Source organism: Rhinolophus sinicus, chromosome 12 (genome assembly GCF_057876585.1).
Source record: "Rhinolophus sinicus isolate RSI-liver-muscle chromosome 12, RSI-T2T, whole genome shotgun sequence".
Lineage (NCBI taxonomy): Eukaryota > Metazoa > Chordata > Mammalia > Chiroptera > Rhinolophidae > Rhinolophus > Rhinolophus sinicus.
Genome location: NC_142512.1, coordinates 6,290,216 through 6,410,004, shown reverse-complemented (window position 1 = coordinate 6,410,004; position 119,789 = coordinate 6,290,216). Strand labels below are relative to the sequence as shown.

Here is a 119,789-nt window from a genome sequence, read left to right as displayed (position 1 = left end):
GGACTTTGGACAATAGTGAAGGGGAGGCATAGTCTGACCCTTTACAGAACAGGTCTTCTCAGGAAGGTCTATGTCTCAATCAGGGAAATGTGGAAAAGCAACTTTCTTTATCTTTGACAACTTTATTTTTGTGTGTGTGGTAATCTCACAATCTAGATTTTTAAAACTCTTCTAGAGCTAATTTTGATAAATTATATTTCCTTGAAACAAATTATTCAATTCATCCAGGTTTTCAAGTGTATTTGCATAAAGTTAAATAAAGCCATCTTTTGCGAACATTTTAATTTTCCCCTAATTTCTTATTTTGTATATTTTTGCTTTCTTGATTGTTACCTTTTAATTAAAAAAAACAACTCTTAGACTTATTTTTTAGTTCTACCATTTTTGTTGTCCCTAATTCATTAATTTCTGCTTTTATCTCAATTAATTCCTTTTCCTGCTTTCTTTACGGATATTTTTGTTGCTCTTTTTCTAACTTCTTGAGTCGTATCCCTAACTTTTAAATCCTTTTTGTAAATGTAAGTATTTAAGATTAAGACTTAGACTTTAGATATAGATATGTACTGCTATAGATATACCCCCATAAGTTCAAATGCATGTTATCTTCATTACTGTTATTTTGCAGATATTCTGAAATTTTGGGTTTGCTTTTTCTTTGATGTAGAATTTCTAAATTTGAAGATAGAGTGTGAGATTTTAAAAACTTCTAGGTGTAAGGGTCTTTTGTTTCTGATTTTGTTATTTATTTTTAGTTCAATTTCATTCTGATCAGATTAGAGATCAGTGTTGTCTGTACTACTTTGTATTTTTGAAATAGTTGAGTTTTCTTTGTGGCCTAAAATAGGGTCACTATTTGTGAATGTTTTATAGGTACTAGAGGGGAATGCATATCCTGTTTTCAGCCTACTGATTTTGATATCAGTAGATCTTCTGTATCCTTAGATGTATTTTGACCTGATGTAATCTGAAAGAAGTAAATAAAAATCTATTACTACTATTGTGTTTTTATTTATCCTTAGTTTTCTGGAGTCCTGCTTTATAAATGATGATGTTATGTTAGTTGTACATAAATATCCCTCATATTCTTATAAATTGCCCCCTTGCATTATACAATGACGTCCCTTGTCTCATTTAATGTTGTTGACCTTTGCCCTTTTATTTTCACTTTTTCTGAAGCCTTCAGTTTAAGTAAATCGTTTGAATAGAGCACCAAGTTTTGCTTTGTGATTCAATCTGCAAGTCTTTTTTCTTGGAATAGATGAGTATAGTCCTATTCATGTGATAGTTATATTTTTTTATGGTATGTTTCCATGGCCTTTTTAGTCCTTTGTTACTCTTTTATTGTGTGCTTTGTGCTTGCCCTTCTGTGTTTCTTCTAATCATTTGGAAGGTTTGTATTTTATTCAAGTGGTTGCTTTCATAACTATAACTTCATATAGTACTCTCAGTCCTCTATTTCTTCTGACTGTTTCTGTTGATTCCCTGTTCTGAACAATGGTAGCATAGTACTCTTTCTCTTTTTCCTTTACCACTTCACTTCTCCTTTGCTGCACCCAATGTCAAATGATTTTTTAGTGTGTGCTTTTTTTCATTGAATACATTTATACATATATATATTTCTATTTCTTGATTTTAAAATCAGATTTCAGTGAGATATTTTGGTTATAAAAGATGAGGAAATTAGTGTGCTTAAACACCCCTTTCTTTTCTTTCCCTTCTAATCCCAATTTTTTGTTAATTATACCACTTCCACATTCCTAGATTTATAAAATCATACATCCTGCTCTGTAACCATAATTCCCACATTTGTCTTTGTCCTACTCCTACAGTTAAAGAGATTCGGAATTCCTACTAGTTATTCCACCAAAGTGTTTTCTCCCCACTCATTTTGTGGGAGAGTACATCTTTTGATCTCATCTAGTGGAGATCCTGCTTTAGCAGTTTCTTCAAGAAGAATTTATGGAAATGATATTCTCTGAGGTTTTAATGTTCAAAAATCTTTGTTGCCTTTATTTTGAAAAAGAGTTTGACTGAGTATAAAATTCATGAGTGATACTTTATTTCTTGAGGAACGTGTAGGTTTTACTTCATTGTCTTCTAGCATTGAATGTTGCTGTGATGAAGTCTGAAAACAGCTTGATTTCTTTTTCCTCATATACTATTTAATTGCTTTGCTGCCCCAATTATTTCTTTGTCTATGAAATTCATGAACTTCACTGTTACACGTGTTGGAATTATCATTCTGGGCTGATATTTCTTGGGACACAATGGATTGGCTTTATGGACTCAACTCTTCTTTTCATCTGGTCATTTTTCTTAACTCTTTAAATATTTGTTCTAATACATTATTTCTATTATATTTCTAATGTTTAATTCTAAGGTGTATAAGCACCCTATGCCCATTGTTCCTGGAAAGGGTTATATGAAGGATCTGATAATTAAGTTCACAAACTTGCCACTGTGTGCTTACATTGACAGCACTGAACAAACAGCTCGGTAAGGTTTCATAACCTTGGTATATCAGTGTCTCACAGCTGCATTTGTGTCGACATGTGGCAGTGTCTTGCTAAGTGGCATTCATGACTGTTGTTGCGTGTTTTTGTGTGCCATCGTGAGAATGTGTAAGCTTGAATTACAGCAATGAAGAAACATTAAATTTCTTGTTAAACTTGGCAAGAGAGGAAATGAAATCAGGGACATGTTAGTCCAAGTTTATGGGGATAATGCTATGAAGAAAAAGACAGTGAACAAATGGATTAAACATTTTTCTGAGGGGAGAGAACATGGGTCACTGATGGAGAGAGGTCAGGGTGGCCAGTAACAAGCAGAACTGATGAAAACATTGTAAAATTCATCGAATTGTGCATCAAAATCATCAGCTGACTGTGAGAAGCATAACAGACCAAGTAAACATTGATAGAGAAACAGTCAGGAAAATCTTAACTAAAAATCTTGGCATGAGAGAGGTGTGTGCAAAATTGGTCCCTAAGGAGCTCACCGATGAAAAAGCAAAGGAGAGTCAAAGTTTGCCAAGACCTCTTGGAGAGGCAAGACAATGTTTCGGGCCATGTTATCACTGGTGATGAAACATGGGTGTACTAATACGACCCTGAAACATAGCGTCAAAATGGACAATGGAAGTCAGCCAATTCTCCACGACCAAAAACGGTCTGTCAGTCTAAATCAAGACTCAAAACGGTGTTGCTAACCTTTTCTGATATCAGAGGGATTATTCATTATGAATTTGTACCACCTGGACAAACAGTTAACCAAATTTACTATTTGGAAGTGCTGAAAAGGCTGCGTGAAAAAGTTAGACAAAAATGACCTGAACTTTTCACCAACAATTCATGGCTCTTGCATCATGACAATGCACCAGCTCACACATCACTGTCTGTGAGGGAGTTTTTAGCCAGTAAACAAATACCTGTATTAGAATATCCTCCCTACTGATCTGGCCCCCAATGACTTCTTTCTTTACCCAAAGATAAAGGAAACATTGAAAGGAAGACATTTTGATGACATTCAGGACATCAAGGGTAATATAATGACGGCTCTGATGGCCATTCCAGAAAAAGAGTTCCAAAATTGCATTGAAGGGTAGACTAGGCCCTGGCATCAGTGCATAGCTTCCCAAGGGGAGTACTTCGAAGGTGACTGTAGTGATATTCCGCAATGAGGTATGTAGCACTTTTTCTAGGATGAGCTCGCGAACTTAATTTTCAGACTTTCATATATAGAGCTCTGCTCTCATCTTAGCAGTAAACTTGTCTGGCTCTTCCTGAGAGATACAGCTTTCTCCTGTTTGATTTCAAGTGCTTCTGGCAGCCCTCTGTCTGTTTTATTGTTTGGAATTTCACCTGTCTCCTAGTATTGTATCTCATATTCCCAGTTACTGTTGGGTAATTTCTGAAAGAAGAGTGGGAAATTCCAATTTTATTTCACCATGTCTAAGTCAGATCCATTTTCAATCCTTTTTCTAGGTTTTTCTATTATTTTAATTTCACCTATGTTAGGTGACCATACGAACGATCATCGAAACCAGAGTACTATGAGAGTGAAAGAGGGTGATATTAATATGATGCTGGGACTCACATTGTAAACGGATTGTCTCTGGAAAAACAGAAGGTATAGTCACCCTACCTGTGGGTGCTTATCTTTTCATTGATAAGTTTGGAATTTCTATTTACAGACTTCTTTCAACTGGATAGCCTTGTCTTCTCCATGTCCAGCGTGTTACAATTCCCTGCAGCAGCTCTCTGGATCCCCCAGTTCAGAGAGGTATTAGATAGGGGGAGCTCAGGGCCCCAGCCCTTAGGCTTATTAAAGGTATTACAGACCTGGTCACTAAACCTGAGGTTGGCTTAGCTCAGTTCCTGTGTCCTCTCACCTCCATGAACAGCCACGCCTCATAAACTGTAACCCTAGGCATGATGGGCTGCAGCTTTCCTTATCTTTCAGGAGCCAGGAATCAAACCCCAGTCTCTACCACCCCATCTCTGTTGAGCAATTTTAGTTCCTGTTATACATGGAGTCAAACTCCCACTGTCTCTGTCTGATTCCAGACCTGGGGTCCAGCCGTCAAATGGCTTCAGGCCAGTGCCCCACCTTGTGTTTCTGCTCAGCTCTAGTCCATGGACATACGTTCAATGTCTTTGAGTCTGGTAATATATTTTAATGTTGCTCCTTTTATATTCCTTTGCTATATTAGGGGATGAGTTTACAGTGCTATATTAAATAGAAACAGCTGTATGATTTCTACTTTGGGAAATATTCCATTCATAAATATTAGGCCACAAAGAAAAGAAATCTCAAAAATTTCAAAAATCAACAATCTCACTGACCCCAATGCAATAACGTTAGAAATTAACCATAACTTAATGTTACCAATAACTCAGATCAGAGAGGAAAAAGGAAATAAACATCCAAATTACAAACTCTCTAGAAGTAAATTTCAACATGAGAGTTATCTTTCAAACCCTATTTGGCTGACAAAGGGTGACTCAGAGGAAAATTTATCACCTTATGTGAATCTATTTGAAAACAAGGGGTAAAAAACACCTAAAAATAAAGGAATCAAGTTTTCAGCTCTAGAAGCTAAAAGAATATAACTGGGAGGAAATGATTAATAAAGGCAAAGGAAAAAGTTAAAGGGAGGGGAAAACATGTTTGACCTGGTCAATAGTTAAATATTGGCTCTGTGAAAAGACCAATAAAAAGAGCAAACATTAAGTTGAGCATGCCTGGAGAAAGATACCAGCCCTGCTAACTGGTCTCACTTCCAAATTTATGGTCATGCAACCCCTAGAAATTCCTGGAAATCCTACAATATTTCTGGTCAGTCTCTCTGTCTCTCTGTCTCTCTGTCTCTTTCTCTCCCTCCCTCTCTCCAGAAAAGCTATTTCCTTTCTCCTCTCTCCTCAAACCTCCAGCACTCCTTCCCCATCCTTATCCTCAGCTGCTGACCTAGCTGACAAACAAGAGAGCGTAAACCTCCACTATCTCACACAAACACAACTACTCATCTCCGTACATCTGCGCCCAAACATGGCCCCCTCTCCTGTCAGGATGGATGCAAGAGTCCAGCTTCCAGCCAAAGACAGTGCTCCCCTGCACTCCAGACCCCACCACCTGTCGATGTCTCTAAGACAGCTCTCCAACCCTTGTTCCTCATTCTGCTGTGTCATCAGTTCCTTGATTTCCACTGGATCATTCCCAACAACATATAAATTTAATGATAATTTTCCCATCTGATAAATATTCTCTTAATCTGGTTCCTCTGTGTGGCTACTATGTCATTGTCTCTTTCCAGTCTCTGAAAAATTTCTCAAAAAGTTGTCTATATGTGCTGACACCATGCCTGTCCTCCCATTCTCTATGAGACCCCTCCACTCAGACTTTTGTGCCAGTCACTCCGAGAAACTACTTTTGTCAAAGTCATGAAAGACCTCTGCACTACTACATCCAATACTCAACTTTCAGTTTTTAATTCCACTTGACCCTTCAGCAGCGTCTGATCCAGCTAATCACTTACTTCTCTTAGAAATACTTTCCTTAGCACACTCTTCTGATCTTCCTACTACTTCTGGCGGCACCTTCTCAGGCTCCTTTGCTGGTTCTTCCTCATCTTCCTAACCTCTTGACCTTGGAGTGTCCCCAGAAAGCAGTCCTTACACCATCTCCCTGTTTGTACTCCCTCCCTCCATGAGCTCATTCTATCTCTGACTTTAAATGCCATCACTATACTGAAGACTCCCACATTTTTATCTCTGGTTCGGAGTTCTCCTCTGAACTCCATATTCATATATCCACCTGCAATAACGAACATCTCAAGTGCAATATGCTCAAAAGAAAACGCCTACTTTCCTCTTCACACTTGCCCAAAGTCTTTCACATGTTAATTAATGTCAAATCTATCCTTCTGGCAAAAACAAAACAAAACACACACACACAAAAAAAAAACCTTTGAAGTTGTCCTCAAATCTTTTCTTTTATACACCTTAATCCAATCTTTTTGCAAATCCTGTTGGCCCAGTTTTTAAATCTATTCCAAATTCTATGAATTCTCACCATCTGTCCTGTTACCACCTGGTCCAAGCCATCCTCCTCTTTCACCAGGATCCTCGCTGGTCTCCTTGACTAGGTTCTTGCTTCACTTCAGCATATAGTCTTTACAGAGTAGTCAGGGGGATCCTGTTACAGCATAAATCAGATCATCTCACTGCTCTGCTTAAAACCCTGCAATGATTCCCCATTTTAATCTCATTCAGATTAAAAGCTAGAGTCTTTCTAATGACCTACACGATCTAACTGCCTATTATCACCTCCAACTTTCTTCCCCTTGCTCACTCCATTCCAGTCATACAACTCTTCTTTCTGTGCTTTGAATAGTGCAGACTTTGCTTCTGCTTCAGTCTTCGCATACGCTGTTCCCTCTGCCTGGAATGGTCTTTTAGTCACACAGCTCTCCCCTTCACTTTCTTCAGGCATTTGCTAAAATGTCACTTTCTGCCCACCATGTTTAAAATCTTTTTCTCTACACACACACACACACGCACACGCACACGCACACACACACGCACCCATGCACGCACATATCTCTTCCTAGTCTTTTCAAGTGCCTCCGTGTGGCTACAGGGAGTTCTCCACAGCACTTATCACTTTTTGACATACTTTGTATTTTATGTATTTTTTTTTTTAAATTGTATCTCTCACTCCAGCTAGAATGTGTGCTACCTGCTCACATTGTTTCTGGTTTGTTCATTGTTGTTCTGTTCATTCTGTTCATCCCCAGTGCTGAGAAGACTGCTTTTGCATAGTAGGTACTTGGTAAGTCTTTGTCAAATGAATGAAGTGTTGAATGAATTAATCTCACAAATGGAAGACAGGGTCAACATTAGTAAATATGTGAATGTCATTTTCCGTAGAAACACATTAAAGGAGGAAAACTTTGTGCCCATAAATCATTTGATAAAATACAACACTGATTTCTATTTTCAAAAACTCTTAGTAAGCTGGGAATACAAGGCTAATCTAGCAACCAGAAATCTTTAGTAAACATAACACTTCCTGGTGAAACATTAGAAGTATTCCCATTAAAAATCAATACAAGAATGTCTGCAGTCTTCACAACTATTCCAAGAAGTTAAAGAGAACAAACGAGCAGTGATAAAAAGACTATGATGGTATGGAGGATGGCAGACGTCCCTGACGTGCTCTGCTGAAGCCTGCAGAGGGCTGGAGGCTGCCTGCACCGCGCTTGCTGTGGTGGGATGCAAGCTTTCTCCTCGAAGCTGCGTCAGGGCCGTTCTCCCTTTCTTCACCCTTTGGCCGCTGAGGTTCTGAAATGTGACTTAGGCTCTGTCAAAGGATGCAACCACCCAGGAGTCTGGAATGCATGATACCAAGCGAGGGAATAGTCCAAATTTGAACCCTTCCTCATGATTCTTCAATCTGCGCCCATATTGTCCCAATAAATTCCTTTTCTACTTAACACAGCCGGAGTTGATTTCTGTTACTTGCGGTTAAGAACCTTGGCTGGTACACTGGGGTTTCCACAGATATGACAAGGTAAAGCCTTTTTCCAAGCCAGGTGATGCCTAGTATTGCATATTTCTTATGGTAGTCTACTCATTCATCAGTTCAACCAACTCTGTTCCAGGGACTGTGAATACAAAAATGTTAAAGGTATACGCGCAGTCTCAGTGTGTTTCTAGTTTAGAACCTAAGCCCTTACTACAATCAATCCAGCAGTCAAAACCTGCATTAACAATAACAGCATTAGCACTTTAGTATAATATATTTAGTTCGTTCTGAGATAAACCACTGAAAGTGCTGAAAGAAGTTCAGATCTGGATTCCACCCAGTGATAAGAAAATTCAAAATCCAGAGGGAGTAAGTTCATTTAAGGGTTTTGCTGCCCCCAAGTGGACTTATCTAGTACTGAACTGTGTGCGCTGAAATTCAGAGCCCCAAACTGGAGGCTGCTTTTAACTGAATAAAGTTAAAATATATTAAAAAAAAAAAAAAAAAAAAAAAAAAAGAATGTAAAGAATTATTTGGAATTTTGTACCAGACCTTTTAGGTGTTTTATTGCAGGAGTTAATAACACTTTGGGTCATGAATCCATTTTAAGATGTGATGAAACTGAACACTCTTCCGGAAAAATGCACATACCAATCCAGCACATTTCTAGGGATCCAGGGACCACAGAAGACCATACCCAAATTTAGTCCCTAGGTATGAACCTCTGTTTTATAGAGGAATTAACTAAAACCTCAGAATTCAGTTCGATTACAAATACAAATACAATTCAAAGACAGGCTTAAAATTCACCTATTTACAAAATATTCCTGAACTACTCGTTCCGCTTCCCAATGAGATGTTGTTCCACACAGAGACACACACAGTGTGGGAAAGTGGGATGGGATCCAGAGCACAGTGGCAGTCAAGCCAAGCCAGGTGTCCCTTGATCTCCAGTACAACTCTTAGGAGCCTTCTGCTTGCTCCAGAGCAGTGGGCACTGGTGAGCAGCGGGCATGCCCTGTTGGAACACAAGATGCATTATTTATCTATCATATGTGTAGCTTTGGATCTCAGCCTCAGTTTCCCCAGGTACAAAATGAGTATTGACATCAGGGGGTTGGGGTGAGGGTTAGACGAGATAATTAATGTAAAATATATGCCCAGTGCATGATATGGAATAAATGTTTAATGATGTTAACTGTTCATTACCTATACATGGGTTTCCTGGTCAGGGCTTGATAGGACATTACTCAGAGCTCTCACTTTTGCATTGCGTCTTTAAGATTTGTGCAAGAGAAGCGTTCCAGGTAAAGATGGCTAACTGACGCAGGGCTCCAGAATCTACCTCATCTGAACTATAACAAAATTAACAAAATACAGGGGGAAACAGTCAAAAATTCATAGTGGCAACCAAAGAAAGGGGATATAATCTTATGCAATAAACTTCAAAGATTGGCAGCCAGGGAAGAAGCCAGGGATTCTGGTAACATGGTTCTGCATGGGACCAGATTGCCATCTCCAACCTGACCTGCCGGTGAGCCTGGAGAAAGAGCTGCCTGAGGGAGAAGGAGGGCAGAGGTGGTGGTCATTAGAGCTGTTCACAAAAATGCCATTTCTTCTTTTTCCAAGCTCACCGTAGGATAACATTTCCCTGCTTCATTTAAATTCCACCATTGAAGTTTCCTTTGAAGTTAGGCATAATCATGTGACTTGCCTTGGTAAATGGAATATGTGAGCAGAAGCTCTGAGACTTAGCACATGCTTTGACATGTCCCCCTCATATTGATGTGGTAATAGTGGAAGCACATGTGGTGATGAAGTCACTGTCTCCTTGTCTCTCTGAGTCCTACAATGAGCAGAACTCCCCTGTAGATCTTTGTTGGACAAGTAAGATGAGTGAGGAATAAACTTTTTTGTCTTCAGTGATTGAGATATTAGAGTTGGTTGTTACTGCAGCATACCCTAGCCTATACTGACTGATACAGCTGCCCTGGAGAAAGTATAGAATCAGTTCTTCCTAGTAACAGCCTCAGTGAAGAACTTAAATAGACATTTCTCCAAAGAAGATATACAAATGGCTAATTAGCACATGAAAAAATGGTCAACATCACTAACCATGAGAAAATGCAAATCAAAACCATAATGACTTACCACTTCCAATAGCTATTAGGATGGCTGTTGTTCATAACAACAAAAACAGAAAATAACAAGTCCTGGTGGGTAATTGGAACCCTGTACATTGTTGGTGGGAATATAAATTGGTTCATTCACTTTGGAAAACAGTTGGCAGTTTCTCAAAAAGTTAAATATAGAATTATCATATGATCCAGCAATCCCTCCTAGGGATGTACCCCCCAAAATTGACAGTAGGTACTTAAACATTACTTGTACACCAATGTTCATAGCACCATTATTCACAATAGCCAAAATGTAGAAATAACCCAAATATCCATCAAAAAATGAATGGATGAAAAAAAATGCCCTATACATGCAATGCAACATTATTCAGCCTTAAAAACAAATAAAATTGACATGCTACAACATGGATGAACTTTGAAAACATCATTTTAAGTGAAATAAACCAGACACAAAAGGACAAATATTGTATAATCCCACTATGAGTATACTTGATACCTAGAATAGTCAAATGCATAGAGATAGAAAATAGAATGGTGGTTTCCATGGACTAGTGGGATGGGGATTGGGGAGTCAGTGTTTAATGGGTAGAGTTTCAATTTGGGGAGATGAAAAGTTTCTGGAGATAGTGGTGATAGTTGCACAACAATGTGAATGTACTTAAATGCTACTGAATTGTACACTTAAAAATAGTTAAAATTATAAATTTTATGTTCTGTATATTTTACCACAGATTTTACTGCCTACGTTTTCTCCTAGTAGTTTTATGCTTTGGGGTTTTACATTTAGATCTTTGATCCATTTTGAATATTATTCTTACATATGATGTAAGAAGGTGGTCTAGTTTCATTTTTTTTTGCATTTATCTGTCCAGTTTTTCTAATACTATTGGTTGAATAGACTGTCTGTACCCTACTGTATATTCTTGCCTACTTTGTCAAGGTTAATTGACCATATAGGTGTGGGTCTATTTCTGAGCTCTCTATTCTGTTCCATACTACAGTTAAAAAAAAAAAAAAAGAGTTATAGCTTCTACCTCCTGAGAAGGGCCACCATAGTTTTACAACATTGGGATTCTGTGTTGAGTTGGGAGAAGCAACCTATGCCCACAAAAGCGAGATCTTCTACATTTGATGAACTAAGCAGGGATTCTTACCATCAGAGAAGAAAATGTTATAAGGGGAGATGAAGGTTGTAGGAACCCATTCAGGCTTGAGAGTTCAAAAGGAATCCACAGATCTAAAGGGATAGAAGGATGCTGGAAGTCAGTTAACTCATCCTTCTTGTGTTATAGAAGCAAAAATAAGATATAGAGAGGGGAAAGAACTGTTGATGTAAAAAACATCCAAACCTGTAAAGAACTTTTATAAAAGCTTACTTGAGTCAAACTGATGATAATTCTGGGAAGCAAGATCTCAAATGCTCTGGAGAAATGACAGTTTTGCAGTTTCTTTTACACACTTGGAATTAAGGAGGGAATGTAAGGAAGATTGCATGAAAGCAAGGCAGGATTGGATAACAGGATGGTTAAGATTATGTGCTCTCTTGAGGGTGGTTATGCCTTTGAAGGGTCTGGAAAAGAGGATTACTTCTGGTATTTCAATGTGTGTTAACCTAGATGCACAAGAAGAATGGACAGGCCTGGCTTAAAAACTTTTCACTAAAGAACTTATAGGCTTGGGGCATGACTACCCACCATGACCTGCCCAGTTAGGAATTTATGATCAGATCACTCTGTGAGGTTACTTTCAGTTAGATTTATTATAGCACTCCTTTTTCGTCCTCAGAACTTTCTTCAGAGACCCGTGACAATTCAGAAACTGAGCTGGAACTGGCTCCAAGGACATCAAAAATACAAATCTATTTATACTTCTTGACTTTTGAACACTGACTAAAAATAATGAAAGAAGTGAGAATTTTTCCTATTTAAAATTTTTCTTCCAAATTTTCCTTTAAACTTAATTGGTAGCTACTGACAAAACTGAGGAACAAGTAGGAAGGAGCTATTGTTGGGGAGGAAGAAACCTTCCTCTACCCTTCAAGGTTATTTCAGTGCGTGTAATAATTAAATCTACATGAGACAGAGCCACAAGAGGAAATAACTACAGGTAACCCCCGTATAACACAGTTGTTAGGTTCCTAAAAATCGCTGTGTTATGCGAATCTGTGTATACAAAACAAAGAACTAGTACAAAAAAGGGGGTTAGATTCCAAAAATTAAAAATACATACTATTATATTTTTATAATTAAGAGAAATATCTTTATTAAAGCAACTTTCACCAAAAGTATAACATATTAATATGTATTAAATAATGTTTTCTTTGTCATCACTACTAAGCACCATTAACTGAGAGCATTTTCTTTTTGACAAGATATCTTCATCCTCTGAACTTAATACTCCATGAACAAACTGGGTTTAAAATTTTAATAAATTTTAAAATTCTGCAGTCAAATCTGATACGACATTCATGCTCGAATCAAAAATTTCAAATGAGCTACATTTGCTCTTAAAAGCTTTTATTACATTCTGTGTTATTCTGGGATTTCCCTAATTTCAAATGAGATATCTTTTCTGCCTGATTATCTATAGGATCATGGTAAGGCTCTCTGAACTCCAACCTCCTCATCTGTAAAATTAGAGTAATAATACTTGTCCCTCAAGTATAGTAGAAAATTTTGAGACAATGCATAAAGGGTGCCTCACCTGTAATAAGTATTCAATAACAGAGAGCTGTATCACTACAAGTAAAACAATTTAGAAGGAATTAAGTTGACAAGGGCTGGATTAGTGAGTTGCCAGTGAGGAAAGACCAGACAAGAAGTTCCCTTTAGCCTCCTTATACACAGACCACCCCCAAAATTGTACCTGAATCTTTCTAGAATGTGGGCCTCCCCCTCCTCCTCCTCACCGTGCATTGGGAGTGGTACAGCTCCAGTCTTCCCAGTTCCCTGGTGGTACAATTAGCTAGTCGACCTGATTCCAGAAGCACACACAAAGTGGGTTTGCACAAGACTGAGTTGCTACTTATTGTTATCTCCGCCTGTCTACATTGTGAATGTTGCCTAATGTGCAAGGGCAAGGCTATTTCTCTGGACATTCGTCTGTTATAAAAAAAAATATTACATAATTAATTGGCAAGATGGTGCAGTAGGTAAACGGTGTGCTTACCTTCTCTCACTACCACATCAAAATAACTACTAAACTACAAAACAACCATTATTGAGAATCACCTAAAATCTTGCTGAACCAAAGCCCTACAACTAAGGACAAGCAGAAGAAGCCACCTCAAGACTGGTAGGAGGAGCAGAGACTCTGAACAGGCTGGTCCCACACTCACGTGTGACCGTTAAAAATCGGGAGGGATATTTCGGTTGCAGAGCCCCCCCGCCCCCAGAGGAGCAAGGGGTCTCAGCCCCTTCTCAGCCCAGCGTTCCAGTGCTGGGGAGAGAAGTTACCATAATTTCTGGTTGTGAAAACCAGCAGATTGTGGCTGAGTAAGACAGAGGGCAGCTGGGGTCCCAGGTGCTCCTCTTAAAGGGACTGCGCACAGACTCACTCACTGACAGAATCACTAGGTCTGAGCTCCAGCATTGGGGCAGCAGCTGGAGAGGCAACAGGGATATATGGTGGGGAACTGAGTTGTCTGACTTCAGGATGGGGGGGGGAGGGAAGCTTTATCCTGGATGGAGGACCTGGTGGAAGCCATTGTTTCTTTGTTGAGCCCTCCCCTTTCCCAATGTGCAGACACAGGTGGTTGCTATATCTGAGTCTCCATCAACCTGGCTAACACCGTTTGTTTGCCATGCCCTAGTAATTTGAGACCCTGCCCCACCCAACTTTGGGGCACACTCAAGCCACTTTCAGTGGCTTTTTTGTACAATCTGCCTATCTGGGCTCGTGTTGCAGATTTTCCTAGGGTCTCTCAAAGGTTCATGACCCAGACAAGCAGCATATGGCTTCAGCATGTCCCTTACCTCTGGCTGAGCAGCCCTTAGCCCAGCACTAGTGGCAGCTGGCCTTGGTTCTTGGCTGGGCCTCTCGAGGCACTTCCAAGCACGGTGTGGGTGGTGGCCATCTGAAGGTTTCTTTGTGGCTTCTGCTGGTTGACCCCTGGTGGGGCATAGGCTGTGGCTGAACTTGACCTGCAGCTGGTCCCCTCCCAGGCAGCCAGCCCTAGGGCTGGCGCCCTCAGTGGCCAGCTTCAAAATGAGCTGGAGAATCACCCAGCTGCCTCTAAGGATGACACACCCAAGAGGTAGATTGGGCAGGCATCAGAGCCCTGCTGAGGCAGATCCTGTTCTGTAGGGTCCTCCCCTGCACCACAACTCCTCCACTGTAGTGATGGCCAGTCGTCACAACCAATGAGCCTGAGGGTCAATCCCTCCCCTTGATGTGCAAATAGCAACCAAGGCTCAACTACAAGAGGGCACACACAACCCACTCAAGGACACACCTGAAGTGCATGGCACAAGTGACAAGGAAGTGCTCCACTGAGTCCCACAGCACACGTGCTACATAAGGCTACTCTACTAAGATCGGGAGACATAGCAGCCCTACCTAATACATAGAAATAAACACAGGGAGGCAGCCAAAATGGGGTGACAAAGAAACATGTCCTAAATAAAAGAACAGAACAAAGCTCCAGAAAAACAACTAAACAATATGGAGACAAGCAATCTAACAGATGCAGAGTTCCAAACACTGGTTATAAGGATGCTCAGTCATCTCAGGCAGACTTCAACAAAGAGATAGGAAACATAAAAATGGAGATAGAAAACATAGAAAAAGAACCAATCAGAAATAAAGAGTACAATAACAGAAATGAAGAATATATTACAGGGAATCAACAGTAGATTAGGTGAAGCAGAGGATCGAATCAATGATTTAGAAGGTAAAGTAGCAGAAAATACTCAATCAGAACAGCAAAAAAGAAAAAAGAATCCAAAAAAAAAAAAAATGAGGACAGTTTAAGGGGCCCCTGGGACAACATCAAGCATACCAACATTCGCATTATAGGGGTACCAGAAGGATAAGAAAGATAGAGCAAGGAATTGAAAATCTATTTGAAGAAATAATGGCGGAAAACTTCCCTAACCTACCAAAGGAAATAGATATACAAGCCCAAGAAGTACAGAGAGTCCCAAAGATGAACCCAAAGAGGCCCACTCGAAGACACATCATAATTAAAGTGCCAATGGTTACAGACAAAGAGAGAATCTTAAAAGCAGCAAGAGTAAAGCAGTTACCTATAAGGGAGCTCCCATCAGACTATCAGCTGATTTCTCAACAGAAACTTTGCAGGCCAGAAGAGATTGACAGGAAATATTCAAAGTGATGAAAAGCAAGGATCCACAACCAAGATTAGTCTACTCAGCAAAGCTGTCATTTAGAGGCTAAGGACAGATAAAGAGTTTCCCAGATAAGAAAAAGTTAAAGGAGTTCATCAGCACCAAACCAGTACTATAAGAAATCTTAGAGGGACTTCTTTAAGATGAAAAAAAAAAAATCAAAGCTATGAATAATAAAACGGCAATAACTACATACTTATCAACAATTTCAATGTAAATGGATTAACCACTCCAATCAAAAGATACGGTGGGACTAAGAAAACAAGACCCTTACATAACCTGCCTACAAGAGACCCACTTCAGATCAAAAGACATACACAGACTAAGAGTAAAGGGATGGAAAAAGATATTTCATGAAAATGAAAACAAGCAAACAAAAAGCTGGGATAGCAATACTTTTACCAGACAAAATAGACTTTAAAACAAAAACTATAACAAGATACAAAGAAGGACCTAGTAATCCCACTTCTGGGTAATTATCTGAAGAAACCCTGTTGCGACCTGCACAACACAAGCCATGGGATGATGAGGGAGGCGGCAAGGGTTAAACTATAATAAAGAGACAGAGACTCATATACAGTTAAATCACAGAGGACCAAGGGACTCGCAGCCTCGAGACTGGAGCCCCGAGTCGGGTCACTGACAGTATTTATTGATTACAAACAATGAACATCACATGATTAGAGGCAGGGTCTGTGAAACTCTTACACCAATTCAAAAAAATGATTTCAATACCCAATTATTTGTCCCAAAGCAGCCGAAGCATGTTGTCCCAAGATGACTAAGGTGCGGTATGCACCACCCTGGGGGAGAGAGTCTCTCACGGTGAAAGTGTCCCATGAGCTGAGCAGAAAGAGCTTGATCTTAACGCTCTAATGGGCCTCTCTCACAATAAGGTGAGAGGGAGTGGCAGGGCCAAGCAGCAGCTTCCCACAAGAACAAGAGGAAGGAGGGGCAAGGCTCCTTTTTATTATTTCTTATAGCAGCTCATTGGGGTCTCAACGGGGTCCCGTCTGGCTTGAGTTGTCCCTCCCGCGAGGAATCTTACTCGTCGTTGACCGCAGACCCTTCTCTTGAAGACCAGATGGAGAGACTCAGGATATTATAAACTCAACCCAGAGAGGCACAGTCCCACAACTTCTTCTTTCCTTAGGGAAATGTTGGGGGGGACAAACGGCTAGGCTGCTGTGTGACCACAAAACCCAAATGCTACTTCAAGGAAATGAGCTCATCTATATGTTCATTGCAGCATTATTTACATAAGCCAAGATATGAAAGCAACCTGGGTATCCCTGAGTGGATGAATGGATAAAGAAGAGGTGGTACATATATGAAGTGTGATCAAACAATACGGTGAATCTGCTGCTGAATGCCATCCAACGGAAAGGCAGGGATCTTCATTATGAGAAGCAGTTGCGTTGAACCTTAGTAACAGTGTGTTTCAACTTTTTTGGTGCAGTCAGTTGGGTGTGAGCTACAGTTGAGAGAAGGTGTGTTTTAGAGTGTGCCGTAAATCATGGATCATGAACAATGCATTAACATGAAATGGGCAAATGGTTTTATCCTCCCTCATGACAATGCTGCATATCACACATCACTTCTGGTACAGAAATTTTTGTCAAATAAAAACATTACAGTGTGTCCTGATCACTTTATTCACTGGATCTGGCACCATGTGAGTTCTAGCTCTTCCCCAAAGTCAAAATGATTCAGGACATCGAAGTAGCCATGACAGCACGAGAGATACTCACGAAAGAGGAATTCCAGAACTGCTTCAGAAAGTGACAAGAATGATGGGATAAGTGTGTTTAAACCAAGGGGGAGTATTTTGAGGGTGATTAATGGCAATGTGTCTTTTACTTTAATACATTTTTTAAATGTAAACATTCACCGTAGTTTTTTATCATACCTCGTATACAATGGAATATTACTCAGCCATAAAAAGAATGAAATCTTGCCATCTGCAACAATATGGACGGACCTAGAGGGTATTGTGCTGACTGTAGTAAGTCAGACAGCAAAAGACAAATGTCATTTCACTTTTAAGTGGACTCTGAAGAACAAAATAAAACAAATGAAAGAGAAACAAATTCATAGATACAAAGAACATTTTGATGGTTGCCAGATGGGAGGGGGTACGGGGTGGGTGAAAAAGGGGAAGGGATTAAGAAGCACAAATTCATTGTTACACAATAGTCATGGTATTGTAGGGTACAGCATAAGGAATATAGTCAATAATATTACAATAACTATATATAGTGTCAGATGGGTACTAGATTTGTTGGGGTGATAGTTGTGAGGAGGTTGGGGGTAGGGTGAAAAGGCAAAGGGATTAGGAAATACAAATTGGTAGTTACAAAATAGTAATGGGGATGTAAAGCATAGGGAATATAATCAATAATATGGTAATAATGATGTATAGTGCTATGTGGGTACTAGTGAGGGGGATCATTTCCTAAATTATATAAATATCTAACCACTATGCTGTATACCTGAAACTAATATAAAATAATATTGAACATCAACTCTAATTGAAAAATTTTTAAAAGGGAGGAAGATAAAGAGGAATAAGAGGTTCAAATTTCCAGGTATAAAACAAACAAGCTGGGAATGCAATGTGCAGCATAGGGAATATACCGTGTTACCCCCAAAATAAGACCAGGTGGACCATCAGCTCTAATGCATCTTTTGGAGCAAAAATTAATATAAGACCCCATATTATATTAATTATATTATATTATATTATATTATATTATATTATATTATATTATATTATATTATATTATGTTACTTAAGACCCGGTCTTACATTATATTAAAATAACACCTGGTCTTATATTAATTTTTGCTCCAAAAGATGCATTAGAGCTGATGGTCCGGCTAGGTCTTATTTTTGGGGAAACACGGTAGTCAATAATATTGTGACAGCATGGTACAGTGTCGGATGGTTGCTGGACTTATCATGCTCATTACTTCTTTAGCATAGGGAATATAATCAATAATGTGGTAATAATTCTGTATAGTGCCTGGTAAGCACTGTGGAATAACTATGATGTACACCTGAAACTAATATAATGTGTATGTTAGCTATATTTTAATAAAAACCTTTAAAAAAAGTCTGACAAACATTTGTGCCAAAAAGCAATTACAGGCTTGGGTAGACTTCTAGATGGAAAGTTCATCCTCTGGCCATCATGGTTTGATGAACCCCACTTCAGGTGGGTTCTATCCCTTGCCTTGTGGCTCTTATGTGGCCTTGCTTGAAAACAAAAGCTCTCTGTGGCTGTCCTCCATTTCTGCATGCAGACGCATCCATCACATCTGCTTTCTGACTCTCCTAAGTCAGGGCAAAGAGAGGAAGCTTAAGTCAGAAAACTGGGAACCAAAAACTTCTCAGTCACTTACATTTTCAGAAAGGCACCCATGTGAAACCTGGTGGTTATTGTCCAATGAAATTAACCATCAGATTTGTCAAACCAAATCTTTCCGCTGTATGGCATAAAGAAAAGGGGCTTTGGAGGCAAACAGAACTGCGTTCCAATCCTTGGCTCTGCTTTTTATTACCTGAAAGGTCTTAGGCAATTTATTTAACCTCTCTGAAGACTTGTTTTCTCAGACACAAAATGAGGCATCCCAGGCTGTTGTGAGAACTAAAAGCAACATGGCTTTTAATCAAATGACAAGTTACTAGGATAGTATCTGGCATACAGTATGCGCTCTACCAGTGTTAGTCTCTTGTGTGTGTGTTATGTGCTATTGAGTCGGCTCCAGCTTCTGGCCACTCTGTGAATGAGTGATGTCCACGTGTCCTGTCCTCCACAGCCCTGCTCAGCTCCTGTGGACTCATGCCTGTGGCTTCTTTTATGGAATCAATGCATCTCATGCTTGGTCTTTCTTTTGTCCTGCTACCTTCTATTTTCCCCAGCATTACTGTCTTTTCCAAAGAGCTCTGCCTTCTCACGATGTGCCCAAAGGAAGACAGCTTCAGTGTTGTCATTTTTGCCTCCAGTGATGTTTCAGGCTTAATTTGCTCTAAAGCCACTTGTTTATCTTTCTTGTGGTCCAGATTATCCATAGAGCTCTCCTCCAACATGTTTCAAATGAATCGGAGGTTAGTCTCTTACCTCTATCATTTTATCTAGATACTGAAGGTAGATAACCAATTAAAGAAGGGGACAAGATGATTGATTATAAAGGTTCAAGCTCACTAGTCTCCTTTTGGACAAGTGTCTACATTCTACTCATTAGAATCACCCAGACTGATTCAATCAGATCCTATCTGAGACTTTGTTTCACCTGCAAAATGAGAGCTCTTGTGGGGATTAAGTTTTTTGAAAAGTGTGTCTAGTGGGTGCTCAAAAAATGATAGCTGACATTATCACTATGGTAGTAATTATTGTTGTTCTTATTATTTCATGAGAGGCTTCAGTTTTCTTGTCCATAGAGTGTGGGACTCGTGTGACACCATTGCTAAAATCCCTTCTAGCTTTGACAATCACTGATTGCAGCGTTCTCTGATGAAATATATTTGAGACATCTAGATAAAGGAGCATGCAAAGCTGTAAATGGGGTAGCATAATTGACTCTGGAGGCAATGCTGCCCTTGATGGGTCTGATATGACTCAATTTCCCCTCTTCTGTGTACAAAACAACAACACAACAACCAAAATAGGTTATTCTAACATTCCATTTATTCAGTTCCTTTATAGCCCTCACTCCCAGCAGCACATTAAAGATACGGACAATCAAACCTTTGGGCCCTATGGATCCCTTAGAATCCATGCAATTTTTGGCCCCTTGTACACACATTCCCTTGACTTTGTTCCTGGCCAGTCCGAACCTGCTTGTCTGGAGTTGGGGTGGGGCATGATGTATTCACCCACTGTTTCTGACCCTACTCTTGTGCCACTCCAGACTCTCATGGTCTCATCTGGCTCTGGTCCCAGCTCTGCATGGGCTCCAAATGGCTTCACACTAAGGAGCCCGACAGCATCTCCTGCTCTTACTGTGCCTCTCAGCCCTGCTCTGGGACTTCCATATTGACAATGTCCTGGGATCTGTATGAGCAGCCCTGAGGTACAGGAGAGTTAACACCCTGTGGAGTAAATCACTGATCAATAGGAGATGAAGCTGACAGGTGAAGTTTATACAGGTTCCTGGGGTCCTACAGACCCTTTGATTGTTCCCAGTTAGTGGCAGCCGACTCAATAACACAGTTTCACACTGACTCTCCCCACTACCTTGCTTCACTCCCCTTGTCTCTCACTCTTGCTCCCTTAACACAGCCCCGTCACAAGCCCTCTGCAGCACGCTTTGCTTCCTGGGGGACTCAGGTTAAACCTAATGGGGTGGTTGAGATTTGGGAGTTAGAGTATTCACCAGTATGACAGCAATAAAAACACTATTGCTGGTGGTGAGTAGAGGAGCAAATAACCCTATGCAAGCAAGGAGAAATCCCATGTGTCACAAGTACTCAGGTTTCACCTATGATTAATTGATATGAAGTTTGGGGATAAGTAGCTGTGGCACTTAAATTGCATGGAGGCAATGATACCTTTAAGGATTGTGGAGTAGACTGGCTTCTGGTTGAAAACAAGAAACCAGTAGGCTCAGGGTAGCTAATTGCCAATTCCAGTCACGTTAAGAAAGGCACAGAGTCCCTTTGGCAGCTTTAAAAGCAGTTGTAGGACAGACTTTCAGCAGAGCAAGCCCAGGAATGGCAGACTTAAAAAAGAGACAGAATGCATAGTCTTGACAGGTCTCCTAGTCAAAGTCAGTGTGGGGACAGAGCCCCAGAGAGTAGTTTCCAGGCTCTCGGCCTCACATAGAAAGGTGCTGGCTCAGGTAGTAGATGGTCATCAGCTGTGACTAGTTGGCCATCAGCTGTTACCGGTTAGCCATTAGCCACTGATATAACTGCCACGGCTAAAATAGCAAACTGGTGGTGTAGTTGTGGTGCGGTGGAGTGTGGATTATGGATTGCAGAGAGGCGGATTGCAGCTAGCAAGTGAGGTTGGTTGGCCGGGACAAGTGGATGGCGGGTTGCGGATCCTGTGGTTCCTGCCTCCTGTGTCTCTGTTGTGCAGGGCGGCGTGCGAGGTCTCAGCTCCCGCTCCCCACATAAGAACGCAGGATGTGGCTAGGCCAACAAGGAACACCCACGGAGCCATAGGTAGGGGAGTCATACCACTATAGTCTCACTGGCGGCTGGGTTGGAGACACAGGAAGCAGGAGCCACACTGTGGGGACAGAGCCCCAAAGAGCAGTTTCCAGGCTCTTGGCCTCATATGGAGGGGTGCTGGCTCGATTGGTAGATGGCCGTCAGCTGTAACCATTAAGCCATTGGCCAGTAATATAACTGCTGTGGCTACGGAGCAGAGTTCAGGAGAGTGGAGGAGAGTCGTCGGTTGGTTGGCAGAAAAGCAGACAGCAGGTCGCACGTCCTGTGAACCCAGCCTCCTGTGAACCCAGCCTCCAGTGAGACCATAGTGGTATGACTCCCCTACCTATGGCTCCGTGGGTATTCCTTTTGGGCCTAGCCATATCCTGCATTCTTATGTGGGGAGCGGGAGCAGAGACCCTGCCTGATACCCCGCATGACAAATGGCACAGCGAGCAGGGTGTGGTGTCGGCCGAAACCCTCCGGAATGTACTGGAGCAGTTTACACGTATAAAAGCTCAGCTTCATAAGCAGAGTGCAGTGCCGGCCAAAACCTACCGAAGCATGGTGGAGCGGTTTGTGCGTGTGAGAGCCCAGCTTTGCAATGCCCATGAGGAGCGACACCGGGAACGGGAGGCGCGGTCTGCCTGGGAGACTCCAGCCTCCAGCTGGCGCATCACCCTCTTGGCCATGGACGGCGTTGCCTTCATTTTGGTGATCTGCTGTGGCCTTAAGCTCCGAGAGTTGTGGACATCTTACACTGAGGCCTCCACCCACTCAGACACCTGGCACGGTGAGCAAGATTCCGACCAGGTAGGAATGGAGTCTGACTCTGGGCTGGAGGATGTGTGGCCACCACACAGTGTATGGTGTTCGGTGGCTACTGTTCTCAGGAGTTGGACCCCCAAGGAGGGGTGGGAGGACATGGACACATGGCTCTCCGGCCAGTGTGGAGACGGCCCTGCAGGCTCTGGCTGAGCGGTTGCCAGAGGAGGAGAAGACTACAGCCGGCCGCGTGGGCTGGATGTTCCTCACGGCCTTGAGTCTCAACACGGAAAATGCGCTTAATGAAATGGCCCAGGTGCTGGACCAGGTGTCCCGGTTGGAAGTGCTGGAAGCCCGGGTCCGCCTGTTAGAACAGGGGCCCCAAGGTGGAGACTCTGAGGCAGAGGCGGAGGAAACGAGTGGAGGCAATGTAGCTCCCAACCCCCAAGCCCGGCCAATCTTGAAGCAAAGGGTAAAACGTGAGCAACCTTTGGGCCCCGGGGGCATTGCTGCCGGCAACCCAGCTGTGACTGAGTTCACAACCTATACCCCGTACACTCCCACTGAGTTGCAGGAGCTGGGGAGGCAGTACAGACAGCGCCCTGGAGAGCCAGTCTTGGCTTGGCTACTACGTTTATGGGATGAGGGAGCAGACAACATTCTCTGCTCCCCAGGCGAGATGGAAAAGCTAGCCTTCGTGACAGTGCATCCGTCTCTGCGACAAAAGTTACAGAACTGCCATAGGTTGGCCCATGACCAGGGCAACCATTCTCTAATGGAGTGGCTCACTGCTGCGGTACGCACCGTATGGGAACAGGCTGGCGAGCTGCCAGACACTGTGAGTCAATGGCAGTCATATACAGAACTTACACAAATAATCCATGAAATGGGTATGAGACATGTTATTTTTAACCTTAACATGCAGGGCCCAGATCACGAGCTTTTTACTGCCAGCATGAGAGATCTGGTTTTGGATACTGCACCTGCGAGTGCTTTTGGATCCTTGGTTGCTATTCTTACACCTTATGTGGGGTGACGGATCCATGAAGTTACAACTGCCATGGCCACCCTAGGGGATGTTGAAAGCTGGAGGCGAAGGAAGTTAAGACAGGAGGTCTGTGCAGTTGAGACCTGGAAGCCCAAACCAAAGTTAAAGGGGCGAGGTCGTGGGCCTCAGAGAGTAACATGCACACAGATGTGGCGTGACCTTGTGGCAGCAGGGGTCGATAGGAAGAAAGTAGATGGACAACCCAATGCACTCCTGCTGGAACTTTGGAAACAGTTGCGTCCGGAACAACAATTCCAGAGAAGCATAAAGGAGGAGTCTGGGAAAGCACGACCCGTGTCCTTCCAGGACTTCATGCAGCCGCTTGAGGCCAACTCCTTTCAGCTTGATTAGGGGAGGGGCCAAGATACCCGGTCAGAGGGGAACGGCAGCAATGGACTTGGCCCTGGCGGGTCAAAAGCCCCCACTGTCGATGGTTGGGCCTGATAGCCCCATGGGGGGCCGGTTTGACTCATGATTTGCAAGTGACGCCAGGGGTGGTGGCTGAGTGGCCACAGCAAGTGACTGTAGTATACGGAGGTCCTGATACCGGGATGATTTTGTGAGGAAACTATGTGCTCTCACTATGGCCTATTATGGGGTCCCCTGTTCTGTTACATGTTGAAACTATGCAACGGACCCCAAGCACTGCCATAAAGGTCTGGTATCACAAACCGGGAAAGGTGCCAGTGACAGCGACCCTCCTTTCCCAGGACAAAAAGCTAGCATGTATCCTCCCAGATGGAAGGGATTTGCCATTATTGGTTCCTAAGACTACTGTTTCTTTTCGTCCGTAGGTGTCAGTAGGCTAATATGGCACAGGGACCCTCGCAGAAGACACTTGTCACTTAGATTATGAGGCAAGACCCTGTAGGGGTGGAGTGTGGGGACAGAGCCCCAAAGAGCAGTTGCCAGGCTCTCGGCCTCATATGGAGGGGTGCTGGCTCGGTTGGTAGATGGCCGTCAGCTGTAACCTTTGAGCCATTGGCCAGTAATATAACTGCTGCGGCTATGGAGGAGAGTTGAGGAGAGTAGAGGAGCAGAGTCGAGGAGCAGAGTCGAGGAGAGTGGAGGAGAGTCGTCGGTTGGTTGGCAGAAAAGCAGACAGCAGGTCGCATGTCCTGTGAACCCAGCCTCCTGTGAACCCAGCCTCCAATGAAACCATAGTGGTATGACTTCCCTACCTATGGCTCCGTGGGTATTCCTTTTGGGCCTGGCCATATCCTGCATTCTTATGTGGGGAGCGGGAGCAGAGACCCCGCAGGCCGCCCCGCACGACACCTGTGTTCTTGTGCAGGGATCGGGAGCAGAGACCCCACCTGATACCCCGCATGACACACAGTGTCTGCAACGGGCCGTCCACTTCTCTGCAATCTGCAACCCACCGAGCTAACTGCAGTCTGCTCTTGCCAGCCACCATCTTCTTGCTAGCCCCCCCATTTTCTGTTAGCATAGCCACAGCAGTTGTATTAGTGGCCAATGGCTCACTAGTTACAGCTGACGGCCAACTAGCCACAGCTGATGGCCATCCAATCACAGTTGATGGCCATTTACTACCTGAGTGAGCACCTTTCCATGTGAGACCGAGAGTCTGGAAACTGCACTCCTGGCTCTGTCCCCACAGTCTCCAACCCAGCAGCAAGTGAGACTAAAGTGGTATGACTCCCCTATCTATGGCTCCGTGGGTGTTCCTTTTTGGCCTAACCATATCCTGTGTTCTTATGTGGGGAGCAGGACAGTCAGCCCAGTGAATAAGTGTGGAATCTGAGCTGTGAAATAGGGACTCATGAGTGGGTAAGCCTCAGAAACTTGAACCTGCAGATTCCTCAAGCCCTCTTCTGCTCCCCAGAGGAGACTGTACGATGACCTCAGCTGAGACAGGTGCCCTGCAAAATGTCACTTTTTTCTGCTGGAGATCTACCTCTCCGCTCTTGATTATTTCAAAGCAAATAACAAAAGTCAGGTCTGTGCAAAGACAAAACAAGGAACTCAGTCTCAGCTCTGGGACCAAACAGCACAGCACACAAAAGTCAGGTCTGTGCAAAGACAAAACAAGGAACTCAGTCTCAGCTCTGGGACCAAACAGCACACGTGCCAAAGGACTCACAGGCTCTGGCTCCTGTGTACAAGAAGAAGCCAGGGGTAATGTGGAAGAGTGGATTTTGAAGCTGTTGGAGTGGGGGAGGGGTAAAGTCTAAGGCTGGGTAAAGCAGTTTTTTCCCACTTGGGGTCCTTCATCCACAAGTCAAACTCCAGGGCTATGGCAAGAATACCAAGAGCTGGTCTTTAATAGACTGTTGGCCTAGAGAATGAGGAGGATGTTACCAGAACTTCCTTGACACCATATTAAGGAAAGGTCATAAGGGTTAAGAGGTAGAAATGCTGGAACCAATTTACCTGAGAACCCATCAAAGGACACTGCCTTGTTAAGACCATCAGCATCTCTGAGACTCTTGATGGTGGCAGTCCTCTGTTGGCTGGTGTGGATAGTGAGTGGTGCTACTATCATGGGGATAAAGAGATTCTGGAATGGCAGAGGCCAGTCGACTGCATTGAAATATCAAAGGAGGGTGAATGTAATTATCATGTTGGGAAGTGAGGCTGGACCAGCCATCAGTGTTTCTTGACCAATGGGGATCTTGAGAGGTGGCTAACGGATCATGGTGCTCCTCGTGGGAAGAAAGATGCACAGCTGACTAGGATATGTTTATTTATATAATTTTTAAAAATTAAGAGCTCATGAGCAGAAGGCTAATGTCAGCTGTCATAATGGAAAATCACATTCCCATTCAAGTTCCCAGGTATAAGTCAGTTTACAGGCCCAGAGCTCATTGTTTGAAAGGGAAGCCAGGTCTTCTTATGGAAGGACCTTGCAACACAACCATATATATATTTTTTTCCAATCATTCCCCCAGAGAGACTTAAGGTTATTTTCTAGGGTAACTATATACTGGGGAAAAGAGAATATCTTTTCCAAGAATTTCCAAGGACTAAGTGATATGGAATCTGAGATAAGACTGAATCCAGAAGACGCAAAATATCACATGCTCCTGTGCTTAGAATGAAGGCTTATGAAGGCCAGATGATAATCGAGTCTTGACTCAAACCTAGGCAACAGTGGTCCCAGTGAGTCTTCAAACCCACCCTGTGGTTATTTCCTCAGCCCCAAAGTAGGAACTGAGATAATGCAGCAGACACTGTTGGTACCTGGTCTATACACCCTGGACACTTGCTATTAGGTTGATGCAAAAGTAATTGCTGTTTAAAAGGTTATAAATAGTTGCAAAACTGCAATTACTTTTGCACCAACCTAATATTTCTGTGCACTCTAACCTGAGAGCTTCCTACTGCAAACACCAATGACTCTTTGTCTGTGGTCTTTCTTTAGCATCTGGCCTGTGCATGGAGTAGGTTGGATATGCCAAATAGCTAACAATGTCAGGTCAGAGGAGTGGGAATGTCAGAATGTATTATATCATGCCAGAGGATCCATCAGCTGACTATGTCTCCTGGGAGGTCCCAGAAGTCATTCCTTTCTCTAAAATAATAAGGAATGAATTAGTGAGGAGGCCACCAGATCATTGAGAAACTGAATGGTGGCCCAAAACTTAGGTGTTATGCAACTGGGCTCCCTAGTGTCAATGGTCATAACGGGATTCCAGAATAGTAAAGCACACATGACAGCCTTGAAATATCAGAGACACGGTGGCTATAATTACCACAAAGGAGGGGGAGGCACCAAGAGTGCCTTTAACTCACAGGGATATGTGAGAATGGCTAGTGATGAATATATCCCCGCAGTGAGATAGACAGATAGTGTATTGGTCTGAATGTTTATGTCTGCGCAAAATTCGTATGTTGAAATCCTGTCCCCCTGTGTGATGCTATTAGGAGTAAGGACTTATAAAAACTTTATTAATAGCATAACTTGTAGCCCAACACGTAGATTTTTGCAGCTTGAGCTCTGAAGCTGTTTATAAGGCATGACTTTGCCCTTTTGGGCTCCAAAACTGCCTGCAGAGCAAGTGCCCCCTACACTGATTGTACTGTTTCATAAATCATACTCCTTGCGTTGTTGATAAATGACACTTCTTTATTACAATTATGTGATAAAAAAAAAACCCACCATTTTGTTCTACAGGCGTGGGCTGAAACTAGGACTTGATAAATGCTTAATCATACATCACACATTGGTCTCATCTCACAATCCCACTTACTTGACCACTGAATCAGTTAACTGTTAAAAGTTCAGTGGGACCCACTAATCAGAAAACAAATAATGTAAGTTTATGGTCTTATTTCCCCTAGCAACCCATCTCTTTTATTATCATCTACTTGGAACTTATGCTTTTCAAAACCTTGCCCTATTCCCCTCATTTCAGAGCGTATTCTCAGTTCATACTGAGAGCAATGTTCCCTGGTTTGCAAATCATCTGAATAAACTTTTTTTAATTTCTCAAAAGGATTCTGGATTTTTGTTATCAGAGGTAGGCCCTTTGGGAGGTGATTAGGGAACACTCATGGATGCAATTAGTGCCCTGTAGAAGAGACCCAAGATTGCTCTCTTGTCCCTTCTGCCTTGTGAGGACCCAGAGAAGACGGCCATCTATAAATCAGGAATTGGGCCTTTACCAGATACCAAATCTGACAATAACTTGGTCTTGGACTTCCCAGCCTCGAAAACTATGACAAATAAATGTTTGTTGTTTAAGTCACCCAGTCAATGGTATTTTTGTTATAGCAGCCTGAACAGACTACAAGCGGAAAACAAGGGTATTGTTTGACTTATATAATCAAAAGATGAAGCTAAGCTGTCGGAAGGTTGATGTCACTTCCATGATAGATAAGTCATGATCTTTCATCAGTTTCCAAACCTGAGATAGTTCTAAGATCTAAACCTAACATTTAAAAGGTGTCTGAGGGTCCTTGAAGAAAGACCATGAAATACCACAAATATATAGTGGATATTCTCCCAATTCTTTCTCCAGACACTTCTTCAGTCATTTACCAGAGTAACTGTCAACTGGGAAAAAGAGAACACTCAGACCCTTCAAGGGGTATTGGATTTAGGGTCTGAGCTGATAGCAGGGGCCCAAAACACTTTCATGGTTTCCTGTTAGAGTAGGAGGCATTTGAAGATCCTGTGATTAAATGAAGTCCTGGCCCCAAGTCCATCTCACCATTGTCTGCTTTCCCCATGACCCCATGAGGCATAATCAGTATAGATTTCTCTGGAACTTGGCAGAAGAGTCATTAAATTGTTAAAAAAGGAAAAAGAAAGGCCAACTGGGAGTCCCTGAAACTAACCCCAACCCTTGGCCAAGATACTAAATCAAACAATACTGCATCCTGGGTAGAATGACAGATTAGCGCCTCCCTCAAGATTTAAAGAATCAATGGTGGTTCACATTCTACTTTTCATTTCATTCACTGGCACATGGCCCCTGCAAAACTCAGATGGATCATGATGGATGATGGTAGAGTACTGTAAATTTAACCAAGATGTAGCTCTCATTTTAGTTGCCATTCCAGATTAACATAGCCTCTGACCATTGGTATGTGGCTATTGATTTAGCAAATGCATCATTTTCAAACTCCACTGAGGAGGATCAAAAGTAGTTTGCATGCAGTTAGGATGGAGAGCAGCACAAATTCAGTCTTGTCCAGTTCATGTTAATTCTAGTGCTCTCAGTGCATTAGTCACAGTTCTCTGGAGACTATAGAAAGAGAGAGCGATTATAAGGTATTGGCTCACGTGATTTTGGAGGTTGAGAAGTCTCACAATCAGCTATTTGCAAGCTGGAGAAATGTATAATTCAGTCCGAGTCTGAAGGCCTGAGAACTGGGTAGCTAATGGTGTGAATCCCCGTCTGAAGGCAGAAGATGAAATGAGATGTCCAAACTCAAGCTATGAGAAAAAAAAGGGGTGAATTCCCCCTTTCTCCATCTTTTGTTCTATTTAGGACCATATCAAATTAGATGATGTCCACCCACACTGGAAGGGACAACCTACTTTGCTGAGTCCACTAATTCAAATGCTAATCTTATCCCAAAACACTCTCACACACACCCAGTAATAATGTTTAATCTGGGCACCTGATGGCCAGTCAAATTGCCACAAAATTAACCATCACACTGTCAAAATAGTATAAGTAGCACTATCCAATAGAAATATATGAGTCTGCTAAGTGAAATAAGTCAGACAGGAAAAGTAGAGAACCATATGATTTCACTGATATGTGGTATATAAAACTGAAAACAACAAAAGAACAAGACAAACAAATAAAGAAACAAAACTCATAGACACAGACAATAATTTAATGGTTGCCAGAGGGTAAGGGGGGAGGGAGGTGGTATATGAGGGTAAAAGGCATCAAATATATGGTGATGGAAAGAGGGTGGGGAACATACAATGTGATACATAAATGATGTATTACAGAATTGTACACCTGAAATCTATGTAACTTTACTAACAATTGTCACCCCAATAAACTTTAATTTAAAAAAAAGAAATATATGAGTCACATATGCAATTTTAGTAACCACGCTAAAAAAAAAGACAAAAAGCAACAAGTGAAATTAATAATATACATATTTACTTAGCCCAACATATCTCAAATATTATCATTTCAACACGTAATCAATATAAAAATATTGATGAGATATTTCACATTATTTTTTGACCCAAGTCTTTGAAATCTGATGTGTATTTTACACCTATAACAAACACATCTTGATTTGATTAGCCATACCTCAAGTGCTGAATAGTTACATGTAGCTGGTGGCTACCATATTGGACAGTGCAGGTCTGAAGACTACTTCATTGTCTGGACATTCTGCAGAACATCACACTGGGGCACTATATTGATGATATCATGCTAATTGGACTTAGTGAACAAGAAATGGCAGGTATTCTGGATGCCCTGGTAAGACACATACATGTCAGAAGGTGGGACATAAGCCCTACAAAAATTCAAGGGTCTGCCACATTGGTGAGAACTTTAAGCCTGTTAGATGTTTGTGTAGAAAAGAATTTAACCCTGCCCCAAGATGATCTGGCCTTTGCCCTCAGCTACTGGGCCGTCATCTCTAGGGCTCTGGACGTCATGCCTGAAAGAAGTGTTTATATTTTGACTGGATGCCTTGGGCCAGCCAAATACAGTAGTAACAATGTGATTTGGGATGAGGGCTTTTGGTCATGCAGTATCAGGGTAATTTCTTGAGGGGCTGGAGACTGAGAAAAGCCACAGGGCAGTCAATTATGTTTATGTGGTGGAGCCCCAGTAAAAACTTTGGACCCAAACCTTGGGTATGATTTCCTGATTGACAATACTCCATGCATATTATCATTTATGAGTGCCAAGAAAGTAATATTGTCCTGACTCCATGGGGGGAGGACAACTGGAAGCTCACATTGAAGATTTAATTTCAGTCTTCTGGTTTCCATTGTAATTGTTGAAAATAGTCAGCTAAGTGTCATTCCTTTGAAGGTAATCTGTTTTCCCCACCCCCAGCTATTTTTTTTTTTTTTTAAGGTTTACTAGTTTTAAAAATTATTTTATTGGGAAATGTTGGGGAACAGTATTTTTTTTCATGGCCCATCAGCTCCAAGTCAAGTCGTTGTCCTTCGATCTAGTTGTGGAGGGCTCAGCTCAGCTCCAAGTCCAGTCACCATTTTCAATCTTTAGTTGCAGGAGGTGCAACCCACCAGCCCATGTGGGAATTGAACCAGCAACCTTGTTCAGAGATTGTGCTCTAACCTACTGAGCCATCCTGCCACCCTGAAGCTTTACTATTTTTAAACTTTATTTTGAAATCAGTTTAGATTTACAAGAAATTTGCAAAAATAGTACAGAGTTTTACCATATACTTTTTGCCCAGCTTCTCCTAACGTTAGCATCTTTCATAACTAGTACCATTATCAATTAACATTGATACATTAATACTAATTAAATTACATGCTTTATTAGCATTTCACCCATTTTGCCATTAATATCTTTTGTCTAGTCCAGGATCCAATAGGATCCCACACTGCAGTTAGTTGTCATGTCTCCTTGTCTCCTCTAGTCTTTAACAGTTCGTCATTCTTTCCTTACCTTTCATTACCTTAACATTTTTGAAGAATAAAATGTCTTTTTTCCCCCTCATAATTAGATTTATGTTATATCTTTTTTTTTCTCTTTTGGCAAGAACACCAAAGAGAGGATGTCATGCCCTTCTCAGTGCATAATATTAGGAGATAATGTCAATATGTCTTATTATTGATGATGTTGACTTTGACTACTTACTTAAGGTGGTGTCTAGTGGGTTTCTCCACTGCTCTATTTCATGTTCTCCATAATAAATATTTCATGGAGAGATATTTTGAGATTACGCAACTATCTTGTTTCTCATAATAATACTTTTGCCCCCAAATTTTAGCATTCATCAGTGGTTCTTGCCTATAACAATTACTGGGGTGTCCTAATGGTGCTTTCCTATTTCCCTCATTCCTTTTACATTTATTAATTGGAATTCTTTTGTAAGTAAAAGTTGTACTTTCCCTTCCCCTCCCACAGATTTATTTATTCAATTATTTATATCAGTACGGACTCATGCATATTTATTTTATTCTATGGACCACAATCCAATACTACCATTATTTGTTTTGTTGTTTAAGCTTCACTTTCTTCATCTGTGAGTCAGGGATAATGACAACTACCCTACAAACTGCAATAAGGATTAAATGGGATTTAAAAATGTGAAAATATCCAATCCAGATTACTTAGTAAATAAATACTAGTTTCTTTCCTTCCTTTTCTTAAAGCCATGCTGATTTGGAGGCAAACAATTTTAAATAGGTGAAAATCTGAATTTAAGAATTCTCTTTTAATGTAATGCAGCTTTTCTACCCTAAGGTATTTAAATCAACAAGAATTTAGATATCCCAGTGTTGCCTAGTAGAGGTCATTTGGGATTTGCCTATAATGACTATATAGATTGATTTTTAATCAGCATGCCCATAATTTGTATGACAACAGGTGCTTAAGAATACTTGAAAACAGACTGTTCTCTTAAGTAGTTGAAGTGTTTTCCCAGAAATCTTGTTTATGTCCTGAAGTTAGCTAACTATTTTCAGAGTTGTTCAAAGCATGCCTCAAAGCAGTTGTAGTTCATATCATCACTAACTCTGAACTAGTGAAATCATTGATTTGTCTTCGAGTCCCAAAGTTTTGGTAGTGAATGGAAAAAATTCAAGTTTTCTTTCTCCAAAATTAATTTAAAACTAGATTTTAAAAGTTCAGGTAATCTTTGTTTTTTATTTACTGAGTTTCATTATTTATAATCTAGGTGTGGATTTCTTTTTATTTATTTTGTTTAGGATTCAGAGTAACTCTTAAATTGGTGGGCTAGTTTCTGTCATCACTTCAGGAAAATTGTCAGCCATTAATTTTTAATTTTTCAAATATTTTCTTCCGCTACTTTCATTCTCTCTCTTCTCCCATTCTGGGACTTTGATCAAACATATGGTAAACTTTCTCACTGTATTCTCCATGTTGTTTAACCTCACCACATGCTTTATTCTGGATATTTTTTTTCTGACCTGTCTTCCATTTCATAAACTCTCTTTAGTTATAATTCTGCTTACAGGTCCATCTATTTAGTTTAGTTTCTGTTCTAGAATTTCCAGTTGCTTCTTTTTCATATCTACCCTGTCAGTTGTTATAGCTTCTAGTTCTCTGCCCAAATTTCCAATTTTATCTTTTATCCATCTCCTTGAACATAGTAAGCAGTTATTTTAAAATCTGTCCAATAATTCTGCTATCTGGAGCTCGTTTCTATGCTTGTCATTTCTCTTGGCTCTTTTTCCTAACACCTTATCTTCTCATATGAGTGATATCTGTGACTGTGTGCCAGACATTATATTTGAAAAATTGTTTGTGAAAATAATTTGAGAACTTGGGTGATTTTATCTTATTCTGAGAGGATTTTCATTCGCTTTTATCAGGCACCTGGGGGCACAAGCAAATCAAATCAAGATTTCTGTAACTTACCATTAGGGTTTAAAATTTCCTGGGCCACCCAGATGACTTGAAGCTGTGTTGCAATCTCTGCAAAGGCTGGTTTACTTCTAGTGTGATTTTTTTTTCAGAATCCGAACCCAACGCAGGCCCTGGGCTCCAACTTTTGTCCTCTAACCTATGAAAGTGTCAAAAACATTACTCATCTTAGCTTTTCAATCTCTTTCATGAATAGTGAGTTCTTCTAGAGCAAGTGGCTCCAAATGCAGTACTTAATTCACTGATTTTTGTTTGTTTGTTTGTTTGTTTGTTTTTCTTCTCTATCTTCACCTGATAATTCTTTACTACCTTCTTATTGCTTCATGTCTTTTAAAAGTTTGTTCACCTTTTTTATTGTTCCTCAGCAGGTGGCTAGTCCCAATTATTTGCTCCACTGTTATTGGAAGTGGAAGTCTCTGTTATGAAAATTTTAAGAGATTATTATTGTTATAATATCCTGACTACTTACTTTGAGTTCCTTTGATGACAAAAATGTTCAAAAACTCCCATTTATCTGGCATGATTACAGACTGTAGAAGAAATAAACTAAGCTCAAATTGCTTTGCTTCAGTTTTGATCAAAATTAACTAAAATCAGAGGCCACAATTTTTAAGAGATAAATTTTACAAAGCTATTGATACAAATGCTTTTGAAAATGTAAAACACTGGGTTAAGAATTAAGCCTTTGTTTAGACAGTTGATGAGAATTTTAAGTTTGTATTCTGGCTCTTGTCATAAATCTGAGTGTTTTTTTTTCAGTTTTCTGAAAAGGGACAAGTAGCTTTCTTTTCTTATAATGTCAAAAGATTTGTTTGAATAGTTCCTTGAGGTTATGAATGGTTGATATAGAAAACTACGTTTGAATGTTTGTTGTAGAACACGGTTCATTATATTTGTAAACAGTGTTTGTCATAGGAGATTAATTTTATTTACTGGCTTTGTGATAACTGACTTGCTGATTTTACCTCACTGATTTGTTGTAACTGATACAAGCGGTATAAAAAGAGTGTAAGGATTCCCTTAAAATAAGGAACATAATTAAAGGAACTCCTTCTGTTAAAAATTTATTTTGTTTTACATGCCAATTAAAGTGACTCTAACAAATTAATTTGGAAATGCAATACAGAGTTTTGGTTTACCACAACTAGGTATTCAAGTTAATGGAATATTCTTATTTATTTTTATATTGTTTTATTTGAACTTTATCCATATATGGATCCTCAAATTTCAAAAGATTAAATGTAATACTCTTCTTTCCCCCTCTTTCCCCCCGCACCTTCAAGCCGTTGTTTCTCAGTCTAGTTGTGTAGGACACAGTTCCCTGGCCCATGCTGCCCCGCCCCACCTCAGGCAGTCGGTTGCTGGTTGTTGGTCACAGCAGCTCATGGCAGCTCTCGCCGCTGCCGGCCACTCATGATGACTGCCGGCTGGCCACTGGCCACTCATGGCAGCACACAACAGCCTGTGGCAGCTCACGCCAACCTCCAGCTGCTCATGGGCATTAGGAGCACGGTGCTCCAACCACCTGAGCCACTGGGCCGGCCCCGACAATACTCTTAAAGCTTCCTTAAGCATATAAACACTTTAATGAGTGATGATTCAGAAGGCATCTGCACTGCTAAATATCGCTCATCTCATACTTGCCCAATAAATAAACACCCATGCTACAACATGGGTGTCTATCTGGATAAACAAGTATTAGCTGAAGGTGGAGGGTAGATAGGAGGAAATGGTATAAGCAAATAGCTTTGGAGTCAGACTGACAGTGATTGAAACCCTGTCTCTATCCTTTACCAGCCTTGTGATCCTGCCTCAATTACTCTGAGCCTTAGGGTCGTCCTCTGACAATTGGGGGTAATGATGGTAGCCATCTCTCAGGGTCTTTCTGAGAGAAGAAGGTAAAGGATTAAGTGGGATTGTAATTATAGAGCACTTAATACATTCAGAGCACATAACAAGTATTTAATAAATAACTATGGCTATTATTACCTGATTGGGATGTATTTAGCTGCCTGGGGGGGATAAAGGCAGCTCCAGAATTTCTGCTAGGGGGGACTCAAGAGCAGCAATTGCAATGGAAGGGGTAGGACACTGCTTTTACATTGATTCTATGCTTTGTTGGAGAGAATGAGGAAGGATTTGGGGGAAATACAGTGGGACTAGAGTGCTCCTCCCATATTCCTTGCTCACTGCTCCTATCCCAGAGATATTCAGGGGATTTCTTGCACTTCCCCTCTTCCATCCCAACCAATTAATCAGTCAACAAATACAGAACAGCTGCTGTCAAAGGATTAGTCTCCCTGAAAAGAATGAGAATGAGAGAAGGGTGCTGTACTTTCTTGCTAAAAGTACAAACGCCCTGTGCTTACACTAGATACCACTTCTCCCCTTATACTGACCCAGCAGAGAAATGCCACTTTGCACCCCAGCCCTGCTCCTCCTTGACTTCAGTCAATCTCCATTTCCAGGGTGTGTGTGGGTGGGGGGGCATGATCCATGGTTTTATTGGTCACAGACAGCAGAGTGGTCCCTCCTGAGCACAGGCTGGTTTCTAGCAGCTTGTCTGACCCCTGTGGGCGCCAGTCACACCCCTTTGTAACCTCTACTGAGGCCTGGGAGATAGTCAGACAGACGTCCATTCTCAGCACCAGGTCAGGTTGAGGATACACCGGGGCATGGAAAGCCTGTGCCAGTCTCTCTTGCTCCTACCAGGACACACTCCCCTTCACCCAAGGACAGGCTTGACCTTGGGCTCTGGAGGCCCACTCTCAAGGTCTGAAAAACTATGTTTGCCTTTAGTTAGCTTGTGACCTTGTGCAGGTTATTTTTCTGTGCCTAGTTTTTCCCATACCAAGACTGACTCCAAGGACTATTACTAATCTGGAGGGTTTAGCACAGTACTTGGGCATAGTAAACTTTCAATAAAGATCAACTGTGATTACCTTGCCCCAAACCAAAATAGACAAATTTATTACCTCTAATCATATGGTGAAAAGACCACAGGTTCTAGTTATAGTCTCAACACTGACACTGAATAATCTTGGACAAGTTGCCTCTTCTCTCTGGATCAGTTTCCCCATCCACCACGTGATTGACTTCATAGTTTTAAAACCCAGTCAACATTTATTGAGTTGCTACAATCTTACTTTCCAGCAGCAGCTCAAGGTTACAATTATTACGCAGTCGCTAAGCACCTCCACAGGGTGGTGAGGGGCACTCAAAGTGGGGAGGCTTGTTTAGCTCTACTTGAGGGGTGAAAGGACGGTCATCAGATTCACAGGAAAATGTCATTTGAACAAGGCTCGAAGGATAATTCACTGGAGTTTGCCTGGTAAAATACTGCCGAGGCTTTTATGTCCTTTTCCAATCTGAGCATTCGCAGGGATTGCGTTCTAAAATAAGCCCACTACCTTTTCCTTGCTGAGGTCACTGATCGACGCAGCCAGAGGAGCCGCATAAAGCAGGTGAGGCCACCTGGTCTCCATCGCGGGACCCTGATCGCCTTGAACCCACGCGCCGGGGGCTGCTCCCCGGGGAGGGCAGGGGAAGGCGGTGCGGAGCGAAGCGGCTCCGGCCCGCAGCGCCTTTTAGCCCCTCAAACGGAGCAAGGAACGGCTATGCCGAGTGCGGCGGTGTTAGCCCGGCCTTGCAGAAGGACACGCTTTAAAAGCTACCCACAGCCGGGTGCCCGGGCCTGAGGGGCCGCGCCATCCATCCCCGTTCTAGGGGCTCCCACTCTAGGAGGGTGAGTCCTGCAGGAAGTGAACTGATCCAGCGGAGGCCACGCCAGTCACCGTGAGGCAGAGGCCCCGGGCAGCCGCCAACTAAGGGCATCTGGGTTACGGGCAAGGGGAGCAGCTGCCTACACGCGGGGGGGCCACGCCGGCGGCTCGGACACCCGCGCGTGCCCCCGCACCCACGGGAGGAGGCGGGGAGGGGGCGGGGCCGGCGGCGCGGCCTCCCGTGAAGCCTCGCGCGGGGAAGGACCGGAACTCCGGGCGGGCGGCTTGTTGATAATATGGCGGCAGGAGCTGCCTGGGGATCTCGAGGAGGCGGTGGGGCCCACACCCGGAAGAAGGGTCTCTTTTCGGGCTAGTGCGGCGGCCGCTGCGGCCCCGGAAGTCCGGGCCGGTTGCTGAATGAGGGGAGCCGGGCCCTCCCCGCGACAGTCCCCCCGCACCCTCCGCCCCGACCCGGGCCCCGCCATGTCCTTCTTCCGGCGGAAAGGTAGCCGAGGGGGCCCCGGCGGGGAGTCTGCCGGCCTGTGGGGCGGCGGTGGGGCTCAGGGGCCTGCGGGAGTTGCCTCCCGGGCGACGCCGCCGTGCATCGCTCTGCTCTCGGACTCTGCAGGGAGGAGGGAGGTGGTCTCCGCGCGAGGTCGGAGCGGAATTGTCCTGTGGTCCACAGTGTTTGCCGAAATGTATACAAGTTAATTCCTGTTTGCGTAAAAATCGCTTTTTGGTTGTGTGTGTGTGTGTGTGTGTGTGTGTGTACGTGTACACTATGGATCCAGAAAAAGGAAATTGCTTTAGTACCTTGTTGCGGAAGTCTCTGACTTTTCAGAATATTGAGGGTTTTAGTTTAAAATCAACACGTGAAAATTGTTTTATTCAACTAGTGCTATTTTCCAGTTTCTGTTTTTTGAGGGGAAGGGGGGGTTCTGCTTTTCCTAAAATAACATAACTTGCTGCTGAAAGTTCCATAATGAAGAAGACTGTTGATGGCTTAGCAAGTTTACTAACTACTGGAATGCTAACTTGATAAACAAGCTATTTATATTTCTGATTTTCAATTTCAATAATAGTTGCCCAGTTTTTAAGTAGAGGCAGTTTGAGTGTGTGTGTGTGTGTGTGTGTGTGTGTGTATTGGATTAGTGCATTTCATTAAAAAACACGTATCCAAAGTGAACAAGTGCCTTCTGGTAGGATAGTGGTTCTTGTATCAGTTCTTGCTGCTTCAGAGAAAATGCACCAGACAGAAGCTGGCTTTAGAAAAAGCACTAAACTGAATCAGGGACTTGGGTTTACATGACAGCTTTGTTAACTGTATAGAAAAGTACACCCACTTTGCTCTCTCTCCACTGAGAATTAGATGATTCCTAATGGCTACCGACAACTCTGACTGTGAATTAAAGAATTCCTTTTAAGTACCTACAAACTTTGGTGAATGAATGAAACAATGCTGAAATGAAATGAATGAAACTGGTAAAGTGGTACAAGGAAGTAAGGTACCTTGGTGTAGTCAATAACTCTAATTTGACAGTTTTGAAGTGGTTAAGTGTTTTTGTCTTTTTCTTTTAAATGGGGAAAAGAAAGCATCCTATGTATAATGAGACAAATTACATGTTGTGAATAGACTGTTGTCTGTATTCAACAAATACTTTTGAATGTCCTCTGTTTGCCAGGCACTGTGCTACGTCCTCAGTACAGAAAACTGAACAATACAAGCTCCCTTCACCCATGGAGTATTGTCTGGTAGAGTAGACAGACAAGTCAATCTCAGTCTAGCTCTTCTCTATTTACAAATTGAGTAAAGTGTTATGAATGAGATAACTTGACAGAAGAAACATTTAGGTTGGATGTTAGAGGCCTCAGCAGGTGACCTTGAAACTTAGAGCTGAGGGATCAGCAGGAGGTAATAACATGTAGAGGCCAGGGAAGAGCATTCTAGGCATAGAAGAACATGTTCAAAGGTTGGGACACAAGAAAGAATTTGGTACGTTTCGAGAGAGGAAAGGAGGCCACGTGACTCAGGCTTAGCGAGGTAGATGAGGAGCAGATGATACAGAGGTTTATAGACTACGGCTAGGTTTTATTCCAAGTGCAGAGACAATACTATTTTTAAATGTTTAAAGAGAAGTGATTTGATCTTTTATGTTTTTAAAAGCTCATTCTAGATGTTTTTTGGAGACTGGGTGTGGCAAGAGTAGACATCTGAGAGTAGGCAAGAGAGATCCCATCCAGCTTTATTTAGGGATCCCATCCAGTCTTTAAATACCATTTAAAAAATACCACCTATATGCCGATGACTCCCAAATTTACATCTCCGGCTTGGATTGTCTCCCCTGAATCCAGACTGATATTTCTAATTGTTGGTCCACTTTATACCTGTACCTAGTAGATATCTAATAAATAGGCGGATACTAGGTAGTTACACCTATTAATAGATATAATAGACTAGTAGATAAATTTTTAATTTACTATATCTAAAACTTAACTCCTGATTTAGTTCTCCTAAACCTGTTCCTCAGTTTTTCTCATTTCAATAAATTGCATTTCTGGCCTTTTAATTGCTCAGGCTAAAACTTTAGTACATTCTTGAACCTCTTTTTCATTTCTACTCTATATGTGCTCCATTAGCAAATCTGTTAGGTCTACCCCAGAACATACCCAAATCCAGACACTTCTCACCATCCCTGACCTTAACACCCTGGTCTGTGCTGTCATCTCTACTTAGATTGGGTGCTGAAGGAAGTCCTCTCAGAGGATGTCATTCCAGTCTCAGCTTAAGTGTCAAGAGGAAGCTGGTTTTATGAAAATCAAGGAGAGCATTATTTTGCTATAGCCTTCGATTTGGTTTCCCTTATTTCATCCTTGATCCCTATGGTATATTTTCAAAATATCTTTGTTCAGATTCCTCTCATGGTTTCTTATGCATGGCCCTCCATAATCTAGGTCTCATTTCCTCTCTATGTTCATCACTTCCTCTCCTCCATCACTCTTCTATTTCTGTTGCCCTCTTTATTAAGTGTGTTCCCACTTCAGTGCCTTTGCGCTTGTTCTCTTTTCCTGGAAACCTCTTCCAACAGATCCCCACCTATTTTGCTTCATCTCTTTTAGGTTTTTGATCATTTGGCATCTTAGTGAAGCTTTTTTTGACCATCCGACTTAAGACTTCAGTCCCTGGTCCCTGCACTCCCATCCCTTGGCGCCACTTTTTTGTTATTTATAGCATTTACCACCATCTGCTTTACTGTGTATTTTATTAGTATGGAAGCCGACTTTTGTTCATGGTTGTATCTATGTTTAGGTTAGGGATATAATTAGGAATTTAGTAAATATTTGTTGAATAAATGAATAAAAATAAGAGAAATATCAGCTAGTAATAAGTGCTGTGCAGGGAATTTAAACAGTGATGTGGGAGCAGATCACTAGATTACAATTTGTGTTCAATGGATGGCTTGTCTGAGAAGATGGTATTTAACTGAGACTGAATAAGGAGAGCCAGCATTGTAAAGATAGAGGAACTGCATTCTAGCCAGAGAACTGATAGTACAAATGTGCTGAGGCAGAAATGAGCTCCGTGTATTCAAGGAACAGAAAGAAGGCTGGAACTTACTGGGAGAAATGGGGGATGGGATAACATGACTTGAATAAGCGATTAGAGTGAAGAAAAACTGGGAAAGCTTTAGGCTTAGAGCTTGGGGTAGAAGGAATCAGGAATTCTCTTTCGGCAGTTGGGAGTTTGCGATAACTTAGACATCCATGTGGATATGTCAAGGAGGCAGTTGAATGTGTAAGTCTGTAGTTCTGGAAGGTCAGAACTTCAGACCTGGATCTGGATTTAGAAATACTTTGCATAAATGATGATTAAAGACATGGGACTAGATGAGATCGCCTAGGGAGTACATATGTGAATTAGGTTGAAAGGCTAAGCTACCATAAAAAGAGACACTGAACTGTAATGATTTAAATAAGATTTCTCCTGTGTAAGAGAGAAATGTGTGTTTTGCTTCCTGGTCATTCAGGGATCATTTTCCTCCCATCTTTTATTCCTCTTTCCCTTAGGTTATGGTCTGTTTTATGTAAGCCAGTTCATAGCCTCTTCTGTCTGTCCTCAGTCCCCTGACCCATGGTAAGGGAAAAAAAGTATGAAGGAAACAGAAGCTTTGGCCACAAAGTGACATATGCCATTGCTATTCACATTCTGTTGGTGAGAGCCTTGTCATGTGGTCATAACTAATTGCAAAGCCTTCTGGGAAATGTAGAGTAGCTAGTCCAGTTATGTGCCAGGCTACAGCAGATAAGGGGCGAATGAGTTCAGTGGCCAGGTAGTATTTTCTGCCATGCTATAGATAAGAAGGGAGCCTAGGAGAGAGCTCTGAGGTCAATTCAGCCTTTAGAAGTTAAGCTGAGGAACATGGGCCATTGGCAAAGGAGAATTGAAAATAAAATGTCAGTGATACAGGAGTGCAATGTTATGGAAGCTAAAAGAAGATAATGTTTCAAAAAGGATAGAGTATTGTATTGAATGTCACCTGCAAGGTCAAGATAAATAGAAATCGCGACTCAATTTGATAATGTGGAAGTAACTGACGACTTTTATTATAAGAGTAGTGTCAGTAGAAGGAATTGAGGGGAGAATGTGAAGTGAAAATAGAGTAACTAAAAACACCTTTTACAAGAAACTTTGCAGTGACAAGTAACAAAAAGGGGGCAACAGCTGGAAGGGGCTATTTGGTTAAGGTGTGGTTTGTTTTGTTTTTTAAAATAAAAGATGCTAGAGCATGTTTTTATACTGATAGGAATGATCTAGAGAGGGAGAAAATGATACAGAAGAAAGAGGTGTTGCAGGAGTGAAGTTCTTGAGAAGACCCGTGGAGTTGGGATTTGACTGTGCCAAAATTGGTTAGGACACATTGCTGCTGGAAATGTCAATTGGTACAGCTACTTGTATAAAGTTTAAAAACCTCAAACAATGCTATATATTGTTCATATATACATAAATATGTTAAATATGTGATGGAAACAATAAACATTCAATACATACAATTGTTTCTCTAGAGAAAGGGGTAATGAAAACGGAGATATTTCAGTTGCACCTATGGTGTTTTATTTCTTTCAAAAATTTTTCTGAAGCAAATATGACAATGTTAAGATTTGGCAAACCTAAATGTTCCTCATATTAAGGTCTGGTCTTTATGTTTCGAATGTTTCATAATAAAAAGAAATATACAAACAAGAAAAAGCATAGTACTACAAAATAAGGTGGCAGAAATAAACCTAAATGGATCAGTAATCACAATAAGTGTAAATAGACTAAAATTTATATGGCTGAAAATCTAGTAAAAGTCCTTATAGCTAAAAGATAAAACTCAGGTTGGTCGATTAACCAGAATCCACCCATAAGCTATTTGCCAGTGACACAACTGAAACATAAGGAATAAAGAAATTGAAAATAAATGGGTAGATATACCAGACAGATGTTAACCAGAAGAAAGCTTGTATGGCACATGAAATACTTTAAAGCATAAAACATTATTAGGGTAAAAAGGTCACTTTTTTTTTTTTTGTATTATGATAACATGATAAAATGAACAGGGTACTAGGAAGATAAAATTCTGAACTAATTTGCACCTAATATCAGTCTCAAAAAATATAAAGCAAAATATACAGAATTACCCGGAGAAATCCGCAAGTTCATAGTCAGAGTTTTAAGAATACTCTTTTTTTAGAAATAAGGATCAGTAATCACAATAAACGGAAGTGGATTAACCCAGACAGTAAAAAGATGGGGATCTTCAGATTGGATCCCTGCTATGTACCTCTTACATATAAAAAAGATAATGGGAAGGTAAAAAGAAAAAGATGGGAAAATACATCAGAGATATACACGCATACAAACAAAAAGAAAGCTAATGTGGTCTACAGTAGTGCATGCACACAAAAAAACCCAAGAAAAAGTTAAGCTTTTTGAGGGAAAGGGAACAAAGGAGTCATTTTCAGGTAATTTGATTGAATACATAGAAAATTCAAGAAAATTTATACATACACCATTAGAACTCATGAAAGAGTTTGGCTAGGTTTTTTAAAAATATGCATTTATATATAAGTATTTAAAACTTAATTGTATCCTTGTGTGCCAATTAAAACAAAATATGTGAAATCTTTATGGAATTTACAAAACATAATTGTACATAAAAGGAGACCCAAATAAATGGGGAGGTATACTATATTCATAGATAAAAAGATTCAATATCAGAAAGCTGGGAACTCTCCCAAGTTAATCATTAAATCAATGCTGTTTAAAAAGAAATTCCCATGGGGGTTAGGATCAGGACAAGTTGATCCTATAGTTAATATGGAAGGTATTTTTGAAAAAGAGTAAGGTAGAGGACTTGGCCCTGCCAGAGGGTTAATATATAGTTAAGTAATTAAGACAGTAGACTTGAATGCCCAGAAACAGATGAGGTAAGTATGGGAACTTGGTATATAAAGAGTTCTTATTCACTTGGGAAAGGTTGGACTAATCAATGAGTGATGCTTGTTATTCCTCTGGCCAAAAAAAATAATAATAATAATAATTAATTAGAATTTCCTACCTCCTATTGTATACATTCAGGGTTCAACAAAACGTTTTATGTAAAAGGCCACATAGTAAATATTTTAGGCTCTGCAAGCCATGTGGTTTCTGTCACTCTTCCTCTATCCTTGTAGCCATTGGCAGCATGTAAACAAATGGACATGACTGTGCTAAAATAAAACTTTATTTATAAAAAACTGGTGGTGGAATGGATTTGGCCCATGGGTTGTAGCTGATATCAGAAATACATTCCTGGTAGATAAGAGCCAACATTTGAAAAAGCAAAACTTGAAACCATATAGAAGAAAATATAGGGGGAAAATTTGATTTGGGGGTAGGAAAGCATATTTTAAAACTAAGACATAGGAAAATACAATCCTCATAATGTAAATTTGACTACATTAAAATTAAAAACGTTCATACAATAAAACATGCCTAAGGTATTTGCAACATAAACAACAAAGGGTTAGTATCCAGAATACGGAATTTCTGCAACTAATAAGTAAGAGACAAAGAACATGAACAGGCAGTCCATAAAAGAGAACACCTAATAGCCAATAAACATGAAAGGATATCATGCCAAAAGAAAGCAAGAAAATGAATTAAAAATGCCATTAAATACCATTTGAAACTATTAAGTTGGCAAAAATTTAAAATACCAAGGATGAGAATATGAAGCATGGTGTTAGTAGTGTAAATTGATACAGCTACTTTTATTAAAAAATGCACATAGTTTGTTACCTACCAGTTCCATTCCTATGTACTTATCCTAGAGAAAGTCTTATCCTTACATCGGAAGACATGTACTAGAATGGTCAGCACATCAATGTTTGTGATAGTGGAAACTAGAAAATAAAACCTAAATGTTAATTAACGGGGAAATGGATAAAACAGATTTATTTAAAGGAATTAAGCAGCTAAAATGAATGAACTAGAGTTACATGAAAACTAGAATTGCATCAATATAGACAAATGTTGAATTGTTGAATGAAGACAAATGTCACTTATATATAGAAGATGCAGGCACACCTCAGGGATATTGTGGGTCAGGTTCCAGACCACCACAATAAAGCGAATATCATAATAAAGCAAGTGACATGAATTTTTTGGTTTCCCTGTGCATGTAAGTTATGTTTACACTATACAGTAGTCTATGACATGTGCAATAGCATTATGTCTAAAAAAACAGTGTACATACCTTAATTTAAAAATACTTTATTGCTAAAAAAAAAATGGTATCTTATCATCTGAGTGAGTCAATCTTTTTGAGGGTGGAGAGTCTTTCCTTGATGTTCATGGCTGCTGAAGGTTGAGCTGGCAATTTCTTAATATACGACAACAGTGAAGTTTGCCGCATCAATTGACTCTTCCTTTCATGAACAATTTCTCAGGATCATGCAGTGCTGTTTGATAGAATTTTACCTACAGTAAAACTTCTTTAAAAATGGAGTCAGTCCTCTCAAACCCTGCTGCTGCTATATCAGCTGAGTTTATCTAATGTTTTAAGTCCTTTGTTGTCATTTCAGCAATCTTCACAGCATCTTCACGAAGGGTAGAGTCCATCTCAAGAAACCACTTTTTTTGCTCATCCATAAACAGCCACTCCTCATTCGTTAAAGTTTCATCATGAGATTGCCTCAATTGAGTCACATCTTCAGGCTCCACTTCTAATTCTAGTTCTCTTGCTATTTCCAACATATCTGCTGTTACTTCCTCCACTGAAGTCTTGAACCCCTCAAAGTCATCCATGAGGGTTGGAATCAACTTCTTCCAAACTACTGTTAATGTTGATATTTTGACCTCTTCCCATGAATCACAAATGTTCTTAATGGCATCTGGAATGGTCAATCATTTCCCGAGGTTTTCAATATACTTTGCCCACATCCATCTGTGAAATCACTACCCATGGCAGCTACATAGCCTTACGAAATGTGTTTCTTAAATAATAAGACTTGAAAGTTAAAACTACCTCTTGATCCATGGGCTACAGAATGGATGTTGTGTTAGGCATGCAAACAACATTAATCTCGTACATCTCCATCAGAGCTCTTGGGTGACCAGGTACATTGTCACTGAGCAGTAATATTTTGAAAGGACTCTTTCTAAGCAATAGATCTCAACAGTGGGCTTAAAAAATCATTAAACCATGTTGTAAACAGATGTGCTTTCATCCAGGCTTTGTTCCATTTATAGAACACAGGAAAGTAGATTTAGCATAATTCTTAAGGACCGTAGGACTTTTGGAATGATAAATGAGCACTGGCTTCAACTTAAAGTTACCAGCTGTATTAGCCCCTAACAAGAGAGTCATCCTGTCCTTTGAAACTTTGAAGCTAGGCACTAGATCTCCTGGATAACTTGCTGCAGCTTCTCCATCAGCACTTGGACTTTTATGTTATGGAGATGCCTTCTTTCCTTAAACATCATGAACCAACCTCTGCTAGCTTCCAACGTTTCTTCTGCAGCGTCCTCACTTCCCTCAGGAGAGCCAGGAGATTATCTGGTACATAATACCGTGTTTCCCTGAAAATAAGACCTAACCAGACCATCAGCTCTAATGCGTCTCTTGGAGCAAAAATTAATATTATAGTATATTATATAATACCTGGTCATAGTATATTATATGAGATCCTGTCTTACATTATAGTAAAATATGACCGGGTCTTACATTAATTTTTGCTCCAAAAGATGCATTAGAGCGTCCAGCTCTAGGTACAGCTAGGTCTTATTTTCAGGGAAACCCGGTAGGCACTCAAATATGTGTTGATGGATTGATTTATCGGATACGATGAGAGCTAGTTATTTCCTGCTACTAGCCTTTCAACTACTCTCAATCTTCATAGAATTGAAGAGAGTAGGGCCTTGCTCTGGATTAGGTTTTGGCTTACAGGAATGTTGTGGCTGGTTTGATCTTCTATCCAGATTACTAAAACTTTCTCCATGTCAGCAGTAAAACTGGTTTATTTTCTTATCACTCATGTGTTCATTGGAGTAGCACTTTTAATTTCCTTCAAGAACTTTTCCTTTGCCTTCACAACTTGGCTTACTGTTTGGCACAAGAAACCTAGTTTTCAGCCTGTCTTGACTTTCAACACGCCTTCCTTACTAAGCTTAACCATATTTAGCTTTGGATTTAAAATGAGAAACCTGCAACTTTTTCTTTTTCTTGAACACTTAGAGACCATTGTAGGGTTATTATTTGACCTAATTTCAATATCGTTGTGTCTTGGAATAGGGAGCCCTGAAGAGAGAGAGAGAGAGAGAGAGATGGGAGTGATCGGTCGGTGGAGCAGTCAGAACACACAGTATTTATCAAGTTCATTATCTTACATGGGAGCTATTCATGGCGTCCAAAAATAATTACTATAGTAACAGCAAAGATCACTAATCACCACAACAAATGTAATATTAATGAAAATGTTTGAAATATTACTAGAATTACCAAAATGTGACACAGACACAAAGTGAGTAAAAGCTTTTGGAAAAAGGCTGCCTATAGACTTGGCTGGGTGCAGCGTCACCACAGACCTTCAATTTGTAAAAAAAAAAAAAAGAAAAAAAAAAAAAGTGCATTGTCTGCAAAGTGGAATAAAGCACAGTGCAATTAAATGAATATGCCTGTGTCATTTATGTAATTTTAAAAGATATGCAGAATAATACCATGTTTTACTTTTTTTTAGTACATTCATATTCAGTAAGAGCCTAAAATATGCATGGTAGTAAACACATCTAATTTAGGGTAGTATTTATCTCTGGGAAGGGAAGAAGAGCACTGGGATCAGGTAGTGTATAATATTTAGGGGGAAAAGGCAAAATGCCAATATTTGGTAAAGTTGGGTTATGTGTATACTTTTATGTTTGAAATATTGAATAGGTGGTCTTTCTGTAAGATGAGAATGCATCGAGTGTGGCAAAGTGGAACTGGAGGTATTTTGGTGGTAGAATCTGTTGATCTTAGAAGTGGTCCAGGTGTGGGAGGTAAGGGAGAGACAGTGTTATGGGTAACTCCCAGATTTTTGGCCTGAGAAGCTAGGGTGTCATTTGTGAGAGATCACAATGTAGTAGAAACAGGTTTAGGAAAAGATAGTATGTTTCACTTTGGACAAATAGAATTATGGAAGTTTTCGGGTAGGTGATTATCTGAATTTAAGATAAAAAAGTATTTAGACTAGAGATAAATTTAGCAGTCGTTGCATAGCTATAATAATGAACGCCTTAAGATTGGATGAGATTATCCAGGAAATACATACGTATATATAGTGAAAAGAAAAGGGATCCAAATCCTTTCCCAGAGAAACTCCCAGTGGGCAAAGGAAAAGTCAGTCAGTAAGAGAATAAACTAAAGAGTAGCTAAAAAACCCAGAGAGTGGAGTATCATGGAAGCCAAGACAAGTTCATGTTTCAAGCAGAAGATGTAGTCTGTTGGCGGATGCTGCTGAGAGGGCTGCAAAAACCCGTCACCCTACCACATTTCCTTCTTTTGTCTTCCTGACAGCAGTGATTAGTACCTGGAATGACCTTACTGATTTTTGTCCATATTTGTCTCCACATGCATGCATATGGACTTCCTGAAGGCAGGACTATCTTTTCTGAGCCAGGGGAATATCTGATACATACTAGGCACTCAAATTTGTGTTGATGGATTGATTTATCAGAAAATATGAGAGCTGGTTATTTCCTGCTACTAGCCTTTAATGTTTGAGAACACAAGTAGAAATGGTCACATTTGGGATTTCTTATTTTGATAGGCTTTTCATGATGAGGTTAAAGAAAATTTAATGTTGAAAAACAAAAAAAGTAAAGAGGGTTAAAAATAGTCTTATGTTAGATCCTGTAGCAGTTCACACTTGGTTTAGGCTGCCATGCACCTTCCTTTCTTGGATATTGTTAGCGTCCCTGCAGTGGAATTTCTACTGTTTTGTGTAATGGAGGAGAGATTGTATAATTTTTTAGGAGGCAAGTTGTTAAATCTTGAGTATTAGAAGTTTAGAATGTTAGTTTAGAATATTTGTATTTGATGCTGTGAGGGGGGACATATATAAGAAATAAGATATGATAAACAGAATTCTTTTTCTTCAGGATGCATCTTGCAGTGGGTGGCACCAGCTAATAATATTAGTTTAGTTAACATCCTAAATTTACTGTGTGCTAGTTATTCCTCTAAGACTTTTACAAGTATTTATTTTTTCATCCACAACCCTCTAAGGCAGGTATTATTATTATTGACCTAATTTTATAAATCAAGGAAATTGAGACCCAAAGGAATGAAGTAACTTGTTAGGATCACATGACTAATAAGTGACAGAATCAGAATTTGAACCCAGGTGTCCTGACATTGTCTCTCCATAAGCACACTCACTGCTCTTGACTGAATGCTGTTCAGAGGTCACTTCTTAGAGAAACTTCTGATGACTGCCGACCCCTGGCCCCTCCCCCACCAGGCAGTTAGTCCATTGCATAGCACTTTGAATACTCACCTGTTAGAATAAAGCTTGTCTAATTTTTACAATGTATCTTTTTGACTAAAAGTTGGTCATGACGCTCTTTTATCTTCTAGTGAAAGGCAGAGAACAAGAAAAGACTTCAGATGTCAAGTCCATTAAAGGTGAGTTCAGCAACATTCCATTGTATTAAAAAGTAATGTGCTTTGCATTTATGAGCTCTGTAATCCTGTTATCTTCTCCTTTCTTTTGCCATTAATCATTTCTGCCTTCCTTTAGAAATATTTATGATTGTGACTTATTTCCTTGTTTAACTTATACACTCTTCAACACCTAGCTTATATAATAGGCTTTTGCTAAGCATTTGCTGGCTGTCCTAGTAATTACAGTGAACCAGTGCCCTCCCTATTAATCACACATTTGATTGTTCCCCAAAAAGTGATTAGTTGACTTTATTTTAAAACAACAAAAGTAAAAAATACTTTTAGCTGAGCAGTCTGACAGCTGAGTGAAAGTACTGTCACTTGTAAGGCTTGGTTTTCTGTTGTTTATCCAGAAGTATGGATGATTACAGTTTTCACTTTAATACTTTGGATGAATGGCCTTAACTTAAAATTTATTCAGAGTACTTTATTGGAATCAATATATTGTCTTTATTTATTTATAAGACATGCTTAGATTATAGTCTCTGTTGCAGTTTTCACTGATTTCATTGTATCAATGTACAAAGATTGGAATGGGAAAATTATAATGGAAATTATTTCCATAGCCATTACTTATAAATTTCATAAATGTAATTTATTTACATGAAATCTATTACTACTTATTTAGATTTTTATTTCAAATGTTTGTATGTTTTATAACTAGCATTGAGTATTAACTTTTTAGCTTAAATTGCTAGAGAGAGACTAGTTGTAACTTGTTAAGAGATTTGTAAGATTATTTTCTGCTTATTTCTGATCATTTAAAGCCAGCTGGATTCCATGTTAGTTCATAGTGCCCTCTTTAAGCAAAATTTGAGTGGCACTGATAAAGGCTAAAAGCCCTTACCAAGCAGAGGCTTGGGAAGACTAGATCTGATTGTAGGAGAAATAAGGGACATTTGATGCCTCTGGCACACCAGTCTTCTACACTAACAGTATGACCTTGTAAAGTCATGTAACTTTCTTCAGATTCTCCTTTTGTAGAATGAGAAGATTGGCCTATCTAACTTCTAAATTTGTACCAGCCTAAAATAATTCCATGCTTGTACTCTATGACAATAAATAGTCCATACTTGGCACTCACTGACTTAATTGAAAACATTGTTTGAAGATAGCTCCATTGCATAGCTCTCCCAACTCTTGTTGAATGTCTGATAAATACAGGTAGATACCTAGAAAACAGGTATGGACATTTACGTTCTTATCTGCTTTGGTCTATAAACATATCTCCAGGGGTAATAAATTGAATTATGGTACTATGTATTCTTTATAAGAAATATTGCCAAGTATTACTCAGATTCTGTCTGGAAACTATTTACTAAGATTGAGAGCACTTCTCTGTTGACCGCTCAATAAAATAAGTGGTATTAGTAGGTTCAAGTTTAGTTATCTGAGAGTGTCTTGAGGGTGTGGAATGCTAAGTGACCTGTATCATTTTCATTCTTCTTGCTACAGCAATGTACTAAACCAAAACTTCTTTAAAAATTTAATAAGAGTCTTTGATGTTTGTGTGGAATAAATAGGATAGGTAGAATTTTAATTAAGCTGTAATGACAAGTTTCATAGGGTTACTTTGACAATACTGTAATATTGAGTTGACTATTTCCTATTAACACATTGGTAACTCTTTATTCTGAAGTCAAAAGGATGATATATTTCTTCAGATAACTAAAGAAAATATATTTTGTGAATTTTTAAGAGTGCTTTATCTTTAAGCAGCTTGAACTTTGATTAAAATGTTTTTTGTTAGATGGAAGAAATTCTGTTACTCAATTAAAAAGTAAAATAACTATTCTGAAGAGTATTTTTCTAAAGTTTTCCCCCTTAAGCTTTTATTCTGCAATTTTAGTTTAGTTCCTTGGGGAAGCAAGGATTAAGGAGTTGAAAAGGGTCCATATTTCAGAATGTTTCCTGCCTTTGGAACTGCCTATCCTCAATAGAACTTCTCAAAGAAAGATCTCTCTTTTAAGTTCCATTTTTGGCATAGTATTTTGAGAGTTATAAATAATAATAGGGCATTTCTTTCCACTTTTCTGCTGCTTGATTAATTTACCTTTCCCTTAAATCATTTTTTGTTGAGTGTGCTTACTTAAGAGACTTACTTAAGGTGTAACAAAACTTAATTTTAAAATTCTCTTAAAGCCCTCTTTTGAGACAGTTTTAGATTATCAAATTTTGTTTAATTTTTTACCAATTTTTTGAAAAATTATAGCCTCAATATCCGTACATTCCCCACAAAAAAGCACTAAAAATCATGCCTTGCTGGAGGCCGCAGGACCAAGTCATGTTGCAATCAATGCCATTTCTGCCAACATGGACTCCTTTTCAAGTAGCAGGACAGCAACACTTAAGAAGCAGCCAAGCCACATGGAGGCCGCTCATTTTGGTGACTTGGGTAAGTGACAGTCCTTTTTGTTAACTCACAGTAGGTGGAAGGAGTTGAATATAATATGTGAAACTTCTGCCAGAGAATACTGAACTGTGTAATTGGAAGGGGCTTTTAAAAAATGTATGTAAATTAAAATAACAGGTATAAGTGTAATGGATGACACCAGGTTGTGTTCCTATAAGTACAAAATATAAAACATGCCCAGTAGGAAAATCAGCCATTTCCAGAAGAGGAAATACATTTGGCCACTAAATGTATGAAGAGGATGCCTTTTTTCACTGTACTCTCAGGGAAATGCAAGTTAAAATAATGAGTTAATGTTTCCCCAGCACATTAGCACATATTTAAAGTTTGATAATCTGAGTGTTAATGTAGATGCAGAGAAACAGTCACTCGTTTTAGTGAAGTGTAACTTGGTGAAGAGTTTTTAGAAAGCAGTTTGGAAGTATTTATCAAAATATATAAGATAGGGGTGGCTGGGTAGCTCAGTTGGTTAGAGCATGAGCTCTGAACAACAGGGTTGCCAGTTCAATTCCCTCATGGGCCAGTGAGCTGCACCCTCCGCGACTAGATTGAGGACAACGACCTGGAGCTGATGGGCCCTGGATATATATATATATATATATATATATATATATATATATATATATATATATATATATAATATATATGAGATATATATAAATATATAGCCCTCAGATTCACTCACATATATGTATAAAGATGTACCAGATTTCCCCGAAAATAAGACCTAACCAGAAAATAAGCCCTGGCATGATTTTTCAGGATGACATCCCCTGAACATAAGCCCTAATACATCTTTTGGAGCAAAAATTAATATAAGACCTGGTCTTATTTTCGGGGAAACATGGTATATACAAGTATGTATAAGGCTGTTCATTGCAGTATTGTTTGTGATAAGAAAAAATTAGGAACAACGTATAGATACCCATTAACAGAAACGTAGTCAAATTGTGGATACCCTTACTATAGAAGACTGTGTAACCATTTAAAAGTTTGACGAAGACATGGAGAAATGTCTAAGATAAAAAGTGAAAAAGAAGGTCACAGAGTAGGAGGATCCCTGTTGTGTTAAAATAACCACCGCCCCTCCACCCCCAAAGAAAAATGCTGGAGATTTCTTAAAATTGCACGTGAATCTATTATCTCAAATTAAAAGTTTAATTTAAAAAATTGGAAGTCTTTCGGCGGATCAGGATTTCCTGAAGTTCATGAAACTGATGTCTACAGAGATGGACTAGTTAACATTGACAATAAGATAGTCAGCAAGAATGATGACATGTGAAGTCCTTCAAAAGAAAAGTTTTCACTATCAAAGGATTAAGAAAAGCGCTTTTGAAAAATTGAAGCCATCAGTTAATTTCATGAAAATGAACCTCTTTTTGTCATCCTGTGAAAGTGAAAACATTTTTTGATTTTTTGTTTATTCTAATAGCTATGGTTATAATTATGATTTGAATTTAGTTAAGTGTAAAATAAACTTATTTTTATTGTTTTAAGTTTAATTTTTCAAGATAAAAATCCCAGAGCTTCTCTTTAAATAATGCTGAGTTCCTAACCTCTTTCTAGCTATATCCACATATCCACAATTGTTCCTTAGCATAAGTTCCTAGAAGTAGAGTTACTGGGTTGAAAATCATGCAGATTGCTGATTTTCAGGTTTGCTGTCACTAAATTCTCCAAAAATGTTTTGCCGGTTTACGTTCTCATCACCAATGGGTGAGAGTATTTCCTGTTTCGCTGTGCTTGTTGTTTTTGAAAAAATATCTTCCAACTTGACAGGCAAAATGTTACTTTGTATTAATTGGTTTTTCTGGGATTTTTATCGAAGTTGAATATTTTTCATGTTTTTATTGGTCTTTTTTCTTTCTTTGGGACTAGTATCAAGATTTTTAAAAAGATTTTACATGGTCTGAATTGCTATTAAAAGAAACATAAAAATTATTTGAGTAACAGAGCTTTTTAAGAATTTAAATATTTTGGATAGTTGTTTCTTTGCTTGTTTAGAACCAAAACCACAGTATGCCTAGTTCTTTATTCATTTAAATTGCTAGGAGGTAAACTTTACTTAGTAACTCTGATACCAGTGATGCTACGGGTGACTGACTAATCTGTTAATCTTAAACTATTTGTTACAGACTGCTAATTATTTTGCTTCTTTTAGGAAGATCTTGTCTGGGCTACCAGACTCAAGAGACCAAATCAAGTCTTTCAAAAACCCTGGAACAGGTCTTGCATGACACTGTTGTCCTCCCTTATTTCATTCAATTCATGGAACTTCGGAGAATGGAGCATTTGGTTAAATTTTGGTTAGAAGCTGAAAGTTTTTACTCTACAACTTGGTCCCGAATAAGAGCACACAGTCTGAACACAGTGAAGCAAAGCTCATTGGCTGAGCCTGTCTCGCCATCAAAAAAGCAAGAAACTACAGCATCTTTTGTAACTGAGTCTCTTGACAAGAGATTAGAGGATTCTAGCTCAGTCCAATTGCTTATGACTCAACCAGAAGGAATTGACCTGAATAATAGAACTAGCAACACTCAGAATCACTTGCTGCTTTCCCAGGAATGTGACAGTGCCCATTCTCTTCATCTGGAAATGGCCAGAAGAGGAACTCGTCAAGTTTCCATGGAAACCCAAGAATCCTCCTCCAGATTTACAGTAGCCTGTAGAAATAGCCCCTCTTCTCCACTAAAGGAATTATCAGGAAAGCTAATGAAAAGTAAGTATGTGATTTCCTTCTCTCTCTCTCTTTATCATGCTTTTTTTTTTAAAAAAATCAGTTTACGAAGTGGAACTTGAGGAATAAAAGGATTGGAATAATGTTTTCTCCCATACCCACTTGCAAGTTTGGGAGGATTTGGAGAGTACCCTGGAGTAGGATTAGTGTATGAAAAAGGAACAGAACGGTTATCTGTAGTGATTGGATCCTCTAAGAAGAATGTTAGCAGAATTAACAAATGAAGAGGGGTCAACTGCCATCCTATTTTTTTCTTTACAGAGTTTGAAATCAAACCATTATCCAGATAGGCTTAATCCATTCTGTCTCTCTTAATTTTATTACAATTTTTATTACTGTATTTTGCAGGTAAATTCAATTGTTAATTGCCAATAGGTGACATTTATTGAGTTCTGTGACAAATGCTATACTTAGATTTCATTTAATAGTTACAAGTAGAATTTCATTTAATAGTTTAAGTAACTTGCCCTAGATGATATAGTAAGTGGGGAGCTAGAATTACAGCCCAGGCATTTCTACAACAGCACCTTCCTTTTTTTATTCTCTATTAGTTTGGAAATTACACAGCCTTATTTTTCAATTATCAGCTCCTGGGATTCTGATTAGATAGCCTCCATGTTTTTCTCTTCGCTTTCATCTTATCTGTTCTTTGTTTCTTAAAGGGCTAGGTGACTTCCTTCTTGGATTTAAAAAAATGTTTTTATATTGGGGAACTGTTTTTCCAAAACGCATCAGCTCCATGTCAAGTCGTTGTTTTCAATCTAGTTGTGGAGGGCGCAGCTCACTGGCCCATGTGGGAATTGAACCAGCAACCTCGGTGTTATGATCCTTCTTGAATTTTATTGTTAGCTTTTTTCTTTGTTTTTTTCTGTTAAGACATTATTATTATTATTATTATTATTTAGCGCAATTTAAGGTTCACAGCAAAATTGTGGGGAAGGTACAGATTTCCCACATGCCCCTTGCCCCCACACATGCATGGCTTCTCCTATTATGAACATCCCCCACCAGAGTGGATATTTGTTACATTTGATGAACCTACATCATAATCACCCAAGGTCCACTGTTTACATTATGGTTTACTCTTGATGTTGTACATTCTATAGATTTGAATACATGAATAATAATATGCATCCGTCATTATGATATCATACAGAGTATTTTCAGTGCCCTAAAAACCCTGTGTGCTCTGCCTGTTCATCTCTTTCTACCCACCATTTCCTGGCAACCACTGTTCTTTTTCACTGTCTACATAGTTTTGACATTTTCAGAACATCATATAGTTGAAATCATATAGTATGTAGCCTTTTCCAATTGGTGGTGAGTTCTTCAGCTCCATCTTCTAGTACTCTCTAAAAATGGGTCTAATCTTCTGTTGAGTCAATATTTTTAACATGTTTTTATCTTAGAGTTACTCAACTTTTGGGCTGGCCCGGTGGCTCAGGTGGTTGGGGCACCTGCTCCTAACGCCAAGGTTGCGGGCCAGTGAGCTGCGCCCTCTACAGCTAAGATTGTGAACAACAGCTCTCCCTGGAGCTGGGCTGCTGTGAGAAGCTGGAGGTTGGCGTGAGCCACGGTGGTCTGCTGAGTGCTGCCATGGGCTGCTATGTGCTGCTGTGGGTTGCAGTGTGCCGCCATGAGTGGCTGGTGGCCCGCGTGAGTGGCCGGCAGCCGGCGAGAGCTGCCTTGAGCTGCTGTGAGCCGCTGACCCACAACTGGTGACCGACTGCCGCAGCCAGTCGCCAGTTGTGGGGGTAGGGGGTATTGGGGGTTGGGGAGTGGGAGCGCAAGGCTCATAATACCTGCATGGGCCAGGGAGCTGTGTCCACAACTAGACTGAGAAACAGCGGCTTGAACCGGAGTCGGGTGGGGGGAAGTAGAAGAAAGGGGGAAAAAAAAGTTCCTGAACTTTTAATTTCTAGAAATTCTTTTTTTCCTTCAAATTTGCCTGGTCACTTTTTAGTTTATTGTTTCTTTATCCCTTCATCCACTTTTGAGCTCATTTTTTAATTTTTAAAAATTTATTAAACATATATTCATTATCTGATAATTACAATATCTACAGTTTTTGTGGATCTGGCTCAGTGTTTATTTATTTCTTCAGATCCACACTCTTTGTAACTTGTGATTTTAGTGGTACTTAACCATGGACATATTCTTTGGGATATTTATGTGGGAATTTGTTTGTGGACTGTTTAAATTGTGTTATTCTAATAGAGTAGATTTGTAGTTGTTTTTGCCATGCACCTGGGGCCAGCTTCACTATCCTTCTGGGTCCACTTAAAACTAAATTTTTGTCTTGGGTTTTTCAGGCCCTAAATTTTTAAGCCCTTAGGCATCATTTTGGTTCTAATCTACCCTGTTTGGGCCCTGGGCAATTGCCCTTGAAACTGCAAACTCTGAGTCTCTTGGAGTTGGTTTTTCTCCTGTGAATGCCCTCCCTATCTTGCCCCTTTGCCCATCTTGATTTGCACTGGCTTCTACAGGTCCACAGTTCCTTATCTGCAACTCAGAAATCCAGAAAACGGCTATCTCAAGTTATTTTTTAAATGAACAAAACTTGAACTGGTATGAACTTCTTGCAGAAATATGAACGTATTTGATTATGGTGTATTCTCCCACATGCTGCTGGTGTATTGGTCCTGTATACTATGTAAATGTAGTGCATTACTTCTATAAAATAAACCCCAAATTCTGAATTCTAAAATGTTACGGACCCCAAAAATTTCAGATAAGGGAGCTGCCTGTACTTGTTTTTGCTTATCAATATTTTCCTTACTATTCCACAAGCTCTGATACACTTTTTAAAAGCATTTTGGAAGAATCAGTACTGGGAAGAGTTTCTTTGAGCATCTAGTCTGGCCTGTTTCTGGAATTGGAAGTCTAAAGTCTATTTCTTTAATTGTAACATGCTTTATTATTTTGGGGAACTGTTTTTGTTTTGGTGTTAATTTATTTCAATAAAAAAATAGAAATAGTAGTGGAGTTATTAAAAGAGTACTGTTTGTTTCTTTTCCATTGTTTAAAAAATATATATGCAGTAAACTTGACCTTTTTGATGTATACCTGTATGAATTTTGAACATGCATTGATTCCGATACCTGTCATGATAAACAGGGTAAAGAACAGTTTTATCACCTTTGTAGTTAAACTGCACTCTGTCCCAATACTTGGCAATCACCGATCTATTCTCCGTCTCTCTAGTTTTGCCTTTTCTGGAATGCCATATGAGTGAATTATACAGTATGTAGCTTTTGAGACTGGTTTCTTTTACTTAGCATAATGGCTTTGAAGTTCATCCATGTTGTCTCTATCAATAGTTCATTGTTTTTTATTGGTAAGTAGTATTCCATTGGATGGATGCACTATCCATTCACCTGTTGAAGGCCATTGGCTTGTTTCCAGCTGTTGATGATTATGAATGAATGATTATGAATCACCCTGATGGTCATTAAAGCTGCTATAAACAGTTGTGTACAGGCTTTTGTGCAGACAAAAGTTTTTATTTCTCTAGGGCAAATACCCCAGTAGGTTTGCTGGATTATGTGGTGAGTGTGTATTTAATTATCTAAGAAGCTTCCAGACTGTTTTGTAAAGTGTCTGTACCATTTTGCATTCCCACCAGAGTGTATGAGCATTCTGTTTGCTTCATTTCTGTGTCAGCACTTGGTATAATCGACTTTCTGTTTATTTGGGTTCTTTAAAGCCATTTCTAATAGATGTGTAGTGGTATCTCATTGTGGTTCTACTTTGCATTTCCCTAATGGCTAATGATATTGAATGTTTTTTCATGTGCATATTTGCCATCTGTATATCTTCGTTGGTGAATTGTTCACATCTTTCCCATATTTTATTGGATTGTCTGTTTCATTGTTGAATTTTAAGAGTGTATATATATATATATGTATGTATGTATGTATGTATGTATGTATGTATGTTTTGGCTATAAGACCTTTATTGGCTATGTGATTTGCAAATGTTTTCTCCTAGTGTATAGCTTGACTTTTCATTCTCTTAAGAGTGTCTTCCACAGAGCAAAAGGACATTTTTTTTTTTTTAATTGGGGAAGGGGAACAGGATTTTATTGGGGAACAGTGTGTACTTCCAGGACTTTTTTTTTCCCCAAGTCAAGTTGTTGTCCTTTCAGTCTTAGTTGTGGAGGGCGCAGCTCAGCTCCAGGTCCAGTTGCCGTTGTTAGTTGTAGGGGGCGCAGCCCACCATCCCCTTTGGGAGTCTAACCAGCAACCTTGTGGTTGAGAGCACACTGGCCCATGTGGGAATCGAACCGGCAGCCTTGGGAATTGAACCGGCAGCCTTTGGATTTAGGAGCATGGAGCTGCAACCACCTGAGCCACCGGGCTGGCCCACAAAAGGACTTTTTTTATTAAGTCCAATTTGTCAACATTTGTCTCTTATGGATTGGGCTTTTGGAGTCATATCTAAGAGCTCTTGCCTCATCAGAAGTCATGAAGATTTTCTCCTATGTTTTCTTAAGAAGGTATTAAATGTTTTATACTTTGCGTTTAGATATGTATCTGTTTTGAGTTAATGTTGTGTAAGGTGTGAGGGTTGGGTCAAGTTTTTTGTTTTGTTTTTTATTTTTGCACGTTGATATCTAATTGTTCCAGCACCACTAATTGAAAAGACTACTCTTACTACATTGAATTGCCTTTGTACCTTCGCCATATTTGTGTAGGTCTATTTTTGGACTCTGTTCTGTTCCATTGATGTATGTGTCTATTCCTTCACCAATACCATACTGTGTTGATTACTGTAGCTTCATAGTAAGTCTTAAAATTGGATAGTATGAGTCCTCCAAGTATGTTCTTTCTTTTTCAAAATTGTTTTTGTCTGTTCTAGTTTCTATTTTCATATAACTTTTAGAATAATTTTGTTTGTATTAAGAAACCCTGTTACAATTTTTATTGCAATTACATTAAACCTATAGGTCAGTTTGAGGAGACTTTACATCTTAACTGTATTGAGTCTTATAATCTATGGACAAGGTATGCCTCTTCATTTACTTAGGTCTTTGCTTTCTTTCATCAGCATTGTATAGTTTTCAGCATACAGATCCATCACATGTTTTGTTAGACTCATATCTATTTCTTTTTTGGTGCTATCATGAATAGTATTTTAAAACTTTTTTGTTTCTAATTTTTTAATACTAATATATAGAAATATGATTTTTATATGTTGATCTTTATTTTATGACTTAACTAAACTCACTACTCCTAGGAGCTTTTTTTGTAGATTGCTTGGGATTTTCTATATAGATGTTCATATTATTTGTGAATAGGGGCAGTGGTATTTCTTCCTTTCCAATCTGTATTCTTTTTCTTTTCTTGCCTTATTGCACCAGCTGGGACTTCTTGTACCAGGAGTGGTAAGAACACAGTCACCATTAAGTATGAGGTTAGCTATGGGTTTAGTTTACTGAGAGTTGTTGTTTGAATCATGAATGATGTTGAATTTTGTCAAATATCTTTTCTGTGTCATTTGATGTAACCGTGTGAATTTCCTTTGTTTTTTTTTGTTTTGTTTGTTTTTTGTCTGTTAATATAACATTGATTGATTTTTTTTTAAATATTGAATAAGCTTGCATTTTCAGGGTAAGACCCATTTGGTTGTGGTATATTCTTTTTATGTTGCTGGATTTGTTTTCCTAAGCATTTTTATTTCTATGCTTATGGATATTGGTCTAGTTTTTTTATATTGCCTTTGTCTGGTTTTGATATCAGTGTGATGCTAGCCCCATAAAATGAGTTGGGAAGTTTCCTACCTCTTCTGTTTTCTGGAAGAGATCATGTAGAATTGGTGTTATTTCTTCTTTAAATGTCTGGTAGAATTTGTAAGGGCCTAGAGTTTTGTTTTTAAGAATGTTTTAAACTATGAATTCAGTTTCTTTAATAGTTATAGGACTGTTCAGGTTATGTATCTTTTTTCTTGAGTGAATTTTAGTAGTTTAAGGTTTCAAGGAATTGTTAATGTCATCAAGTTTTTGAATATATTAACATGTAATTATCTACCATTCCCTTAATATCTTTTTAATCTTGGGTTTGTAGTGATATTTCTCTTTCATTCCTCATGTTGGTAATTGAGTCTTCTTTTTTTTTCTCAGTATATATAGATATTCATCTTTTTCGAAGAACCAGCTTTTGATTTAATTGATTTCTATCTATTGTTTTTCTGTTGTCAATTTCATGCTTTATTATTTCTTTCCTCCTTGCTTTGGGTTTATTTTACTCTTTTTCTAGTTTCTTAAGGTAGAAATTTAGATTGCTGATTTGAGACCTTTCCTTTTTTAAGACAAGCATTTAATGTTATAAATATCCTAACCACTGCTTTAGCTGCATCCCACAAATTCCGATATTTTTGAATTGAGCGAAAAATGAAATGTCTAGTTTCCCTTGATTCTTACTGTTTGCCCATGGATTATGTAGAAATATGTTGTTCAATTTCCAAGTGTTTGGAGAATTTTTTTCCTGTTATCATCCTGTTATTGGTTTCTCAACTGTGTTATGGTCAAAGAAAATATTTTGAATGACTTCAATTCTTTTAAATTGTTAAAATTTTTAAATGACCTAAGACATAGTTTGTCTTCGTGAATATCTCATATGCTATGGAAAGAGTGTATATTCTTTTGTTGGATAGTTTTCTACAAATGTTAATTAGATTGAGTTCGTTGATAATTGAGTTGGTGTGCAGTTTTTCTGTATCCTTGCTGATTTTGTATGCTTGCTCTATTAGTGAGAGATGAGTGTTCAAGTTTCCGATCATTATTGTAGATTTTTGCAGTTCTGCTTTTAGTTCTAACCATTTTGGCTTCCTGTATTTTCAGGCTCTGTTTATTGTTAGGTGTGTACATATTTAGGATCATTATATCTTTTTGATGAATTGACTATTTTATCACTATGTCATGTTCCTCTTCATCTGTGGTAACTTCCTTTGTTCTGAGGTCAGATGTCTGTTGTCTGATTTATATAGCCACTCCAGTTTCACTTGATTAGTGTTTACATGTTATCTTTTTCCATCCCTTTACTGTTGACCTACCTTTGTCATTCATTGTTTGTAAAGTGAGTTTCTTCTAAGTAGCAGGTAGTTGGGTAATTTTTTTTTTAATCTATTCTGAGAACTGTTTTTTTGTTGGTAAATTTATTTCAGTATAAGTTTTAGTGTGATTATTTACATTAAATATAATTACTACCATGTGATTATCTACATTATAATATATAACTATGATTGATATTCATTATAACTTAAATGTAATTATATTAAGTGTAATTAATTATATTTGGATTTAGTGTGCCATTTTATTATTTGTTTTTTGTTTGTTCCCTCTGTTTCCCGTTCCTTGATTTCCTGTTTTCTGCTTTCTTGTGGATTGTTTAAATTTTTTTAGAATTTATCTATGGAGTTTTTTATTATATCTATTTGTATAGGTTTTTTTAATGGTTTCCTTAGGGATTACAATATACATACTTTTCACAGTCTGCTTAAAATTAGTATTTTATCACTTCAAGTGGAATGTAGAAACCTTACGATATAGGTCCCTTTACCTTCACACTTACATGTTGTAGTTGTCATCTACATACATTGAAAACCCCATCAGACAGTGTTATAAATTTTGCTTTCAACTGCTGTACATAATTTAAAGAATTTAAAAGAAGAAAAATTTTCTATTGTATTTAAACCAGATAGTTTGCTGTATCTGTTAACTGTTTCTTTATTCCTGAAGTTCAGTTATTTCTGTTATTTCACTAGTGTCTCAGGAATTTTCTTTAGCATTTCTTTTAGAGCAGGTCTGCTGTCAAAGAATTCTCTCAGTTATCCTCTATCTGAGAATCTCTTTATTTTGCTTTTTCACTTCATAGAGAATTGTAGATTGATAGTTCTTTTCTTTTACCACTTTAAAAATGTTGTTCCTGGCCTCTGGCCTCCGTGGTTTCTGGTGAAAAATCTGCAATCTTGGAATCATGACCTTACATTTGACATGGTTTTTGTGTGTGTGGCTACTTTCGAGGTATTTTGTCTTTTATGTTCAACATTTTGGTTATAGTGTCTAGACATGGATTTCTTTGAGTTTCTTCCTGTTTGAGGTTTACTGAGATTCTTGATTTTGTAAGTTTGGTTTTTTTGTTTTTTATTTTTTCATATTTGGAGGAGTTTTCAGTCATTCTTTTTTTTTGGACACATAAAAAATTGTATTTTTCAATTATAATTGACATTCAATATTATTTTACATTAGCTTCAAGTGTACAGCATAGGGGTTAGACATTTATATAATTTAAGAAGTGATTCCCCCAATTATCTAGTACCCACCTGGCACCATACATAGTTGTTATAACCATATTATTGACTATATTTCTGTGCTGTATTTTACATCCCTGTGACTGTTTTGTAACTACCATTTTGTACTTCTTAATCCTTCATCTTTTTCACCAGCCCCACAACATCCCTCCAAACTAGCAACCATCAGATCTCTGTATCTATGAGTCTGTTTCTGTTTTGTTCATTTATTTTGTTCTTTAGATTCCCCATATAAGTGAAATCATGTAGTATTTGTCTTTCTCTGTCTGACTTATTTCATTCAGCATAATACCTTTAGGTCCATCCATGTTGTCACTTCAGTCATTGTTTCTTCAAATCTTTTTTTGGCACTGTAACTTTTCCTTTCCTTCTGGAACTTTAGTGACCCAAACGTTACACCTTTGTCATTGTGCTACAGGTCCCTGAGGCTCTATTTACTTTTTTCTAAACTTTCTTTTCTGTTCAGCTTGAAAAATTTCTATTTATCTATCTCCAGATTCACTGATTCTTTCCTCTGTCATTTCCATTGTGCTTTGAGTCTTTCCAATGAATTATTATTACTTTTTTAAATGTTGAAATTTCACTTATTATTGCAAAAGTATGCACGCTCTGTCGAGGCCCCGGGTGTCAGTATCTGAAGGTCCTGTGCTTGTGCCTTTTTATTTTTATTATTAGTTTCAGGTGTACAAAGCAACGTAATAGTTAAACATTTGCACCCCTCACAAAGTGATAATTCCCCTCCTCCAAGCTACTACCCTTGTGACATCTTATACAGCTGTTATAATACCATTGACTATTTACACTCTTCACAAAGTGATAACCCCCCGCCCCCAAGCTGCTACCCCTGTGACATCTTATATAGCTGTTATAATACCGTTGACTATCTACCTTATGCTGTACTCCACCTTCCGTGACTATATATATATTTAATTACATATATATTTAATTATAGTTAACATACAGTATTATTCTACTTCAGCTTCAGGTGTATAGTACCTTGGTCAGGCATCTACACAGTCTACAAAGTGATACCCCTGACAAGTCTAGTACCCATCTGGCACCTTACATAATCTTTGCAATGCTGTTGATTATATTCCCCATACTGTATTTCATATCCTCATGACTATATTGTACCTATTAATTTGCATTCCCATCTAGCAACCAGCAGTTTTTTTTTCTTTTCTCCCCCTTTTTCCACCCTCCCCCCCACCACCACTCCGGTTCAAGCTGTTGTTTCTCAGTCTAGTTGTGTAGGACACAGCTCCCAGGCCTATGCTGGTATTATGAGCCTTGCGTTCCCCCCGACTGAGGCAGTTGGTCACCAGTCATCGGTTGGCTGCTCACGGCAGCTCTTGCCAGCTGCCGACCGCTCACAATGACTGCCAGCCACTTACTCTGGCCACCGGCTGCTCATGGCAGCACAGGGTAGCCCATGGTATCTCATGGCAGCTTACGCCAACCTCCGGCTGCTCACAGCAGCCCAGCTCCAGGGAGAGCTGTTGTTCACAATCTTAGCTGTAGAGGGCACAGGTCACTGGACCATGTGGGAATCGAACCGGTGACCGCGGTGTTACGAGCACTATGCTCCAACCACCTGAGCCACTGGGCCAGCCCCAGTTTTTTTCCCCCCCTATATCTCTGAGTCTATTTCCGTTTTGTTTGCTCATTTGTTCTTTAGATTCCATATATAAGTGAGATCATGTGTTGTTTGTCTTTCTCAGTCTGACTTATTTCACCTAGTTCCAGCTCCCGTTTTTCAGAAACGTAGCATAATATTCTCAAGCTTCACCCATGTTGTTGCTCCAGTGAATTTTAAGTTTGGGTTATTATGTTTTTGAGTTCTAAAATTTCTATTGTTTTTATTTTATTTATTATCTTGTATGATTCTGTGGAGACAGTCTTACCATTTGTTTCAAGAGTGTTTGACCTTCTTGGAGCATGATTATCATAGCTTCTGTAAAACATTTTTTTGTTTGGTAATTTCAGCATCTGTGCCATCTTGATTGCCTTTTCCCTTGTGAGATAATGGGATTTTTCTAGTCTTTGTATGGCAATTAATTTTGGCTTATATCCTGGACAGTTTGACTTACATGATTCTGGGTCATGGTTAAATCCTGTCAAAAATTTTGAAATTTTTGCTTTAGCAAGCAAATGACCTAGTTAGGTTCAGGCTACAAGTTCCATCCAGCATTCTGTAGGTTGTGGTTCCAGAGTCAGTTCTGTTTTGGATCTTACCTGCATATATGCCTTCCAGTGTCCAGTCTGGGTCCTGGCAGGTGGACAGGTCATAATTGAGTTCTCAAACCCTTGGAGAATGATCCTACAGTCAGGTTCACGCATGCTCAGCCAGTAGTACGCAGACAACTTTATAAGCTTTCATGAAATTCCTGTTTTCTGTGATCTGATACTTTCTGATTTCTAGGGACCCTGCCTTCTTGATTGTTTGGCTAGAAAGCCAGAGCTTTAGTTTCCTCACACTTTAGCACACTTCCCACAATGATGTCAGCTTCTTTGACCAACTGGCAAGAGGATAAAGGATAAAATAAATAGCGATTTTCCCCTTCCTATTGGGAACTGCAGTGTCTTTGTCAAAGAAGAGGGTTTTTTGGAGCTTTTAGAGCCTGTCTGGGTGCTGCTGCCATTGCCACAAGGGCTGATCTGGTATTGCTTGGGGGCCGAGACTGGAGTGAAAGGGAAAAACAGAAAGGCCCAGGGGATTTCCCCCACTCCATAGAAGCCCCCTTTCTTGCTCCTTAGACCAGAAATAGAGGGCTTCTCTGGAGCTTTTTCTTCGTGAATCTGGTTTACAGTTTCAACTTTTGAGTCCAGGCTAGGAGATACTGGAGAAATAAAGAGTGGGAAACTTGCCTGCATTATGGCGGTACTATAAGTTCTTGTTTCCTTTTTCCATCTGCCTGCTACCATTTATATTTTCAGGTTCTTGGATACATTTATCCAGTGTTTTTAGTTGCATTCTGTGGGAGAAATGGAGTGGAGTATGCTTATTTAATCTTGACCTATTCCTCAGTATTTCAAGTCAAATCAAAAGATAATTCTTTCTATATGGATTTGCCTTTTTCCTCTTAAAAATCAAATACATGTTTAACACTTGCTTCTGGGTGGTTTCTATCATAATTATTTTCATTATATTAAAACCTCGAGCTACAGAAGGTGGCCATATAGTAACACCTTATATTTGTATTTAAAACTTTTCTAGAGCCTAGAAATTCCTATTCTCCTAGTTCCAGCTCCCGTTTTTCAGAAATAGTAGAAAGTCTCTTTCTTGAATAAATCTTTTTGTATTTCCATATATCACTCAGATGGCCTAGGGTTTTCTGAATATATCCTTGTCACTCTTTTACCAATAAAGGGATTTGTAATGACCTACTGCTTTTGTAACTAAAGATCAATATTAAGAATTCAAAAGCAGTGTGTGATTTTGTCTGAGTAACATCTTTAGGATATACTGATGTTTTATGCTTCATTTAAATGGATACTAAGTTTGGTTTTAGGGTATTTATGCATAGAGGTAGGGGTTAACAAAATAATTTCTTCTGAACTGACTTTGATGAATATTAATTTTGCATTTTGCTAATACACATTCTCCTTAATAGCCACTTAGCTGGCTGACTAATGCCTGTTCCTTGTGCTAGAACCCCACTCCTCTTGATTATCTTCTCTGCTTTAAGCTGTCCTTGTCACAAGACATTTTCCCTCTGACTAAAAAGAATTCCTAACCTCAAGTTTTTTAATAAAGATGCTGCTAATACTTTAAAATAATAGGAAAATAATGTGGTACTACATGAGATAAATTCACTTTCAACAAATATAATATTTGTGGTAAGTTTATTCTTTCAACAAATGCATATTAAGCACCTACAATGAAATACCAGATACCAAGGATGCAAAAATAAATGAAATAGTCAAAGGCTGGGCATTTAGGAAAATTTTTGTCCATTGTATGTGATAAAAGTGAACTGGCATCTTAAGATGATTAACCATAGAGCTGGGAGGGCTTTGGGTGGAGCTGGGCCCCCCTTGTTAACTCTCTGGTCCTGACTTCCTGTTGAAACTTAGTGGTAACTTCTGGGGCAGGATGCTAATAAATGGGGAAGACGTCTTGGAATGGCGAGGGTGGGGGGGCTTTTTTTTGTACATGGGCGGGCAGTTGGAACACCAGCAGGCAAGTGTGCATTCACACGCTCCTTGGTGGCTTTCTTTTTCCTTTCCCGAATAAACCGCTCTTTTGGTGGACTGCCTGGAGAATTATTTGGCCAGTCGACACATGAAGTTTATAGTCCAAAGATTTTATTTTTTTTATTTAAACTTTTATCTTTTGCACTTTAATTGTTCATATTTATACCTGTCACTTTATGTGCCCTGAAACTAGCTTATCACAGCTTTGTTTTTAAAATATATCAATTTTAATGAAAGGCTGTTGTATCTGGGTTACATGAAAGTCTTGGGTAAAGTTCTATATATGTTTGTATTATCTCATGGAGTCAGTTGGTATTTTGTGTTTTGAGGTTGGTTGTGGTTAAGGATTAGTTTCAGTTAAAATACAAGGTTTGATCCATTTAAATCTTTTAAAGCTTCTTACTAAAATACTAAATTGAGTAATGTATTTTTAAACATCATTCAAATAACTGAAGGGAAGTTCTTTATTCCCAGTAATCTGGCTTCATAGCTTCCTTAATAGTTATGTTTTAAAAAGGCAAAATAGATGTTTTAAGCATTTCCATGTTTCTTTGTTATTTTATTAAAGAGTATTTTAGAAATTGGACCAAAGCATTTATCTTAGCCCAGTATTTATTGGGTTAAAAATGTTTAATTTGTTAAAGTGTTAAAAATATATTAATGTCCTTTTATTCTTAAATAAGTGAAAATGAGTTTTCTGGATCCAAAAGAAGGGTGTAACCATCTGTGTTTATGAAATGAAATGTAGTCAGTATTTTATTGAACAGTATCAAACTTCTTTTTTTTTTCTAATTGTTTATTGGGGAATATTGGGAAACAGTGTTTTTCCAGGATCCATCAGCTCCAAGTGAAACCATTGTTTTCACTCTAGTTGTGGAGAGCGCAGCTCACTGGCCCATGTGGGAATCGAACTGGTGACGTTAGTGAGCAACTGTGCTATAACCAACTGAGGCAACCAGCTGCCCTCAAACTTCTTTCAATGAGTTTAATCCCCAGAAAATAAATGTATATTAGCATCTATACAAGTTGTTACATCATTTGTCTGGGATTGGCAGCTGTTTTTAGTTAGTGGAAATGAATTTAGAAACAACCCAACTTCTGATTTTAGGCTTTTTGACATTTTCTGCAAAACCAGTTTCTTTGTTCTGATTAGCAGTTTGCTCATATAGCTGCTGTGCAGTAACGTTTATTGAGAGAATGCAATATGGAATTAGTTTAGATTATTTTACATCTGGTTAAAGGCAGAACAATCCCAAATCTTTACAGTTGATACTTTTCATCAAGGCCCTGGTTGTAGAGAGGATTAATTCACAAGCAAGCATAACTTCCCTTTCCCAAAACATATCTATAATTTTATAACTATATATTGGAGACAGTACTGGTTTTAATACCATATCTGAGCTTTAGTCGTAAGTCTGGCATTTTCTTCTTTTTTTACTATAAATTCTTTTTTATTTTTCAATTTTTTTAAATTGTGAAGAAATATATGAACTCTACCCTGTTAACAAATTTTTAAGTGTATGGTACAATGTTGTTAACTGTACATACAATGTTGTACAGCAGATTTCTAGAACTTAATCATCTTGCATAAACCTAAACTTTATACCTGTTAACAGCAACTCTCTATTTCTCCTTTCTTCCACTTCCTGGCAACCACCATTCTAGTTTCTGCTTCTGTGAGTTTTGACTATTTCAGATACTGCATATAAATGGAATCATGCAGTATTTGTCCTCTGTGACTGGCTTATCTTACTTAGCATAATGTCCCAAAGGTTCATCCATGTTGTCATATATGGCAAGATATCCTTTTCTTTTGGCTGAACAATATTTCATTTTGTGTGTGTGTGTGTGTGTGTGTGTGTGTGTGTGTGTACACACACACACACACACACACACACACACACCGCATTTTGTTTATCCATCCATTGATGGACATTTGGTTGTTTCCATATCTTGGCTATTATGAATAATGCTTTAATGAAATGAGAGTACAGATAGCTCATGAAGATTCTGATTTTAATTATTTTGGATAAATACCCAGAAGTGGCATTGTTAGATGATATAATAGTTTTATTTTTAATTTTTTTGAGGAATCTCCATACTGTTTTCCGTATGAGCTATACCATGTTACATTCCCACTAACAGTGTACAAAGCTTCAGTTTCTCCACATCCCACCAACACTTGTTAACTTTTTTGTTTTGGTAAATGGCCATCCTAAAAGTTATGAGATGATATCTGCTTGTGGTTGTGTTCCATTGGTCTATATGTCTGTCTTTATGCCATTATCATACTGTTTCCATCACTGTGGCTTTGAAATTTTTTTGAAATCAGGAAGTGTGATGCCTTTGTTCTTCCTTCTCAAGATTGTTGTAGTTATTTAGGTCCTTTGTGGTTCTGTATGAATTTTAGGATTGTTTTTTACTATTTTTGTAAGAAATACTATTGAGATTTTGAAAGGGATTGTATTGAATCTGTATATTGCTTTGGGTAGTATTGACATCTTAACAATATTAATTCTTTCAGTTCATGAACATAGGATGTCTTTCCGTTTATTTGTGTCTTTAGTTTCTTTCATCAATATGTTGCACTTTTCAGTGTACAAACCTTTAATTTCCTTGGTTAAATTTATTCCTATGTATTTTATTCTTCTTGATACTGTTGTAAATGGGATTTTTTTCTTAATTTCCTTTTGTGATAGAATAGTTCATTGTTAGTATATATAAATGCAGTTGATTTTTGTGTGCTGATTTTGTCCTCTGTAATAAATCATCTATTTCTAACAGTTTTTTTTAGTTTTTTTTAAATAGAGCCTTTAGGTTTTCTACATGTAAGATTATGTCATTTGCCAATAAAGATAATTTTACTTCTTCCTTCCCAATTTGGATGCCGCTTTTTTTCTTGCTTAATTTCTTGGCTAGGATTTCTACTACTGTTTTGAATAGAAGTGATAAGAGGGAGCTTTGGTCAGGATGGCAGAGTAGGTAAATCTGTGCTTGCCTCCTCTCACGACCACAACAAAATTACAACTATATTACAGAACAACCATCATTGAGAATCACCTGAAGTCTAGCTGAACAGAAGTCCTACAACTAAGGACATACAGAAGAAGCTACGTCGAGACTGGTAGGAGGGGTAGAGACATGAAACTGACTGGCCCCATACCCAAGTGTGGTGGTTAAAAATCTGGAGACATATTTCAGCTGTGGAGGTCTCCCCTAAGGAGCAAGGGGTCCCAGCTTCACAGCAGGCTCCCAGCACAGGGTTCCAGTTCAGGGAAGAGAAATTCCCATAACTTTTGGCTATGAAAACCAGCAGAGATTGTGGCTGAGTGAAATGGAGGGCTTCTGGAGTCCCAAATGTTCCTGTTCAAAGTCCCCTACATAGACTTACTCACTGACTGACTCACTCGTTGTGAGATCCAGTTCTGGGGCAACAGCTTGAAAGGTGTCAGGGGCATATGGGGAGGAACTGAATTGTCTGTCTTCAGGATGAGGGCTGGAGGGGCAGCTTTCTCCCAGACAAAAGTGCTGGCAGAAGCCATTGTTCTTTTGTTGAGCCCTCCCCCAACCCAGGGTGCAGATGCATAGGGTGGGCCCCTGCATAGTAGCTTCTCCACTGTAGTCACAGCCAGTCCTCAAAACCAATAAGCCTAAGGGTCAATCCCTCCCACTGATGTGCCAACGGCAGTCAAGGCTCAACTACAACAGTAGCGCACATGCAGCCCACACAAGGGACACACCCGGAACACCTGACTCAGGTGACCAGGGAGACTGCCATTAGGTCCCACAGGACGTCTACTACATAAGACCACTCCACTAAGACCAGAGACATAGCAGCTCTGTCTACTACATAGAAACAAACACAGGGAGGCAGCCAAAATGGGGAGACAAGGAAACATGTCACAAATGAAAGAACAGGACAAAGCTCCAGAAAAAGAACTAAACCCGGAGACAAGTAATCTACCAGATGCAGAGTTTAAAACTGGTTATAAGGATGCTCAGTGATCTTAGTGAGAATTTCGAAAAGAGGTAGGAAACATAAAAAATTGACAGAAAACATAAAAAAGAACCAGTCAGAAATGAAGAATACAGTAACCCAAATGAAGAATACATTACAGCATATCAACAGTAGATCAGATGAAGCAGTGGGTCAAATCAGTGATTTGGAAGACAAGGTAGTGGATAACACCCAATCAGAACAGAACAAAAAAAATCCAAAAATAGGATAGTTTAAGGCGCCTCTAGGACATCAAGCGTACCAATATTCACACCATCGGGGTATCAGAAGGAGGAGAAAGAGAGGTAGGGAAAATCTATTTGAAGAAATAATGACTGAAAACTTCCCTAACCTGGTGAAGGAAGTAGACATACTAGCTGAGGAAGTACAGAGAGTCCCAAATAAGATGAACCCAAAGGGCCCCACACCAAGACACATCATAATTAAAATACCAAAATTTTAAAGACAAAGAGAGAATCTAAAAAGCAGCAGGAAAAAAGCAGTTAGTTACCTACAAGGGAGCTCCCATAAGACTGTCAGCTGATTTCTCAACAGAGATTTTGCAGGCCAGAAGGGACTGGCACAAAATACTCAACATGATAAAAAACAAGGACCTACAACCAAGATTACTTTACCCAACAAGGCTATCATTTAGAATTGAAGGACAGATAAAGAGTTTCCAGACAGGAGTTCATCACCACCAAACCAGTATTACAAGAATGGGAAAAGGACACCTTTAAGAAGAAAAAGAAAAACGATAAAAAAATATGAATAATAAAATGGCAGTAACTGCATATTTATCAACAGTTACTTTAAATGTAAATGGGTTAAATGCTCCAAGCAAAAGACATAGGGTAGCTGAATGGATAAGAAAACAAGACCCTTATGTATGTAGCTTACAAGAGACTCACTTCAGGTCAGAAGACACACAGAGACTGAAAGTAAAGGGGTGATAAAAGATATTTCATGAAATTGGAAATGAAAAACAAAAACCTGCATTAGCAATATTTATTTTAGTCAAAATAGACTTTAAAACAAAGATTATGACAAAAAAAAAAAAAAAAAGCAAAGAAGGACACAGTAATTGCACTTTTGGGAATTTATCTAAAGAAACCCAAAACAGTACTTTGAAGGGACACGTGCATCCATAATGTTCATTGCAGTATTATTTCCAATAGCCAAGATCTCTGGAGGCAACTTGGGTGTCCATCAGTGGATGAATGGATAAAGATGAAGTGGTACATACATACAATGGAATATTACTCAGCCATAAATAAATATGAAATCTTGCCATCTGCAACAACATAGGTCATCCTAGAAAGTATTGTATTGAGTGGGGTAAGTCAGACAGAGATAGACAAATGTCATATGACTTCATTTATATATGACTTTATTTTATGTGGAATCTGGAGAACAGGATAAATGAACAAGCAAAACAGAAAAAAGCTCATAGATACAGAGAGTATTTTGATGGTTGCTGGATGGGAGGGTTAGAGGGAATAGGTTAAGGGGGGAGATGATTAAAAGGTACAAGTTGATAGTTACAAAATAGTCGTGGGGATGTAGAGTATAGCATGGGGAATGTAGTCAGTAGTATTAGCTATGGTGTCACATGGGTACTGGATTATTGGGGTGATCACTTCGTAAATTATATAAATGTCCAGTCTCCATGTTATACATCTGAAACTAATATAATATTGTAAGTCAACTGTAATTGAAAAACTGAAAACTAAATAAATAAATAGAAGTGATGAGAGTAGCCATCTTGCCTTGTACGTAATCTTAGGGGAAAAGTTTTCAGTTTCTTACCATTGAATATGATATTAGTTGTGAGTTTCTCATATATGGCCTTTATTATGTTAAGGTAATTTCTTTCTATTCCCAGTGTGTTGAGAATTTTAAATTATGAGTGTTGACTTTTGTCATGTGGTTTTCCTGCATCTATTGAGCTGGTCATGTGATTTTTTTATCCTTCATTTTGTTGATGTGGTATATCGCTTTGATTTTTTTTATGTTGAACCATTCCTGCATTCCAGGGATGAACTCCACTTGGTCTTCGTGTGTGATCCTTTTAACGTACTATTGAATTCTGTTTGCTATTAATAGCATTTTGTTGAGTATTTTTGCATCTGTGTTCATTAGTGATATCATTCTGTAATTTTCTTGTAATGTCTTTGGCTTTGGTAATACTTAATATAAATATTTGTAGTTTTAAATGCCTCTCAGTACTGTTTTTACTGCATTCAGTGAGTTTTGGTATGTTGTGTTTTCATTTATCTCAAGATATTTTTAAACTTTCTTCTTGATTTTTTCTTTGACCCATTGGTTCTTCAGAGCATATTATTTAATTTCCACATATTTGTGAATTTTCCAGTTTTCTTTTTGCTATTGATTTCTGGTTTCATTTCATTGTGGTCAGAAAAAATACTTGGTATGATTTCTGTCTTCTTAAATTTGTTAAGACTCGTTTTGTGATGTAACATTTGATCTGTCCTGGAGAATGATCTGTATACATGGAGAAGAACGTGTATTCTGCTGCTGCTGAGTGAAATGTTTTTATATGTCTGTTATGTCTATTTGGTCTCTGGTATTGTTCAAGTGCTTTGTTTCCTTACTAATTTTACATTCATTGTTGAAAATGGGGTATTTCATTCTTCTATTACTTATTGTATTGCTGCTTTATTTCTTCCTTCACTTCTGTCAATGTTTGCTTAATATATTTAGGTGCTCTGATGTTCAGTGAATGTATATTTATGATTTTTATGTTGTCTTGGTAGATTGACTCTTTTATCATCATATTATGCCCACTTTGTCTTTTATGACCACCTTTGACTTAAAGTATATTTTTGTCTGATATAAGTATAGCCTCCCTGCTTTCCTTTGGTTGCTATTTGTGTGTAATATCTTCCATCCCTTCACTTTCAGCCAATGTGTGACTTTAAATCTAAAGCGAGGGCCAGCCCGGTGGTTCAGGTGGTTGGAGCACCGTGCTCCTTACACTGAGGTCACTGGTTCGATTCCCACATGGACCAGTAAGCTGCACCCTCTATCGCTAAGATTGTGAACAACAGCTCTCCCTGGAGCTGGGCTGCTGTGAGGAGCCGGAGGTTAGCATGAGCTGCAGTGGGCTGCTGAGTGCTGCTGAGGGCTGCTGTGTGCTGCTATGGGCTGCTGTGTGCTGTTGTGAGCTACGGTGTGTTGCCATGAATGGCCAGTGGCCAGCGTGAGTGGCTGGCAACCATCGTGAGGTGCCGTGGGCTGCTGTGTGCTGCCATGGACTGCCATGAGTGGCCAGCGTGAGTGGCCAGCAACCAACGTGAGCAGCTGGCAGCCAGAGAGAGCTGCCATCAGCTGCTGTGAATGCCCGACCAACGATTGGCGACCGACTGCCTCAGCTGGGGGGCAGCGCAAGGCTCATAATACCAGCATTAGTATGAGCCTTGTGTAGGGCCAGGGAGCTATGTCCTACACAACTAGACTGACAAACGATGGCTTGAACTGGAGTGCGAGGGAAGGCAGCAGAAAGGGGAAAGAAAAATCTAAAGCAGTAGTGGGATCTTGATTATTTTTTTCAAAAATCTATTCAACCACTCTGTCTTTTGGGGAGTTTAATCTATTTACATTTAAGGTATTTATTGATAGGCTAGAAATTACTATTACCATCTTATTAATTATTTTCTGAGTCTCTTTCAGGTTTTTTGTCCCTCTTGCTTTCTTTTGTGTTTCTTTCTTTTTTTAATGTAGTGACATGCTTTGATTCTTATTGTCTTTTGTATATCTTCTATAGGTATTTTAATTGTGGTTACCATGGGGCTTACATAAAAGATCTTACAGTGATATAGTCTATTTTAAGCTGATAACAACTTAACTTTAATGAAAACTTTATGCTTTTACTTCTCCCTGGCCCTCTCCTCACCCCATCACTTTTTTGATTCAAATAAGTCATTTTAATTTTTCTCCCCTTTTCCGCCTCCCGCCCCCCCTCCCCCCCCCCACACACACACACACTCCGGTTCAAGCTTTTGTTTCTCAGTCTAGTTGTGTAGGACACAGCTTCCTGGCCCATGCTGGTATTATGAGCCTTGTGCTCCCCCCTGCTGAGGCAGTAGGTCATCGGTCGGTCGCTCACAGCAGCTCACAGCAGCTCTAGCCAGCTGCCGGCCACTCACGCTGGCCACCAGCCACTCCTGGCAGCACATGGTAACAGCAGCCCGCGGCAGCTCATGCCGACCCCCGGCTACTCATGGCAGCTGGGCTCCAGGGAGAGCCGTTGTTCACAATCTTAGCTGTAGAGGGCGCAGCTCACTGGCCCATGTGGGAATCAAACCAGCGACCTCAGCATTAGTAGCACAGCACTCCAACCACCTGAGCCACTGGGCCAGCCCCATTTTAATTTTTCGTACATAGTTTTCTATAAAAGTAGGGATAATCTATTCAGCTAACCCAGGGGTTCTCAAAGTATGGTGTGCACAGCCATAGGAGGTCTCTGAGACTTTTTCAAGGGGATCGATTTGGTCAAAACTATTTGCAGAATAATTCTAAGATGTTATTTGTCTTTTCACTGTGTTGTCATTTGTAATGGTGATAGAAAGACAATTGTGGGAAAACCTGCTGACATTGAACCAAATTGTACTAATAATCATTGTGTGCTTCTACATACTCCCAGCAAAACTTTAAGTGCCAGTTTTACTTAGGGATGTCTTTGGAGAAGTAGATAATTAATTTTATTAAATCATGTGTGATGAAATCGGAACTATGCAGAAGCACTTAAGCATACTGAGGCATACTACATGTGTAGTTGATTGTTTTTTTGAGTTCAAGTAGCTGCATTTTCCATGGAATACCATTTTTACTTGTAAGAATGACTATAGACAAACTATGGTTATTCAAATTTGGATATTTGGCAGATATTTTCTTGGAAATGAATGAAGTGAGCTTGTCATTTATGGGAAAACAATATTTTTGCCTATGGCAAAATTTAAGCTTTTCAAGTGAAAATTACAATTTTGGAAAGCTTGTGTTCACCACTATGTGCTTTGAAAGCTTTAAAGAGTGTTCTGATAAGATCATTGGTGATACTAATGATGTGATTTCTTTTTCTACACTATATGATGTGACATATCAACATTTGGAAGGTCTGCATATGTCAGTGAACCAATATTTTCCAAAATATTTGAAAATAGCTGATACTATAAAATCATTCATGAGTAAAAGATCCATTAAACATGAGAGATAAACCAGTGGATTTTAACGTAACAATACAAGTTTCAGAGTTTACATTCTAACCTTTAAGAAAGTATCACTTGTCAAGTTTTGGTGTAGTGTCAGAGAAGAATACATCCACAATTATTTCAAAAAGCTATTAAAATACTCCTTTTCCGAGCTATACATCTCTGAGGCCAGATTTTCTTTATATATATAAAAGAAATCCATTTCTCTATCCATGACACTTCTGAAACCAAATGTGTAGATTTTCTACTCCAAGCAATTCTCCATTTCCCTGTGGACATTAACTAGGCATCCTACAGTTGAATTCATTCTGATACTAACTACCTGGAGTTAGTGCAGACTCCACAAATTAAGGCCTCTGTTTCATAAGACTGCCCCCCACCATTACTTCAGATGCCAGTTGCAAGTCCCAAGTTGTCACCTATACTTCTGGCCAAATACCGTGTTTCCCCGAAAATAAGACCGGGTCTTACATTAAGGTTTCCTCCAAAAGACGCATTAGGGCTTATGTTCAGGGGCTGTCATCCTGAAAAGTCATGCTAGGGCTTATTTTCCTGTTAGGTCTTATTTTCGGGGAAACCCAGTAGCTATGAATCAGGGGTTCTTACAACCTGTTCTTCAATAATTTGCTGTAATGGTTCTCAGAACTCGGGGAAACACTGCTTATGTTTACTGATTTATTTTAAAGGATATTATAAAGTGTACAAGTAAACAGAAAGGTGAAGAGATATATACATAGGGCAAAATCCAGAAGGTTTTCAAGTGCATGAGCTTCTGTCTCTGGAGTCCAGGTGTGCTACCCTTCCAGCACATAGATGCATTCACCAACCTGGAAGCTCTCTGAACCACTTCATTGAGGGTTTTTATGGTTCCATTACATGGGGATGATTGATTAAATCATTGACTATTGGTGATTAACTTGATGATTCCCAGCGCCTCTACTTTCCTAGAAGATTAGAGAGTGGGGCTGAAAGTTAAACACTCTAATCACATGATTGGTACCTCTGGTACTAACCCCCATTCTGCCAGTCACCTCATTACCATAAACTTTCCTATGATTGAAAAGGGCTTATTATGAATGACAACAGATGCTCATATCACTCCTACCACTCAAGCAATTCCCAGGGTTTTAGAAACTTTGTACCAGGAACCAGGATGAAGACTATACATTTATATGTTTCTTATTATATCAGGAGATCACAGTATATTTCAGCCAAAACAAAATAGCATGAAAAATTGAATGCTAAAGCAGATATAAGAATCCAACAGTTTGCTATCAAGACAAATGTAAAACAGTACCCTCTTCTAATTAATTTTTTCAGTTTGTAAAATAGTTATTTTTCCATTAAAAATGTTGGTTATGTTAACTTCTAACAGACTTAATATTATTAATTTTAACTGAATCAATTTTTTCTCATTTTAAAATTTCTAATATCTTAATATCTATAAATAAAATTCAGATAAACAAAAGCTCTTTAGGATCTTCAATAATTTTTAAGATGTCAAAGAAGTCCTGAGACTGAAAAGTTCAAGATTTATTGTTTTACCCTTTTAGGTCAAATGAATGTAATATTCATAAATGTGAAATCATTTTGTAAAATATTTAAAATGTAGGTTTATAAATAATTTTTGAGCTCCCATTATATTGCTGTGAACATCCGTCACATTCGGACTTTGAAGAAAAGACATGGAAAGAGCACGTGCATAAATCATTGCTGTGAAGGAGCCTATTAGCTTAGATGAGGAGTGGAGGGGGAAACTCACATATAACTCCACTGTTCTACAAACCAGACAGTGAAAAAGCAGTATTATGATGAGGCTTGTTTTGTCCTAAATATACTTATACATATATTTATATTTGTTATATATATGTATATTTGTATATATGTGTGTGCCCTACTATTCATGAATATAGTCCATTACCAGTTCAAGTTGTATTTTGATTTTTGAAGTTGTCCCCTCCTTCCCTTGCAGGTATAGAACAAGATGCAGTGAATACTTTTACCAAATATATATCTCCAGATGCTGCTAAACCAATACCAATTACAGAAGCAATGAGAAATGACATCATAGGTAAGCAGTGCTTGAAGCTATGGCCAAAAAAACCCCCTAATTTTGATTATTGATTAAGATAAGTTTTTATGAACATGGTATTTAATATATCATTTTCTAGTCTGTTTTCAGACTGCTTTATTATATCTGATTATAGTTCACTTACAGACGCTGTCTTATATGTTGGACCCAGATTCTTAGACTTTGATTCAAACAACAACAACAACAGCAAGAACAATAACAGCACACATTTATTGAGTACTTATTGTGTCCCACACAATATTCTAAACACTTTCCATGGATAAACTCATTTAATCTTCTGTAGAACCTTGCAGCAAAAATATAGTTATTATTTTATAAATGAAGAAACTGAAATACAGAGAGGATAAGTAATTTGCCCAAGGCAACACAGTTCAAAAATGGCAGTCAGGATTTGAAACCAGACCCCTACATGTTAACTAGTATGCTATTTGGCAGTGTTTTTCGAACTGTGGGCTAAGACCAATCTCATGACCTCATCCCCCTGCCAAAAAAAATACTAGAATAAAGAAGTCAAAGTGCTTCACAGTAGTAAAAGCAAACAAACATCATTTCAGGAAATTGTTTCCATCATGTAAACATATGTATGTATATAGTGAGTCACATACTTGTAAATATCTTTCTCTGTAAATCATAGTACAAAAAAGTTTGAAAGCTTTTACTGTGTTGCATCAGAAAAACCTTAGATGCACCTGTAATCACAAATAAAAGTGGTTCATTTATTCATTGAACAAATATTCCCTTCAAGTTTTAGTACTGTTTTGCATTTTTATTACCAAAATTTAGTATCTTGGACATACAGCATGTTATTCTAACACTAGCAGATTCTTCCCAGCGTGGGACTCTTTCAGTCTTGACTGCAGGTCCTTTGCACTCACTCATTACTGAAGACAGCAAAACCTCCTCAGTCTCAGCTGTGGTTCTTGAATTGGTCCAGCATACTTTCCAGTGAACGACAGTTGGCTATTTTGGGGTCCATCAAAGCTGCCCTCCTCTCCCCCCGTTGTCTTCCTTTTCTTTAACCCACATAGACTGGGTCTTATGACACAGAAGTCTGTGACTCTTGGTGGTTTGTCCTTATCTGCTTTTATTTTGGGGTTTTCGCTCAGTTTTGTTGCAAATGTCATGGAATTTTGGTTTTTCTGTGTAGTTTCTCGATTTTTATGTGGGAATTTGTTGCTACCATCTTCACACTTCCCTAGACTGACTTTTCCTAATAATACAACTGGGGTATCCTAACTAATTGGAATTTGATTATTTGAAGAATTGGTTGCCTAGTGATTCCTTTGGGGGTTCGTTTGTATCAATCGATAACCAAACTGTCTGGAGTAGGGGAGAAAAGGAGGGAGTTTTGAGCCAAATAAAACATTTAAAAATGAAATTCTAATTTTCCTTTTCTTAAACTTTATCAAATTAATGATGTAATCCCATGAGGGGAAAAATATTCTGAAGGATCAGCTTGATCTGAGAATGTTTCCATCCCAGTGTCTATTATGCATTTTAAAATGTTAATTACCTATATGTCTTTAGACGAGTCACTCTTTATTCTTCTGAATCCTGCCCTAATTATTTGTCACCTATTTCATTTGGAATATTTTAATATAGCTGTACTTTAAATAAGTTATAATTTGAAGAAGTCTCCACTTTAGCTATTGTTATTTTGTATCCCATCTGCTTAATGTAAATGTTATTCATAGATTTTTCGTGTTGCTATCTAATTACTCTGGTTGTTTTTTTTTTTACTTTTTTTTTTTTTTTTTAAGATTTTATTGGGGAAAGGGAACAGGACTTTATTGGGGAACAGTGTGTACTTCCAGGACTTTTTCCCAAGTCAAGTTGTTGTCCTTTCAGTCTTAGTTGTGGAGGGCGCAGCTCAGCTCCAGGTTCAGTTGCTGTTGCTAGTTGCAGGGGGCGCAGCCCACGATCCCTTGCTGGAGTCGAACTGGCAACCTTGTGGTTGAGAGGACGTGCTCCAACCAACTGAGCCATCTGGGAGCTCAGCGGCAGCTCAGCTCAAGTTGCTGTGTTCAATCTTAGTTGCAGGGGCGGAGCCCACCATCCCTTGTGGGACTCGAGGAATTGAACTAGCAACCTTGTGGCTAAGAGCCCACTGGCCCATGTGGGAATTGAACCAGCAGCCTTCGGAGTTAGAAGCACGGAGCTCTAACCGCCTGAGCCACCGGGCCGGCCCTAATTACTCTGTTTTGATGTGGGGATTCAGAATGACCCCAAAACTATGTTTCTGTTGCCTCCTTTCTTCCACAAATCCTTGAAGTGGTGGAATTTTAAAAATACTTTGAAGGTACAGCTGACAGAATTTGCTGATGGTTTAGAAGTGAGTGATGTGAGAGGAAAAAAAGGAATCAAACATGACTTAATTCCCCGGAGAGTGAAGTTGCCATTTATAAGATGAGGAAGATTGTGGATGGAATGGCTTATGAGGAAAATTAGGAGTTTGGGTTTTAGACATCCAAATGGTAGGTGTCAAGTAGGCAGTCAGACATCTGTGTTAGGAGTTCATGAGAGAGGTCCAGTTTGGAGATACATACAGGGGGTGTCAAAAAAATGTATACACATTTTAAGAAAGGAAAACTATTAGAATTGTGACACTGAATATACTCAGATACCGATAACAAAAGATGAATACAAGTCACATTTGACTTCTGCAATTATAAGAGGTGCTCAAAGTGGTTATCATCAGCGTCCAGACATTTCTGATTACGGTGAACTACTGCTTGAGTAACGTTGACTGATGTATCCATTTGCATACATTTGTTTGGCACCCCCGGTATTTGGAAGTCATCAGCATATGGAAGGTTTAGAGTCATGAAACTAGATTACCATGGGAGGAGTGTACTGATGAAGACAGGAGGTCTAAGGACTGAATTCTGGGGCAGGCCTAACATTTAGAGTCTGTCAGATGAGAAAGAACTAGCAAAGCAGAACTTAGAAATAACTGCCAGTAGTAATGTAGGCCCTCCTATATCAACTGTGTATCAAAAGAGTAGTTTTTTTTGGAAGCCAAGTGAAAAATGTTTCTGGGAGAAAGGGAGTAATCAGAGTTGTTAAATCATGCTGATAGGTTAAGTAAAACGAATAGTAGGAATGAAATGGATTTCGCAACTTGGTGGGCAACTGGGCCACTGGTCTTCTTAATTACAGTGGACCTTTTGGGACAAAAACTTAATTGGAGGAGTCTTAAGAGAGATTAGGAGGAGGAATGAAGACAAGTGTGGGAAACTCTTCTGAGGCATTTTGCTCTAAAGATGAGCTGGAAGGGGATGTTAAGAGACAATGGTTTTTGGTTTTACGGTGATGTGTTATAAACATATAAAGTGTATGATAGCATGCAAACACATATGTATGGTGTACAAACAGCATATAAAGGTGGTGAGAATAAGGTAATAGCAAAGAAAAATGTGACGCAGGAGAGAGGGGGGACAATTGCTGTAGGAAACAATTCTGGAGAAGGCAAAAGAGGATGGGACAAGTGCTCCAACAGAGGGTTGTTCAGGTAGGAGCGAGGACAGTTTATCTGTAGTAGCAGGAGAGAGTGTAGTAACAGGAAGGATGTAGGTGGGTTGGTAGATATGGTGGGAAGTAATAGAAATAGTTTCCTGATAGCTTCTATTTTCTTAGTGAAGTAGGAAGCAAAGAGAATAGATGAAGAGGTGATAAGAGTGAGAAGGAGATGTGCCTTGTATTGTCTAGGAGAATGTGAGAGTAGGATCCTTGGGTTTCATTATGGTCCCTTTAAGGTCATGAACTTAAAGTGAAACCAGCCATCATGGTTGTATGGCTTTTTCTAGGCACGTTTAATAATAGTTAGCTAAACATCTCATCGATGTGCTACAGTTTATTTAGGCAGTTCCTTATTTCAGCATATTTTAATGTTTTAAAATTTCCGTTGGATAACATTTTGCTAAAGATTTTTACTGATAAATCTTTTCATAAATCCATAATCCTTTAGGTTACAGTCCTACCGTGTTTCCCCCAAAATAAGACCTGGCCGGACCATCAGCCCTAATGCGTCTTTTGGAGCAAAAATTAATATAAGACCACGTATTATATAAGACCTGGTATTATATTATATTATACCCAGAATTCCCTTCCCTTCCCCTCCCTTCCCCTCCCTTCCCCTCCCTTCCCCTCCCTTCCCCTCCCTTCCCCTCCCTTCCCCTCCCTTCCCCTCCCCTCCCCTCCCCTCCCCTCCCCTCCCCTCCCCTCCCCTCCCCTCCCCTCCCCTCCCTTCCCCTCCCTTCCCCTCCCTTCCCCTCCCTTCCCCTCTCTTCTCTTATACCTGGTCTTATGTAAGACCCGGTCTTATGTTAAAATAAGACCGGGTCTTGTATTAATTTTTGCTCCAAAAGACACATTGGAGCTGCTGGTCCGGCTGGGTCTTATTTTCGGGGAAACACGGTAGAAATAGAATTGCTGATTGAAAGGATATGTTTGTTTTTAAAGCTTAAGCTAGAAACTGCCAAATGGCCCTCCAGAAAGATATACCAATTTATATTCCCACTAACACTAGTGTCACTTCTCCCATTCCCTTACTGAAGCGTGTGTATTGTTAAAAAATTAAACATATAGCTTGTTACAACATTTTTGTGCCAATTTACTAGACAAAAGGTGGGGTACCTTCTTATTCTAATCTATAGTTATACAGAGGGTGCCAAAAAAATGTATACACATTTTAAGAAAGGAAAAAAACTGTATTAAAATTGTAATATAATGAATGACACTAGCATTCATTTTATTAATGCCATCTTTTGAGCAAACGTCATACTACACATTGCTACCATAATTCAATTCAACTTTGAAAAGTAATACATAGAAACATTTCTTAAAAATGTATACATTTTTTTGCACCTCCAGCCTGGTATATTTGTTCTTTTGTGAACTGTCTTTTCATGTCCTTTGCTCAGTTTTCTTTTGGTATATTTCCTACTAGTTTGTAAGAACTCTTGATATACAAATGATAATCTGTCATATATAGAGTAAGGTGTCATACATGTTGAAATTTTTTTACCCTTATTTTCCTTTTTATTTTGTTTTTGGGGTGTCTTAATGTACAGAAATTAATTTTCATGTTGTTGAAGCTTCAGTTTCTGCTTTTGCGTGTATGCTCAGAAAGGCCTTCTCCCGCTCAAGATCAGCTGTTCACCTGTATTTTCTTAGTTCCATTTAAAACCTAATTTATATGCCTTTACAGTTATTTCCTACTTTGATTCACAAATATGTATATTTTGGATTTAGATATGGTGGGAAGTAATAGAAATAATTTCCTGATAGCTTCTGTTTTCTTAATGAAGTAGGAAGCAAAGAGAATAGGTAAAGAGGTGTTAAGACATTTAAGGAGAGATGTGCCATGTGTTGTCTAATTATGTACTATTTCTTTTACAGCAAAGATTTGTGGAGAAGATGGACAGGTGGATCCCAACTGTTTTGTTTTGGCACAGTCTGTAGTCTTTAGTGCAATGGAGCAAGAGTAAGTTAATTTCATGCGTTCACATTTTGCATTCTTGAAAATTTGGGTTCAGTGTCAGGAATGAGCTTCATTTGACTAAAAAAAACTATCTTTGAGGAATTAAGTATTTTGAATATTTACAGGATCTTATAGGCATATTCTAACACTATTTTGGTTAATTTCTTTTAAGTGTAAGTTGTGAACGCTCTAAAAAATAAAACAAATTTAATTTTTAATGTCAATATTTCCTAAGTTAGAATAATTTGTTTAAATTCTGAAGTCATTTGGGGTGATTGTGACTATTAGAATTGGTTTATTGATTTAAACAATGCATGTCTTCAGATGAATATCCTAATGTGTTAGTGTGTGCTTTAAGCTTAATGGATGCTGTATTACTAAATCCACATAGATTTGTTGAACTGCCTCCAAAAGTTTTTTTTTTATTAATTACTGCTGCATGCCCTTAAAAAAAATCTACATATTCATTCTTTCATTTAACATTTACGAAAAGGTTGCTCTATGCAAGGCACAGTTAGATATAGTACTTGCCTTGAAGGAAGTTACAGCCTAAGAGAAACAGGGCATGTTCTTTCATTATCGGAATATGAGGTAGCATGTGTTAAATATCAGAGAGCTACAAAGTCAGTAAGAGGTGGGAGAGATTAGTTACAGATAGATGAATCAGGAACGATACCGTGGGAAGGGAGGTAGTGTTGACCTAGGCTTTTTAAGTTACAATAGGCACAATATGGAAAGAGTGTTTTTTCCCAATTAAGCTCTTTCCCTTGGTCGTTCCCTCATACTGTCCCTTTTTGTCCATGTGTAGGCACTTTAGTGAGTTTCTGCGAAGTCATCATTTCTGTAAATACCAGATTGAAGTGCTGACCAGTGGAACGGTTTACCTGGCTGACATTCTCTTCTGTGAGTCAGCCCTCTTTTATTTCTCTGAGGTAAAGTCTGCATTTCCTTTCGTACTCTATTAGAGCATTTCAGCCTCTTAACTATAAATGCTGAGGCCCTGTCTATAGAAAATAACATAGTAGAAGAGACCAGTCATTTCCAAAAAGATCAATTGGATTTATTAGATCTTTATTAATAAATAAATTAATAATATTTCTTTACTAATACAAAAGAAATAATTTTATTGTTTTAAGTTGTATATAATGGCAAGAGTATTTTAATGACATTAAAGAGAGAACATGAAAATTCAATGTAAGATAACTCTAATTTTGAAAAATCTAAGAGAATGCATAGTTTTAATTATTTGAAGCTATTTTATTTTATTTTTTTAAACTTTTATTGGGGAGTACTGGGGAACAGTATGTTTTTCCAGGACATCATCTCCAAGTCAAGTCGTTGTCCTTCAGTCTAGTTGTGGAAGGCGCAACTCAGCTCCAAGTCCAGTCCCCATTTTCAGTCTAGTTGCGGGGAGTGCATGCAGCTCACTGGCCCATGTGGGAATCAAATCGGCAACACTGTTGCTAAGAGGTCATGCTCTAACTAACTGAGCCATCCCGCCACCCATATTTGGACCTATTTTAAAACCACAGAATTTGATTCTTGATTCCAGAGATCAGACTTTAGACGAGAAAAAGAGCAGTAGGACATTTTTTCCAACTATCATCACTTTGGTTTTAGCATTTGCAATAAACATTGAGTATATTAATCTCTCTGAGGCATACATTTTAGTCTAATGGTATTTGTAGGCTTCAGCAAATGAGATTCTTTTGTTACAAAGCAAGTGACTATTAAGTAAAGATAAGAGGATTCCCAGTCTCACAAAACAGTAGCTTAAATCCACACTTGTGTTCTGCCTCTTCACAAGAATACAGTTCAGTTGATTTAGTTTTTCACTTCCTCTTTGCCATAAGTTTAAGTCAGCATTTCTTCAGGTTAATATGGCTGAATGGAATGATGGAAATGATCAGGTATAAAAGATAAGGTCTGGTTACTTTATTCTTTGTATGTTTGCCAGTGATGAACCGCTAACCCATCTTTGCTGTAATTTTTACTTCACTAAAATTTCCATCAAGCTATGTGGTGGTAGGATTTTTTGTTTTGTATTTCCCTAAAATGATGTTTTTAAGCTTTTTAATCTCAAATGACTGTAAGTTGCTGACTGGCATTAACTGAACAAGTGGGTCTGTTAGTTCTTTTTAGTTTTTTGCTTATAGCCTATATTTTAATATTTAGGGCTTATAAATTAGGGATAGTGAGAGAAATCTGTTTATAGTCTTATTTTCCTCTTTTGTATTTTTCCTTCTAGTACATGGAAAAAGAGGATGCAGTGAATATCTTACAGTTCTGGTTGGCAGCAGATAACTTCCAGTCTCAGCTTGCTGCCAAAAAGGGCCAGTATGATGGACAGGAGGCACAGAACGATGCCATGATTTTATATGACAAGTGAGTGTTATTGATAGGTGTATTCAGCATTCAACAAATATTTATCGTACTTTGGAATATGTACTTAAAAAAGATGGTTAAACTCAGTGTTGCTGTCCAGGAGCTCACAGGGAGCAGCACAAAAGCTGCTTTTCATATGGGGCACGTAATTGGGGGTTCTTAGCACAAAACGTTCTGCTGGGCAAGGGGAGGTTTGTGTATGGCCGGCAGGACGATGACGGTGGCGTTCAGGAAGGGCTTCACAGAAGAAAGAGTTAAGTTGGATCCTGATGAAGGAGTTGAATTTTGCCAGCCAGAGGAGGCAGAAAAGAACATTCTAGGCAGATGCACTGGCACAAGCAAAATCGTAGAAACTTGGGGGGATGTCACTTTCAAGAAACTTTTCAAGGTCACTTTAAAGAAACTTGAGTTTGGATAGTTGAAACTTGGCTAGGGAATATAGGAGGAAGGTGAAACTAATTGAAATACAGTTGTGCCTCGGTTTTTGAATGTCTCCGTTGACGAACATTTCAGTTTACAAACGCCATAAACCCGGAAGTAAATGCTTCGGTTTTTGAATACGCCTCGGAAGTGGAACATGTCATGCGACTTCCGCTGAGACCTAGCTGTCGGCTGTTTTCGAATGTTTCAGAACTCGAATGGTCTTCCAGAACAGATTACGTTCGAAAACCGAGGTACCACTGTGTATTGTACAGGGTCCTGAATATCTGTGTACGGGTGTATCATCTTTTCTGGTGCAGATCTGCTCAGCCAGATTAACTACTCAATGAATAATAGTTTTTCATTAGTCTTCACTGAACATGAGAGGGTAGCTAAATCTTACAGTGAACAGAATTGCAGACATCAGGCAAGTGATAAAGCTGTGGCCAGCTCCATACCACATGGTATTCCTTTAACTTTTCTTATTTTTTAAAGAAAAGTAATGTGTTTGTATCCACAAGCAAGTGCTAAGAAAAATCCACGGATGTTAGGGTTGGAAGACAGCTGAGAGTTAGGTTCCTGAACACTGCTCTGCAGATACTGGGCTGTCTGCATAAGGATCACCTGGGAGCTTGTTAAAAACAGGTTTCCAGTCCTCCACTCTAAGAGAGTCTGATTCAGCAGGTTTGAGGTATGACCCAGGAATCTTTATTTTTAGAAGACACTCTAGATGATTTTGATGAGTAGCCTGATTAGGGATCTAGTCTGATTTTCCTATCTCGTAGATAAGAAAACTAAGGCCCAGAAAGGGAGTGGCTTTCCCAGTCACAGGGCAAGTTAGTGGCAGATCTTGGACTGGAATGCAATTCTTGCTGTTTATCCAGTGTTTATTTTAGTATATTTGTGGAAAATGTTGTGTAAGAAACATTGTTATGTTGATGTTGAAATAGGAGGGCGCCCCAAAATTTCAAATCATGGAGGAACATTTGTTACAAGATGGAAGACTTGCTTTTGTTAAGAAAACACTGATAACAAAAAAAGGAAGAATTTTCTTTATGCTATAACAGAAGAGTGGAACGAAGAGTGGCACTAGTACGGTCCTGGCCTGAGTGGAGACCCTGTTTTCCCACTGGATCCCATTTCACATTGAGAGCCATTTCTTCCCCCCCCTCCCCCCAACTCCGGTTCAAGCCGTTGTTTCTCAGTCTAGTTGTGTAGGACACAGCCCCCTGGCCCATGCTGGTATTATGAGCCTTGCACTCCGCCCCCCACCTCTGGCTGAGGCAGTCAGTCGCTGGTCGTTGGTCGGCCACTCACAGCCGCTCACGACAGCTCTCTGGCTGTTGGCCGCTCCTGGCAGTGCACAGCAGCCCAGGGCAGCTGTCGTGTGGGAGACCCTGCTTGCTGCGCCATTTTTCAGGCGTGGCGGCCTGCGGGGTCTCTGCTCCCGCTCCCCACACAAGAATGCAGGATATGGTGAGGCCAAAAAGGAACACCCACGGAGCCATAGGTAGGGGAGTCATACCACTATGGTCTCCCTGGAGGCTGGGCCCACCAGACACGCGACCTGCCGTCCGCCTTTCCGCCAACCGACCGACGACTCTCCTCCACTCTCCTCGACTCTGTTCCTCTACTCTCTTCCGCTCTCCTCGGCTCCTCAGCAGTCCTCGGCAATCCTCTGCAATCCTCGGCTCTCCTCCGTAGCCACAGCAGTTATACTAGCAGCCAATCGGCTAACCGGCGACAGCCGACGGCCATCCACTACCCGAGCAGCACCCTTCCACGTGAGGCCAAGAGCCTGTAAACTACTTTCTGGGGCTCTGTCCCCACAGCAGCACAGCAGCCCACGGCAGCCTATGCCAACCTCCGGCTGCTCATGGCAGCCCGGCTCCAGGGAGAGCTGTTGTTCACAGTCTTAGCTCTAGATGACGCAGCTCACTAGCCCATGTGGGAATCGTACCACCAACCTTGGTGTTAGGAGCACGGCGCTCGAGCCACTGGGCGGTCCCGAGAGCCATTTCTAAATGAAGGTTACTGTATAGCAGCCCACTGACACTGTCATTTTGATGAGTTCATTGTGCCAAATTTGACTTGACCAGACCCTACTTGTTTGTTTTTATATCTTATGTGTGCATCTTCACAATCATGCCTCATCAGCCTTTCCATACTTGTATCAGAGACAGGAGTTAGAAGCCAGTAGAATGCCTGTAAGAGAACATACAGTATATCTTTTTCTCTTTTAATGCCTTTTTTAAGTACCAGCTTACCAAAACACTAGTTGCACTATATCTTACAAAGATAAAAATCTTTGAGTTATCATTGATTACTCCTTTTCCCTTATATTCCAAATCATCAACAAGTCCTATTATTCTATCTAAATACATCAAATCCATCCACTTCACCCTCTGTGCTATTTTATGAATTCCTACATGTATATTACGTATGCCTCATAGTTATGATGGTGTGTTCTCATTGTATCCTGTGAAGGGGTCTTTTCTGCTTTCTTTCCAAGGGAAAGGACTGTGTCTTACCCTCTTTTAAATCCATTTCTTTCTACCAAGTGCTGAACAGAGAATAGGTGCCCATTAAATATGTGTGATTGATTGATTTATTTGCCTCAGTTGTAGCCTAACCTTTGCAAATCTTAAACAAGGACTAAGGAAAATGAGAGGCAGATAGAGCGGTAGCACATTGACTCAGATATCTTTGGGGTAATGGGACTAAAGGTTGCAATAGGGCTGTCATCACCCAGCTTTATAGCACTAGCTCTGCAAGCTGAATCAAGTACCCTCACAGAAGATTCTCTGGTATAGGTGCCAGGAGTTGCTTAGACTTTCTGTGGGATTTGGTTTTACTTTGGCTGTCTTTCTACCATAGGTACTTCTCCCTGCAGGCCACACATCCTCTTGGATTTGATGATGTTGTAAGATTAGAAATTGAATCCAATATCTGCAGGGAAGGTGGGCCACTCCCTAACTGTTTTACAACTCCATTACGTCAGGCCTGGACGACCATGGAGAAGGTAACCAAGAACTTCGAAAGTATCAAACTACAAGAAGTTTTTACTGGTGGAACCCAGAAAATATAGCATGGGGAAAAACCAAATGTAACAGAATAGTGGAAAATTGAAGCAGTGCAGTGTACCCATTAAGAGTGGAGTCTTTGAGCCTCACTTGGTTTGTATTACTCTTAACCTTTATAGGCTGAATCACCTTAGGCAGTTACTGCAATTTTTAATGCCCTTTTTCTCATCTGTAAAATGGGGATAATGTGGATAACTTATTTTAAAGTAATTTTGAGGATAAAAGTGCGGTAAGATGTATAAAGTGCTTATTAATTAGATAGCAGTATAGGGCACAGTTAGCTTAGGAATGATCCAGATATTCCACCAATATCTCTCAGCAGGGTTGGAACACTAGTTTTGTGTAGTATTATGATCACTTATTAGTGTATCGCTAATATCTTATTAATAAAGTATTAGAATTTGTGAATGATTTATTCTTCTAATGAACTAGTACAGATTTTACCAGTAATTACACAGAGCCTAGGATAAATCCATGAGGTTATGTTGCTTATATATGTCATGTGTATCTAGGTGGAAAAGGGTTAAGTAAGCCCTGTTAAACAATACCACACATAAAAACTGAATTCCAGGAATGTGGAAGGGTTACATATAAAGGTCAAATTATTAAAAAGCTAATGATAAACTGAATAGAGTATCAGCTATTGCCCAGTGATGACAATTTTTTCATGTTTAACGTTCCAGATCTGTATCATATAAAGAATGTAGTAAACTTTCTGAGAAATAAAGAGAATTAAAATACAGAGAAAAACAAAATCTAAAAATATTTCTTACTAAATGTGTGTGTGTAAAGAACTTACACTAATTTTAAGAGTACTATCAGTAGATAAATGGGCAAAAGACATAGATGATTTGTTCACCAATACTTGGAGTATTTCTGTACTAGGTATTAGTGTTAGAGTGGTAAACAAAAAAAAAGCAAACATAATTTCTGCCCTCCTGGAGTTCTGTCTATGAAAAGCGCACATACTAAACACAGACATAAATATTTACAATTGTGCTAAGTGCTGTGAAGGAAAAGTTGGTAATAGGAAATGCCAGTAATTAACATGGGAACTTACTCAGCATCATTAATAATTTTTAAGTGTAAATAAAAACATGCATATACCATTAGGCATTTATTCAACAATCATTTGACAAAACACAGACTGATGTTAGAAAGCCTGTGTCAAAACACCCAGCTTGATATATTGCTGGTGGGACAAAGTGACAACATCCTTCTGAAGGATAAATTGACCATCTATATATTAAAGCTAAAATGTTCATATTGTTTAACTCTGTAATCACACTCCTGGTAATTTATTATAAGAAAATCAGTTCAAAAGTAAAAATCAATATATACACAGACTTTAATATTTACAAGAAACCAGAAAAATCTAGTTTCCATATATTTCCTCTCCCTGCACTGTTTTCTGGTCATTAAAAAGTCTGTCAAGTCTATGTAATAGTTTTATGGCAAATGTTTGTTTTTTTTTGGGGGGGGGGAATCTATAAATTGTACACGTAATTTTAGTTACAATGTAATCTGTATAAAGGGCTAATACTTGGAGTGTAACAGGGAGAAGTAAAATCATTTGTGCTATCTGGTAGAATTGTAGGTAAAATTGTGTTTTAAAATAAAGTTTTAGTTGTATTTGATTTCAACTTTAAAATAATGCTTGTCCTCTCTTTTAGGTGTTTTTGCCTGGCTTTTTGTCCAGCAATCTTTATTATAAATATTTGAATGATCTTATCCATTCGGTTCGAGGGGATGAATTTCTGGGAGGAACTGTTTCACTGATCTCTCATGGCTCTGTCGGCCCTCCTGACGACTCCCATTCAAGTTGTTCCGACAGCTCAGCTTCTCAGGTATTAACTGATTTGCCTCTACCATTAGAAAGAAAGGAGTACAAATCCTTTCCTTCAAATACTAATAACAGTATTAAGTTGTAAGTTTTACGTTAAAGGAGAAATAAAATGAGCCTACTTACTGTATGTTCACATCAAAGTATTTGTGCATATTACATTGTAAGGCACTATGCTGTTTCATTCAGGCCATTATGCTGCCTGACACTGTAGCTATTGGTTTTAATAATCAAATAATTTGATACACATTTATAGCCTCTGAAGAATTCTTTGTGTAATTATTTGGGAAATTTAGTAACTAAATTTGGAATGCTTTTTGTTATAGAATAATTGAGTGATTGCTAGATTTCTTAATATTATATTTCACTCAAGAGCTTTTGGTTTCATTTTGAATTATAGTGCTATTATACATTTCCTTAATCTTTTTTTTTTTTTGGAGTGCTTTCATGTAGTAAACCTTACCTGATTGTTCCCCAAATCACACCAAGTAGGTTATCACCAAGAGAACAGCTCATAAGGACGTATTAAAAAGTTAATTGATTTTATTAAAGTCACACAGTAAGAGGTAGAGCCAGAACTATATTTCCCCTCTGGTGTTCTTTACCATAAGTTTAATAATATAGTATAATTATTTTCTCATCACTATTCAAACAGATAAATAACACTTTGGAGTTTTGACACTGGGCCTTGGACAAATTTTCTTAACTTAGCGAAAGTACTGTTTTATTGCCATCAACGAGGCTCTCTTTAGTACCTTTTCCTTTTGTTAAGATTACATAGGAGGTAACCTGATGAATGTGGTTGCCATTTTGTCTTTTGATATAGGTTGGAATGTTTGGGGCTTTTTTAGGTACTTAAAAGGTCTAGGTGCTAATTATAAAATATATTTTTATATTTTTGGTTGAAGTATTATATACATTTAGAAGACTCAACATAACATAACTATACAGCTTGAAGACTTCTCATAAACAGAACTAACCCGTGTATCTGGATGAAGAAACAGAACCTTATCAGTATCTCAGAAACTCTCTTGTGCCCCCTTCTAGTCACTAGCCTTCTCCCTGCCAGGGTAGCTACTATCGTGACTTTTGACGGCACAGATTAGTGTTACTTGTCCTTGTCGTTTTACAACTGAAATCACAATGTACGTATTCTTTTTTCCTTCTTTTTTTGTACAGCTTTATTGAGATGTAATTCACATATCATACAATGCACCCATTTACATTGTGTGACATGATGGTGTTTAATATGTACATAGAATTGCTTAATTGTCACCACAGTCCATGTTAGAACATTTTTTCACTCAAGAAAGAAGCCCTGTATCCTTTTACTGTCACTGTCCAAATCCTCCATTCCTCCAGCCCTAAACTACTGCCAATCTACTCTTTGTCTCTATTGAATTGCTTATGTTGGACATAATCATATAAATGGAACCATATAATATGTGGTCTTTTGTTCCTAGTGTCTTTCACTTAGCATAATCTTTTCAAGGTTCATCCATGTTTAGCATGTGTCAGAACTTTATTCCTTTTTATAGTCAAGTAATATTTTATTGTGCAGACACACCACATTTTGTTTATCCATCAGTTGATGGACATTTGGGTTATTTGCATCTTTGGCTGTTATGAATAATGCTATTGTACAAGTTTATTGTGCATATATGTTTTCATTTCTCTTGTGTATATGTGTATACCTAGGAATAGAATTGCTGGGTTAGATGATAACTTGAACTCTGCCTTGATTGCTGATGCTTTGTAATAACTTTTGAAATCAGAAAGTGAAAGTTCTCCAACTTAGTTCTTTTTCAAGATTGTTTTGACTATTTGAGGTCCCTTGAGTTTCCATACGAATTTTAGGATCAGTTTGTCAATGTCTACAAAGAAGCCAGTCAGGATTCTGATAGGGAGGGAGTGCATTGACTCCATAGATCAGTTTGGGAGGATTGCCATATTAAAATCTTCTGATCCATGAACATGGGATGTCTTTCCTTTCATTCAAATCTTCTTTAATTTCTTTCAACAATATTTTGTAGTTTTCAAGTGTAAGTTTTATATTTCTTATATTTATTTCTAAATATTTTATTATTTTTGATGCTATTATAACTGGAATGGTTTTCTTAATTTCATATTCAAGTTGTTTAATTGTAAGTTTATAGAAATACAACTGATTTTTTATTGAGGTAAAATTCACTTAAACTTAACCATTATAGAGTGTACAATTCTGTGATACTTTTGTATATTCACAGTGTTGTGCAGTCATCACCACTATCTAGTTCCATAATTTTTCATCACCCCAAATGGAAACCTTGTGCCCACTAAGCAGTCATTCCCCATGGCCACCTATGTTTTCTTCTAAGAGTTTTCAGCCTTTGATCCATTTTGAGTTAATGTTTCATATTTTTGCAACTTTATTCTTTTGCATGTGGATATCTAGTTGTCCCAGCACCATTTATTGAAAAATTATTCTTTCACCATTGAATGGTCTTGGCACCCTTGTTAAAAATCATTTGACCATAGAGATGTGGGTTTATTTCTGGATTCTCAGTTCTTCTCTATCAATCTATGTGTCTATCCTTACGCCAGTACTACACGGATTGGATTACTACTTTGTAAGTTTTGCAATCAGGAGGTGTGTATCCTCTGACTTTGTTTTTATGACGTCAAGATTGCTTTAGCTATTCTGGGTCCCTTGCAATTCCATATCAATTTTAGGATCAGCTTTTCCATTTTGATCAGAATTACATTTCATCTGTAGATTGCTGTGGGAGTATCGCCATCTTAACAATATTAAATCTTCCAGTCCATGAACATGGGACACCATTGTATCTGTTTAAGCTGCCTTTAATTTCTTTATCAGTGTTTTGTAGTTTTCAGTGTACAAGTTTTACATCTTCTTGGGCCAGTTTATTCTTAAGTATTTTTTTCTTTTTGGTGCTGTTACAAATAGAATTTTCTTATTTTCATTTTGTTAATTGACAGACTATTTATTTCCAAGACATATCTGCCCACTTTTTCAATTTAAACATTATGTGAAGATTTTTTGTGTGTTTTTTTCTCAATATCAAAACCCCGCGTGATATTAAGTTGTGTTTATATTGATTTGTCAGTCACTTATCACTGAGAGGGTTCTTAATAAAGACTGTCTTCTAGGAGTTAATCAGGACTAGACAATTGAAGTTTTGCAGATCAGCTTTTCTGTTTATGTTGTTTTCCTTGAATTTGTGAATATTTTTATTAAAGCTTTTTCCTCAGCCTGTCGCTTCTTTTAATCTTTAATTGGATCAAATTCTTCCTTTCCAGAAATGTTTTTGATGTGTATTCTTTTATATATTTAATTTTTTTGAGGTCTAGGAGGTCTAGGAGAGCATACCTTACATATCCCCCTGTTCTAAAAACATTATGAAACATTGATTATATATAATTATATATATAATTAATTTCATTTTTTGATTCATCATTGATAGTGCATAGAAATATAACTGCTTTTTGTTTGTTGATCTTCTGCCTTGAGCTTTACTAAATTCATTTGTTAGCTCTTAAAGTTTTCTTGTGGATTCTTTAGGATTTTCTGTATATAAAATCATACCATTTACAAATACAAGTAGTTTTCTTTCTTCCTATCCACTTTGGATGCCTTTTATTTTATTTTATTTTCTAATTGACTCTGGCTAAAACTTCCAGTACAGTGTCGAACAGAAGTGTTGAAAGTCTTTGTCTTGTTCCTGATCTCAGGGGGGAAGCTTTCAGTTTTTCATCATTTAGTACAATATTAGGTGTGGGTTTTTCATAAATGCTCTTTATCAAGTTCAGAAGTTCCCTACTATTCTTAATTTGTTGAATGGTTTTTTAATCAAGAAAGTGTGTTGGATGTTTTCAAAGGCTCTTTTTGTTATCAGTTGAGATGATTGTGTGGGCTTTTGGTTTTTACTCTATTTGATAAGGTATACTACTACCTTAATTGATTATCAGATATTAAACCAAACTTATGTTCCTGGGATAAATCCCACTTGGTTGTAGTATATAATTATTTTTATATGTTGCTAGATTTGGTTTGCTAGTATTTTGTTGAGGGTTTTGTATCTCTGCTCGAGATATTGGTCTGTAGTTTTCTTGTGATGTCTGGTTTTGGAATCTAATGATAGCCTCATAAGAGTGTTCCCTCTTCTTTATTCTGGTGCCTCCTTCTTTTTAATTATGTGCCCTTCTGGGTACATAAAGAGAGCCCTTCCCCCACCCCCATAGAGTGTTCTGTAAGTGTTCAATTATTTATTGTATTAAATTAACCTGTACCTTAGTTATAGATATTAAGCCTATTCCTGTCTTTTGTTATTTTAAACAATGCTACAGTGAATAATCTTGTATATAAGTCATGTTGCATAAGTGTGAGTCTATAATTGAGTTTTTAGAAGTGGAATAATTTCTGGGTCAGCCCATGGCTCTGTATTTCATAGAAATATCAATTCTGACTTGCTTTTTTTGTGGAGGTGAGGAGTGGGAGGTAGAATACTGGAGGGGAACTTATTACACTCATCTATCTGGTCATTTTAAAGTTTTCTTAGCTTTTGTCACATGGCCTCACTGAGAATCTAAAGCATGCTTTTTTTGTAAAAGTTGGACTTTACATTTATCAGCCAAGATACATATGCCTGAATGGGTAGAAGTTTTGCACACCTTGGGAAAATAATGCTGTGAAGATACCACATTTATTGGAACTTGAGTCATGAAGAAAAACAGATTTGGCATACAAATGTGTATGTTGTACATTTTAATATTGAGCTTTTCTCTTACAGTTATATTTTGATGTTATATTTCAGAGTCATTGCTGTTAAGCATCTCAGTAGTGATGGGATTAAGTGAAAATTACATGTATTTCAAACACTGAAGCTTTTTTAGAGATCTATCATATTCCAAACCCAGGACTGATTTGGTTCCTGAATAATATACTACTAATTTTACAATTTCTGTTGTAGTCCAGTGTGAAAAAAGCCAGTGTTAAAATTCTGAAAAATTTTGATGAAGCGATAATTGTGGATGCTGCCAGTCTGGATCCAGAATCTTTATATCAACGGACATATGCAGGGTAAGTTTGGCGCATGTCTAGAATTTTTATAAGTATTGTGAATTTCGCATCTTTATTTTTTAGTTAAAAATTTTATAATTATTTCTAATCTATTATTATATGCCCAGCTCTTTTACATATGGTATGCAGTAGAACATGGTTAAGAGTAAAGGCTCAGAAATGACTGCCTGGGTTTTTATCTTCGCTCAGCCATTTATTGGCAAGCTACTTAACCTCTTTGTGTCTGTTTTTAATCTATAAAATGAGGATAAATATTAGTACTTCATTGGGTTGTTGAGGGAATTAAATGAGATAACAAATAAAGACATTTAAAACACTGCCTGGTATCTAGTAAGCACTCCACAAATATTACCGTTATTATTACATCACCATATAAAAGACTGGTGAGTGTCATATTTATATAGTATGTTTTGGACTATCTCTTCCATATTTCATTTGATTCCTATGTTAGCTATTTCAGAGTCCCTGTCTTAAAAGCAAAAATAAAAATAAAGTACAAAGATGTCAACATCGTTTATTATGGACTATATAACTAATACTTGGAAAATGGAATAAAATTGTTCCTTTGTAGTTAATAATTACTTTGTTATTTATTTTATCCTATAATAACAAGACAGTGGTTCATAGGATATGCCACTTACTGAACTTTACCACAAATCAAATCATAAAATAACTTCCTCTTCTCTAAAGATGGCTTGATTAACACTTAAGCCTTTGTAAAGGCTTCATCACCCCACCCCAATGCCAGTCCCAGCAGGGCCATAAAAAAGGGATTTCAACATGTTTAATTGCTTTTATCAGAAAGTAACAGTGATATTTGAGAGACCAAGGAGTCTGAAAGGTACTTTGAAGTAAATAAAAGGTTGTTTGACCACATTACCTTTGGAAAGCACACTTCAGCTGTGTCAACGTTGTAGTTATCTTTATTTCTACTTTTAGGAAATGGTGGACAATAAACCTAAATGAGTTAATTCCCAAAGATGATACTTATTCTTAAGGAATGGTTGGTTCATTTATTTTAAATCTTATTTAAGAAAGTCTACCAATTACAAGATGTTTTACTTAGTTTTTGTGTGTGTGTGTGTGTAAAATAAATACACATTTTAAAAAATAACTTATAAAATAGGCCATAAATAAGGAATGATTTTTCTTCATCTTTAAAGATAGTTTCAGTGTTTGTTTTAATTTTATGGTTGTAGAATCTTCCTGAAATTTTTCTCAAGGCAAACAAATTTGTATCAGTTGGTGTACTGCACCCATGTATGAAATGATGACTTATTACTAGGAAGGATATCTAAAATAAGAACTACTTTGCCCAAAATGAAACAGGCATCACAAAATTTGTTTTTCTTTTTTTAACTAACTTTTAATTATAAATACATTAATCTTTTCTTATAAAAAGTTAAATTTTTTTTAAGATAAGGCTAATGTGCCTTGTGATCACACACCAGTGCTTATTTTCTCTCCTTCCTACTCAGCATAATCACTGTTATGTTATGGTGTATATTTTTATTGGCTTATTTTTATGTAATTGATATTACCTTCTGTATCTTGGGCTTTCCTTCATAGTGAGTTTTGTAGATTTTTCTGTTCATCTATACAGATTTATCTCATTTTAAATATGTTGTAGTATTCTATATATAATATTAATTATAGCTTATAACTGTGGCAAGATATTTCATACTGTGGTGCCACTATTTGGTCATTTGGGTATTAATGAGTATTTAAGTTGTTTTCAATTTTTCACTATTATACACAGTATAGCGAAGGACTTCCTTTTATATACTTCCTTGTACCAAGAAGCAATCTTACCAATTTACCTTTAAAATATCTGACATTTTACATTCTTACCAGTCATTAATAAAGATACTAATTTTCCCTGCATACTTGTCAATACTAAATAATAGACTTTTAATTTTTTTTACCAATCTTGGATTATTGCTCATGAGATAGAGCTTCCTTTGGCATTTATTGGTTGTTGAGGTTTTCCTTTTGTGAATTGACGATTCATCTCCTTTACACATTTTACTTTTGAGTAATTTCTTAGTGACTTGTTACAATTCTGTATGTTTCTGGGTATTAATTATTGGTTACTGATAGCTGTTAAAAATAAGACCTTTTACTATGTTCTTTGCCTTTTAACTTTGCTTTATATTACTATAGTTCTTTAACATAATTACTATATATAATTACTCTAGCTTTATAGTACATTTTGTCCTACCTCTTTGTCTCCTCTTTTACAAAATTAGGCTGTTCTTGTGTCTTTTCTCTTTTGTTTGAATTTTAGAATTTTGAATTACCTTATTTTTTAATTTTTTTGTTTTTTATTAGTTTCAGGTGCACAAGACAAAGCAATACTTAGATGTTTATCATTTATATCCCTCACACTGTGTGAACTCCCCTCCCCCATCCACTATCCCTTTGATATCACACAGAGCCATTACATTTCCACTGTCTCTATTCCTAATGCTGTACTCCGCTTCCTGTAACCATATACGTATATATATATGTGTATATGTACATATATATACATATATATACATATATATATATATACACACATATATACATATATATATTTATATATATAAATAAAATTATAGTTGGCATTCATTATTGTTCAGCTTCAGGTGTACAGTGCAGTGATCAGGCATCTACAGCATCCCTGAGGTGGTCTCCCAAATGGGACACGTGTTCATCAGATACCCTACAAAATCTTTACAACATTATTGATTACGTTCCCCAAATTAATTTTCAAAACCCCATGGCCATCTTCTGGTTACCGACTGTTTCCTAATCCCCTCACCTTCCCCCTTATTGAATTACCTTTTAATGCATCATGTTTTATAAACCTTTTGGGGATTTTGAATGGAATTGCACTGAATTAAAGATTATTTTGCTTTCTGTGGGGGATGGTTCTATTTAAAGTAAGCCACGTTTTGAATAACATGGGATAGCTATAAATTGTATTTCTAGCTTCCTGGGTTTAGATGAGATGCTTAAATGATTTTTTTTTCTTCTTAATTCAAAATTGATTGTTAGAAATTATATTCTTCTTTTCATACTTAGGAAGATGACATTTGGAAGAGTTAGTGACTTGGGGCAATTCATCCGAGAATCTGAGCCTGAACCCGATGTAAAGAAATCAAAAGGTTTGTGGTGTTTTCATACTTAGTATTAAGCCTTTACTCACATTAGTCATTGACTGTAAGTGAAGGATCTTTTAAAATTTAAACTGTTTATTTTACAAGATAACTCCCATGTCTTTTACCTTGTACTTAGAGTATAACAAGTGAGTACAAGGGCTTCATGTAATCACATCTCTAGTACAGCCTCTTTCTCTGAATCAAAAGTTAGTGAATTTGCTTTATCATTCAGAAGACACATCTATATGAAAAAATACACATCACCTTTTTATTTAACAGTGAAATTCCCAATCCAGATTGACCTTGAGGTTTATCTTGAGACCCTTTATTTTATTAAATTTCGTCTAAATTGCTGAAAGTTATTATGAAATATATGTGGAAAATATTAGTAGGTTGAAATTAAAATCCTTTGTTTAAACAGAAGAGTTAAACACAGAAACCATTTTTAACGAGTGCATTTTTTATGACTAATTTCAGTTTCCAAACAATTGATTTATACAGGAAGATTTTGGAAATCAATATGGATCCATTCAGATGATATGACATTTTTCAGTGTGATTGGATTGACAGTATTGTCTTGAGTAAACGATACTAACTTTTATAAGAAAAAAATGTTCCATTTTGATATGTGTTTAAAATTAAGAGCTATTATTTGTTTTCCTATGGAATTTAATAGGACTGCATTCCTATTATGTTTATCTTATTTTTTAATGCAACTGTTGTTTGGCTAAAGAATCATACCTCTTTGGTTGACGAACAGGTTCCTTTTAGGTTAGATAAACATTGACAGAATACACAGAAAATGCAGTTGTTGAAATAATTTACTTCAACAAAGGGCTTGTTACCTATTTAACTTTAAATAATTGATTTTATTTCCTGTTTTGCCAGAGAAGTCCAAGGTACACAGTTGGGAAAAATGTAAAGACTGAAAGAAGTTTACACAATGTAAAGACTGAAAGAGTAAATAATTTTGGAGTGCCTCTGTGTACTCATATTCTCTAGACAGTTTAGAAGTTACAGAGTCTGCCATTAAGAAGCTTACAGTAGTGTCTTTTAATTGGGTAAAAGATGAATATTAGGAAGAGGTCACTGGTAGCCTTGCAACAGAGGAAGTGCTGGACAACCGCTGTGGGGTATTGGCCAGGAAGGACTCCATATTGTAGAGTAGCTTTTGTCAGTGGGGATAGTGGTTTCTCTGGTATCAATAGAATCTCTGAGCTGTTTGGGTTTGTTTTTTGTTTTTTGTATTTTGTGTTTTTTTGAGAATTCGTATAAGAGTTTATTTGAGCCGAACTGACGACATATGCTAGGAGCAAGATCTCAAATGCTCTGTGTATTTTGTTGTTGTTATTTTTGTTTTTTTTTTAAGCTGGTCTTACTCCTCCGACAGCTCATGAAGAAGTGTTATTGCTCCAGAGCATAGGTGTTGGGTGTTTGCAGTTTCTTTTTGTTTGTTTTGTGCGAATTAACGTATATTATGAGTAAAGATATGCAAGAAAATTTTCCCCAAACCACTATCATTCTATTCATTCAGTCTCTTCATATTATTAATTCATTCATTCTGAAATATGAGTGCCTACTATATATGCATCTACCATTCTAGGTATTGGGAAGAAAATAAAATTCTTGCCTTCATGGAGCTTACATTTTAGTGGAAGAAACCGTAAACAGATAAACAGGTAGATAAACAATTGTACGTGTGCTTATATATTTATACAAAATATATATAAGCAGAGTAGTGGGGAGTACTATTTTAGCTATGGTTGTCAGGAAGGGTCTCACTGAGTAGCATTTTGAGTAGAGACCTGAGCAAAATGGGGTAGTAAGCCTTCGCAGTTTCTGGAGGAAGGGCATTCTTGGCAGAAGGAAAAAGAATAGAGGCTTTGAAGTTTAAGAGCTTAGCATGATCAAGGAATCAAGGAGCAGCAAGAAATGATGTTGCTGAAGAGGAGTAAGGAAAGGGTTAAGTGGTAGAAGGCGAGTGAGATTGGGAGGGTTACCACAAACCATGGTAGGGACTTGAAAGTGTTGAGAACACATTGCACATTGGAGCAGAGAGGTAACACGGTGTGATTAATATTTTAAAGGGACAGCTCTAGTAGCTGTTTGGAAAATAGAGTGTAGGGGTTTAAGATGAGAAGCAGGGAAACGTTCTTGCCATGGTCTAAGTAAGGGATGATGAGGCTGGTTGTGGATTAGATGGTGGTTTTGTTTTGTACTTTTAGTTTGCTGCAAATGTGACACTAGATGATAATTTTTTTTTTATCAAGTGAAGAAAGAAGAAAAATCAGAACTCTGAAACAGTTTTTCAAAGATTTTTCAAAGCATGATGTTTGCAGGTTAAATACTCTGTTATGTGAACAGTTTCTATTAATGGTAATATTCCTTCATGTTTTGGGGGAGATTGTACAAAATAAAATGTCCATGTCTTGAAGTAAGAGCATTTTTAATTTAAAATTATGCATGAAATCTCCATTCAACTTTGGCTTTGTTTACTAGGATCCATGTTCTCACAAGCTATGAAGAAATGGGTACAAGGAAACACTGATGAGGTAAATTCTACTTTTAGTGTAAAGAGACTCCTGCTTATAAATGGCACCTCGTCTAACTAAGGTTTTAAGGTTTCTCTTTCTTTAGTTTCTATGTTGAAGCAGCATGGCACATCATTGCTCCCTTATCCAGGATATAACAAGAAAGGGTGGGCCCTTGTTAGCATCTAACAAGTTCTTGTAAAGGCAGTGGAGGTATCTTCGATTCAGAGACTCTGGCCATTGAAAAATATCCATGCATTCAACTTTTCATCAACCAGCAGGCATCAGCAATCAGTTTAGAAACAAAAGCTCAAATATTTCCTTCCTCACTTTCATTTTTACATTCAGAAGTGGAGGCTTGCTTTTTGAATAGTTAAGTACGTTGAGAGGTGGGAGTGGAAAAATAAAAATATTTTGTTTGGACCGTCTAACGTGAAAATTGTTATGATGTTGGGTACCCAGTAGCTGACTCTGGAAGACAATAAATAGCATGTTAATATATCATCGTCAGAGGGTGACCCAGGTCCTTTGATACTTGGCAATGTGGTTCTTATCCAAATACATGGAAATGACATGCAGTTGGGTTTAGAACACTGATAATGTATGTCTTGATTCTTCTAATGAATAACTGTTATCAACAGTTTGAATTACTTCTTTTAGGCCCAAGAAGAGCTAGCATGGAAGATTGCTAAAATGATAGTCAGTGATGTTATGCAGCAGGCACAATATGATCAACCATTAGAGAAGTCTACAAAGGTAAGGATGACTTGTGTTCTGATCTGGTTTGTTTAAAACTAAAAAGAATTAGATTCTAGATATATAAATATAAAAAAAGACGAAAGCTTCTGCTTCTGCCTTTGAAATATTAACTACCATAGGAATTGCCCTCATCATAAACAACTAGAAAATTGACAAACTGAATAAAACAACTACTCCCAGATATTAGGTAGCAGTCAGTAGAGGGCTGTAATCCTTAAAAGAAGGGTAATGTTTAGGTGATCCATAGCTCACTGCCTAGAAGCAGTTTCCAAAGTGCAGGGAGGGGAAAACCTAACAGAGTTCATAGTCTTGCTGAATCGAGGAGTCAGAATTCAAAGTTTGGAGAGCCCAACATGGCTAGAATTCATAGAACAGGGTACGAGGATAGGAGCTGCACAGAAAGAGAGATCCAGAGATATTTAGAGAGGTCCCTTCAAGTCCTTGGCCTAATACATATGTTGGGTGAAAATGATTATGGCCAGGGGGAAAATACCAGAAATTAATAGTCTGAGCAGTTCCTGGAGCATAGGCTATGAATAATTCATGTTCCTGCTGACCATGTGGACAGATCTTATAATACACAACATATTGTGTAGTATCCTCAGAAACATGCCTTACTACTGGAGCTAAATTAACCATAGAGTAAAGCACCTTAACCAAGCTAAAGAGCAGTTCTTGAAAAGATAGAACTGCTCTATAAGTAACAACTGCATGAAGAAAGGTCAACTCTCCTTAAAGGAATAACAAAATTCAGCAACCAAAAGTGTAAAAACACAATATCTGACATCCAATCAAATATTACTGGGCATGCAAGGAAGCAGAAAAACTTGACCCATAGTCAGGAGAAAATACAATCCACAGAAAACAAACTCTTAAAAAATACTGAATTCAGAAGAACTCAGGAAAATGGGCAAAAGAGAAGAAAGAATCAATGTGACAAATAGGAGACAAAGAGCAAGGTGGTAGAGTTAAACCAAATCATATTAATACTTACATTAAACATAGATGGCTTAAATAGTCTAGTTAAAACACAGAGAATGTCAGATTGGATAATAAGGCAGAACCCAATTATACACAGTTGACTCCTAAACAATGAGAGTTTGAATTGCGCAGGTCCACATGAGGATTTTTTTCAATTGACCTGAGTTCAGTTGACCCATGCAATTCAAGCTCACGTTATCCAACTGGCAGTTGGGAATCCATGTATGTGGAGGGCTTTTCAACTGCACGAGCAGTTGTTGCCTCTAACCCCAGCATCATTCAAGGATCAACTTCTATAAGAAGCCCACTTTAAATATAAAGAAGTCAGTTAGAAAGATGGAAAAGATATACTATGTAGACACTATCAAAATAAGCTGGAATGGCTTTATTACTACAAGTCAGAGTAAATTTCAAAACAAGGAATACTACCAGGCACAAAGAAGGACATTTTATATAATAAAAAGGTCAGTTCATTAAGAACCTAAATGACGTTTATAAAACAGTGCATCCAGCAACCGCAAAATACACATTCTTTTGGGAACACTCACCAGGCTATATACTATATTCTGGGCCATAAAAAAGTTTCAATGAATTTTAAAGGATTTAAGTCATGCAGTCTGTTCCCTGAACACAAAGGAATTAAACAAGAAATCAATAACAGAACAGTATGAGGAAAATATCCACATATTTGGAAATAAACAACATACTTCTAAGGTAACCCATTAGTCAATGAAGAAATCAAAAGGGGAAGTTAGAAAATATTTTGCACTGAATTAAAGTGAAAATACAACATAATATTTGTGGGCTACTGCTAAAGAAATTCTTAGATGGTAATTTATAGCATTAAAAGTTTATATTAGACAATAAGAAAGGTCTCAGTCTATCTTAAGAAACTGGAAAATAAACCCAAAGAAATCAGAAAGAAGGAAATAGTTAAAATAAAGGTGAATATCAATTATACAGAAAACAGGAGGACAATAAAGAAAAATCTAAAGCTGGCTTTTTGAAAAGACCATTTAAATTGATAAACCTAAGTGGGGATGGGGAAAGAAATTAGACATGAATTACCAATACCAACATTGAAAGAGGGGACATCATTACAGAACCTACAGATATTAAAATGATAATAGGGGAATTTTATGAACAACTTCTTGCTAATACATTAAACAGCTTGGATGAAATGGAGAAATTCCTTGAAAGACAAATTACTAAAGCTCAGTCAAGGAGAAATAGATAATCTAAGTAATGCTGTATCTGTTAAAGACATTGACTTTGAGGGGTTAATATCCAAAATGCATACAGAACTCATATAACTCAGTAGCCCCCCAAAAACCCAACTAATTGATTAAACAATGGACAAAGGACCTGAATAAACATTTTTCCAAAGAAGACATATAAATGGCCAACAGGTACATGAAAAGGTGCTCAATATCACTAATCATCAGGGAATTGCAAATTATAACCACAGTGAGATATCACCTTACATTTGTTTGATGGCTATATCAAAAAATAAGTATTGGTGAAGTTGTAGAAAAAAGGAAAACGTTTGTTGAAAAGTAACTCAGTTATGCTCATATAGGCCTGCTAGAAGTTTATGCAGTGTATTGTGTAGCATGCAGTGTATTATGTGTGTAATAAAAATTAAAAAAAAAAATTGTCTTTGTTTTTAACCTTTGGCATTTTAGTTATGTGTCTTAGTGTGGGCACCTTTGGGCTCATCTTTTTTGGGATTCTTTGTGCTTCCTGGGTTGGTGTTTCTATTCCCTTTGCCAGGTTAGGGAAGTTTTCAATCATTATTTCTTCAAATAGATAATTTTGATCCCTTGCTGTCTCTCTTCTCCTTCGGGTACCCCTATGATGTGAATGTTAGTATGCTTGATGTTGTCCCAGAGGACCCTTGTTCACTGTTGGTGGGAATGTAAATTGGTATGGCCGTTATGGAAAACAATATGGAGGTTCCTCAAAGAATTAAAAATAGAACTACCATATGATCCAGCAATCCCACCTCTGGATACATGTTTGAAGGAAATGATATTACTTCCTCAAAGAAATATCTACACCCCCATGCTCATTTCAGCAGTATTCACAATATCAAGACATGGAAATAACCTAAATGTTTATTGACAAATGAATGGATCAAGGCAGTGTGTGTGTGTGTGTGTGTGTGTGTGTGTGTGTACACAGTGGTATATTATTCAGCTATAAAAAACAATGAAATTCTGTCTTCCAATCAAGATGACAGAGTAGTTAAATGCTGTACTCACCTCCCACTACCACATCAAAATTACAGCCAAACTACAGAGCAAACATTGAGAACTGCCTGAAGTCTAGCTGAACAGAAATCCTATAACTAAGGATATGTAGAATAAGCCACATCGAGACTGGTAGGACAGGCAGAGATGCGAAACGGGCTGATCTCACACCCATTTGGGTGGTTAAAAATCAGGAGGGATATCTTGAGTGGGGAGGTACCCCTGAGTAGCACGAGGTCCCAGCCCCACACCAGGCACCCCAGCCCTGGGTCTAGTGCCAGGAAGAGAAGTCCCCACAGATTCTGGCTGTGAAAAACAGCAGGGATTGTGAATGACTGAGCCTCACTTCAGATTGAAAGATACACACACACTGAAGTAAAGGGATGGAAAAAATATTTCATGTAAATGGAAATAAAAATAAAAAATGGTGGGGTAACAATATTTATACTAGACAAAATAGACTTTAAAACAAAGTCTGTAACGAGACAAGGAAGGACCCAGCAATTTCACTTCTGGGTATTTATCCGAAGAAACCCAAAACACTACTTCAGAGGGACGTGTATCCATATGTTCATTAAAGCATAGTTTACAATGGCCAAGATATGGAACCTAAGTGTCCATCAATAAATTAATGGATAAAGAAGTAGTGGTACATATATACAGAGGAATATTACTCTATCATAAAAAAGAAATGAAATCTTGACATTTGCAACAACCTGGACAGACCTAGAGGGTACTGTGCTAAGTGAAATACATCAGACTGAAAAAGACAAATACCATATGATCTCACTTATATGTGGAATCTAAAGAACAAAGTCAATGAACAAATAAACCAAGAACAAGCTCATAGATGCAGAGAACATTTTGATGCTTGCCAGATGGGAGGGGATGGGTGAGAAAGGTGAAGGGATTAAGAACTATAAATTGGTAGTTGCAAAATAGTCATTGGGGATGTAGGGTATAACACAGGGAATATAGTTAATAGTATTGTAATAACTATGTATGATATCAGATGGGTACTAGATTTATCAGGGTGTTCACTTCCTAAATTTTATAAATGTCTAATCACTAAGTTGTACACCTGAAACTAATATAATATTGTATGTCAACTGCAATTTAAAAAATAAAAAACAGAATTAAATCCTGCAACTTGTGGAAAGATGGACGGACCTGAGGGCAATATATGCTAAGTGAAATATGTCAGAGAAAGAAATGCTATATGACTTCACTTACATATGGAAGCTGAAAAAGTTGAACTCACAGAAACAGAGTAAAATGGTGATTAACAGGGGCTAGGGGTTGGGGAAATGGAGAAATATTGGTCAAAGGGTACAGATTTCCAATTATACATCATGGTGACTGTAGTTAACTATATTGTCTTATACGTGAAAGTTGCTAATAGCGATCTTAAATAGTCTCACTATGTAAAAGTATAAATTGGTAGTTACAAAATAGTCATAGGGATGTAAAGTACAGCATAGGGAGTATAGTCAATAATATTGTAATAACTGTATAGTGCCAGATGAGTACTGGACTTACTGGGGGGATCACTTCATAAATTATATAAATGTCTTACTACTACACTGTACACCTGAAACTAATATAAAATAATATTGAATGTCAACTATAATTGACAAATTTAAAAAAAATTTAAAGTAATTATGTGAGGTGAAAGATGTATTAACTAACTTTATGTGGTAATCATTTTGCAGTATATATGTATATTGAATCATCGTGTTACACACTTGAAACTTATACAGTGTTATGTCAATTATATCAATAAAATTGCAGGGGAGCAGGAAAAAAGGAATTGAATTTATAGTTAAAACCTTCCCACAAAGAAAACTCCAGGCCCACATAGAATTTAAAAAAGAAATAATTCCAGTGCTAGACAAAGTTCCAGAAAATTAAAGAGGAGGTACTATTTCTCAACACATTCTATGAGGCTAGTATTGCCTTCACACCAAACACCGGGCAAAGATATTAAAGAAAAGAAAACTGTAGATTAGTATCCCTCATGAACATACATTGAAAAATCCTTAACAAAACATAAGGAAAGCAATCAGCACTATATAAAGGATAATACATCCTGCATGACATGTAGGGGCTATCTAACCCAGGAAAGCAAGGTTGTTTCCATATTTGAAAATCAATTACTGTAATACATGATACAAGCAAAAATATATGATCATCTCAATAGATGCAGAAAAAGAATTTGACAAAATTCAACAATCATTGATGACAAAACTCTCAGGAAACAAGGAACAGAAGGGAACTCCCGAAACCTGATAAAAGTGACAGCTAAAATGATATTAAAATGGGAAAGACTGAATGCTTCCTTCTAAGGAAGAAGGCAAGGATATCCACTCTAAAACATTTGCACTGGAGGTCTAACCAGTGCAAAAGGGCAAGGGAGAAAAGGTATATAGATGGTAAAGGAAGGAATAAACTGGTTTTCTTGGCAGAAGACATCATCATTCATGTAGACATTCCTAAAGCTGCTTTATCCAATATGATAGTGACGAATACAGAATAGATGTGTGAATAATACAGAATATTTCCAAAATCACAGAAAGTTCTTCTGGACAGTAATGTCTAAGAGATCTACAGAAAAACTGTTACAACTAATACGTTTAGCACTGCTGCAGTATATAAGGTCAGTATACAAAAATGAATTGCATTTCTGTATACTAGCAATTAACAATTGGAAATTGAAATAAAAACAATACACCTGTCCTACCCAAACACTTCCAAATAATTAAAGAAGAGGCAATACTCCCTAACTCATTTTATGAGGCCAACATTACCCTGATACCAAAACCTGGTAAGGATAACACAAAGAAAATTACAGACCAATGTCTCTGATGAATACAGATGCAAAAATCCTAAGCAAAATTCTAGCAAATTGCATGCAACAATGCATTAAAAAGAGTATACATCACGACCAAGTGGGGTTCATCCCTGGGGCACAATGATGGTTCAACATACACAAATCAATCAATGTGTTACACCACATAAACAAAATAAAGGACAGAAATCATGATTATATCAATAAATGCAGGAAAAGCGTTTGACAAGATAAAACATCCATTTATGATTAAAACACTTAATAAAATAGGTATAGAAGGAAAACACATTAACATAATAAAGGCCATATATGACAATCCCTCAGCTAATATCATAATTAACAGTGAAAAACTGAAGCCCTTTGCTCTATGATCAGGAACACAATAGGGCTGTCCCCTATCACCTCTGCTTTTCAACGTAGCATTGGAAGTCCTCGCCAGAGCAATCAGGCAAGAGAAAGAAATAAAAGGCATCCAAATTGGGAATGAAGAAGTTAAGTTGTCACTCTTTGCAGATGACATGATGCTATATATAGAAAAAACCTAAAGACTCCACCCAAAAGCTATTAAAAACAATAAACGAATACAGTCAAGTTGCCAGCTACAAAATCAACGTACAAAAGTCCATTGCATTCCTACTAACAATGAAATCTCAGAAAAAGAAATAAAAAATTCATTTTTGCAATTGCAACAAAAAGCATAAAATAGGAATAAACTTGACCAAGGATATGAAAGACCTATATACTGAAAACTATAAGACATTTTTAAAATAAATTGAAGACAAAAAGAAATGGAAAGACATCCCATGTTCATGGATTGGTAGAATCACATAGTTATAATGGCCATATTACCCAAAGCAATATACAGATTTAATGTAATCCCCATCAAAATCCCAATGACATTTTTAAAAGAAATAAAACAAAAAAAATCATCAGATTTGTATGGAACCACAAAAGACCCCAAATAGCCAAAGCAGTCCTAAGAAAAAAGAACAGTGCTGGAGGTATCACACTCCCTGACTTCAACTTGTACTACAGGGCAACAGTAATCAAAACAGCATCGTATTGACAGAAAAACAGACACACAGACCAATGGAATAGAATTGAAAACCCAGAAATAAACCCACATAAATATGGAGAGACAATTTTTGACAAAGAAGCCAAAAAGATACAATGGAGAAAAGACAGCCGCTTCAATAAATGGTGCTGGGAGAATTGGATAGCCACATGCAAAAGAATGAAACTAGGCTGCTATCTGTCACCGTGTACCAAAATTAATTCAAAATAGATCAAAGACCTAAACATAAGACCTGAAACAATAAACTGCTTAGAAGAAAACATACGTACTAAACGTATGGACCTTGGGTTCAAAGAACATTTTATGAAGTTGACTCCAAAGGCAAGGAAAGTAAAAGCTAAAATAAACGAATGGGACTATATCAAACTAAAAAGCTTCTGCACAGCAAAAGAAAACATCAACAAACTAAAGGGGCAACCAGCCGAATGGGAGGAGATGTTTGCAAACAATGCCTCTGATAAAGGGCTAATATCCAAAATATATAAGGAACTCATAGAACTCAACAACAAGAAAAAACAAACCAATGCAATTGAAAAATGGGCAGAGGACCTGAAGAGACATTTCTCCAAAGAGGACATACAAATGGCAAATAGACATATGAAAAAATGCTCAGCATCACTAATCATCAGAGAAATGCAAATAACCACAATGAGATATCACCTCACCCCAGTCAGAATGGCTATCATCAACAAGACAAATAGTAGTAACGAGTGTTGGAGAAGCCTGTGGAGAAAAAAGAACCCTCATACACTGTCGGTGGGAATGCAGATTGGTGCAGCCGTTATGGAAGGCAGTGTGGAGGTTCCTCAAAAAATTAAGAATAGAATTACCATATGACCCAGCAATCCCTCTCCTAGGTATGTACCAAAAAAAATCTGAAAACATTTATCCATAAAGACATATGTGCTCCAGTGTTCATTGCAGCTTTATTTACGGTGGCCAAGACATGGAAACAACCAAAGTGTCCTTCGATAGATGAATGGATAAAGAAGTTGTGATATATATACATAATGGAATACTATTTGGCCATAAGAGAAGATGAAATAGTACCATTTGCAACAACATGGATGGATCTTGAGATTATAATCCTAAGCGAAAAAAGTCAGACAGAAAAATTAGAGCACCATATGATTTCACTGATATGTGGTATATAAAACTGTAAACAACAAACAAGACAAACAAATGAAGAAACAAAAACTCATAGACATAGACAATAGTTTTGTGGTTACCAGAGGATAAGTGGGGAGAGGGGTTCTAGAAGAGGATAAACGGGGTCAAGTATATTGTGATGGAAGAATTGACTCTGGGTGGTGAACACATAATGTGAGATACAGGTGATGTATTAGAGAATTGTATACCTGAAGTCTGTAACTTTACTAACAGTTGTCACTCCAATAAACTTTAATTTTAAAAAAAAGAAATGAAAACAATACAATCTACAATAGCATTGAAAAAACAAAATTTTTAGGAATCTATTTAACAAAGTATGTGTAAGATTTGTACAATATAAACTACAAAACAACATAGCAGAATTAAAGATTTAAATAAAAGCAAGTAAATCATGTTTGAATCAAAAGACTCAGTGTTGTTAAGGTATCATTTCTCCCCAAGATGATGATGATGATGATGAAGATGAAGATGATTGAGGTATAATTGACATATAACATTATATTAGTTTCATGTGTACATCATATTGGTGTGATGTTTATATCCATTGGGAAACGATCACCATGATATGTCTACTTAACATCATCACCATATCGATACAAAATTGTTTTTCTTATGAGAACTTTTAAGATCTTGCTTAGCAACTTCCGAATAGGTAACACAGTATTATTAACTATAGTCACCATGCTGTACATTAGCCAAGATTATTGATCGATTCAGTTCAAACATAATAAAAATTCCAGCAGGCTTTTTTTTTTTTTTTGGTAGAAATTGACAAGATGATTATAAAACGTATTGGGAGATAAATGAACTAGAATACAAAAAAAAAAAAAGAATGTTGGAAAAGGGCTTGAAATGGAAAGACTAACACTGCTTGGCTTCCCTTTTATTGTAAAGTTACATGATTAAGGCAGTGAGATATTACTTACATGGGGGTAGACATAAAGATTGTTGGAACAAATGTAGAGTGCAGAAGTAGATCCAAGCATATGTAGTCAATTGATGTTTGATATATGTGCCAAGATAATTCAGTGGGAAAATGTTAGTCTTTTTAGTTTATGGTACTGGAATAACTAGATACACATAGAGGGTTGAGGAGAGAAGGTGATTGTTGTTCCTTACAACATACACAAAATTAATTCAAAAGGGATCATAGACCTAAATGTAAGAACTAAAACTGCGAAAATTGTAGGAGAAAATCTCTATGATTTTGGGTTAGGCAAAGATTTCTTAAATCACACAAAGCATGAGACATAAAAGAGAAAATTCAATAAATTGAACTTCATCAGAAGTAAAAGCTTCTGCTTATTAAAAGGCACTGTGGGGGCGGCTGGTTGGTTAGAGTGTGAGCTCTTAACAACAAGCTTGCTGGTTCAATTCCTGCATGGGATGGTGGGCTGCGCCCCCTGCAACTAAGATTGAAAACGGCAACTCGACTTGGAGCTGAGCTGCGCTTTCCATAACTAGATTAAAGGACAACGACTTGGAGCTGATGGGCCCTGGAGAAACACACTGTTCCCCAATATTCCCCAATTTGGAAAAAAAAAAAAAAAAGACTGAAGAAAATGAAAAGGCAAGTTATAGACTGGGAGAAGGTATTTGTAAAACATTTTTCTGATAAACGAGTTATATCCAGAATATATAAATAATTCTTGAACTCAATCAGAAGAACAACAATCGGATGTTTTTAAATGGGCAAAAAAGTTATGAACAGTTATTACACATAGAAGATATACAGATGGCAAACACTCATATGCAAAGAGCTCAACATAATTAGTTGTAGGGAAATACAGACTAAAGTCACAGTGATATACAGGTGCATACCGGATAGAATGGCTAAAATTAAAAAGACTGATAGTACCGTGTGTTTGCAAGGATGTAAGGCAGTGTCAACTCTAATGCATTACTGGTGGGAATGCAAAATGCTACAGCCACTTTGAAAAACAATTTGGCAGTTTCTTAAAAAGTGAAACATAAGCTATCCAGGTTCTGTTGGAGAACTCTGATGTCACAATTTTTTTTTTTAAGTTCTTTCTTCATGGGTTCATCATACAAGTATTCCCCAGAGAAAACTCTATCAGTCTCCTGTCTGGAGGATAAAGGCCAGGCTACCAGTGTTCTAAAAGCCAAGCGGGAAAAGCTAGAGAACTCTCAGTATTCATTATATATATATATATAAATTTTTTTTCAATTACAGTTGACTTACAATATTAGTTTCAGGTGTACAGCATAGTGGTTAGACATTTATATAACTTACAAAGTGATTCCCCCGATAAGTCTTGCACCCACCTGACACCCTGTATAGTTATTATAATATTATTGACTGTATTCCCTAAGCTGTACTTTACATCCCCAGAACTATTTTGTAACTGCCAATTTGTACCTCTTAATCCCTTCATCCCCTTACTGAGTCCCCAAACCCCCCCTCCCATCTGACGATCATCAGTTTGTTCTCCACATCCATGAGTTTGTGTTTTGTTTGTTTTGTAGACTCCACATATAAGTGAAATCATATGGTATTTGTCTTTCTCTGCCTAACATTTCATTTAGCATAATACTCTCTGGTGTCGCAAAGGCAAGGCTTCATTCTTTTTTTATGGCTGAGTAATATTCCATTGAATACGAGTATATGTACCACTTCTTTATCCATTTGTCTTTTGATTGGAGTATTTAATCCATTTAAAATAATTATTGATAGGTATGTAGTTAGTGCAATTTTATCGTTTTCTGATTGTTTTTGTAGTTCTTTGTTCTTTTGTTAGGCTCTTGTTCTCTTTTCTTGTATGTTGTTGACTGGCTGTAGTGTTGTGTTTGGATTCCTTTCTCTATATTTCTTGTATATCTATTATATATTTTTGGTTTGTGGTTACAATGTGCTTCATGTAAACCAAGCTATATTTATGGCAGCCTATTTTAAGTTGATGGTCACTTAAGTTTGAACACAGTCTATAATCACTACCATTTTTACTCATCCCCTACACATTTAGGTTTTTGTCATTTTTTACGTGTGTGTGTGCGTGTGTGTGTGTCCCTTAATTTCCTGTTGTAATTATACACGATAGTCCTGCTTTTGCCTTTTAACCTTTGTACTAGTTTTAGTGTTGGTTGATCCACCACTTTTATTACGTGTTTGCCTTTGTCAGTGAGGTGTTTTTTTCTTTGCAATATTTTCTTACTCCTATATTTTTTTCCTTCTTAAAAAAGTCCCTTTCACATTTCTGTTTTTAATTAAATTTATTCGGCTGATAATGGTCAACAAAACTGCATAGATTTCAAGTGTACAATTCTATAATACGTCATCTATATATTGCATTATGTGTTCACCATCCAGAGTCAGTACTCCTTCCATCACCATATATTTGACCCAATATTTCTTGTAACACTGGTTTGGTGGTGATGAACTCCTTTAGCTTCTCTTGTCTGGGAAGCTCTTTATCTGTTCTTTGACTCTAAAAGATAGCCTTGCTGGGTAGAGTAATCTTGGTTGTAGGTCCTTGCTTTTCATCACTTTTAATATTTCCTGCCAGTCACTTCTGGCCTACAAAGTTTCTCTTAAGAAATCAGCTGAGGGTCTTATGGAAGCTCCTTTGTAACTTAACTGCTTTTTCCTTGCTACTTTTAAGATTCTATCTTTAACCTTTGGCATTTTAATTATGATATGTCTTAGCATGGATCCATTTGGGTTCATCTTGTTTGGAACTCTGTGCTTCCTGGGCTGGTATGTCTATTTCATTCAAAAGATTAGGAAAGTTTACAGTCATTATTTCTCCAAATGGGTTTTTGATCCCTTGCTCCCTCTTCTCCTTCGGGTACCTCTGTGATGTGAATGTTGGTAGACTTGATGTTGTCCCAGAGGCTCCTAAAACTATCCTCATTTTTTGGATTCTATTTTCTTTTTGATGTTTTGATTGGGTATTTTCCACTACCTTGTCTCCAAATCACTGATTTGATCCTCTGCTTCCTCCAGTCAGCTGTTGATTCCATCTAATGTGTTCTTCATTTCAATTACAGTATTCATTTCTGACTGGTTGGGGTTTTTTTGTTTGTTATTTTGTGGGTTTTTTAAAAATTTTATTGGGGAATATTGGTGAATTGGGGGACAGTGTGTTTCTCCAGGGCCCGTCAGCTCCAAGTAGTTGTCCTTCGATCTAGTCGTGGAGGGCGCAGCTCAGCAACAAGACCAGTCGCTGTTTTCAGTCTTTAGTTTCAGGGGGCACAGCCAACCATCCCATGCAGGAATTGAACCAGCAACCTTGTTGTTGAGAGCTCGCGCTCTAACCAACTGAGCCATCTGGTCGCTTCTCTGGAAACTCAGTGGCAGCTCGTGGTCTTCAATCTAGTTGTGGAGGGTGCAACTCAGTGGCCCATGTGGGAATCGAACTGGCATCTTTGTTGAGGTTCTCGCTGAGATTATCAATTCTTCCCCTAAGTTCACTGAGCATCCTTATAATCAGTGTTTTGAACTTTGCATCTGGTGGATTGCTTGCCTCCATTTTGTTCAATTCTTTTTCTGAAGTTTGTTCTTTTATTTGGGACATGTTTCTTTGTTTCCTTATTTTAGATGCCTCCCTGTGTTTGTGTCTATGTATTAGATAGATCTGCTATGTCTCCCAGTCTTGGCAGAGGGGCCTTATGTAGTAGGTGTCCTCTATTTAATCCCCCTCTTCTTAGTACAGGATCCTTGTTCTTGGTCATACCTAATATACCTTTGCCCAAAGACCCTATGTTTTAATCTGCTCAGAGCAGAAATCTGCTTGGGTTGCTTTTCAGACAGGGGTAGTCACCTGGGTGATCAGAATTGCAAAACAATAACTGTAGATTGTTAATTTCTAAAACAAAATTTTGAGAAATCCTTATGTTTGCACTCACCTCCATTCCTTTTTATCAGAGGTACTGGTACTTCCAATTTTCAGGCTTTGAGGGGCTCTGCTTGTAAATCAGGTTGCTTGTCAGGTTTTTCCACTTTACTCTTAGGATTGAGCTTTTTGGATCTGCTTAGTAATTTACCTCTCATCCATTTGCTTCCAGCTTCTAAAATTTTGTTGTTGCCTCTTCTTTCAATTTCCTCATTCATATGAGTGTGTGTGTGTAAGTCCTGTTTTACGAAGGAGTGAATTGAATGGGTGTGATCAATCTGCCATCTTTACCTGGAGGTCAACAGCCATAATTGTTAGGAAATTCTGACTTTCCACAAGCTAATACTCTGTTTCTCTATAGCTTCACCAGCTAGTTCTAGTTTTGTCCACAAGAGCCACACAAATAACCTTGAAAATTGAAGAGAGCCACTTAATCTCCTCCCAGTATTTTCTTCAAGCCAAACACTCCCAATTCGTTCAACAGTTTTTCTTTCTCTAACTTTAGTAGATTCACAAAGACTTAATGTGATAGGAGAATTTCTGTTCATATTCTTTGTAAAGGCATTAAACTCCTCTCTCATTTATCTTAGCAAAAATTAGGAATCAAAGTTAAATATGTTCAGATGATATCCCTTATATTAATAAACCCCAGTAGTTTGGAGGGCTTGAATTTCGATTTAGGTTCAGCTATCACCCTTTCCTTGTTAACTTTCTAGCCAACTTTTTACTCTAAGAATTGTCATTACCAGAGCTTGGTTTAATTTTGAACTTTTCACAGAGCTGCTTCATGCCATAGCTCTTGCCACGTTTGTAGACTTTATCCTCTTTTCGATATAAGGGTGATAATTTTGGTCTATGCTTATCTTTACTGGTTCAGTCAAACCTAAAATAGCAAAGAGCAAGATGAAGGTGTATAAAGAAGTGTAAGGTAGTTATTTTTGTGATTCCCCATTATTATGTGGGCGGTCAGATGTTTGACAATATGAAAATGTTTTTTAGAAGCCATTTTGGAAAGCAAATGTTTAAAATTAAGCTTTTTGTTTGAGTTGTATATTCAGGTTTTATTACCATGTGCTTTTCATTTTTAGGATAAACAGACAATATTTTGCTATATTTTATTTTTTAAGCTCGCTAGGCCTTCTCTTTGGTCAGGATGTCTGTTCTGCCTGCCTTTTAGGGGTCAGCAATATACTGGTGTAGAAGAAGCACTAGGCTAGCAGAATTAGTTTAGTCCATTTTTAGTCAAAATGTGTGACCTTTTGAAGTTGTTTTCCTTTCCCAGTTCCTTGTTTCTTCGTCAGTAGATCAGATAAATTGGACTACGGTGTTTCCCCAAAAATAAGACCTAACCGGAAAATAGCCCTGGCATGATTTTTCAGGATGACATCCCCTGAGCATAAGCCCTAATGCGTCTTTTGGAGCAAAAATTAATGTAAGACCCAGTCTTATTTTTGGGGAAACACGGTAGAAAATCTAATAAGGTCGCCTTCTAATTCTCATTCCTTGATTTTATGAACATGACAATTCCTACTTCCATAAAGGAATGGCCAGCCTCTTTATCCTATGTAGATACCTCTCTGCTTTCAATCTCTTATTCTACATGTGTTTGCTTATAGAATGTAGTTGGCATTTAATGTAAACTACCTTGCAGCATTACTGAATTGTTTCATGTGTGTATGTCCCATCTTACAAATAGCAAGGACCAAGTCTTCTGTGATGTTTATTTACTCCACAGTGCTATGAGTAAGCAGGGACTCAGTCTCATGAGCTTGGTGTTTTTTACTTTCAAAAGGCATTGGTCTATTCCATATCATGACTCTGTCTTCATTTAATGAACCCCCTGTGGGGGGCCATTTAGGTTGGTTTGGGTTTTCCCCTGTTACAAACAATATTTTATGAATGCCTGTGTATATAAGTGCCCTCTCTTATGAGGTGGATGTTGGATTAATTCCTAGATAAGAATTACTCTGTCAAAAAGGAGATATTCTGTTCTAGTATCTATTGCCAAACCAGAAAGGTAAAGTGAGTATGGGTGCCAGTCCCTGTTATGTAACCTTAGGGTGAGTTGTTTAATCTCTTCAAACTTCCATTCACACATATGTAAATATAATTGTAGTATTTTACCTGACACATCATAGTCGGATTCTGGCTATCATAAATGCTGGTACATAGTAAATACTACATGATGGTTCCCTTCCTCCTTAGCCTGTAACAAAACGTAACACTGGTTATAGAAATGTACCTTACCATTTTCTTTTTTGTTTTTTCAGCTATGACTCAATACCTGAGATAAAGGAAATCTGCTTTTGAAAAATGAGAGACCTTTTTTCTTTTGGTTGGATTCTTCAACACAGCCAATGAAAACAAAGCACTGTATTTCTTTTCGCTGATATATCACTGTTGTTCCCAAGAAAGAATGGCAGACAATCCTAGACTTCCACCATAAGCAGAGTGACATGTAGAATTATTTGCTGCACATGATGTTCACACAGTGAAAGTCATAAAGAGACAAAGCGGTATTGTTTACATTACTAGAAAAATTAGTAGTTTTTCAATGGCAATAACCCATTCATGAGAGAGGTTTCATTCACTGGAGTAGAGAGGGACCACATTCTGTGGGAGGCAGATGAGCACAGAGCTGATATTTGCTGCACATTCTGTAGCGGTAACGCCTCCCTAACAACACAGAGCAGGTACCAGAGGTGCTTTGCTTTGCTCTTAAAACAAATGGGAGTCAGCCCCTCCGCGAGCCGGCAGCTCAGAGTGGCCATGTGGTGCTAGCAGGTTGTTTCTCTTCGATGAAACGGGGCAAGACTCACTGTGTAGTCTTCCTTCACAGAGGCATTCGTTTGGAAGGAAGCTGACGTTGTTCTTCCTGTTGGTGACAGTATACAATTTTCACATTTTAGTTGCTCCTCACATGCAGTATACTTAATGCTAGTCTATCCCCTACTAACCAAAGGGTGAGTGTCCTTTACTTTGAGTATTGAACTTGCTCCTCTGGAACTCCGTGCTCCAGGTTATTTAACTTTCCCTTTAGAATACATGTAGGGGGGAATAAACAGTATCAGTCACTCCAGTGTTCCCGCTGTCGTACCTTGAACAAAATGTTTATTCCCAGGTTATATGAGGTTTTTAAGAAGGTGGGCAGGCAGTGGTTGGGGGAGGAAAAGCACTGTTTAGACTGCCTCCCCTTTTTTGCTGTGAGCTGGGAGGTGTGCAGTTGGTGGCCTTTTTCCTTTCTGTCTTTAGGACAGTAAGAGACTCCTCACCTCATTTCTGCTCAGTTGGCTCCTGGGTCTGGACTGCGCTGCCATCAGCAGGTCTACCCTGTCGGCGAACACTCCTCTGCCCAGGAGTGCCAGTGCTTCCTCAGCGCACGTGACTGAGGGGAAAGACCGGTCTCTTAGGTGTTACTGCTTTCGCTCAGACTTTGCA

At 38.2% G+C, this 119,789-nt stretch overlaps 1 protein-coding gene across 4 annotated transcripts; it reads left to right on the top strand.

The window, feature by feature from the left end:
* The first annotated feature begins 37,246 nt into the window (after positions 1-37,246).
* AKAP10 (A-kinase anchoring protein 10) lies at positions 37,247-118,759 on the top strand. Of its 4 annotated transcripts, none has more exons than XM_074320663.2 (15): positions 37,247-37,265; positions 49,380-49,427; positions 51,679-51,861; positions 54,041-54,598; positions 78,324-78,422; positions 83,844-83,928; positions 84,734-84,857; positions 86,174-86,310; positions 89,608-89,752; positions 91,487-91,660; positions 96,627-96,736; positions 99,806-99,888; positions 102,382-102,434; positions 103,074-103,169; positions 118,622-118,759. In XM_074320663.2, the coding sequence occupies exons 3-15, from the start codon at positions 51,780-51,782 to the stop codon at positions 118,625-118,627; spliced, it is 1,752 nt and encodes a 583-aa protein (XP_074176764.2). In that variant the 5' UTR covers positions 37,247-37,265; positions 49,380-49,427; positions 51,679-51,779; the 3' UTR covers positions 118,628-118,759. The 4 variants fall into 4 exon arrangements, with proteins under 4 accessions (XP_074176764.2, XP_019612969.3, XP_088658020.1 ...); XM_019757410.3 differs by lacking the exon at positions 37,247-37,265 and adding an exon at positions 37,515-37,747; XM_088801894.1 differs by lacking the exons at positions 37,247-37,265; positions 78,324-78,422 and adding an exon at positions 37,515-37,747.
* The last annotated feature ends 1,030 nt before the right edge of the window (positions 118,760-119,789 follow it).

What these genes read in the sequence shown, in the direction of transcription:
- AKAP10 (XM_019757410.3), top strand. Translation starts at nt 37,660, where the DNA reads ATGAGGGGAGCCGGGCCCTCCCCGCGACAGTCCCCCCGCACCCTCCGC. An exon ending in ATCAGGAAAGCTAATGAAAA is followed by an intron (nt 54,599 to 78,323) that starts GTAAGTATGTGA and finishes CTTCCCTTGCAG; the next exon opens with GTATAGAACAAGATGCAGTG. An exon ending in TTTAGTGCAATGGAGCAAGA is followed by an intron (nt 83,929 to 84,733) that starts GTAAGTTAATTT and finishes GTCCATGTGTAG; the next exon opens with GCACTTTAGTGAGTTTCTGC.